We start from the raw sequence: 143,631 nt of genomic DNA, 5'->3' as shown, positions 1-143,631 counted from the left end.
AAAATACCCCAACCCTAGAGGGAGGAAAGAAGGACTCATCTCCTATCTAGTTTAAGCGAAACCCAGGAAAGGTCCATAGCCGACAAGTCGGCATATGTATCGATCGATCAACCAAACACTCTACAGAGGTTTTACATACCCATAAGATTAGCCATCCTCAGAGCCATGTATCTCCTAGGCAGAATTCCGGTCGCTTGCTAGCCTAGAATGATGCCACCCTACCTCTCAGCCCTGGAACATCCCAAGTCTAGTCTGGGATGGCTTATACTGTGAGTCGTAGACAGAGCCAGGGCCCTCCGAGTGTCAAGAGCTAGGTCCACAAGGCCTCCTGAAGTCTCGGAAGGGTGTGGGGGGAAAACCACGCGCCTCGTACCTCCTTGCACACATTCGCCTAGCAGTAGTGGCATTGTTCTACCAAGTAGTCCGACCGTCCCGCACCATATAGGGCGAGTGGGATGTAATGGATTCCCGGTGAGTCTGAGTACTAGTAAGTCCTTAGGGATTGACCAAGCCAGAATGTCTTCATCAGGGTTTCCCTTTTATGTGCCACCACAGCACCTCTACCTCGGGCTCCACCTCTCCAAGGTTCACACCCAAGGCCACCTCCAATTACCATTTACCCGCCATAGGTATTCCATCTCCAAGTGCCCAGGTAGCACCACATGGCAAGACTCGCCCCAGGCTTGTCGTTATTCTAGCTCGGTCGACACAACCCTCACTCTCCACGCACCCAAGACACACGTAGCACGCTCACACACCACCAAGTCTAGCACCCATAGCCAAACCCTTCCTAGGGGGTTCACCACCAGCATCACATCCCCGATATAATGCGAAGTGGAGTTAATAATAAGTATAGTGGTGTAATATGCAAGCAAGCAGGCAAGTAAGTATATATAAGCGAGCGAATGCGCAAAGTAGGGTGAAGTGGTAGAGTGGGTTGCATCAGGGTAATAATGGCTCAGGTAGTAGCATGCATCAAAGTACTATCAAAGGAATAATTATAAAGCGCTAGCAGTTCTAGATATTATGCAATGTCTAATAGGATTCTCTAAAAGAGGGTGCTGCCATGACACCTGTGATGTAGAGGTAGTAGTGGTACAATTCTCCATTTGTTGGTGTTCTATTAGCGGGGTCACCTCCTCCTGTGTCGACTCCATTCCGTAGTCCTTGTCGTCGTCCACGTTCTCTTGGTCCAATCGCCAGCTACTCCGCTAAGCGCCACGCAAGGCAAGAGAACACTCGACACCTAAAAAGACAACAAGGCGCAGGAAGATCCAATAACACCTATGGGACAATAAAAGATACATGGCGTGGCCCTCTCGGCGGTTGTCCGATTCCCTCGGGCCAAAGAAACACGAGTGGTGGTATGCTGAGCACAAGCTTAAGTCATGGCCAAGCCAGTATGGCTTTACGATAAATGGTTTAAGCCAGAGCTTATCCAGAGCAAACACCACGGCTCATGATCTTTCAATCCGGTGTCATTGAATTGACAGGGATCAGAAGTCAGGCCCCAAGAAAGAAGAATGACGGGGTTCGGCTCTTATAGCCTTATCCCGCAAGTCACCATTGGATACAAGAAGCAGACAAGAACGAATAGCACTATTGTGACTTGGCTCCAATGTACTTCGGCTCGTCCGCTATGGTAGAATGCGGTAGCGCAAAGAGATTGGACAGCAACGGGTCCTCTCGATCCACACGACACAATAACGTCGAGAGCCGAGAAGAGGGTCGCTCAACATGGCAAAAGATGCGGGGGTTAGCTAGGCACATCCATGTCATGTTCTCAGACACATCTTCAGGAAAGATGGTTTTTAGACGGTCGATCGGGTCAACACGCATGGGTTCAAGGTACGACATAGACCATAGCTTCGCTAACCCAAAAGGGAATAGTTTGGTCTTTGATCTAATCATCATGGGCAAGACAGAATCGAACAGAGCGGGCTAACGGTGCAACAAGAGCAAGAACAACAAGGGACAAGGTCTACTTCTTCCAACACTCGCGCCACGGCAAAAGACGGGGCATTGGAAGGAAGCGACAAACACCAAGTGCGCAAACCACTCGTAGGGTACCCGACTTAGGTGCACTGGCACTAAGACATCTCTCTAATTCATAGCGGTGCGGTTGTCACCGCAGGAATCAAAGAAATGCGATGGTCATACAAGGTACAAGCATACGGGGGTTTGAGCACGAAGAGGCAAGTAAAAGCAAAAGAGTGGCATAGCTCCATGGTCATGGCGAGGCGAACTCGTGGCCACAAGCTACACCAACGAGTTGGCATCCATCGTTCCATGATTATTATCTCCTAGGTCATCTCCCACAGGACTTGGTCATGGAGGGCTCAAATCGGGTGGGTGATATCCGCATCAATGTTAGTATCCACATCGAATCCATCACGACCATGTTCTAGGAGCTAACACTCATGGTATTATGAAGTCAACTAAAAAGCGAGGGGTCGAGTTACACTCAGCATCATGGTCATGGCGAGATGGATCCCGCGATCGTAGCGTCCGAACAAGGTATGATCCCTCAGCCGGCTCGAAGGCTCGGCACACCGACAACAACACCAACAACCAGCGATAAAAACCAAACATGACCGAAAGACGCAACAACTCGACACGACTACGGAGTAGCACATTCCATAGCTGGGTGATAGATGAATTCCTATAAGACTGTCATGGATAGATAGGTCGTAAGAATAGGGCCCAACAAGGTAGATATGAGTAAACGAAAAGATGCAAGATGGGGCTTTCCATGGTCTCGATAAGACAGACAACTAGGGTTCATGGTCCAGAGGGTACAGCTCACAATAGACGGGGTCATGATATCTCCTCAATGGCACGCACTTGCAAGGCAAGGCGGCCAGGATGTCGGAAGACTCCACTTGTCATCGGTACGATGCTAGGGATTACACGGTTTCTCAACGGTTCGCCCTCATTTAACAAGGCAGATGGAATGTCGGTAACGGACTCAATACCACGATAGCACGGTGCTAGGTCATGTGGTGCATACCAGGGCTTTGTTCGTGGGTTGTGCAATGTGACTACTCCAAAGGCCTTTAGTGCGGATCCCGGTAGATCTTGACGGCATGTTTTCGTGACTCGAGGTAGCCGAAACAGTGGTGAAACATGGGCACAGGGTTCCACGGAACCATCAGGGCAACCAAAAAGGGAATCCTGCAGTCCATGATGCGGCGATCAATACCACATGGTCCAATTATGGCTTCGGGGCTCACAATGAGGTCATGATAACTCTTCACCGTGGCATGGCTTGGCCACGACAGGTTTTACAGGCGACAAGTCCTTTCCGGTGTCTCCTACGCCGTGGATCCGTTTGGCTAAGTCCGGTCTCGTGCTAGTGAGTGCGGGCATGTCTAGGAGTGGTAGAGCTCCGTCGCAATGTCAGAGACTATGATCAAGGCTTGACTCATTCGGGCGTGGTTTACGGTGGACGAGGCATGGCTTTAAAGAATGCTTCAAGGATAGTCGGCAACCACACCGGCATTCTTGGAACTCTGGCGGTTCAATTTGGCTTAGGTTAGTCACGTGTGTGTGCTTGTGTCCAAAGGCTAGAGGTGGCCTCGGTCTACATGTCCCATGGTTGGAACGCCATGGCCGGTAAGCAAAGTCAGGGTTGGAAAGAGGGGCTCGGTGGTGGCTGTTGGACGGAGCTCGGCCATGGTTCGCGAAAGATGCCGCAAGGGGCCGGTTTCTTCCCTGCATATAGAGTTGCATGGCTCGAAGGCCGGGCACAAGGATGGACATGGCCAGGTGGTGCTATCGTCCTCTAGCATGGTGGCATTGTGGGGTCGCTTCCTCCCTATGATAGTAGGAACAGCGGCACGAAGGCCGGGCTCAGCACGAGTAATGGTAGGGAGGGGAAAAGATGGGGTCCTAGGCTTTGGGTGCTCATCGATGGGCTTGGCATGGCCGCGGCCGAGGACAAGGCGCGGAGCAGGGGCTCAAGGTGGACGTCGCGGGGTCCTCAAGCTCAGCCTCAAGTCCCGAGACGACGCTCATTGGGTGGCCGAGGAGCACGGCGTCGCGGGCAGCGCCGCAGCTTTGGCAATGGCTCCGGCGGTCATTCCGGCAGTGTGGTGGGCGATGTCATGGTGACAAGGGAGCAGGGGCACTACACGGCGTGGTGGTTGGGCATGGCACAACGTTGAGGCTAGGCACGACATCGTGGTGAGGTCGGCATGGTGGACGCCGCAGTTGGAGAAGGAGCTCGCGGACGCAGTGGAGGTTGAGCTCGATGTTGGCGACCACGGCTGAGAGGTGGTGGGCAGCACAACGGGTGCCGGTGGCATGGCCGCATAGCCATGGGCTTCGGTGACGACAAGGCCGAGCGCCGTGGTGGTGAGCAGCGGCTTCGACATGGCGAGGTGGCGTGGACGTGGCGGCCAGCGTGGAGGGCAAGGGTGCGGACGGCAGCGACAGTGGCACGGCTCGGCTAGGTGGGTCGCTGGTGGCGTGGCCCTCTGCAATGGATGAGCAGAGAAGAGGGAGAGAGAGAGGTGGCGGCGGCGGCTACAGGGAGTCCGGGAGAGGCACCGGCTACTGTGGCTTTTATAGCGTGAGGGTTAGGGCTTCTAGGGGGTGCCAATGATCCTTGGTGTCCGTGCATAGGCAGGGACACGCGGCGCGCATCAAGCGACATGGAAGCCGGGGCGCTGTCGGGACGCACGTGCGGGAGCGGGCGTTGTGAGCGGCGGTGGCTGGGTCTGGGAGTTGGGCGCTGCCCTAGGGTTTAGGAGGCTGGGGGCTTCAGCTACTGGCCAAGCTGGGCCATGCAGTGGCAGTGGCCTGGTTGGGCCAAGGTGCTAGTGGGGTAGGCTGAAGGGAGGAGAGAGGGGCAGGCCGGGCTGCTGTGCCAGTTGGGCCAAGCAAGCCACGTGCGCGCGAGCGGGCTAGAAGAGAGGAGTGGTGAGCTGGGCCGAGGGCGAGCGGGCTGGCGGGGTAGGTTGGGCCACGGCTTCGAGTGGGAGAGGCTGGCTGGGCCTGCTGGCGCCTTGGGCTATTTTGGCCATTTCTTTTTCCCCTACCATTTCCTTCCTCTTCTATTTCTATTTCCTATTTTCTAAATAAACCAAGGCTCGTGCATTGTATACAGGTGTCACCAACTTGTACACCTCCTAGTGGGGTCCACTAGAGGTCAACTAGGGGTAGTGGGGTCCATGTCAAGGGTTGGCAACTCATGGGCATTGAGTTGATAAAGATAGTTGGTTGATTATAGAATTTAGGTCAAGGGGTTCGTGAAAGATTCCAGAAGGAGTCAAAAGGATTCGCTACGGACTTGTGCTCTCCAACACAAAACCCTAAACCAAATAAGGAACTCTGGCAAGCTCCTACAAGCATCACTATATGTATGCAACAATTTATTTATAAATTGTTCTTTGTTTGACCTAGCATCTACATGCTTCACATATTGCAGGAAAAAATTTAAAAAGTTCATATTTTTGGCTTCTCCAAAAACCCGGGTTGTTACAGGGAGAAAAACAAAGATATTAGTAATATTAGTACTATGGGGAGAAAACCAAAGACATTAGTGTACTAAGATAGTGAAAAGACAACAAAGGGGGAGAATTTGACATAGCGGGAGAGATATGACAAAGAAAAGGGATCAATTAAAATTTGAGCACACAAATAGGGGAAGCAAGCTCATGAACTTGTATGGTGCATTTGAATGTGCATTTCATATGTTTGCTTGCATGGCACAAGTTTTAAATTTCAATAGCCATGTTTGTGTGGTGTATGCTAGTTGTAGGTTTGAATGCTAAAATGAAAATCTAGCATGCATAAGTTTATCTAGTGATTTCATTTCCAAGTGTTTCCAAGTGGTATCGAGCTAACCATGGTGCTAAGGATGGTATAATAGTGCACTCTGATTGGTATCACGCTTCAAAGGTCCATCTTTTATACCTTAGCATCATTTGGTAGACATTGTCTCCTATATTTCCTATCTAAGCATATGTGCAAGCTACAATCTAAACTCTTAGCACATATGTAGGGGGAGCAATTGCTACCATTTGGGGTTCATGGAACTTGTCCATATCCTTTTACACATGGTAAATATGCTTGGGCAAGCAACATGGATTCACTTGAATTTCAATTCATATCTTTGTGAAAGGGTTGTCATCAATTGCCAATAAGGGGGAGATTGAAAGCTCTAGTTTGGTTTTGGTGAATTGATGAAACCCTAAGTGCTAACCTAGTTTATCAAAGTGATTATGAGATAGGTGGCACTAATCCAAGTGATGAAGCAATTGTGAAGATCATGATGATGGTGATGCCATGGTGATGATCAAGTGCTTGGACTTGAAAAGAAGAAAGAGAAAAACAAAAGGCTCAAGGCAAAGGTATAAATGGTAGGAGTCATTTTTGTTTTGGTGATCGAGACACTTAGTAAGTGTGATCACATTTAGGATCGATAGCCATACTATTAAGAGGGGTGAAACTCGTATGAAAATGCAGTTATCAAAGTGACACTAGATGCTCTAACTCATTGCATATGCATTTAGGATCTAGTGGAGTGCTAACACCCTTGAAAATGTTTGTGAAAATATGCTAACACATGTGCACAAGGTGATACACTTGGTGGTTGGCATATTTGAGCAAGGGTTAGGAACTTCACCGACGGAGTGTCTGCTCGTAGAGTGCGGACAGTCCGATGGTGCCACCAGCGCCCTATACAAAAAAGATGGAGGTCACTTTAAGTGACCGGACACTGGTCTCGGAAGGACCAGCGCGTCCGGTCAGTAGAAGCAGCTAAGACATTGGCGTCGGTCTCTAACCGGACGCTGGGTCACTTAGTGACCGGACGCTGGAGGGTTACGTCCAGTCCTGCTGATGTGGCAGCGCACAGAGGAGACACCGAGTGACCGGACGTTGGGTGAGTCCAGTCAAGCATGAGAGGACGCGTCCGATCGTGATTTCTCATTTCTGGATGCTTACAGGAAATGACCGGACACTGAGGTCCAGCGTCTAGTCACTTCACATCAGCACGTCTGGTCATCACTTGACCCTTGGGATCGAGTGCTCAGTATTTGAAGAGAGGGGACACATGGCGTGCATTGCATGACCGAATGCTGGGGTCCAACATCTGGTCAATCTGACCAGAGTGTCCGATTGCCCCGTGTTCAGTGCAGTGAGGAGCCCAATGGCTCTATTCGTGGGGGCTATCTATTTACACCCCATGGCCAGCTCAAGCTCACTACCTAGGCCATTTGCATTGACATAACAACCTTGTGAGCTTAGCCAAAGCCCTCCCACTCATCTCCATCATTGATTCATCATCTTTGTGAGATTGGGAGAGAATCTAAGTGCATTGCTTGAGTGTTTGCATCTAGAGGCACTTGGTGTTCATGTTTTGCTGTGGGATTCGCTTGTTACTCTTGGTGGTTGCTGCCACCTAGATGGCTTGGAGCAGCGAGGATCGTCGAGCGGAGGTTGGTGATTGTCTCTGGCTCCGATCGTGGTGATTGTGAGGGGTTCTTAACCTTTCCCCGGCAGAGAGCCAAAAGGTACTCTAGTGAATTGCTCATGGCTTGTGTGATCCTCATCTTGTGTTGGTTGTGCGGCACCCTATTGAGGGTTTGGCGTGTGATGCCAATTAGCACGTGAACCTCCAAGTGAGTGAATCACCACAACGAGGACTAGCTTGCCGGTAAGCAAGTGAACCTCAGTAAAAAATCATTGTGTCATCATTTCATTTTGAGGTGATTGGTCTTCATTGGTATTCGTTCTTGTGATTGATTGGCTCCTTCCTCTACATGGCGGTATAACCATCTTGCTCACTCTCTTTACATTACCGCAAACTAGTTGTCAAGCTCTTTAGTGTAGCTAGTTGTGAGAGCTTGTTAGTTTGGTTAGTGTGGCTCTTTAGTTAGTCTTTGAGAGCACACTAACTTAGTGTAGTGACATAGCCCTTGTGTGGATAGAGACTATAAAAACTAGAATTGTGGTAGGTGGCTTGCATTTTTAGTAGGCTAGCGCAACACTTGCTTTGCCTTATAATTGTCTAATCGGTTTGTTATGTGTTGTTGTAGAATTTTTAATAAGCTATTCACCCCCTCTAGCTATTAGGACCTTTCAACTACGCCTCTTCTTGTGAGATGAGCCATAGTAATGGAAAGTGATTTTTTATTTGGCAATCAGAAGGAACAGCTGCTGACACCACTAGCCATAGTTTTGTTTATTCATAATGGGACCCACATGGCTCAGCTGAACACAGAAACCGACTCATCTAGAGCCTGATGTGGCTATCCTTTTTTCGAATGCATAGACTCACCACTGTGGATGCTCTTAGCCTTCATTCCAAGTCCTTTATCGCATTGCATTCAAAACTAGGGGTTACATTATTCCACTTATGCATTGTGACCTAACTTCCAAAATTTTCCTTCAAAATAGACATTAGTCGATTTAGTACGGCTGTCATTGATCGCATAAACTTACTAATGCTTACACAATGGTTGCCTTGAGATGATGTATGGGCCCAAGAGGGGTGTAGGGGTTACACCTATTAGGGTGACTCACCTATGTTGAGTCAACATTGACTTTCTGATCACGTGGCATCATCTCACTATACATGTAGGGTTAGGGACTACATGGCTTGGTTGATTGGTCATGGTTGATTTAGATCAAATAGGGTTTGATATGGCAGTTCACCTCACTTAGTCTCCAACTGGCAGTTTTCTCAACAAAACCACATATGAGGTAGAATTAGGGCTTGGCTTATAAGGGAAATGGGATCTTCTATCGTGATCAAGTCTTAAATGTAAGGCATCATCTAAAGGAAGGTGATTAAGGATAAAAAAACTTTAGGCTATGATAGGATGATTGTCAGGGTTATAGCCCCTAGGAGTCTCAAGGCACTGATTAATTAGTAGGTCAAGCAGACCACGACACATCAGCTAGCAAAGGCCCAAACAACCGAGGCTCAGCTGAGCCAAGCAGAACAGGCCTGACGCTAAGGACAGGGTCGGCCGCAACCTCTCCTTCCATCTCAGATGCATGACACGTAAGAGACTCATGACCTCAGCACCATCCTGATCCCTAGGAGGAACGAGGAGAGGTCAAGCCCAACCAAACGTGCCTACTCTAACAAGAGTAGGCATGTCACACTAACCCCGCAAGGACCGAGGGGATAGTGGTCACCTCAGTCTGGTCAAACACCACCCCTGCACCATGCAGCTCAGATAAGACAACACCGCCCAAAGCGGTGATGGCCGGTATGGTGCCCACTGGCTAGATATAGCCTGACAAGACACATGTTCAATTCTACCCACTATGGGATGGGATCCACGATGAAGGCCTTGACCAAGAGGCCATCTGGACCAGTGGGAGCCATGACCCCAATGCTCGGTATCATGGCCATTAGCTCCACAAGACAACCAGGTGATTGATGACCTAGGGGTGGCTACCTACTCCTATACGACACCTCTGGAAACCAGGAGGCGATGACAAAGACCATGGCAGAGACTACGTCACATAGGACGATTGGCGAACCACCACCATGCCTACAGTGCCACCACGGCCGACATAGTGGCACCATGCCACACCTTACTACGATATGGATGCAAGACCATGATGACAGCCATGCCCAGACATGCACCACAAGATGGTGTAGCTTGCAAGCCAAATTAGCTAGGACCCTACCTCAGGCTCATGACCCCTCAGTTGGGAGAACCTTCTTCTTTGTATCAGCCCTAGCCCCAAACTCTATATAAGGGCAGCCAGGGTGCCATGTTCAGATATCTTGACATTCTCTCATTCATTCGCACCATAGTAGGGCTCCTAAAGCTTCCCTTTGGGTGGACGATCTCCTAGCTCCAGCTCCTACCATTTCCACCATTCTTGTAACCCCCATTGTTAGAACTTCAGAGCATTCAAGCGAGGAACACGCACTCGATCATCTCTAAGACTGGACGTAGGGCTCTAGCTAAACTAGTATAAATCCTCATGTCTTTTAGATGCTACTATCGTCTTCCTAGAGCAGCGCAACAATCGTATAAATTTACTAGTCTGGTTAACAACACCAAAAGTTGGCACGCCAGGTAGGGGACAGTTGCACACTCTCGATTGTTGAGAAGAAAGTGATGGCTCCTCACACTGTCGGTGGACTCGCTCATGGAATGGCCCATGGTGGCCAAATCCACCACAAAAACTATGAGTTCACTAGCGTCGGAGGGCCAGCGCCCATGTCCGCCATCAGCCATGTCCCAAACGTTCACTTCGGAGATCTAGACCCTGTGGTCTATGGTAGACACACTCTCAGAACTACCCTCGGCGATAGCATCCTAGAGTTCACCTATATAGGGGGGCCAGCACCCTCCCTCGCCACCAACCACGGCCAATTCTTCAACCAAGGAAGCCAAATGCCCATGGCTAAAGGCAAGCTCGCCTAGGGAATGGCCTCAACCAGCCACATCCTTTTGGGGAACCACAAGGTCATTTGTGCTAATGGGTCAACACCCATCACCAGCTTCTACCCCATCAAGACCGACTGTGTGGGAAGCTCGAGTTCAATGGTAGAACCATGTCCCGGGCAGCGTCTCCGCAACCAGCAGAGCGCAGCGTGTCAGGACATGCACGAATGAAGAAATCACCCACCGCCATGCATCAGTGTTGTTAGTGATCAGGTGGCTACCCGATGCCATGCCTCGTAAGGCTGAGCCTAGAACCAGGACCCAATCCTACATGATGGACAAACCATAAGCCTTCACTCGAAGGCACGTGCATCCAAGGAAGCGGGCTCCCTGAGCGCACCACGCGCCACGCCGAGTGGACCAACTCACATTGCCCTCAGAACCCGTACCCACAGCGATAGCTCACGTCGGCTCTTTGTCAAGAGCGGCAACCACACCCATAATCAAAGGCACAATGACCGCGACGTCATTATGCCATGAAGGCTCAACCATCAGAATGCACGAGCCCTCCTGGCCAGAAGCCACAGTGGGCTAAACTCAAAGAAGTCACCCTTGAGGGCTCGTAAGCCCGCTGAGGATGGCGTGCCAGCAAAGGTCGACCCAAAGCCATCCGAGAGGTTGATCTATGCTGGTTGCAATCATTCAAAGCCCTAAAGAAGTGCCCTCATCAGTTCATGGCTTGAGACCACAACGACTTCATCACGAGCAGGCGCTTGGGGGCTCGCCTCACCCTGAGCGACGGTGACCAGTCTCACAACAGCTTTCATTACATCGGTCAGTCACATCCACTTTGACCTTAGCCTCACTACCCAAGCACGTTCACATACACGTGTAGGCTCACCCATAGTCTCAAAAAACTTAGAGCCAACCAAGGAACACGATGTCTATACATTTCACCCTAGCAACGTCCGAGCTCCCGAGCGATTTGGTCCAGCTTGCAGTAGCGACCGAACACGGTTCACTCACAGGGATAGTACACATAGTCACACACACATGATCCATGGCATAGCACTTCTTGTCATTGTCCTAGTGACCGATTCATCCTCGAGTTCTTTCCAACTGCGCCTCAAGCCGTGACGAACTGGTGACCCAAATCCTGATTTCTCGCTCGCACCAAAAGGGTCTACACATGGGTTTGAAAGGAAATGGGGAACTCATTCGCTCTAAGGAGAGAAGAACAAAAGGAAAAGAAAACTCTAGCCGCTCGTTCACTTTCTTCTTGCATCGCACCGGATCTACGACGTTTTCCAACGTCTTGCCGTGCGATCGGGTCGCACACCTTTTAGCCCCACGGGCCAGCCCCAAGCTCAAATGCACACCCACATGCACAGGACTAAGGAGGATGGCATACATTCCTAGCTCGAACTAGAAGAGAGCGAGGAAACGACAAGGTGACAAAGCAAATATGCCAACCACATACCATACATACACGAAACCAATAACATGTTCACCATAGCAGAAACACTCATACATTAGAAGACTGGCACTGGAGGTGAATGCTTGTAGTGGACATCTTACTCACGAAAACCTCCATGCCTCGAGCGGCAGCGCTGTCGATGGCGAGGACATCGTTCTCGGATTTTCTCGACGCATACCCTCGTCCAATGGCATCAAAATCGACATTGCCATAATGCGAGCCGATCGATGTCAAGGCGACATGAGCGCCATAGTGAACTCCCTCAAAAATAAGGGAATCCACTTGGAAATGGGCCTCGCCAAGATGAGGCACCAGCTGGGTACTCCCTCAGTTGGCGCCAAGCACGACATCGCAAAAAGCTTGTCTGGTGGCGGTCAGCGCCACTAACTGGTCATCCATCTCTAGCATCCTCTAGTTCACGACCGTCTTCTCCTCCTAATCCGGGAGCGCCCTCACACACAACCCTATAGAAAGATAAACCGGTTCATGACCGGGCATAGCAATAGAATGGAGATGCAATGCAGAGTCGACGAAGACTCGCCTCTATAGGCGGAACGCAGACTCTGGCATTCAGCTTCGAGGCGCTGGCACCCCTGCTCGGCCATGTCCCGAGCAGCGCAGGCTAAGAAGAGCTCTATTTCTTATACAACCATCATGTCCTTGAGACCAGTCATCTGGGATCGAGCTAGCGCTTCCTAGTGAGACAGATCCTTCCTTGACCTCAGGGAGACCTCCAACTCCTTGCACAAGTGCTACTCCTTGGCCTCCATCGCTTCTAGATGGTTGCGGTCGGTGGCACCTTCTACTTGTGCCTGATAAGCCAGACGCAAGAACCAGGACTTCCCCTCTGAAATCTTCATCAACCCCTGCAGAAAACAAGAACGATCAAACGATCACGACAAAAACAAAAAAAGTACGATGAAGTCAGAAGGCTAGAAAATCCACCTGCATCTGGACCCCCACTTCATCGGTCATCTAACACTGGGCCTCTACACCCAACTAGGCGACCACAGCGATCACATCACCCATCTTGGCCAAGGTCGTCTGGACCGCCTCGTGGCCCCGGGAGGTAGCCTCCCTCGTGGCTCACTCAGCCGCGTCGTCCACCACGAAGAACGCCTGGCCAGGGCACGTGGGATGGGGCCACGTGAACGAGTCCTTGCCTAGATCAAGCCCCTCTTCAAGGGGCAAACATAGGGCTACCATGGAGGGGAGCCCCACCATCGCCCTCAAAGTAGCGTTGTCGCCCAACGACTCTGGCCACGTTGGAGGGTGCACACCGCTCCCCAAGGGACTCAGAACTATGAGCCCCAGGAGGGGCCCTCTACATCATGAAGATGGACAAGATCAGACCACTGAAGTGTCTTCAATAAGCACAATAAGGAAGAAATCAAAGAACGGCGTACCTAGTGGAGCGTTCCACGAAGGGCAGGTCAATCTGCCTTTCACATGAAGTCTAGCAGAGGGGTCACGGTAGGAGGCACCACTGCCAGCGCTGCTGGGGCACCCCTAGCAACATCGGTAGTGCAGGTCTCTCCCTTGCCACGATTCCCAATAGCCCCTGCATCCCTAGGCTTCAATACCCCCAACGAAGTGCACTAGGGTCACAGGGTGCTCAACCACCGTGTTGGCACAAAGGTCCTAGAGGAGACCTTGATCCTCTCCCCCATACATCTCTAAGGAAGGGTAGCAAACCTTGTTGTTCACCCTGGTCATGGCGCTCATCTCTGTCATGCTCTCGGCATTTTCTCTAGGGATAGGAGCCTCAAGCTCCATCAAGGAGGGGGTGATAGAAGCCATGCGCGAAGAGTCCTAGCCACCCTCAATGGCGGTGCAAGGACACTTTGGGCTTGGACCCCTTGGTAGTGATGAAGCCACCCGCTTCCAAGCAAAATGCTCCTCAGCTGTGACACTCACCAGGCGATCGTCACCGCTCGGCCCGGCGCCACCGCCGGATCTATGCGAGACATCGAGGGTGCTCTGAAGGATTGCTGGGTCCTCATCTTCTCCCACAGAGCCCTCCTCATCGTCATCGTCATCATCGTTTGACAATGAAGCTCCGCACTTCTGATGCTCCATATGTTTCATTCTCCTCTCTAGCCTGAGGGGCTTCCTCTCCTTAGCGGTGGCCTATTCCTGGGCGGCGCGCTTAGTGCCTCTAGGACAAGGGAGATGGAAACAAGAGTTGAACAAGGGCATAGGCTATGGAAACAAAACCAATCAACCAACAACCTTCAATGAATAAAGGAAAACAAACCAAGGCAGCCTACTAGATTGGGCCAAAAGTTCACCGAGAATGCCCTCACCGCGCCTTTGACCACAACAACAGTCCTAGGAGAGACCAAACCCTCGACCTACTTCATGACCTCAGAGACCTTGAGCATCTCCATGGTCTCATGGGTTGGGTCCTTGACCCTAGAATAATCGAACAACAGGGTCACTCATCCGCTTCAGCGGCTGAACCCATCGTTCAACCATAGTTCACAAAACCATGACGCCATCTAGGCCGGCCGACACCCGACCTTCGAGGATCTCCAGGATCTCCTTCACCTTTGACAACCGTGTTTTGTCGCACCCCCAACTCCACAAGGCCAGTCCTCACTGGCATGATGCCAGAGAAAGGAGGAAGGGGAGCGGCGACATCATCCCGAATGTAGAACTAGTGTCCGTGCCTAGCCAGAGTTCGAAGACTTCAGCTGGCAAGCATGGGTAACTATGAGAGACCCCATGTCGCATCTAAAGGTTCATCCCGCCCATAGGGAGCAAGCATGCCACCATCAAAACCATGCACCTTGCGGGTTTTCACCTCGAAAAACCCTCTGGAGCAGGTCTTTGTTGGGAGTTATCCCCTAAGAAGGCCTCACACATGACAACGAAGCCCGCTAGCTACGACACCACATTAGGAGGAAGGTGTTGCAGCTGGACTCCATACTCACAAAGGAAACTATGGAGGAAGTCAGATGCCTGAGATCATGAACCAGCAGCTTGTGGAAGTCGATGAATGACACCACCTCCCCTAGGCTACGGGTAGGGGCACCACCCCACCTGACGAGAGCCCTCCATCCAGACAACCTCCTTCAGTAGAAGGAGACCCTTCGCCATGAGGCACTATAGCTTTGCCCTCCATCACTGATCAAGGTACCCACTCTCCCATCTTACGACGCAGGCGAAAGAAGGGGCAAAGGCAGTGAAGCAAATGTCGATGGCAGCGACAAGCACGATCTAGAGGTAAACCTCGTGAACTCGACCCTTTTCCTTCTGTCTCTCCTTTAGATTGTAGGAACGGCGATAGAAGGCAGAGAATGAGGTAAGGAACCGGCTCGAGTAGAGGGAAACTATTTATGTGGTGGTGATCAGGAAAGCTGAACCGCACCCACACAGAGTCTACCCTAATACGAGCCCCACTAAGCCCTTAAGAAACTGAGTTCGATGCACCATAACTGTGCAGGGACAGCCATTAAGACGTAGAGAATCTAGGGAGGTCGACCATCCCTAGGATTCACGCTGTAGAGCAGCCCTCGGTCATCATGACCTGTAGGGCACATACGTGTTCACACGCCAACTGAACGCTGATAAGTCACGACCATGGCCAGGGAGGCCCGAAAGCCCCCAAGCACATGTGCAAGGCAATTGGTCATGACCATGACCCGACGTCATGCTTAGGAACTCACTCCTGGGCCAGTCCTTAGAAGGGCTCGATGCCACAAAGGGATAGGGGCAGGGAGGAGATAGTCCCCTGTGGCTCTATTTGGTGGTGTGGAGCCACATGACCATCTCTCCCTATGTTCGAGTCGTCCACTTCGAAGTCACCTAGGTTGACCCCCTCTTGGGGCAAGCCATCTTGCCCTCTAACCACTGCGGAGGCAGTCGAGGACCAACGGGTTTGACAGCCGATGATTTATAGGATGCCTCTCGACGAGGCATAGCCGAACCCCATGTCAATTGGGGAGGATATTGGGTCCCACTCGAATTACCCATTGACCCCGATGAAGTGCACCGCTCTGACCACATGGTTACCATGAACATGCCTCTCCCCATGCGGGGCGAAACCAAAATTTGCCAATAGCAAGGCATCATGACCCCTCGGGTCAAGAGGGGCATCAGGAAAATAAGGAGGTGGGCACCAACGACCCCACTATTAGGTCATGGCCCAGCCTCAACCGCCTCCTCCCTGAGCCCTGAATTCTCAACCCTCGAACGGATAGCAATGCATCCAACGAGGGCCACAATCCTAACTGCGCCAGGTCAAGACACCGACCCCTGGTCAGGGGGGATGACTTAGAAACCTTGGTGCTGCCCAAAAGCATAACTCGAATCCCATGAAAAACAAGAAACAATCCCAGGCCAAGACTCGTGAGATATAACTCAAATACAAACAAACCTAGCCGAGCACCATGGCATTCTACAAACAAGTCTTTCCTCCATTCAACATGGTAGAAGCAACCCAAGACTCAGAAGCTATGATGCTAGAAGGAGGCTTGCGGGATGCCCCCCTTTGCCATTACGAGCAAATGCAACGGAGAGGAGCACCGTGCAAACCTCCTCCTAACACCACAACTCCTGAAGCACATGACGTGGGGGAGACAATGGCAACAGCCGTCATCTCACAAGGATAGGGATGGTATGGTGGAACCATCCACAACAAGGACCACCTCACACATCCGAGCCAAAAGGCCTTGGAAGGCAAGGAGGTGGCGAAGCTGTGGTTCCAATAGCCATACCGCCCCATCCTACCCTACTCACAAGTCCCCTTCTAGCACCAGCAGTTGGAAGGGGCAGTAATGGCTTCCGACCACCATAGACAACCCTTAGTAGGACACATCATGGGAATGGCACAATCTTCCTCACACTTCTCTCCCAAATTTCTCTCCTTTCCTCACTCTCTCAACATCTAACCGCTCAGAGAGGCAAAAGAACAGTTCATAGCCTCAAATGGTAGAAATACCTCCATTTATAGGCCAGGAACATACTGCTAAACAGCCAAAGACCCCCGTGCCACATGATGAACCATGGGAGGTCACAGCCAATGTCAGATGCCTGCGTGAGGCTGTGAAAATCAAGACTCTCACAAAGGCAGGGCCGGTACAATGTCGATGAGACCACTCGATCCCGCCTGGGTCACGACCCTCGATACATAGCACACTGACACGGCAGGGCTTAGCGGTCATGTACCACATCATCAGGGCGTTCTGATGGGGTGGAACACAATAGTCACCTACCGCATTGAATGCACCAGCCCGCAAGGGGTCGAGCGACGAAGGTCGAACAAGCCACGAACTATGAACCAGCACCTGGCATGCACGCATCACAGTGCTTTCACGATCACTTTGTGATCGCAAAAACGCTCGGGGGCTACTGTTAGTGTTATAATCCCCGGGTGTCTCAATGCACCGATTAATTAGTAGGTCGAGCGGCCCACGACACATCAACCTGGTCTGACAAGAGTAGGCTCGCCGCACTGACCCCGCAAGGACCGAGGGGACAACGGTCACCTCAGTCCAGTCAGATGCCACCCCTGCGCCACACAGCTCAGACAAGACAACACCACCCAAAGTGGTGATGGCCGGTACGGTGCCCACTGACCAGATAAAGCCCGACAAGACGCATATACGATTCTACCCACTATAGGATGGGATCCATGATGAAGGCCTTGACCAAGAGGCCATCCAGACCGGCGGGAGCCATGACCCCAACACTCGGGATCGTGGCCATCAGCTCCACAAGTCAACATGGTGATCGACGACCTAGAGGCGGCTATCAACTCCTGTACGACGCCTCAGGAAACCAGGAGGCGATGACGAAGACCACGGTGGAGACCACGTCGCACAAGATGGCTGGCGAACCACCACCGTGCCTACAGTGCCGCCACGACCGGCACAGTGGCACCATGCCACACCTTACCACGACGTGGGCGCAAGACCATGATGACAACCATTCCCGGACGTGCGCCACAAGATGGCGTAGCTTGAAAGCCAAGTTAGCTAGACCCCTTCCTCAGGCTCATGACCCCTCAGTCGATAGAACCTTCTTCTTTGTATCTGTTCTGGCCCCGAACTCTATATAAGGGCAGACAGGACGCCATCTCAGGATATCTTGACATTCTCTTATTCATTCACACCATGGTAGGGCTCCTGAAGCTTTCCTTCGGGCAGCCCATCTCCTAGCTCTAGCTCTCCTACCTCTTCCACCATTCTTGCACCTCCCATTGTAAGAACTTCAGAGCATTCAAGCGAGGAACACGCACTCGATCATCTCTGAGACTGGACGTAGGGCCCCGGCCTAAATCAGTATAAATCCTCGTATCTTTTGGATGCTACCATCGTCTTACTAGGACAGCATGACAATCGTATGAATTTATTAGTCCGGTTTACGAAACACCGACAATGATGCTAGGGACACCACACCAATGGCTCCAACATGGGAATATATAGGTGGCCACAGTGTCCCTAATGGTTTATATAGTGCTAGGTGTACTAGAGGCATCGATGGACAGTTAGTGGAGGTCAAATCAAGGGCAGTATTAGGTTACCAAGGTGCTCCCTAGAGACCGCTAAGTACAATGGTTATCTGCATTGTAAATTGTAGTATACCTTGATTCCTAGGGACATAATTGTTCATCATGTGCTTGCACGTAATATAAATGCATGGCTCTAGCCTCCTGAGTGGAGCATGAGTCCCCGATTCTTGCACTCACATATATCTCACTCGGCCATGACTTGTTGCCTATCCCTAAGATATGAGTCTTCAGCTACAGAGGCTCTCCCCATACTTGTTGGGACGCCATTATTTGTACCAACATCCACTAAGATCGGTGTTGTGTGTTTTTTCTCCTTTTTCCATTGAGTAACATGGTAATTTCAATGAACATTAGGCTAATATGATGTCTTTTTTTTACAGTCAATAGTATTTAAGATAATTTGTAACATTTCTCCTTTTTATGGAAGGCAAAAGTCAAAGTACCATGGAATAGGTGCACACTCATTCTTCTTGTGCAACATAATAGATGTATCTATGTAATTCTTTGGCGTGATTTGATTTGGTTGAAATCGACCACCTTTTGTTTCCTACCTTTGACTTGTAAAGATATACCTTAATTTATGGAGTTGATGGCGATGCCCATGCACCATCCTTGATTATTGTTAATATATTTTTGTGGGGTGGTGATGACCTAACTAGCAAGATATTGTGAGACTAAGATGTGATTGACTGATATATCAGGAACGCACTCGAATCACTGGATTGTAAAGATCACAATACGAACTGAATAGGGAGATGTATATGTCAACAAATAAACAAAGTTGAACCTAAGTGTAGCTCATTTGTAGATTACTTGTGGTGAACATGCTTATCTGGGTTCAGGTCTTAAGATTAGCACGAGTGCTCATATCTGTGTTCATAGGTGAGTTTGTGTACATGTACGTGTACGTGAGTATCTACATGGATACTGTATTTCAAAAAAGCAAATAAATTAAGTTGAAATAGCTCTGTGTTAAAGAAAACAAACAAACAAAGTTGAGAAATGTATATATGTATATGGGATGCATCTCAGCAAGCGAATCCATGCACTACATTTTCACAGCCATACACGTGTATATATATGTATATGCTGGCACGTGCGCTATGCCTGTTGCATGCATGTATGTTGACATTTGATGTATATGTTTGGATGCGTATGTATTCATCTCAATCCACAACTAAATTCCACTCTAATCCATTTCAACACATATGGATTGAATTTGATACATATGTATCCAAACAAGCCCTTACGGAACACAATATTTTATCTCAATATATATAGTATTGTACAATTGGGGGTACGTACGCGTGTTATACTCGATCTCAATCGTTGAACGTTGATCATGCATATATACGTAACTTATCTAGCCAAGAACCAACAATAATGCAAGTCAAACACACGCTGGAATACATCGATCATACGATGCAACCGATCGATGGAACGAAGACCGGTCAATGCTTAGCTTGTATGCATGCGTTGACCTTGAATACAATCAAGGATTCAAGGGCAGAACTAATTAAACAATCCAGGTCTTCAGGCTTGTGTTTAGCTTGTGCGCTGAACTGATTAATTTTATTCTGTCAGATTAATAAGAGCAACGAGCTGAACTACTAGCCAGCTAGCCTAGAGGCATGCAGCAGCAGCGGCAGGAGTCGGCAGCTTCCTTGACTGGAGGAAGGTCTTGTTCTTGCCGTCGGCGGACGCGAGGTAGGCGAGGAAGGTGGCGAAGTCGGTGTCCATGTACCGCCGCGGGTTGCCGGCCTGTTCGTCCACCAGCTCCGGCGCCGGCCCGATCACCCGCTCCGCCGGCAGGCTGTGGAACGACGCCACCGAGATGCGCGGCCGCGTCGAGTTCACGCGCACCCGGTGCAGCACGCTCTTGTACCGCCCGTTGCTGTAGATCTGCATGCATACAAGACATGGTGCAGGGTCAACACAACTTTTTGGCGTTTGACTAGCTCTTAATTACTGGATTTGACTATATATCGTCCTTTCTAGTATTTCTATATATCCATCGCGGTTCAAAAGTCAAACCTGAAACAGCTTAACCTTTATCATATCAGTTTCAAGGCCAAGGTGATTGGCTAGCCTAGCTTCAATGATCCATGCTGTCAGTGTCAACAGCAACTAGCGACCGATGCATGTTGATGCTGTTGCCGGTCTCATCGATCATGTCGTCATCGTGCACTACTGTCACACAGCTAGCAAAACCGTACTACATACGTACGTATATACTACTCCGAATACACTACTGCTGTCATCAGCAGGTTGCTGCTGGCCGGTGGCACGTCGTACGTACGTACGTACGTACATACATACCTCGAGGTGGTCGCCGACGTTGACGACGAAGGATCCCGGGACGGGGTCGACGGTGAGCCAGCGGCCGTCGTGCATGACCTGGAGCCCCTCCACGTGGTCCTGCAGGACGAAGGTGAAGAGGCCGTAGTCGGAGTGCGGCGGCATCCCCAGCGTGAGCTCCGGCTGCGGGCACGCCGGGTAGCAGTTCACCGTCATCATGTGCGACGACGCCGCCGCCAGCTCCCCGAGCACGCCTCGGCTGCCGCCGGCGGCGGTCTGCTGGGGGATGCCCAGGGCCTCCAGCGCCGCCGCCATGACCTCCATGAACAGCGCGTGGCTCGCCGTGGCGTACCTGGTGGCCACGTCCCTGAGGTCCGCCGGCTGCTGCGGCCAGCGCGGGACCACCTCCCGCAGCGGCTGGCAGACGAGCTTGAGGAAGTCGCGCCAGCAGAGGACGGCGTCCTTGGCCTGGTTGAAGCTGGTGCCGTAGCGCACCGGCGCCCGCACGTCCGCCGACATGTGCCGCGCCCGCTCCGCCAGCGGCAGCTCGAAGAAGCGCCGCGCCACGTCCAGCATCCCGCCGCTCACGTCGCTCCCGAACCCGTGGTTCACCACCTGCGGTTGTTGCACGAGCAGGACGATGCTTGTCAGCTGCTGCTGGTGGGTGGTCATCAATAGGGCTGTTTGGTACACTTATAAGCTGCTTATGATTAAATAAGCTGAAATCAACAGCCAAATATTATGCTTTTTAGCAGCTTATTCCGGCTATGCTTATTCTGATAGCTCTCATTTATACTTAAAAAGCAGAAGCTGAATCAGACTAACTTATTTTGGCCGTCGTTTTTACTCTATTATGCAGCTTATGTAGCGAGCGTTTTCCATGCTAGGCTGTACCAAATAGACCCAACAGCGACGATATCCAGCTGCTGACGTCACGCGTGCACATGCAGACGTATGTCGTAGCAGTGGCTAGCTAGCTACCTCGGCCGGCGGCAGCCTGGTGACAGGTGATGTTACTGTATGTAGGTACGTACCTGAAAGAAGCCGTACTCCCGGCACGCGGCGTCGAGCGTGGCCAGCACGGCAGGCGCGCTGGGAGGGGTCGCGGAGGCCGGCGATGTCGACGACAGGGAGCTTGACCCTGCCGACGCCGCCGACGCCCGCCGCGGTGGACGAGGCGGCAAGGACGCTGGGGCGGTCGGACGCGGGCAGGACGTACCTGTCGGGCAGCCTGGTAATGCCGCTGTCCGAGAGGTGCCTCACGCCTTTCATCAGGCAGGCGCCGCAGTCGTAGGACGACTCCTGCTCATGGCCGCCGTCGTCTTTCGTGGCCGCTGGTGCTGCTTGCTGCAGCTGGGCGTTGGCCAAGTCGACGATCGCCATTGGCGCCGCAACCAAGCTCATATAGCTAGGTGACGCGTAGTCGCTTTGCACTACACACACTTCACACACTTGGTGGTGAGTGTATATAGGAGTAGTAGCCTAGCAAGCTATAGCTAGCTAGTGTTGGAATCGTGAGCTGTGGAAGATCACAATTGGTGCGGTATGTAGTGCGGATGGCGAGAGATGGGCCGGAGCTGCGGCTATTTATAGGAGAAGGCGATGCCGATGCCCTCTGAAACCGGACATGGTTTGCCTTCGACTCTGGCCTGTGGAGACAGCGGTTTTGGCACCAGGTCTCCGGGTCCTTTGGTCGTTTCATTTATTTATATTATTACTTATATATATCATATATATGCCTTCACCAGTTGACTAGTCAAATGCTCATTGTTCGCTCACGAGCACTCCAAACCAACCACAGCCTGACAGCCAGTCCACTTCAATCCAACTGCATATGCCACACACCTAGCGAAACACAGGCTACAGCAGTAGCTACCTGCCACGTCAGACGGCTGTGCGCCTTTAGCTCACTCCGTTGCTTTGCTAATGATGTAATTGTGATGTCCTCACAAGTACAATATTGTAAACAGAGAGGACTTGCGTACGTATAGAAAATATATTCTGGAGGAGCAGACCTTGTGTATATGGGCGTACGCAGTCTATACATAGATAATGAAGAAATATCTGCCAAAATTTACTCAATTATGTGGGAAACTATTTTGTCACAAGTATAGAGCGCACAATAATGAGATTTTTATATTCTGTGTGCGTACCAAAATTCAAGATGCCAGTGATTGAACTAAAAGCCCTCTTCAGGGCTGTCAATCCACAGTTTTTAACTATCCAACTTTTTAAAAAAAAATTTGTTGATATCCAATTTTGAGGTATAATATGGTTTATAATTAATTGAGGGTCAGTTTGGGAGGGCTTCTCCTCAGAAAACGGCTCCGGCTAATAACAAGGAGTCATTTTTCTTTCTCTTTGAAAAATGAACTAGGAGCCAATAAAGCCACTATTTCTGACTTCACCGCCTCCAGCTCCGACTCCTCTGGAGGAGCCAGTGCCAAAAGAAGCCTACCATAGATGACCTAATTAGATCTAACATTTTCCTAATAATAAAAGAATCATGTGTTAACACCCTAGTTTTTGTTATACCTTCATTGCTAAAGTTATTTTTTCTTCAAGAAACTAAATGGTATTCATAAAGTAACTATAATTAATTCCTGTATAAACTAACTATGAATAAGGTATAAATAAAAATTCAAATATAGGATGCTACTTTTCAAAACTGTTGGCAGGGAAATCTGCCCACCTTGTATTGATAAAGGAGGAGTTTTCATAAATCATATCATCAATTTCCTAAAGCACAAATTAAGGCACAGTAACTCAGGTGTTGGTGCCCTCTAAAACACTCAATTGATTTAACTTTTCCCTTGGTTTGACACGCCTAGTGTCTATATACACCAAAAGATTTTGTTCTATATATTGTTCAATAATGGTATTGATGAACGAAAAATGCCAAGACCACAACTAAGGGTATATCTACATATAATTTTGGCACAATTTTCTAACGGCCGACTAATACTCCAATAGCGCTTCTTATCGTTGCTACTATCTACCCCCTCCTATTGTAAATGTAGGTCATTTTAGACTTGCTTTTACACGAGGATTAGAAAGTAAGTCAAATGACCTTGTTGCCCTTTATTTATCATATATTGAGAAATGTGGCTTATTTATTTATGGGAATGGTTGCATTTATTAAGCAAGGAAAACAAGGAAGAAAATATAAAAAAGCACCTAGATCAAGCTTATAGAATGATTTATATTTAGAGAGTAATCCATCCGTTCCAAATTATTGTAAGCTGTTCTGCTTATATTTGCTAGATAAATAATAAAAACTACTCCCTCAATTTCAAATTTTAAGTCGTTCTGGCTTTCTAGATACATATCTTTTGCTGCATTCGTACGTAGACATAATTTATATCTTGGTGCGTAGAAAAAGTTATGTATCTAGAAAATCCAGAACGACTTACAATCTGGATAGAGGGAGTATTTATCTAGACATAGTGTATATCTAGATGCATAATAAAAACTATGCACCTGATGAAAAAAGGCTAAACGACTTATAATTTTAGAATGGGAGAGAGTAATTAACAAGAGTGCTAGAAATTAATTGGCCTACATTTAAACCAGAGGGGAGGCGGCATATATATCTCGGAGTACATATATCTGACTATAGGGTTATGAGGATGCTACGCTAGCCGGAAAACAAAATTCGACCTCATAAACCAGGATCTACTGCTAGTTATAGATCACGGGATTACCACTAGACGCGCAGGTGCAGCGGAAGCGACTCGATGTAGTCGTACGCGTTGTAGCAGTGCCGTGTAGTTGCAAGGTCGTCCGTACGTCCGTCCCCTTTGTGCGGTTCGTCCTTGTGCTCCAGATGCAGCAACTCCGAGGTATCCACACGTACAGGGAGGAAGCGTCGTGCCTCTGGACTGCTAGGTCCGCAAGGAACAGCAGCCGCGGGCGTAGGATGGGCGGCGGCGGCTGCCAAAAGGGCGTGGATACCTAGCCCTGTTGCCCACCCCACTTATTTATAGGCGTCCCTAATGAGCTCCTGAGTTGGAGGCCCATTAGTAACCCTAAGCCTTGTCTAACTCGGATCCAATTCGAATTAGACTTCCAGCCTCTTAAGCGTGCGACCCTATGGGTTCACGCACACATAGACATGGCCCGAGTACTCCTACTCAGCCATTAGTTGATAGCGGCCTCTAGCAAGGCATGTCAACTCCTATGCGTACGCAAAGATCATATCAGACGAACCACCACAAAACCACATACTTGTTATTCCCTTGCCTCACGATATTTGGTCCAACTCATAGGTTAACACTTAATCCAAGCACGGCCATGCATTTCTTGATCTAATCATTAGAGTGATCCAGTGATATCTCTCTCATATAGAGAGGGGCAAATTCCATCTTGATTGTCTATGTCTCATAGCATGTTTCCCGACAAACCCGGAAAACCACCTTTATAACTACCCTGTTACGGAGTAGCGTTTGATAGTCCCTGAGTAGGTCGTTTCACATCTTGAATACATACAACAATCTCAGGTCTAAGGACATAACGTACATGATGTGAATAGAGATAATAACGACATCTCACGTTGGGTCAGTCCAGCCCCATATCATACATGTGCCCACATTATTAGTTTGACATCTCCATGTCTATGACTTGTGAAACATAGTCATCAACTAATAATGTGATGATCCATTATTCATGTGTGTCCTCACACGAACTCTGACCAGGAACAACATTAGAATAACCATACAAGTAAAGGAGTTTCACAAACAATTCACATAATTGCTAATCGATACAGGTTGTCTTTAATGGAAATTTAATGAACTCATAATATATCATAGATACAAGGCAATATAATCATCTCTATGATTATCTCTAGAGCATACTCCCAACACTGACTCCTAAAAGTAGGTATATGCAGAAGGTGGAGATGCCATATCATGTGACCGGAGGCTTCATAATTGGACATTTTCTTGTTCAGCTGCATATGTATAGTTAAAAAAGGATGTGGCGAATATTCAGAGGCGAAAACACCGGGGGACCATTATCTTTGTGCAAGCCCGTGCTCGTACCGTCATATCGCCACTGTTGGCACCATCTTCTTGACCAGCATGCATGAGAGCATGGTGGTGCACCCCCAAGATCGAGAGAGCTATGATATGATGAGCAAACTTATATAATAATAAGGCCATATCAACAGGCTGCAAGCTCATCCACGTCGTCTCCATCGTATACTACACGGGTCTAGAGCTAGGTGATCGATCGAGAGATATATATATAATACAAGAAGTGATCTGATCCTACATGTTATCATCAGGAGAAAAGAATGTCCATATGGATACGTCGTACGTTGTAGGCCAACAAACTAGTGGAGACAAGTTGCTACTGATGCGCATGTTGGGTTTTGTATTTGTATTATATAGCATATATGTTTTCGATGCTGTGGGCACGTACTGTATATATATGAGATCAACTAGACACGAGAGAGGATATATTGCTGTACAATGTACAATGTTCCGAGATCCGAGCAGCCACCTGCCATGCATGCGTGCATGTGGAACTACTAGCTGGTAGCTAGCCACCTAGACCTAGGGGGGTCAATTATTGAGCATGCAAACTAGTGGGCAAGCTTCCTTGCTGCCTTCGCGTGCATTGCTTTACTCTGCGCTTCGGCGAGAGAGAATCCGATACCTGCTCTGCAGCTCGATCAAAACATGTCACGTCTGCGAGAGAATACTCGTCCCTAAATAACCATCATCGGACAGCGGCGGATCTTGCAAATATTCCAGAAGGGCTGAACAACACTGCTGCTTGATCTTAAGTCTTAGTTATCCCTATACTATAGAACTTTACCTAAAAATTCATGAGTGCTTTATAGTGGGTTCCACTGCTCCGATATGGGTAGGGGGGCTCGAGCCCCCCGCCCCTGATCATGGGGTACATGCTATAAATTTAACTTAATTTATAGAAAATACGTGCAATATTTATATCTCTAAATAAATTTATTAAAAAACTAGATTCAAAGACCTTGATATTAATTATGTACTATAAATTTTAATATATTTTTTTACATATTTAGTCAAAGTTGTTTTCTAGGAAGCGAAAACAACAGATATATTTAGGGACCAAGGGAGTATATGGCTATGTTCGTTTGAGCTTATAAGCCAGAATCAGCCCTACTTTCTCAGCTATGAAACGGTGTTTTTCTCTCACAACAAATTAGTTCTATAAATCAACCACAACAATAATAAGTCCTGACGAACAGAGTCGTCCATCGAGCTGCGATCGCAACATATTTACTCGCCATCCCGTGTGTATATATTCCGATCCCGGTGGCGATTTGGTCGGGTCGTCCTGGGAATATTGCAGCATTCACGAGCGGCTACCCAACTAGTACTTGGTTTACCTGGCGCCAGCCAGTGGCGATGCCATGCCGGCCTCTGCTGGAAACGACCACGCTGTTTCCGACGAACCCAAGGATCTTGGGCATCGATCGATCTCACCTCATCCCTTGCCTGTTCATCATATCTAGCTTGCGTACGTAAGGGAACATTATTAACGCGTGACAACAGGCCGTGCGATTCTCCTGTATTTGGCGCCAGACAAAATAAAGAGGAATGAGCGAGGTGTCGATGCCTCTACTGGAAATATGCACATTGTTTCCGACGAACCCAGGATATATCTTCTTCGGCATCCATGTCAACACATTCCTTGCTCATCCTATCTCTAGCTTGGGGTAAGGGTCCCGGAGCGTTAACACGTGACGGGTCGTGCGATTGTGAATCGTGCCGCCCTTTCTCAGCTCTCTCTCTCTCTCTCTCTCTCTCTCTCTCTAGCGTGCGCGCGCTTCCACCATCGGTCACCCGATTCCTTCCCACCTCCCGCTATATGCTTATAGCTGCCTCAACCCTGTCCTCCCCTAATCATGGAGACTCCCGTACCATTCTGCGCCGCGACACCCTTGCCGCTAGCCCCGCCCACCGCCCCCTGCCACCCCTAGCTACGACGACAACCTTGCCACATTATCACACCGCCAAGCCGTGGCCCATCGCTCTGTTGTGATTGCTACCCCTAAACCCCCTTCTAGGCCCGCCAATGATTGGAAACCCTAATTCCCATCCCTAAGCCCACTCAGGCACAGGTTGCACATTAAGCGCGAAGCTCGATCGACCAGACGCTCATTAGAGTTTACGATTGCATAATGTGTAGTATTGGTATGTAGGGAACTCAAGTGATGACCACCCAAGAGAAAAATGGTAAATTGCATCACTAAATTTTAACTTAGGGTTTTACTCCATTCATTATATATAGTAAGTTGTTTTGGCTTTTTTTAGGTACATTAGATTTTGTCATATGTATATTCTATGTCTAGATACATATTAGAAACTATATATCTAGAAATGCCAAAACAACTTCAATTTTAAAAGAAGAGCGTATTTGATTTCTCACTAGATAAACTAAAGCAACTAACTAGCAAGATGTAGGCTTATGTTCATTTAGTATGCTCTACTTAACCAAACCCGTAAGGAGTTTCGTGACCTAGAGCTAACAAGTATCAACTAGTCTAATAAGCTATTTTTTTACGGCAAAAACTGTGGGGGAGTTCCCCACAGTGTGATTAAATTATATTAACAAAAAGGAAAAGAACTTACTTACAACAAAACATTAACTAAAAGCATCAAGCCAAAAGCAGAAGAATGACCTAAGGTCCTCCTTGAATCTAAGAGGCTGTAACAAACATTGATTTTTGAAATAAGACAACCACATTGCTTTTCCAGGGGCGGTTAAATGACCTGACTCTACAAATGCTCTATGTTTACAGTCGATTGCATTGTAGCGGTTTTTCTAACCGCCTCTGAAGATCGATTTTAACCGCCCCTAAAAAACTTTTCTATACTAGTGAAATATGATAAGTAATAAGTAACTCTAGGGATGAAAGTGGAATAGGATTGGAGTGGATAATGCCATTCTTCATATCTTAGTCCCATTACCTTTTGTCAGATTCATAGCGCAATGGATCAGAAATGGTATAGGCGTTGGGCGGAGCAATAGCTTGGGGAATTGAAAGAAAAATTAAAACACACACGTGATAATATATAATATGTGTTCATGGTTGCTGATTTTAAATTTTCCCTACACCCAAAAAGATTTGTAAGTGTAAAGATTATATTGCTTATAAACATAGTACAGAGATGGGGGTCGAAAATCACTCCATTCAAGGTTTTGGAGTACCTGCCGCACATCATTACCACTACTGCAGAAAACTTAACCTAGGCGAGCAAAAATGATTAACCGAGGCGGGCATCCCATCCGCCTCCGCGCAAAGGTCATAGTTAATCCGGCCTTAACGGAGGCGGTTGATGGCCCATCTCGGTTAATCAAATAAAAAATGAAAACCTGTGGACAAGCCCAGCGAGCCCACCCACAGGCCCGTCGAGCCCATCCACAGGCCGCCGCCGTCATCGCTCGCCAGATCCGCCACCAGGAGGAGCATCGTCGCCGGATCCGCCACCAGGAGGAGCGTTGCCGCTGGATCTGGCCATTGTAGGGTCGAGATGGCGGACTAGAGGGGGTGAATCGTCCTTTCTAAAACTTGATCGCGCCGGCTAACCGAAACAAATGCGGAATTAAAACTATCGGTCTAGCCAAAACTACACCCATCTATCTAAGTTCACAAACACCTTATAAAGATCCTAAAGAGGCAACAAAGGTGTCGGGCTAGCTAGTGCTCACCTATCCAATCCTAGCTTACAAGGTCACACAAACCTATGCAACTAGTACTTCAAGCAAACTGGGGAGCACCTACACAATCTAGTAAGCAAAAGCACAAAGCCACCTAAGCTCACTAGCAATGCTCAATAACAAGGCTACACAAGCCAAATTAGAGAGCTCAAATTACTTAGCTACACAAACTAAGCAATATGACTAACAAGGTTACTCAAACCAAATTACTCATGCAAGGGAGGTACTTCTATGCTACACAAGCAAGAAGGTAACTAGCAAGCTTCACAAGCTAACTAAGTACAAGAGCAACTACACAAGCACAATATGTATGAAAGTAAATACAAGCTTGTGTAAAGGGGATGCAAACCAATGGGAAGACAAGGATGACATGGTGATTTTTATCCTGAGGTTCACGTGCTTGCCAACACGCTAGTCCCCGTTGTGTCGACCGTTCACTTGGTGGTTAGGCGGCTAATTGGCACCACACCAAGCCCACACGTTGGGCGCCGCAAGAACCTCACAAACTAAGTGAGGGTAGCTCAATGACACGCTTTACTAGTGTTGCTTTTCGCAGCTCCCGTGGGATGAGCATGGTACCCCTCACAATCTCTTCTCTAGAGCACCGCACAAACTTCTTGCGTGCTTCGACGGAGACTACCACCAAGCCATCTAGGAGGTGGCAACCTCCAAGAGTAATAAGCACCACCGGCTTACAATTCGATCACCTAGTGCCACTCGATGCAATCTCATGATGCAATCGCACTAGAATCGCACTCACACTCAATCGGATGATCACTATCAAGCGTATGTGAGTTAGAGGGCTCCCAAGCACACCTACACAAGCCACAAAGGCTTAAGGGTGCTCAGCAACCAGCCTAAGGCTGAGCTCCACCTCTATTTATAGCCCCAAGCTAAATAGAGCCATTGGAGCAAAGCTGCTGGTTTCTGCGAGGGCACCGGACACGGTGGTGCCCTCCCCAACGGTCGAAATCCAATGGCTAGAAACCAGCCGTTGGTCACCGGACAAGGGTGGCGGTGGCATCGCCCTAAGGGTGGCGGTGACCACCTAGCCAGCCACTCAAAAACACCATGTCTCTAGAAAAAAGGGGCGGTGCACCGCCCTCCCTATGGCGGTGCCACCGCCCTCATCACGGCGGTGCACGTCGGACATGGTGGTGACCGAGTCACCCACGCTGCTGCTCTCTGCCTCGGTCTGGTAGGCACCATCCTAGGGGTGGCAGTGCCACCAGACAGGCAGTAGCAGTGCCCCACCAGGGCACCAGCCAACTCCTCCCTCTCGGCCTCTAGGTGGGCATCGCCCTAGTGGTGGCGGTGCCACCGGACAAGGCACAATGGTGCTAGCTCCAACCCCTGCTCTTGGCCTCGACTAGCCGGTCACCGGCACTAGGGTGGGGGTGCACCGGACAGCTAGGAGCGGTGCCCACAGGGCAGCATTTTGAGCCCGACTTTGCCTCCTTTCTTCACCTTTTGACTTCTCCTTTGCAAATGTGCTAACACCACCAAGTGATCACCACCTTGTGCACATGTGTCAGCTTTTCACAAACATTTTTCCAAAGGATTAGCACTCTTTTCTCAATGCCACTCGATCCTAACAAGTATGCATAGTTAGTCGCTCAAGTGGCACTAGATTACCGATATGAAAACAAGTTTGCCCCTCTTGATAGTACGGCCATCTATCCTAAATCCGGTCATGCACTTCTCTACACAACCTTTGACCGGTGAAATGAAATGCCCTAGGTTATACCTTTGCCTTGCGCATTCCATTCTATCTCCTTCGATATCGATGCAACACATGCACCAACCAATCACCAAATGATATGATCCACTTCATATCATCATGTGACCGTATTGGTTCATCGATCTTGACTTCACTTGCTCTTCACTATTGCCTCGGTCCATCGGCGCCAAGTCTTGTCTTGATCTTCTCCACCTTAGTCACATGACTCAATGTCATGTCTCACATGCAATGAGCTCCTTCATCAGATGTGTGAGCTTTGCAACATCTCCAAAGCCATTTTTACCTCCATGGCATATGTTGCTCACACACATATACTTGTGGACTAATCACCTATGTATCTCACATTAAACACAATTAGTCCACCTAAGGTTGTCACTCAATTACCAAAACCAAACAAGGACCTTTCAGCCGCTCCACCACCAGATCCGCCATTAGGAGGAGTGTTGTCGCCGGATCAGGCCGCTCCACCACCGGATCCGCCACCAGGAGGAGCGCCACCACCGGATCCGACTGCTCCACCACCGGGAGGAGTGCCACCGTCGGCCCGTTGCGCTGTTGTGTGGGAGAGGAGGGAGCCTCCAAGCCATGCGACGAGGGAGGATGTGAGGCGCGCGCGTCGTCCTGCTGCGCCATCGTGTGGGTGAGGAGAGGGGCGCCATGTCGTGCGATGAGGGAGGGAGAGAGGGAGCGAGGAGGGGAGGCGGGAGGGAGGGAGAGAGAGGGAGGGAGGATGGGAGGGGCGCGCGCTGGGGGACGGAGCGACGCCTGCGCCGCTGGGGGAGGGTGTGAGAGAGGGTGTGCGAGAGAGCTGAGTGCGGGGCTGGGCGTGAGGGAGGGTGTGAGAGAGAGCTGAGACCCTAAGTCCTCAATTTATATAAGCCCGCTAGCTAGTTGGATTGGGCTGCGGCTGGGCCTCGGGGGTATTTAGGGAGGTGGGCTTTATAAGAGGCCCGCCTCTGAAAATAGAGGTATTTATAAGGCCCGCCTCCGTTAATAGATTTTAGGAGACGGTTATTTTTTAACTACCGCCGTAAATCGATTTTGTGAGGCGGTTGATTGTGATCGCCTCGGTTAATAAAAAACGACCGCCTCGGTTGATCACAGGCATTAACCGAGGCGGTTAACCAGCCCACCCGCCTCGGAGGGCCCTAAACCAAACGCCTTGTGAAAGTTTTTCTGTAGTAGTGTACATTGGAGAGAATGAGCTAGTGCTTCACAGAGTAAAAACAAGACCATAGAGTTAGCTTGTCAAGCTTGTTTAGCAAGTTTATTAGCCACTTTATTCATCCCCGTTTTGATCTTGCTTTTCGTATCCACCTTGTTACTTCTATTTTCTTTTACCAGCAAAGTGTCATAATGTGTGATCTTAATCCAAAACACAGACAACATTGACTTTATACTTATATTAGTAGAGTATTTACAAAATAAAGAATAGAGAATATCATGGCCTTTTTAGATAAATATAAGTATTCTCCATCAGTTCCAAACTATAGATCACTTTGATTTTGTCTCAAGCAAAATTGTACTGATTTTTGAACATAAGTTTATATAAAAAAAATATATTATCCTCTACAAGTTCAAATAATGCATTATCAAGACATACTTTATAGAGAATTTAATGAAACTAGCTATTTTGATGTTGTAAATGTTTTTATAATCTCGATTAAAGGTAGAGAAGCTTGACTTAGAACAAATTTAAAGTGGCCTATAATTTAGAACACAAAAGAAGTGTGGTACCATTTTATATTTTGAAAACCACAACCGAGGAGAACCTGTGTTGTAAGTGCAGTGGTCTTTCTTTTCTTGTCGACAACGTGCAAAGCACATTTTTAAGAAGTGGTCTTTCAATCGTGGCCATTCTTTCCCATGAAGCATGCATATACTCTATGATAACAAGATCTTTGTTTTGATTGTGTTCTTGTTGTGATGATGGTCTATGTGTATATATGTGCCTGTACGTCTCTCTGTTACACACACTTGGAAGGAGGGGAAAAGGCCCATCATTGAGCTAGCAATATAATCTATCAGCATATTTGACTGATCTCCATCGACCTTGGCCAAACACGACAAGTGTCCCTAATACAGATGCCAAAGCTGTGCAGCTACGTAGCGCTAGTGACCTAGTGTACGGCGGAAAAGCCCTTTTGATGCTACCGTGTCCGACAAAATAAAGCTATATATACCTGTGTGTGGTGGCCGTGCGATGCCTTTGCGATCGAAGAATATGAAGCATCATGTTAGTGTATACACGTGTCCACATATACATATATATATATCTGCTCACAAGTACTACTGGCTAGATGTGAGCATGCTTTTCTATTTTAAGTTGTCGGCCTTCTAATCTAGTCTTGATGCATGCTTTCGGTGACGGCCGACTTTTGCATGTAGAAAAAAATCAATTAATTTTCATTGTTGGCCAACAGAGATACTAAGAGCATATGTAGGGATATAAATATTGATCATATATACCTCTATATATAAAACCTGTATATTTCATCAATATATGGTACTCCCTCTATTTCAAATTTTATAAGACGTTTCGGCTTTTCTAGATGTATTACTTTTGCTATGCGTCTAGATCGACATACTGTATATCTAAGTGCATAGCAAAAGCTATGTATCTATAAAAGCCAAAACATCTTATAATTTAGGAACATAGGAAGTACTCACTAGTATAAAATCTATATATACATCCTAGGTCTAAACCCCATTTACAGTCGGGCCTTGAAGTGTAAGCAATGGGGTTTAGAAGAGGAGTAGCCTTTAGATCTTTGAAAGGATATTATGAATATGACACAAGCTTACACCTTATCAAAACAACATAGACGAATCTCATATAAAACCCTAGATTACGATGTCGAAGAAACCACAAACAAGAGCTTATTAGGACTTTGGTGATGAATCCGACCCACATCAATAAACAAAGTGCTATAAGAGTACAAGTGATTATCGCTCTCTCACAACCATACTTAATCCTCTAGAACCCTTTGATTCTTGCCCTACATAACAATCTAGTCCAATAGACGTGTCTAGCCAAATTCTTTTGAACAATCCTAATTGACCCTTATAAGCCTTGGATGAGACCTTTGTGTTGGTTTGGTTGATTCCTATCACCTCCACCCTTTGTTTATATAGTCCTTGAAAGGATCAAGATTCCCCAGAGGAGGAGGCATGGTGAATTGGGCTAATCTAAAATTCTCGCGAAATTAAAACTTATCACTTAGCCCATTTCACCCCTTGTGCCTAGTTTGTGTTTCTAACCTGCTACGCACAAAACTTTTGCACCCTAGTTCTAGCCCTAAGCTAACATGGCAATTGTAGGAATATAAAGACAGGTAAGTAATTGCACAAAAGTAAATGCTCAAAGCAAAGAGATGGGTTAGGAACACGATGATGTTTTTTCAATGTATCGGAGAGTCGCTAGTCCTCGCTGGAGTACCCACGCAAGGGTGTAGCTCCCCCTTGATCCACGCAAGAACCAAGTACCTCTACAGGTTGATTCTTCCCCACTTCGACACAGTGAATATCCCCCACAACCATTTAAACCATCACTTGGGCCTCTCACAATCGCCTCTAAGAGATCACCAAGCTTCTCAACACCACCAAACCGTCTAGGCGATGCCGATCACCAAGACTAACAAGCACAAACTCTCACTTGACCTAAACAAGCCTAATGAGGAAGGTTGGTGCACACTTGCTACTCGTTATGCGCTAATGGAGTCCTTAATCTTGCAATTAGCAAACCCAAATCACTCCATTAAGTGTGAACTCCCCCTTGCTCTCCAATGGGTGTATGGTACTATTCTAAATGGCAAGAGAGTGTCCATGGCCAAGATGGAGGGGGTATAAATACCCCCCACTCCAACAACTAGTCGTTGCCCCTCCACTCATTGAAAATGACAGCACCAAATTGGTTTGGTGACTCTACAATGGCTAAGTCACAAACTAGTCGTTACTGTACCAGGGCAGTAGCCTATAGTCCTAGTGCTAGGCACTAGAACAATCCGTTGGCCAATTTCCCTCTTTGGAACCTCTCTAGACAACACCGGACTAGTTTTTCTCCCATCACCAAATCAATCTAGTGAGCCCTTCACTTCACTACATAGCAAACCCTAGCTGCCCCTATGTAGCATATAATCTGGTGGTCCACTAAAGGTAACACCGGACCAATATGGTGACACTAGTAAACCATAGCTAGACTCAGCACATAGCATATTGTCCGGTGCTGCCCTGACCAAGGCACCAAATCAATCTAATGCATGCAGAAACCCTGCATTCTCCTCCATTTCAAACACCTTTGAGAATGGCTTCGCTTCCAATTGATTTTTGGGCTTCCTCTGAGCTATCTAGTGTTAAGTTTGCACAAGTGTGCACCACATCTACTACTCACAAGACTCATCTAGGTCAAGCTACTAGTTCATAACCCCTTATAGTATGGCCAGAGGAAAAACAAAGTCATAAACTACTCTAAGTGTCTTTTAATGCTAAACTACACTTAGAACTAGTATGTCCTTAACCTTGTCGACTATCCTTTGAAAAGTGAAATAAAATCCATCAATAGGGGCATGAAAACCATCGATTGCCCATTAAGTAATCATTGTTGTGCATATAAGAAAGAAGTGAGGTTTTCAACCACTTGGTTTGCATGAACTGTGAGACAATAAGAGTAAACGGGTTAGGCATGTTCATGCGAACCAAGTCCACAACATGTACACAAGATATATGAAATAAGCACGTGTACAACAAAAGAAGCTTGTTTGACATATATAAGATATAGCAGAAGCATAACATACGAGCAAACAAGGGTGACATGACATAATATTAAGTAGAGAGCACACAACGTCACATAGTAGACAAACATGCAACACACATAGTATCTCACAAATGCATGAAAGTAAACATGAATGCACAAAAGTAGCACACAAAAGAACGAAATTCCCCTCATAGGCGCTCCCCTATCTCACATTCAATTGTCAGCACTCTCCTCCTTTGGCGTCAAGCACCAATACCTAAGGGTCTACAAGGTGGGGACTTCTTTGGCCTAACCCCTCGTTGATTATCCGTTGTGTGTGTGTGTTTCAAGTGGTCGAACTGTCCATTGAAAGCTGTCACTTCTAAGTTGAATTGTTCATATCCCTTTTGTGTTCAGGCTTCACTTGTATTATTCTTGAGCTTCTTGTTTGTCTTCTAGGGTCTTCAATACTCCTCATTGATCTTCCTTTGAGGTGTTGATTGCTTAATCTCCACCTTAGCCTAGCTCAAGTCATCTTTGCATCCTATGGACTAATGTACCTTGTATACTAGCAAATATTGTTAATCCAAATAGGTATGTTGTCAATAAGTCATCGAAATCATTAAACCCTTACTAAGGTCTATATTTCTTACAAGAATCATTTTATAAAGATCATATCTTTACAATTGATGGTGTAATAACAAGTTTTGAAAACCGGGACCTGGAAAACGTTTTTGACTAACCCTAAAAATCATTTCCATAGTGGTCGTAGACTTTGCTTGAGTGAGGTTCAATGGATTCTACTGCTGAACATATACACTATTGTATAAAAGCTCCGTGTATTTTTAGCGCTATAGATCGATGGAGAGACTAGCTCACAGGCATATATCTATGGAGTGGTAGGGAAATTTACTCATTAATTAGGCCCTGTTTGGATCCATGGGGCGAAAGTTTAGCCCACCTCTTTTAGTCACCTTTTAGTCCTCATGGATCCAAACAGGAGAGCTAAAAGTGGTCCTATGGTGCAAAAGACGCATATTACCCCCCACTCATCCCTATACATGGCTGTGAATGTGTATTAGTTAGGAGCAAATGGATCATGGTAGTGTACATGGCTAATCTTTAGCGCCCTGGATCCAAACAGCCTTATGTGCGATCCAGAGGGGGGCTCAATGCAAGATGGACGAAGACATCATTCAACCTTGGAGTGGATGGAAATTCATATGCAAACTGCCACCTTTTCCCTTTGAGAATGACTGACTGGATGGATGAAGACATCTTCGGCCTGAGGCCATGTTTAGTTCGGCCAATTCAGCGCCGCCAAATATACTGTAGCGCACTGTAGCACTATTCGTTTGTATTTGGATAATAATTGTCCAAGCATTGACTAATTAGGCTCAAAACGTTCGTCTCGCAAAGTATAACCAAACTATGCAATTAGTTTTTGATTTCGTCACCATTTAGTACTCTATGCATGTACCGCAAGTTTGATGTAGCGGAAAATCTTCTTTTTGTATAGTGCCAATGTTTGAATTTTGGTGGAACTAAACATGGCCTCAAATGCAAACTGCCACGTTTTTCCTTTGAGTGTGACTGACCGTCCGAACGAGAGAGATAGACACATGAAGGATTTGTTAGGGCTAGCAGTCGAAATATCTTCACCACTGCATGTACATACACTGATCATGTCGAGCACCTCTATACTGTCTTTGTTCCAAAATAAATCTTCATCTCACATTTCGAGAAATCAAACAATCAAAACTTTAACCAAATAGATGTTAAAAATTATTAATATTTATGATACTATATAAGCATAGTTAGATTCGTCACACCATATATTTTTATAATGAATATATTTGGAGATACAAATGTTGATATCAATTTCTATAAATCTAGTTAAAGTTAAGATTAATTGACTTTTCGAAATACGAGATGAAGATTTATTTTGGATGGAGCGCGCGGTGTTTCTTTGTGAGGATGACAGCTATCAGGATTGTAGTGTCCACACGCATCAAGTTGCAACTAGAAAAATAGGTGTTGCCATTTTCTTCGGTGTCCGGACTCGTGTCTTTTGCACCAGATGCAGTGCATGCTTAATTCGCATTAACCACACCTACATCTATAGGCTCTACCAGATTAGTCACATCACATCACTTGACGTGGACTTACACAGACAGTACCGTGTTACCACTGCCAACCAATGAGCATACTAGTTTGGGCAGGCTCTCTGTTCTCTTGTCATAATGTACTAAGGTCTCGTTTAGATTGTAAATTTTTACAATCTGAACACTGTAGCACGTTTTGTTTGTATTTGACAAACTTTGTTCGATCATAGATTAACTAGGCTCAAAAGATTCGTCTCGTGATTTACAACCAAACTGTGCAATTAGTTATTTTTTTTACCTACATTTAATGCTCCATACATACGTCCAAAAATTGATGTGATGGAGAGAGAGTGAAAAAACTTGGAATTTGGAGGTGATCTAAACAAGGCCTAAGGTAGTGTTTAGTTTTCAAAAAATTTCAAGATTTTCCGTCACATTGAATCTTTGGACGCATGCATGAAGCATTAAATATAAATAAAAAATAAAACTAATTACACAGTTTAGACGAAATTCATGAGACGAATCTTTTAAGCCTAATTAGACTATGATTGGACACTAATTGTCAAATAACAACAAAAGTGCTACAGTACCATTTCGCCAACTAAACAAGCCCTAAATAGCGGTGGCAGGGGCCGTGGGAGTGGTCTCCTACGGCTATGACGTAGCGGGCCGTTATAACATTCTGTGATACTTCGTAGCGGCCGCAATATCATGATATGGTATACAACAACAAAAATAATTCTAGTTCACTTAAGGTACACAAATGGTTTAAGTGACCATGAGAATATCGATATTGCTACTTTTTGACAGTGATAATGAATGATGGTCTTATAAACTATTTATGGCTCTCATAATTTGTTTCTTCATAAACTCTGATGATGACTTATATAAGTTGTGGAACACTATGTTTCTTTTCTTAATTTAAGTATGTGAGACATCGGCTCCTTGAGTTGTGTACAGTTAAATGTCTATTTATACTCATTATTCATGATATATATGCTTAAATTTATATGTAATTATCATATACCGCTATTGGAACTTAGTGCCTGCAATAGCGCCCGTTGTCCACGATCTGCTACCTCACATGAATCCGCTACCAATCCGATGTACGCTATTTAGTACCTTTGTCAGGACAAAATGCAAAGCCATCAACATACTCAAGATTTCACCTCAGATCTGCTTATTCACGGCAGCTTGCGCACGCAATCACATACACTAGCCACTGCTGCCTGCGCTTCGTTGCGGGTGATAGTGCTTGGTATAGGAAAATTTTGAGAAATATGGGTCATATGTCTAATATGTTTTCTCATCGTGTTGGTACGGAAGGTTGGTCTCAATATTGTAAACAAACATAAAGGTTGGTTGTCATTACATGGTGCCTATTCTAGGCCAGCAAATCAATGACATGTTAGTGGAAAGAAGTATTTGATGGAGTTGGGCTCAAGCAACTAACACACTTAGATTTAAAGCACAACATTGGACAGGATTACATTATAGGTGGAAATAGCAAAAACTACAACACAAGTACTTCTCCTAACGCGAGGGTTTACAAAAAAGTGAATTAGGATCCACTCCCCTTAGGTGAAACTACAACACGCATCCAACAACTACTGGACGACAACAACGGCAAGAGTACAATACAGGAGGACAGCGACGAAAAGCACTACTACTACGGGTACTAGCATCCTAAGGTAACTAATCTACCTTGGAACCACGCATCTTTATTCCAGTGCTCGGCGAAGTCTTCTACCGCCCTGGCTATGGATCTGCATCTTCTCAGTGGCAATGACTGAGTGAGAGGAACCAAGGGTTCTGCTTCTAACACTTCCGAAGGTGGAGGTGCTGGCGGTTCTGCATCACCGGTTCTCCTTCTTTCAGGCGGGTGGATAGGGATCCCCTCCAAGATCGGGGCATCCTGCCTTTCATCAACCAGCGTCCTCCGCTTGGCCCTAGTGAACAGATAGGCCTCACCCAGCTGATGAACATGCCGATCTTCGGCCTCCTTCAGAGCTTCTGACATGGCAGTCTCCCGGCTCTCAGCAGCTGCAGCACTGGCATGCGCTTCGGCGAGCTGCACCTGGAGCATCCGAGTGAAGATCTTGGCTTCTTCGGCGCGCCGAAGGCACGCCCTCAGCTCCAAGGATTGCCGATCATACTGCTCCTCCAGAGCAAGTAGGTACGTGGTCAAGTGCACCACGGTAGGACTATCTTCTTGCGCATCCCACCCTTGCAAAGCCTCCATACGAGTCCTCCATGCCCGCCGATTCCTATCTAAGGGTGGAAAGAACCTCATGGGGGTACGGGCAATGGGCTCTTCATAGAGCTGGCAAAGGTACTGCAAAGCTTTACGGGCCACAACCTGGTAGGTGTCGGTGAAGCTAAACCCGTTTGCGGTCACACTCCAGGCGTTGGTGATGTCGGGGAACTCTTCACTCTTCCCAATGTAGACGGTAACCTCACACCGATCGGTGCCATGCTTCTCATACTCACGGCCCTCATACTCAGGACGATCTTTGACTCTGAGCTTTTGCAGGGTGGCATGTAGGATTCTAGAAAAACCCTCAATGTTCAGGCAGTAACTACTAACCTAGGCTCCTGCCATTTCTGGCGGTGGCTACAAAGAAGGGCTGAGCAAAAAGCTTGCTCAAAGGGAAAACCTAAGCGAGCTAAAGCGCGCCGAGTGGTGGTACCAATGGCTAAGCCAGGCTCTGCTTATAAAGGCGGAACGGTCTGTGGTCCTAGCGCGGTTCACTAGGGTTCCTGCGCGGGATCACTACGAACGAATCGACCAAATTCCGCGCGTTCGAGGCGAGTGACGTGCGGTGCCATTACTAAGTAGTACGACTGCAGGGTAAGGGTCCGACAAGAGCGTAGAAAAGGGGTATGAGGAGACGTGGGTCACTACTTACGTGACTCACGGGCGAACGCGGAGCACAAAACCACAGCGCAGACCTAACTCTATAACAAGAACGAGTAGGCCATGCACACTACGACACGCGTGACACCTATGGATGGCGTATCTGCCAACAATACAACACAATAATGCACAAACAGGATATGCTTGAATGCACGTCCTATGCGTTCGAGTAAGCGATGTCCAAGGCCAAGGCCATTAATGACTATACTGGCTGCAAGCCAAGGTTCTGATAAGAGCCCAAAAAAGAGTGCGGTGAGACTTGGGTCATGGTAGGTGTAACCGCAGGCGACGCAAAGCACAAAGCCACAAGGAATGAGCGCCTCTGCAAGCATGGATGCAGATGCAATTATGGTAGCTGTAGTAATGGCGACCAACCCCAACCACCGACCATCTCAGGAGCAACTGTGCACACAACCCAAGCCATGTCTTAGATGCATGGATGCATGTGTAAGTACAAATGGCCCTGCATGGTCGGTGAATCATTTTTATCTGATGGTAAGGAGGAGAGGCATTAAATGTGTCCACCTGGCCGACTTGTTTTTATCTGATGGTAACATGAAGGGGAGGCATCAAATGTGTCCACCTGCTGTTGACCCACCTTGCATAGGTGAAGATGTCTAGTGCTTTCAAACTTACTTAGTGAATTTCTGGATACCTTAGGGAATGGCTTCGGACACTGCTCGTTTCGTGCGCGTAAAAATCCTGCCGCTTTCCTTTTATTGGTCTCCGCGCTAGACTTAAATAGTGGACTGCGCCAGGACCAATGACCGCTCCACCATTACAAAAGGCCTAGCCTAGCCACTTGGTACCACCACTCGGTGAGTCTCAGCTCACCGAGCCTTTTTCCCGAGCAAGCTTCTCGCTCGAGCCTTCCTTGTAACCATCATCCACCAAGGATGGCAGGAGCCTGGGTTAGCAGCTATTGCCTGAACACTAAGGGTTTTCCCAAAATCCTGTATGCCACCTTGCAAAAACTCAGAGTCAAGGATCGCCCTGAGTATGAGGGTCGTGAGTATGAGAAACATGGCACTAAGCGATGTGAGGTCACTGTCTACATTGGGAAGAGTGAGGAGTTCCTCGATATCACTTAAGCCTGGAATGTGACCGCAACCGGGTTCTGCTTCGTCGATACCTACCAAGCTATGGCCCACAAAGCCTTGTGGTATCTTTGCCAGATCTATGAAGAGCCAATTGCTCGTACCCCCATGAAGTTCTTTCCACCTTTGGAAAAGAATCGACGTGTATGGAGGGCTCGCATGGAGGCTTTGCAAGTGGGGGACGTGCAAGAAAACAGCCCAACTGTGGTATATCTGGCTAGGTATTTGATTGCTCTGGATGAGCAGTATGACCAGCAGGCCTCGGAGCTGAGGAAGTGCCTCTGCCGAGCTAAGGAAGCCGAGATCTTTTCCAGGATGCTCGAAGTGCAACTCGCTGAGGCGCACACCAATGTGGTAGCCGTAGAAAGTCGTGAGACTGCCATGGCGGAAGCCCTAAAGAAGGCTGAAGATCGGTGCACCCAGTAGTTGGAGGATGCTTATCTGGTCACAAGGGCCAAGCGTAGGACACTTGACATAGAAAGGCAAGAACCCTTGGTCTTGGAGGGAATGCCTGTCCACTCATCGGAAAGAAGTAGAACTGGTGTTGCAGTACCACCAGCACCTCCACCCTCAGAGGTATCAGAAGTAGAGTCCTTGCTTCCCCTCACTCAGTCACCACCACAAGATGAGGCAGATCCTTAGCCAGTGTAGAAGAAGAACCAACCGAGGTCAGGAATGAAGTCGTTTGGTCCGACAAAGTAGATGAGTTGTATTAGGGGACATGTACCCATAGTTAGTAGTGCTTTTTCATCACCATTCTCTAGTGTTGTAATCTTTCCATTGTATTTCATCCGTAGATGTTAAGCATCGTTGAGTCGTAGGAGACAAACAATGTGTCCAGAATGGGAGAGTGAGTGCTTGTATGTTGTATCCGTATAAGGGCGTTTGGGACGTGCATTTTGCTTTATCTGTTGTGTTTGCTATGTCGGTTTACCCTTAGACCTCGTTAGACTTACTTAGGGCTCTCGAGGCAAAAAAAAGGGTTACAAGAAAAGCAACCATTCAGATGCAAGCAGACCAGCTATGCTTGGTTGACATAAAACACTGTATCAGCTACTTGTGGGTGTCCCAGCAAAACACTTGAATTTCCTTAAAAATTAAATCCGTTGTAGGATTTGATTTCCTGGCCCCTTGTCGTGAAAGGAACCCTTGTTGTCTGAATCTTCCCTTACAATCCATTGTTAGTTTTGTGGCCAGTGACCCCACTGCTTGCATCTGAATGCTTGAGATAAGTGCTGAGATACTCCACACTTCACAAGCGCTAGTATAGAGGTGGTTAACCAAGCACCTTTGCCAAGTTACACCATCGTATAGCTCTCGCAACAAAATATTCTCCTTTGGAAAATATCCTTGTGTTCTAACGGGAAATCCACAACGGGTTGACGAAGTAGTGCTTTTTCGAAGTAACTGAGTTGGAGGAATTCTGGAGGAATTTGGATGGTTTGGAGGAAAACATTGTTTGGAGGAATACGTTTCAATCACCGTATTCCTCCAAACCATCCAAATTCCTCCAGAATTCCTCCAAGCGAATAGGCCCACTGGTTTCTGAAGAGAGAGAAGAGCAACAAGGAAAAATTAGTATTCGAGTAGTCTAGAGTGATTGAAATGCTTAAATTGACTGCCATGTCCTAATCCCAATGTCTGGTTTGACCGCGCTACGCACGCATCGACACCTGCGGACGCTGTCAATACCAGGGACCCACTTGCGTTCAGCTCTCGTTTGGCAACCGTTGGCAAGGCTCTACCAACCGCTGCTGAGAGGAAGGCTGGTTGTGACGCGCTTCATCTGAGCTGTGGAATTTCTATCTAACGCACCAACTAAATAGAACGTACGTGGACATTCTGGGAGGCCGCCAGTTTCGGCGCGCCATATATCTTTGTTGATGGGAAGCATCTCTCTGGGAATCTAGATTTCCCATCTGCTTCACTGTCCAAATGCAGAAGCCTTACAACCATTGACATACCAAACAATGCGTTCATAGGGAGGCTACCAACTTCAATTGCAAACCAATTTCCTTCGGTGAACTCTGCATGATGATATATCTAATCTATCCAGAGATTTATTCCATGGATGAATACCAGGTTCATTCGGCAATATACTTAATATTGAGGAGTTGGATCTATCCTCCAATGCACTTTTCGTTGCCATCCCAAAATCCTTAACCAATCTCACTTACCTTGCCAATCTGAACCTTTCCTTTAACAGGCTGGATGGACACATACAAGGAGGATTGTTCTCAAATATCATACTCAAATCACTGATGGGGAATTCTAAAAAAATCACTGATGGGGAACAATGCATTGTATGGCCTTCCCCGCCTTGGTATAGCACAATGCCAGAACACCAGTAATCAGTCAGACCAAAAAGTTCTGGCTAGCTACCTTAGCCACTATGGTTTTCTCTCTAGTTGCAAAGCAACACTTCTAGAACTGCACTTTTGATCTCATTGTTACAGGATATTTTCTAAGGGTGACATATTAGGATTCCTTTCATCGAAGAAAAGTACACGCAAGGCCAACATAAAATAAAATATCTTTGTTGTACCTAATAGATGGACAAAACCATACAAACTGATGGGAAGTGGACAAGGTTTCAAGAATGTATAAGCATGCATGAACCAGAACCATCACAGATGTCAGCTAAACTTTTCAAAAAAATATCACTGTAACTCAAGCCAGTATACCAGCAGAAGGGATCATGGGTATTCATCATATGTATAGAACCATTCCATTTAAAAAGGCATTGGATGAAACTTGAGGATCAGTCAAAGCTCTATGCTCAACTGCAGTTTACTACAGTCATTAGCACCGCTCACTTTGGGCTACAAATTACATGATTTCTAGAACTCTTGCATTCAAAAGTGCAAATCGGATTAGTGGAAGTACAACATACATGTTTTCTGGAATCATGACAACTTTATGGGGTAAGCTGAAATTCATTAAACAAATTGTAAAATATGAAAGGATGGTGTAGTCTAACCTGTGCATATACATGGTTTGACAGATGATACACATAAAGGACAAACTCATGTATCTGCTCACAACACTATCAGTTATGTTACCACTCACACCACTATGAGCCTGTTACCCATAGGCTCTTCAAAGCACATAAGTTTTATGGTTCATACGACCATGTTTTCACACATGTTTCAGTATTAAGCATCCAAAAATAATCTCTATGGAATTGAGCAGGCTAAAATAAGAGTGATAATGCTAATGTGACATGATGAAGCAAACTTTTCTCTCCATTCATCATGTAAACACCAATATGAGAATTACGTAGTTAATACAGTGCACTCCCTATCTAAGATAGCAATTCATTGTATGGAGCCCTTCATAAATGGCATCATATTCCATACAGTGCACTAAATAAAAGAAAATTACATTTTAACTGGTCAATGCTGATATGTGCACTAAGGTAAAATTACATTTATCGTCCTGGGTATAAGCCTCCATCAATTATTCATAATATTTTGTTTTAGCTTTCATTATACATGGGAGCAATGTTGTCTGATACACTGCTAAATTAAAAGGTATAGTAGACTGCATAAAAGTGAGAAGATGTAGCAAATAGCTTTACTTGAATAGAAACAAAGATACGAAGGACCATTCATTCTCATTTGCAACAGCTCTGCACCTTTATCTGTACTTATACATCTACAGTTCATAACAGAGCAAGATAAAATCATTACTCTTTATATTACCCAGTACCTCAGATAACAGAAGGAGCATCAGTAAATCTATCTAAACTGAACTAAACATTTTGGCTCCTAAGCAATATCCATCCTTGTGTGATATCTATCCCTGTGCGATATCCTGAAAAGAGCATTGCACATGAGTTGAGATTAAACTGTAAAACCCTATTTTTTGTCAATGAAGATGAGATTGAACCAACTAAGAATGCAAAGCTAGGCAGATGAGCTCACACAAATAAAAAAATCATTAGCATCTATCTCCAAGCACTTCTGGTTGAAAGAACCTCTTTAACGTAGATGCTAATTCTCTTTCAAATGACCGAGTGATGCTAGTCTTTGAAATGCCTGAGTGAAGGTGTGCAACCACACTGAAAGGTAGTAACCATGGAAACCAAGAACATATATTGAAAGAAACTGCAATGAATTTATCAAGTAGAACTGGCATTTCATCGAACACCTAAAGTGCAAGCAGTAGCAGCACAGAGCAACAAGCACAGGAAAATCACATCCAGCGTGGCAACCACCCGAGTGTCTGGGCCGACCAGTAGCAAGCACAGCTGGTAGCGGCCTGCTGGCATGGCTGGATGCCTCGGCGAGGGCGAGGTCGATGGAGGGACCCAGGATGAGAGAGAGAGGCCTGGTCCTACCTGTCGGCGCGGGGAGGATGCGGCGAGCTGAACCTTCGCTTCTCACCCCAGTGTGGTCGCCGTCCACAGAGAGGGAGCTCTGCCCACATCTTCAGTGAGGACTGATTAAGCGAGGTGGCACTCGTCGTGCCGGTGCCGCACCAAAAAACTAAAGGCTGCCCACCGTTTTGATTGTGAACCTCGGCCGACGGCCGCTCCTCACCCCGTCAATGGCATCTTCCGGCCGGCATCGTCTCCTGTACGTGAGGGTGAGGCGACCACGATCAACGAACCTCAGCCGCGATCAACTAGGGCGGCGATGGCCCTGCCGCGTGGGTGGCGCACGCCTGCCCAGGCGTGGCGCAGCTCCAGGGGCCACCCACGGCGGTGCGCCGCTCACGCAGGGGCTTGACATGGCCAGCTCGCCCGTCATCGCTCCGGAGCCGCCAGCGTCGGGGGAGGAGAAGAAGAGGACGCCCGCCGCCACTCCGGGGGCGGCCCGCGTCGGGGTAGGAGAGGAAGAGGGTGAGGTACCGCCAGATCCAGGCGCCGAGTTTCGTCGCCGCCGCCGCCGACGGCGAGAAAGAGGCAGCTAGGGTTTCGTCGACCACACGCGGACCGGCGGGACGAGGCAGTGCCGGGGGAGAGCAGGGGCTCGGACGCGGCCGCGGCCACCGGCGTTGGACGGCGCACCATGGCGCCATGCCGGGGGACGCCGCTGCGCCGTGCACAGGGTGCGGGGAGCCTCGGCGGTCGCGACGAGGAGCGAGGGAGAGAGCGAGAGCGCCGAGAGGAGAGAGAGGAGGGGAGGAGCGGAGCTGCTGCCGCCTGCCATTTAGCCATTTACACGAGAGAGAAAGAGGAAGGAGCACCATTTTACGTGAGAGGACCATGATGGAGCCCAGCTCTGCAAAGCAAGCCAGGGCCGCCAGCATGCATGCACCCGTATTCGGATGCGTGCCGACCACCATGCTAGTTAGGCACCGGCCATGCATGTCGAGAATCCACCGTCCTTTGCTACGCGCCACCGTCCATTTGCGTGCCGCGTACGATCAGCAGGAAGCCGTACTTTATTTAATGCGTGCAGTTGCTTCATCTATCTACTGCTGAATGCACGGAGAAAGACCGGTTGTGACGCGCCTCATCTGAACCGTGGAATTTCTATCTAACGTACCAAATAAAAAAACGTACGTAGACACCCTGGAAGGCCGCCGATTCGCCGTGCCTTCGTATCTTTAATTCACAGGTTAAACCTTTCCCGGATACATCCAAACGATGTTCATGCTCTCTCTAGGAGATGGAACTATGGAAGGAGTGGAGGATTCTCCTCCTGGACACAGCATTGCTCATGCTCTGCCCAAGACGGCAAAACTTCCACAGTGGCAACAAGTTGCTCTACCGACAGACCCCGAATCGAGTCAGTCCAGAAACATGCTGTACAGAGCTGCAAATCAAACGAAGCCCACCCGTCTCTCACTCAAAAGCCGGTACTGCCTCTGTCAGATGCTGCTGCCAGTGCCATCGAATCAATCCATCCCGTCAGCAACTTGTTCCAGGTAGCACGGCGAGGGTGATGTGGCCGGCGACAGCGTTATGCTTCGTCTACGTGAGATGAACGGACGCATGCAGATGCCGGGCTTTCTCTTCTTGACGATGAACAGGACAGAACAGGTCGCCTCGTCGTCGTCACCCGCCCCCAGATTGGCGATTACCATGGGCGGCAGGCAACGGTCCCGGAGCATCGTCTTTGTCTTAAACCGGTTTTGCCTGCCTTGCCGATACAACAGCACGCCACAGTTTCAGGATGGCACAAGCAACGGCTCATGCCTGCTTGATAGCCAACAACAGACTGTACCTGCCTGCCTTCTCCATAGACGCACAGGAAGGCTGGCACCTGGAATCATGATGTTGCATTGCGCACCTCCAACACTCCATCCAGGAAGGACAAACTTTTAGTCTTTCTTGTTATCTTACCCCATTCAGCAGGACACACTCACTGTCCAGCAGATTTTCAACAACTCGGCCGGTCTCACATGCATCTCAGATAAGCTCGCACAAAGATAGCACACTTAGATGGTAGCATCAACAACTTAAACTAGATCACAAACGACATTACAGCTTCCTTTCCGACCTTACATTTTTCCCTTTAGAACAGATACAGACACAAGGTAAGTGCACAACAACTTTTTCCTTTAAACGAACTTCTTTTGCCTCAACCCCCCACTAGTTTAGCAACCTACCTTTCCTCAGCTGCAACCATCATCACCAGAAACCCGGACCAAAACCATATGGCGGCCTCTGCACCAACCTATTGTCGATGCGCGGCACTTGCTGAGCACCATTGATACCGAATGGGTGAAGAAACCCATTCGCCATGGGATGGAGGATGGGTGGAGGGCCAAAGAAAGCCTGGCCTTGATTCTGCAGCTGAATACCAGGATTGAAATGAAGGAAATTACCCTGTGGTTGATCTACCAATCCTTGATTAGGATGAGGATGAGGATAGGCTGGATGCAGATGTGGTGGTGGCAACCCATAACCAAAAGCAGAAGGGCTGATCAGGTGCTGAGGTATATGCGCAAACTGATCAACAATTGGCTGGGTGGGCCGATGTGCTTGGGGGATAAAAACAGGGACGAGGCCTTGAACTAGAAACATGAGTATTAGCAGCACAGCGGGTGGATACAGTAGCCCTCACTTTCTTTTGTTGCACATGACTGCTTCCTGAGTCAGGTCCCACCTTGCTGCTCTTCTTATCTTTCTGTCCGGGAGGGATGATTAGCTTCTCCAGCCCAAGGGACTTCTCTTGATCAAGACGCTTCTTGTTATCCTTCTGGATGGGGGAAATGACTGTCTTATCCTGCACAAGGGGCTTCTTTATGTCATCTTTCTGGCCAGGAGAAATGACTAGCTTATCCTGGTCAAGGGGTTTGGTCTTAGCATCTTTCTGAAGGGGAGAACTAACTGACTTCTCCTGATCAAGGGGCTTCTTACCATCTTTCTGACCAGGAGATATGACTAGTTTATCCTGCTCAAGGGCCTTCTTCTTCTTAGCGTTTTTCTGAATAGTGTTAGTGCTTGTCTTATTTGGATTAGCACGCTTCCTCTTAACAGTTTTCTGACGGGGATTAGTGACTGGGTTAACCTGGTTCAAAGGCTTAAACAACAGGGCCTTTAGCTTGGGCGCAGCAATTTTACCCATAGAAAACTTGCTCAAATCAGAAACAGTAGCCCTTAGGCATTCACAGATTTTCTGCATCTCCTTCATCCCTACCGATCTGACGAAATTCTGAGATCGGTCCAAGAAGTGCCTCAACCTGCATGAATTGTTTCGCTACATAAACAAAGTTTTGCATGCGCCGTCCGAATACAATGTTAAACCAAAATTCATAGGAGAGACTTACATTCAAGTTGCCAACACCCTTCGCCCAGGTCTTCGATATCCATGACCCTTCAAAATTGCTTGCACAGAGCCCTTGCTCCCATAAACCCTCCACTGACACTAGCTGCACCAAACAAGGCCAAGAGTATACGTAAGTGAGCAGAATGAGCCACCATAATGTGTAAACTTTGTCAAAAAATACAGTTTCCACAACAGTGTATATGCAGCCACAATACCAAAAAGAAACAGAAGAACTAGAATTTAACTGTAACTAGCTACATGTTAGAAAAACATTTTTTTTTTAAAAAAAAGCGACCTAGGAGGAACTGAACTTGGCAGGCATTTTATTAATTAAGAAGAAACAGTTATCATATGGCGGCCAGGGGGGCTGGTACCCTCCTTATCTTAGAGCGTTGCATGTGATTGGCATCAATTGTCTTAATGGAAGTCAGGTTCATAGTGGCATGGTGAAAATTATTTACAGGAGTTAATATGTTGTATCGCCCTCTAGAACACAGTTGATGTATGACAGGTTTTTTCTGTAATCCAAGTTCTGATGTGTTCAGAACTTATATATGTTGTAGTATGCATAGTGTCCTGAAAGGTGTTTTTTATGGTTCCCATTTTATATTATCTGAAACTGAAAAAATATGCTAGAATAGCATGGACTCCGGGCTGGACAGGTTATATAATCAGCAACCATTGAACAGAAAAAAATGGAATCCGTAGCTTCTACGAAACTGAGAAATTATGCTATAATTGCATGGACTGAGTTTTTTTTCAGAATATAAGTTTAGTTACTATTTATTCTCAGCACAGATTAAGTATTTCAATTAAGTTGAGTTGATTAATGTTAAATTTCCATTATTTTTTAGTTGAGTTTATGCTCATATAAATTTGCTCACTGATTTTATGAGTTCCCCGGTGTGGCTACTGCACTAAGGAACAGAAAAGAAATAAGTAATTGAATATTAAATTTATAGCCGGGTATTTATACTCATGAGTTTAGCTGAATCTTAGTCATCCGTTGAGTTAAATAAATGAGATCATCTTAGCCACTAAGGTTTTCTAAGTGGTTATTTATTGGGTTTTTAAGGGGAGAGCGACCTGACATGGTACTTTTGAACTACTGTTGGTCCTACCCTTTAAAAGTCAAACCAAGTTTTAATTTTAGAATATAAGTTTGCCCAGCTACTTAATATAAGCACATTATTTTTTAAGTGCTTTTATTAAGTTTAAAGTTATAATGGCCTCATTATGTTTTGTTTTTTAGCTTTAGTGTCAGCAACTTAATTATTTCTTTAAGTATTATAAGTTTAATGGCCTCATAATGATGTATATTCCCACTTCATATATAGCTTAAGTATCCATTTGCTTTAGTAATCTTTAAGTTAATATAAGTGTGTTTTGGGAATATGTTGCTGAGAATATTTTAAGTTTAAGAATTGTTTTTAGTGCAATTTACTCAGTTAACTTTTATGCACCATTTAAATAAGTTTTAAGTTTGAGTTTCAATTTTTAGTTTCAGCATTAAAATTTATGCTTTCATGAACATTTTATATTTTTAGTGATGACCTAAGATTAAGTTTTGCATGAATTTGCATTCAATAATAAGTTTTTTATATACATTATCCACCACTGTATAGTAAGATGATGGTCTCTGGTTGAATGGAACCAACGAGAAATTTAACTGGAGATTACTCATAATTAATTTCTGACCAATGTTGACTTCAATTATGAGTTATTAAGATGGATTTTGGTTTGTTTTCTGCCCAGCGGTGATGCAAACTAAAATTCTTAAGCATGTTGTTAATACTGACCAACGTTGTTTTAACTTCATGCTTTAAGTACATCTTATATACTGCTTACTAATTGAGACATTATTTTGCTTTAAAATTTTCAGTAAATTATGCAGACTATTTAAGTACTATAGAACCCCTAAGTTGCACTAATTTTTCTACTTGGAATAATCAGGTGCATGCCATTCTCAAGGAGCTAGACATTGATTATGCGCTTCATGAGAAAAAACCACATGCTCCTTCTCCTATTTATGAGTATTATGCTAAGAGGATGAAGAAGTATATCCCAAAATTAGAAAAAAAATAGGAGAAATCCGACAGGATTGCCAAAATGATAATAAGATGCTCCCTCTCAGTTAACATGATGAGGAGGTTTCTTTCTAATGGAAAGAACACTGAGGGATTAAGTGCTAAGGAGCTTCACAACTCCATAAAAGCACACTTTAGAAAAGGTTTTCTGTTTTGATAACTTAATTAATTTCCGTTATGATGGGATAAGTGGTTTGGGTAACCACGTTAAAAGCTTCTTTGATATGGCTTATGAATTGAAGGCACTTGGATTAGATGTGTCCAATAAGTTTATGGTAAATTGCCTTATGAATTCTATGCCAGAAAATCATGATAAGTTTCCAATGGCCTGCAAATTTTGCAAGTTACCAAATTGATGATAAGTATAAGAATGGCTTCGAAAGACATGTAACTTAAGTTGTCTCATAAGTTTTACTTAAGACATTTCCCCAACATATGATGGATTAACTAAGGTGCAACGATGCACGTCTTAATTTCTCCTCAGGTCTTGCCAAACTATAAGTATAAGGGGAGTAAGGGGAGTAAAGTCTAAGGAGCCATTGATGGAATAAATATGAAGTCGAGCCTTGGAGCTTCGTATTAAATCAGATTTAAGTTTAGCTTTTGATGATGCATAAGTTATCTTAGTTTTTGATAAATCCATTGTATTCTGAACAAATGTTCTTGAGTTTGGAGTTTATGGATACACTATCAAATTTATTCCATTATGATTTATCTTATTAGTTGGCAAAGAGATTTATTTCGTGTAATTTGAGTTTTTTATGTCAGTTTTATCTTTAAGTTAATCATTAGTCAAGATGATGAGATCTCATTGAAATTGTGTCACTACTATTAAGCCACATTTCGAATGGGAGAATGGACTATCTCATCAGGAAAGAGATGCTCTATTATCAACCAAGCACAACTTGATTGACCTCGCCAAGAAGGCTTTTCCTGCAAGCGAATCAAAGAGCACAAGCAAGAAGGTAAAACACGCAATCTGAAATTGCAAATATGAATGACACGGATATCAATAGAGGATTCAAGAACTCGGTTCTAAAGGACTAATCGACACAGTGGAGGAGATCAAGAACAGGGGCCCTGGATCACTGTAAAAGGATTTGTCACCACAGTTACAATGAACGATTTAGTTCCTCGATGAAAAACTAAACTCTAAATAAAACCCAATTGTGTAGCAGCGGCAGCGGATGTGTTTATAGTCTAAGACTCGACCTAGGGTTGGGGACGGCCAGGGGTTGGGCGCCCACAACTTGGGCTTAAGGCCCGACACGATATATGGCCAAGTTGGCCCAAATAGGTGACGCAGCACCTTGCCGTGGTCACACAGAATGATCCATGGACCTTCTGGAGCTGGGACCAGATCCAAAACGACGGCGTCGTTGTCCCCTTTCCAACGCATCCAAGAATGACCCGTTTCGATGTCGTATGAGGAAGTTATGACCAAAACAGTGACGACGTGTCTGCTGAATCCGAGGGCGACGTGGCAGCTGAGTTGGGAACGAATTGGAACGTGGGGAAGACCATGGCGTCGGTGTGTCTAGCGTGACGATGTCCTCATCATTCTCCCCTTCTCGAATTGGAGTTGTCCTCGACTCCATCTTGGTGATGTCCTCATCATCCCCTCCTTATAGAATTGGAGTCGTCCTCGACTCCATCCCATCATCAGCGAACTCCTGCAAAAGGTTAGTGACAGCAGGCAATGCACCAGACATAAAAGGTTGACAAAACATAGTATAACATGGTGCATCAGGATTATCACATAACTCAGCAGTAGCAGGAGTTGTAGCAAGAAAAGCACCTCCTTTTAACTTAATCCCATTATTTTTAGCAATGTCTGTTGGAGGTTTATTTTTTATCTCATTAGCATGTTTAATAATATCCGTAGGAGACAAAGGCAGCAATGTAATTTTCTTGTCCTTATGTATGATAGTGTATGTATTAGTTCTACCATGGTGTAAAGCATCATTATCAAATTCCCATGGGCGACCTAACAAAATGGAACAAGCTTGCATAGGGACAACATCAAAATCAGCAGTATCATGATAAGAGCCTGTGAAAAAGCTAATACGTGCTGATTTAGTTACCTTAGTCTTACCACTATTATTGAACCATTGAAGTTTATATGGATACAAATGTTGTCGTGTGGTCAAGCCAAGCTTGTCAACCAAATCTGAACTCACCAAGTTGTTGCAACTCCCGCTATCAATGATAGTGAGAACACGACAACCCTGCACAATGAGATACATGTGGAATAAATTGTGGTGTTGGATCTTCATCTCTTCTTCATGACCCACACGTGTACTCAACACACGCTGCACAAGAAGGCTAGGGTAGTCCACGGCAACAGCCACAGAGTCAATGGTGATGGCCTTTTTGTCTTGATCGCCCTCGGTGGGATCTGCATCAATGTTAGCAGCAAGGGCTAAATCATCTTCAACATCACTAGCACTTACATATCCATCCTTGGTAGCAATGAAAGCGCGACGACTAGGGCATTCCTTCATGACATGTCCCATGCCTTTGTATCGGTGGCAAATGATTTTAGAGCTGGACGAGGAGGAGCTAGTAGAAGCACCTGGAGTGCCACCTTTCTTCAGCTGTGGAAACTGCACATTAGACAATTTACTTACCCCGGAAGAAAATGGAGGTGTAGATGGCTGTGGTGCAACAGAAAGCTTGGGCGTCTCTGGCTCAGAACGTTGCTGAAAATTCCTCCCATTGTTAGACCTGAAAGGCTGGTGTTGTTTGTGTCCCTGTACTTCTCGTTCGGCCTTAATAGCAAGATGATACAATTGGAAAAAATTGCGTCATTCTTTGTAATCAAGTATGTTCTGTATATCATGGTTTAAACCACCAAAAAATCTAGCACTAGCATCATGATCATCTTCATTTATACCACAACATGCTAAACCAATAAGCAATTTTTGATAGTATGCTTCTACTCCTTTATCACCTTGTTTTAAAGTTTATAGTTTTAAACGTAAATCACGTTGGTAATAAGGAGGAACAAAACGAGATGTCATACGTTGCTTTAAAACATTCCAAGTTTGAGGCACAGCAGCAGCATTATTGGCATTGCAAAGATCACTCCACCAAAATAAAGCAAAATTAGTAAACTCACTAGTAGCAAGTCTAACTCTATACTCAGCAGGAACATTATGAGAATCAAATTTTTGTTGAACAGCAAGCTCCCAATCTAAATATGCCTCTGGATCAATATTACCAGCAAAAGGAGGTAGACTAAATTTAATTTTAGCAAAAGGATCATTATTACCATGATTATTACCTACCATACCGCGACGATTGAAGTTGAGGCGGCGACAGGCACCACCGTCAGCATACGCATCTTCATCACCAAAAGCATCCACATCTTCATCATCAGCACGATAAGGTGGAGGACGTTGCTCAAGCTGTTCAATGCGGGTGACCAGATTGTTCACGTTGCGTGTCAGCTCGGTCATAAGATTACGTTGTTCAGTCATGAACGTTGCAAGCTCGCCCTTGGACACGCACTCATTGAAGTCCGTCGGAGTTCCTGCCATGGTTAGAAGATAGAAAAAAACAACACCAAAGTATCATCCCTATCAACTAAAAGGAAACAAGTGGTGGTGATGGTGCTGAAAGTGGAATGCAAAATCACAAGCGGCTTACCACCGTCTTGCCTGTATTCTTACCAACGCCAAACAGGAGCAAAACCAAAGTGGCGAAGCAATCTGTTGTTGAGCGTGGGTAACAGTTGCAAGATGAACCTGTGCTGACAGAAGAATATGTGGAGCTATGGGTAGGCACACAATATGACAGCAAGGATTAGCAATTAACGAGTGCAGAGTAACGATTGTTCAATCCGGATCCAAAGTACAAATCACAGGTGCTGGCTAAGACGTGTCGAGACGTAGCGCAACAAGGTGAAAACAAAGGACGATCGAAAGAACTCACAGAACAAGCAAATAGCCCGGATTTCTCCTTTTTCCTGAATTTTTCCCGGATTTTTCCAAAAGGCACCAGTAGGAAACAAACTTTTTTTTCACTACTTTTTTTATACTTTTCTCTGAACAAGGATCACAAAAGATGCAACCACAAAAATTGGCACCTACAACTGAGGTGGGATGTGGTCTACAGAAATTCAGCACGTTCTCTGAAAAGCGTGCAAAAACTTTGACAATTTTTTTTCTATATTTTCTCGAATTTTTTTGGCAATTCTGATGAAACCAAACAGGGCGAAGTTGAATTTGGGTCGGGTCCAAATGGTGTCAAGAAGCTGCTGAAAAAATTTCAGATTTTTCTGATAAACGAGCGAAAAGTTATGCCTATTTTACCGAAGGTATCTCAAGGTATGTTTTCCGGGAGGCACAACACGGCGGCGGTAGTTAGGGCAAAGTGTCCCTAAACTCTAACACCGATCACAGCAGTAGGTATTCGCCTGATGATGTAAGGAGGGCTGCGATGCAGGCAAAATAAGAGCGGCTGGCAACCTATCTAGGGTTTGCGCGGCGGCGAGAAGTTACACAAGGCGGCTAGCGGGGCAAGTCGAGTAATGTGGTGGCTTCGACTTGTTGTTTGGGAATGGTGGATGGGATAGCGGCGGAAAACAAAATCACAGCAACGGGCGATTGAACTACGACCACGAACACAATCCTAAACCAGCAACAAGACTCGACCACGGACACAAACTCAACAACACGAATCTGAAACGAAATTGCAAAGGCACAAAGGGCGATAGGACAGCAGAAATTGAAATATTTTTGGGCTTTTTGTGGACTCTAGGTAATGAACAAATATGAATCTAAGGCAAACGAGATTATACCTCGCGGTAAACCTGAAATATCTGATACCAATTGATGAGTACAGGCCCGATCTTTCGAGAGGTAGCCGGTAAGTTCGATTTGTGGAGATCTCGACGTTGGTGATCCGGCTTCAAATCAGACACGATTCGAACTCTGCAACCGTTACACCACTGCTCCGTTGGTTATCAACCAAGCACAACTTGATTGACCTCGCCAAGAAGGCTTTTCCTGCAAGCGAATCGAAAAGCACAAGCAAGAAGGTAAAACACGCAATCTGAAATTGCAAATATGAATGACACGGATATCAATAGAGGATTCAAGAACTCGGTTCCAAAGGACTAATCGACACAGTGGAGGAGATCAAGAACGGGGGCCCTGGATCACTGTAAAAGGATTTATCACCACAGTTACAATGAACGATTCAGTTCCTCGATGGAAAACTAAACTCTAAACAAAACCCAATTGTGTAGCGGCGGCGGCGGCTGTGTTTATAGTCTAAGACTCGACCTAGGATTGGGGACGGCCAGGGGTTGGGCGCCCACAACTTGGGCTTAAGGCCCGACACGATACATGGCCAAGTTGGCCCAAATAGGTGACGCAGCACCTTGCCGTGGTCACACAGAATGATCCACGGACCTTCTAGAGCTGGGACCAGATCCAAAACGACGGCGTCGTCGTCCCCTTTCCAACGCATCCAAGAACGGCCCGTTTCGATGTCGTATGAGGAAGTTATGACCGAAACAGTGACGACGTGTCTGCTGAATCCGAGGGCGACGTGGCAGCTAAGTTGGGAACGAATTGGAACTTGGGGAAGACCATGGCGTCGGTGTGTCCAGCGTGGCGATGTCCTCATCATCCTCCCCTTCTCGAATTGGAGTCGTCCTCGACTCCATCTTGGCGATGTCCTCATCAGGTTTCAGTGCAGAGTCTCTAACTTGATTCCTGGTAATAGGGTCATGTACTCCCAATAAGTAATAAGAGTTCTAACAAGGTATTGCAGTGAACTATGGGTAATGGGTTCCTAGTGGTGATTAATGCTGCTGGCGACGCATTGGTCTGGTCTTGCTATAGTACTGAGTGTGAACATAAGTGTAAGGCGAACATTAGTTGCATAAGTGCATTAGTCGTTAGATCAAGTGGGAGAATGTTGGAATGTGATCGGTTCGGCTAATCCCAAACTTTATTACGAGATTAATTAAGCATTAAGTTTTTTATCCACCTCTCATTTGTTTTCAACTAAATAAGATCTACCGTGATCGACAGCAACCCTTAGATATTCTAGGGTTCGGCCCCCTGGCCCACAGTGCATCTATAAATAAGAGAAGACACCCCTGGCAGCTCCATCCATGTGAAACAAATCACACAACCGGTCAATTAGGCGTTGGAGGGTCTAGGAAGGTCGTCTCCCACGTCCATCTCGTCCAGGTACATCTCGACGGTATCCAGAAGGCCACCGCTACCTGGCTCCTCACGTTCTTCACCAATAGAGGACATTCAAGTTCTCAGGCGGTGAACTCAAATCATCTGCTACATCTACGACCTCCATTGCATCTCCAGCGACATAGATGGCGTCCACAGGCTCTGGTTAGTATCTAAGATTAGTTTCCGCATTAAGATGAGTTAGTGATCACGTTTAGGCTAAGATAAGATCCTATTTATGCTAAGTTCTAATTCAACAGCTACTAAACATAACTGCCGACTTGTCTGTATTAATAATTTGGCCGGAACAGTCCTCATAGATCTTCAAATGCTCCTTCAAATTCTCAGCTTCTTCCTCACTCGACTTGCACAAGATAAGTGAGTCGTCGGCAAACAGCAAATGTGAGACTGCCGGCGCTCCCCTGCAGATGCTTATTCCATGGATTTTCCCCTCCAACTCAGCCTGTGATAAAAGAGCCGAAAAGCCTTCTGCACATAATAAAAATAATATATGGCCATATCGGATCACCATGTCTCAGCCCGCGCTCCTGAATAAACTCTCCAGTCAGCTCGCCGTTTACCCGGATACTATATTTCACTGATGTGACACAGGTCATGACAAGATCAACCCACCGCCGATCAAAGCCCAGCCTTTGCATCATCTCCCGCAGAAAGGGCCACTCAACTCTATCATATGCTTTACTCATGTCCAATTTAATAGCAGCATAGCCCTCCTTCCCCTTCGTTCGTCGCCTCAGAAAATGAGTTACCTCAGCGGTCCTGGGCGACTGGCGCGGCAGCAGCTAGCCTTGTTATCAGTGCTAGCTTGGTGTGGCAGCGGCAGCTGGTCGGAGGCGTCTCACTGTGGTCGTGGCCATGGCGGCTGGCAACGCTTTGCGTCGGCCATTTCGGTATGGTTGCGGTGACTCCTGAGCTTGGTGGCGCTGGGTGGATACGGTGGCAGTGGCAACGGATTACCACCAACCTTGGAGTATGTCGGAATGTTCGGCTGTTGCGACCATTGCGAGCAGATGGTAGTGTTGTGAGTTTTCCTTGTAGGTGATCTGCAGTGGGCTGGTTTCTGTTGGCTGACAGCGCTCTGTTTGGACCGGCGCGACGGTGACTAGCCACGCATGCCTATGGCCGGCTTACCGTCGCTGCGACAACCAGCAGAAGGCAACCCTTTGTGGATGGCGGCCTGCGGAGGGATGCTCTTACCATTGCCTTGAAGCTTGATGGGTTGCAACTTGCAAGGTACAGTGATGGTGGAGCTCCTTGCATTGGTGCAGGAACAGGGAGTGGTGCTTCCACAGTGGCTGGTGCTAGGCAGGAAGGAGGCGGCCTTTGTAGGTCGGCGTGGCGGCGACAGGTAACGCATGCCTGTCACCTTGTCGTCGCGGCAACGATCTCCTGCTTGTGGTGGCTTGCTGTGATCGTTGTCTCGATGGCTTGTCTCACTTAGCGTTTGGCAAGTTGGTGTTGCAACGATTGGTCCACTTTGCACTTGGGTGTTTGTTTAGTGGGTGGGAGACTTTCGGGTGAAATCCCTGCTTGGCTTCCCGCCGGCGTCAGCAATGGTGACGCCTTTGGTGCCACGGTCCTTGTTGGAGGCATTTTCGTGAGGTCTCTACCCCTGGGGTTTTAGGTTGAAAAACCTTGGTCCCTTGATTAGCGTTTGGTGGCATCTATGGATGTGGTTTCCTCCTTGGAGGCATTGTCGTAGGGAACATCCCCATACTCAAGCTCTTTGCCTGTTCGCTGTGGCGTGCGAGGTGGCTTTTGTTCATCGCTGTTTTGTTAGCTTTGTGGGCAGTTTTTTTATGGTGGTTGTTGCGTTGTTGCTTCCACTGTGTGGGTGGTTATTTAAGTGTATTTTGTTGTATGTTAATTCTTCTCTATTAATACATGCCCGGCAATTCTCTTGCACGAGGCTTTTTTTTTAAAAAAAGAATATTGTCCATTATCAATCACCCAGGGACAAAAGCACTCTGAAGAAATAATTTCCGGCAATATTTGCTTGAGTCTATTTGCCATCACCTTCGACACTAGCTTGTAAATGACGTTACACAAACTTATTGGTCGCGGGTCTTTTAATATATGCTCAGGCCTCTTCACCTTCGGGATCAACACAACAGTCGTGTCATTCCATTTGCTTGGCATGGCACCTCCTCTAAGAACATTGAGGACAGTTTCAGTCACCTCATCTCCCACCACATCCCAGAAACTCTTGTAAAACAGCGCTGGATTTCCGTCTGGCCCGGGCGCTTTTAAGTTGCCAATGGATTTCAAAGCTTCCCACACTTCCTCCTAAACTGTGGCTGCCTAACCAGTCTCATAAACCAAGCATTTGACAGAATATGTGTGGTGATGACACACCCGTGCGGTGTGGCATTTTAAGGAAGAGAACCAAACAGCTATCTTTTTTTTTTTCCCCCGTTCGGCTTACCTTATAATCTGCATTTGACAGAATATGTGTGGTGATGACACACCCGTGCGGTGTGGCGTTTTAAGGAAGAGAACCAAACAGCTATCTTTTTTTTTTTTTGCCCCGTTCGGCTTACCTTATAATCTGACTTATTCGGCTTCTTTTTTTAACCGAAATAGTATTTTTCTCTCACAACAATTCAGCCGGAACAGTATTTTCAGCCAAACGAACGGGCCATGTCCCCTAACTAATCCAACCAGGATCCAACAAGTGTCAGAAAAAACATGCAAGACCTGCATGCTCACCCGTGCATGCTAGCCTAGGATTGCACGCTAACCCCAATGCACCATGAGTCGTGCGTAAACACACTTCATTTCAAAATTGCTAGCCAAAAACTTCTGACCCCAGTGCTCGTATCGAACAGTAGGTCATCCTGTAGTTGATAATTGGCCCACGTCACAAAATCGTGCACCCGTTGTCCTTCCCCGTGCGGCCAACACTCACGCTCACCGGAGAGCGAACCCAACACCCACCCTCATGTCGCGTCGTGCGGTTTAGGCATTAGTGAGATAGAGGAGCCGGAGACACATACACGGGTAGATACAACATGGAAACATAGTCATTGAAACATCTGAAATCGCCTTATGAAACATTAAGAGAAAGCTTATTGCAACACAGTAGAATGATTGAAACAAACTAAAACACTTGTTGCGCCATTGCGCAAAAGAATGATTGTAACAAACTAAGTCACTTGTTGCACCATCACTACTGGAAACGCGTGCTTTGCCGAGGGCCTGAGGCTTTGCCGAGGGCCAAATCTCGGGCACTCGGCAAAGACACTCTTTGCCGAGGGCCAGCCACAGGAGCCCTCGGCAAAGAACGGCCCTCGGCAAAGAGGCCTTTGCCGAGGGTCCGGCCCTCGGCAAAGACAGGCCCACGGCAAATCAAATCTTTGCCGAGGGCCGCGGCCCTCGGCAAAGATGCCCTCGGCAAATTAGGCCCGTTGGGTCACGGCGGCCATTCCCGTCAAGCTTTGCCGAGGGCCACCCGTTAGGCCCTCGGCAAAGGTTTTTTTTTTCTGTGAAACCAGTTTTTCGGCAAAAAAAAATTTTAAAAAGTCTTTGCCGAGGGCCCTAGACCAGGCCCTCGGCAAAGATTTTTTTTGGAACCAGTTTTTCGGCCAAATTTTTTTTTATAAATCGTCTTTGCTAGGCCCTCGGCAAATATTTTTTTGTTTTTTGGTTTTTTTAGCCCAGTTTTTTTGTGGTGCTACAATACATTGTTTTGAACTCAATTTTAAAATTTGGGCCAATTTTGACTTTTTTTTGTATATTTCCTTAATTTATTTCGATTCTTTGATTTTTTTTCGAATATATCAAATTTGAACTGCAGGTGCATGTAATATTGCAATATAGTGTTTCAAAAAATATTATTCATGTTAATTGGTGCATGTTGAGTCCCTATCCACGAACTCGCATCAAATTTCGCGCATCTTCTTCGCGTAACATGACGACCGACTTGCCGGAAAAGTGTTTTAAAATTATATAAAATCCATACGAAATCCGAAAATCATGAAACTTGACGAGATGTCATGTTATCGCATGTGTAAGCTGTGGTAAAAATTTGAGAAGGTTTCGAGCAAGTTGTGACTTCGGATGCCTAAAACCCAGACATCTCCATATGTATAGGCTGCATGTCACATGTGGAGATGTCTGGGTTTTAGGCATCCGATATCACAACTTGCTCGAAACCTTCTCAATTTTTTACCACAACCTACACATGCGATAACATGACACCTCGACAAGTTTCGTGATTTTCGGACTTCGTATGGATTTTATATAATTTAAAAATACTTTTTCGACAAGTTCCTCGTCATGTTACGTGAAGAAGATGCCCGAAATTTGATGCGAGTTCGTGGATAGGGACTCAACATACACAAAATACCATGAATAACATTTTTTGAATCACTAAATTGCATTATTCCATCCAACTGCAGTTCAAATTTGAAATATTCGAAAAAAATCAACGAAAAGAAATAAATTAGGAAAATATATAAAAAAAAGTCAAAATTGGCCCAAATTTTAAAATTGAGTTTTCAATAATGTATTATAGCACCACAAAAAAACTGGGTTCAAAAAACAAAAAAAAAATAAAAATCTTTGCCGAGGGCTTAGCCTGGCCCTCGGCAAAGGGGATCTTTGCCGAGGGCCTGGCCAATAGCCCTCGGCAAAGAAAATTTAAAAAAAATAAAAAAATCTTTGCCGAGGGCCCTGAATTTGGGCCCTCGGCAAAGGGCCCAACCCTAAATCGGCCAGCGGCCTGGCCCAAAATCCCCGCCCACATTTCATACGCCGCTGCTCGCCCCGCCGCCGCCCCGCGCGCCCGGCCGCCCCGTGCCCGCGCGCCCCGCCGCCCCACCACCGCGCCGCCCAAGGTCACGCGCCAGCGGAAGCTGCGCCACGTCGATGTTGGCAGCGTCGACGTCGAGCCCGGGGACCTCGGCATCGACGACGACGTCTCCGACAGGTCCTCCTCCTCCTCCCCGCCGCAGCAGAGGGGCCGCTCCTCCGCCTCCGAGGCCATGGGGATCGCGGTCGGCACCCCCATCTCCAGGTCCGCCAGCTCCAGGGAGGGCGGCGCGCAGCCGCCCAGGTCCGCGTCCTCGCCCGTCCTGCACCCGCTGCCTGCTGCCCTCGCCCAGGCTGCCGGACCCGCTCGGGATAGCCGATGGGTGGGGCGACAGGACGACGCTCGCGGCCAGGTGCGGTGTTTTCTGCTTCCAAAATAAATCACCCCTTTTTCTTCTTTCGCCCAATTTAATCGGAATTCAATTCGATCGCATGGATGACTGTATGTGTAGCATGGCTCGATTTGATTGCCTGTAGATTCTACTCACGTGTGTAGGGGAAGTGCTACATTTGCAGTCAATTTGCAATTGGCATTGTAGTATGATTCCGTAGTTCCAACAATCGGTTGAGATGTTACTTTCAGCTAGTAGTTGAAAGGCGTTTATGATTATTCGGGGATCCTTAGCATTTATTGAGATGTGGAAATGTAGGAACAAAGGGGATTGGGACTGTCTCTGTACTAGAATGTTTGTTTCAACTGAATTTTCGAGCAGTTGACAATTGCTCATAACAGACATCTACTACTATTGCCCTACAGTTCACCTGTTCTGGACAGAAGTCAACGAAAAAGGGGCTCTGCTTTTTAGTTCATCATGTAATCTTTGGGGAGTCTTGCAGATCGAAGATCGTTTTTACATTTACCTGGAATACGTTCGCCCAGGTTCAATTAATAAGTATGTCAAACAACATTATGGAGCAATGACAGAATCAGTTATTCGCAACTTCACCCGCCATATTCTAAGGCGTCTAGCATTTTTGCATGGCCAAAAGATTATGCATAGGTATGCAAATCCCTGTCATTGTTCAAATGCATTTTTTTTTGTGCCAGGTCAACTGGTATGTTGACTTGTGGCTTGGTTCCTAGTTCTTCTGTCTTGCTTAGGAGCTTCTAGTAAACTTTCGCAATTTTAGATTTTCCCACACAAAACTTTTTAGGAGAAACTTTCCCACAAAATACTTATTTGTATAATTTTTCTCACATAGATCTCCATGCTATTTGCCTCTTTTAGTTCATGTCGCTATGTTCTTTCTTATGTTGGCTTACTAGACTTTGGTATGCAAATTGGTTATTGCATCCGAGATCCAAATGCATCACTGTTGGAGTGTTGGTTATATTGGTCATCCCTTATCATGATACCTTGTCGTTTCTGTGGTCATTTGAACATATATAGGATGGGAGATGAAGGAGCTATGGTCTCATTAAAAAAAAAAGAGTACTCATGAAAGTACATAAAAATAGGAACTTTGTTGACAACCATGAGCAGAAATAAAACTCAAGCCATCTTATTCAATGCCTTAGCTCACCTAGGCGAATATATGAAAAGGTGGAGGGCATAGCTTGTGTATCAAAGCTGAGCAACCTCAAACAAAAGTTTTCAAAAGAGTAACATGGAGTGCACCTCTCAGTAAGGTTTTGATTGCTATATACTAATGCATCTGCTTTCAGTTTGTGTCATTTATGTAAAAGGCAATGAAAATATACACTTACAGGGATATCAAAGGAGCAAATCTGCTAGTTGATGTTCAGGGTGTAGTCAAATTGGCTGACTTTGGAATGGCCAAGCATGTGAGTATAGACTCATGAGTTCAGTAACATTTTTCATGTGGCACCATTGACACCATTTTCTCCTTTTACCAGTTAAGTACTGCAGCCCCTAATCTTTCACTGAAGGGAACACCATACTGGATGGCCCCAGAGGTATCTTAAGATATTCCTTGTATTACTACCAACTTTTCATGCAACTAAGTATCAATTTAATTTTCTATGTACAACATGTGACCCCCCCCCCCCCCCCACACCACACACACACACACACTTTGGTCTGTATAAAATTGTAATGTTGCATAACACGATAATACTATGATTTTTATCTAACCTTACACTGTTTTCAGCATGGGTTGTCAATTACAGTGTGAACTCGAGTAATATGCTCAGGCAAGATCGTGAAAAAAAAACATTGGGAGCTCAGAAGTTCTGTACTTACTGAAACTGCAAAGTACAGTGAGACTCCAGAGCCTGTTGCATGGGCTGCTTAAAGTCAGTGTGTGCAACAAAGGAATAAGAACATATATTATGTTGATGGGCTATGAAGCTCTCTTAACTTTGTACGAAATGCATTTGTAATCAAAATAAATATTATTTGATATATGAACTCACAAACGGGCAGTTAGTTAGGCAACCAATTGTGAGACATACAAAATAAAACAACAGTAGCTCATTTCTCTAGTTCACAGCTTGGGTGGCAGTTTTTTTTAATGAATTAGTTAGCCTTTAGTAGAAAGCCAATTTGGCTTGTCAAATGAGCCTATTACTGTATTTTGCTGCTTCATGTGTTTATTTTTATATCAAAGTTAGTAACATGCTTGTGACTAGAAATTTATTTGTACTGTTATTGATAAATTTTTTCTTTCTTCAGATGGTTCAAGCTACACTAATGAAAGATGTAGGCTATGATCTCGCTGTTGATATATGGAGTCTCGGCTGCACCATCATAGAGATGTTCGATGGAAAGCCTCCTTGGAGTGATCTTGAAGGGGTAATAACTTGAAGTATGCTTATATTTTACAATAAATTCTAGCATGTATTTGCATGACTCAAATTTTCCTAGTGTGCTTAAGCTCACTTAAAATGAAGCACTTTCCCTGTGTCATCCTTCAGTTGTGCTATCTGTGCTCCCTTCGTTACAGGCTTACGATATTTGCCCCATAGTGATCTCGGGATCCTTGACCAACCAAAATTATTGGTGCTTCTGGAAGCACCGAAGCAGTACTTGAGTCTTACATACATACCTGTTATGCTAATAGTCCTATATATATTTACATAATAGGTGAGGCCATCTGATTGCTCAAAGCCACAAGAATTGTGAAACTATCATGTCAATAACACCCACTGTTCTATACAAGAGAGGTCGAGTGTGATAAAGTTCCAAAACTGTTTTCTCCGGATTACTCACACATGCAATCTCTGCTTCTTTGTGCAGCCTCCGTCCGCGGGTTCCAATCAATTTGGTAGTGCGTCACCGGGTGATCCCGCCTTTTCTTCACCACCGTCTCATAGGCTACCTTGATGAGGACTAGTGCTAGGTGATGTGGTTGGACTTTATTGTAATATTTGTGGTTTATGGTTCTGACTTGTGCTTGGATTTCATGAACTTGTCGTAATAAACATGTGAATGATGATGAACATGTGACTTGTCGTTGTAATATATTGTGATTTGTGGTTCACAATTATGGTTGTGATATATTGTGAGAAAATGGGTCCTGTGTGATATATATATGTGATGGTTGATATATATATGTATATATATGAAATGCTTGTGTCGATGGAATGCAAAAAACAAAAAAAAATTAAATTTCTGCCTCTTTGCCGAGGGCAATGACCAAGGCCCTCGGCAAAGAAGGGTCCTTTGCCGAGGGCCGTCCCATTGCCCTCGGCAAAGATTTTTTTAAAAAAAATAAAATTTCTGCAACATTTCTTTGCCGAGGGCCATGGTTGGAGGCCCTCGGCAAAGATTTTTTTTTTAAAAAATAAAATTTCTTTGCCGAGGGCCTGCGTGGAAGCCCTCGGCAAAGATTTTTCAAAAAAAAAAGAATAGTTCTTTGCCGAGGGCCGTCCCATTGCCCTCGGCAAAGATTTTTTGGAAAAATTCTGCACATTTCTTTGCCGAGGGCCATGGTTGGAGGCCCTCGGCAAAGATTTTTCAAAAAAAAAAGAATAATTCTTTGCCGAGGGCCCCCGGAGACGGCCCTCGGCAAAGACTCCGTCCCAGGCGCCGGCACCGTGACGGCTGCTTTTCTTTGCCGAGTGCCGCTCCAGCCCTCGGCAAAGGCTTTGCCGAGTGCCCGATAAAGGGCCCTCGGCAAAGACCCCTTCGCCGTCTAAAAATTCCCCGAGGGGTCTTTGCCGAGGGCAGCCCTCGGCAAAGCCTTTGCCGAGGGTTTCTGGACCTTTGCCGAGGGCAAGAGGCCCTCGGCAAAGCATGCGAGTCCAGTAGTGCATCGAGAAACATGCTACTTCAACTTCAAAAAAGGCATCTGGATCTCCATCTCCATCCCGAGCAAAACAAACTAGCAACATCCAGAGAAAAAGTCATTACAACAAAATCAATCTATATTTGGGATGTCTAGTTATAGTTGGTGCAACATCCAAAAATGCATCTTGATATTGTTGTGAAGGGACCATGATGCCTAAGAGGAGGTGAATTAGGTCATTAAAATTAAGGCCAAAAGTCACTTACAAAAACATATACAATATCTATCTAGATGTGCACTGGAGTTTTTTTTTCTGAAAGTGTTGTTGATGCTTAAATTTGGCTCAGTTCTCATTTACATGGACACAATTTGATGAGAAGAATGCCTTAATTCTTGGTATATTAGTTTGATTAATTCAGCTAATATTTAATCATTTTTTGGCCGATTACTTGAGTTTGGGATTAGTTTAGTCAAGCATAAGGTGAAAGCAAGGATAAGGATATATCATCAATATTTGTGACGGATTAGTAGTTTGTCTTGATGCTTAAGTTCTAGACATAGGCTGCAGATGTGTACAAGATTTTATAAAGACCGTATACCAGCCATACATGTTTACTCTTTCATAAGAATTTTGTTGGGTCCGCATAGCCTATATGCGACTTTGTCTGGGATCTGCAGCGGCTGGACCTTGGTTGCCCATGGATGTGCTGCACGTACTTCTTGTTTTATAGAGGAAGGAAAAGGAAAGTTAAAGTCCAATGCGTTGATCAATCGGAGTGTTTGCATGCATCCATACAATGCTAAGACAAAGGTACGAGCACGAGCACGAGCACGAGCACGGAGCGTGGGTCACAGAGAAGACGGACAGATGCGTGGGCATTCTGGGAATAAAAATAAAATCGAACTAAAGAATCACTTTGCTCTTTAATATTTATTATACTAACAAACGTGTTTGTGTGTTGTACGAAACCTAATACGTCTTGAAATCGGACTCTGTATCGATAGACGACATAAGTGTTCTAACACATGTGCACAAATAAAAAATTTGGGTCATATACGGGATATGGAGGGCACAGAGGCAGTTTAGGAAATAAAAAAACAAGAAAAAACAATTTTGCCCTTTAATATTAGATATAGATAGTCATATCTCTGATCATATACGGGATACGGAGAAAATGGGCACTGTGCCTCGTCCGGTGCACTTGTTGGGTGCACACAGGGCATGGTCCGGTGCATACAGAGCACCACCAAACTCATCCAATTCAAACAACTTTGAGTTTGGTTTAAATTCCAATCATCCCTGGACTTCATTTATGATACACAAGTGTGCATCAAATCCACTCACTAAACTAAAGTAGGTCAAGCTACTCATTCATAACCCCTTTCTAGTACGGCCAAAGGAAAAACAATGATGCTATCAGTGCTCTAAGTGCACCTCAACACTATTAACACTTAAAACTAGTCAATCCTTAATCTTTGCCCTCATTCTTTAAAAACCGAAATGAATACAATCAAATAGGGCATGAAATCATCAATACCATCAACTACACAATCAACTACAGTACGCAGATTCCATGTTTGTCGAATACAAGACTAGCATAGATCCGAAAGAAACAGAGAACCAGGGTGCAACTGCAACACGGTCTGCAAGGCTTGTCCGTATGTAATTCCTGGGCATATTACCAAATCAACAACCTTATATGCCTATGTCCAATGGAATCCAAGTAAGTTCATGGTGCACACTTGCAGGACGGACGATACTAACTTGGGACTGCTTCCAGGTTGGTCACCCACAGCCAACCCCTTGATTGTAAAAGTTACGATGAGTCTCTCACAGGTGCCTCCACTTTGGCATCCGTTTCTATGTTGCCATCTCATCATCACCCCATGATCCATACTGGTAGCAGTCTGGCCAGAAAGAAAAAAAATGATGTAGCAATAGTCAATCAATCAAGGAGCGACAGCACTGTATTTATGTGCTAACAAAGAATGAAAAACAGCCTGTGTCAAAGAAAAATAATGAAAAAAAAACAGCCTAATAGATAAGCTAACTACTCTTCATGGGTTGTATGGATTAGCTACCTACTCTACAGTGTTTTTCGTTGACTGTTAGATGCTACATACTATGGCCCCCACCCCTCTCTCTCTCTACCCCCCCCCCCCCCCCCCCCCCCCCCCACCCCCCCATACCGACATCTGCATTCACTCCATCATGGATCAACCAAAGGTTGCCTTGCAGCAGATTATCGGATCGCTCCACTCAGTCCATGGGATCCTGGAGAATATCTTCGACATGGTTTCTGATGGCAAAGCTGACAGAATTTGTGAGCGCTTTCATTTGGATCCCAATGATGGCCTGAAATTTCTGGCGTCAGAGGCCAAGAACATTCATCATCTAGCCACAGAGATCGAATCCAACCTCTCAGGGCGCATAGAGATGCAAAGGAAGGATATAAGTAGGATGGAGAGCAAAGTATCAAGTTTAATGAAGGAGAATCAGGAGATCCGCAATATGTTGAAGGTTGCTATAACTGAGAAAGAGGCGGCGGAGAACAGCATCCATACACTGAAGGGTGACAAGGAGCAGGGAAGAAGTTCCATCTTGCAGATTGCTGAGAAAGGATTGCACAAGGTAGGCTTTGGCTTCATCATGGAGGTGATAAGTGCTGAACCAGCAAGCCAGGAGCCGAGCACCTCAGGTTCCACTGTAACATCTAATAGAACAGAAAATGAACATGAGCACATCAGTCTGGTAAATAATTATTCTCCTCCCTAGCTTCAGTCTTCAACCTTCACTTATCTGTTGTACTTCTGTTCCAGATCTAATAAAGTATACTATAAACATTTGCCCTTATAAAAGTTTTATACTAGATTCAGTAGTTTTGATTCAAGAAATAATTATTCTGCAAATACAACCCTCCAATTAGTGACTGTTCCCACCACCTTAAGCCTTTATTCTTTATAAGAAAAATTACTAACCTGGCAAAAAAAAAAAAGATCTGACCATGTATGCCATGCCACTAGAATTGACATGAGCCTTTTATTCTCATTATAAGTTGTCAGCTAAAATCATTTCTCACTGGGAAACTCATCAGCTAATCAAAATATTCAAACTGTTCCATTTCAGGCTAGTATAGTTGAAAACACAATGAAAACCCTGCATTCCGAGATCAGTGATCTAAGGCAGGCCTTTGACGAGTCCAGGTAAACAAAAAAAAACAATGACTAAAGATGGACTCCTCAAACAAATAAAAATGTTTCCTGTGACTGTGATCTGTGCTAGCCAAATATAAAATTTCTTTGAATAGGTCAGACAGTTATCATTTCCAACTTCTTGCTACTGAATGGGCTCAGAAGATATGCAAATATGAATCACACATAAAAGAATTGGAAGAAAGGGAGAGCTTTCTGGTTCACAGGGTAAGGATAAATCTATTTTGTACCACTTGTTATTCGCTAGCCAGGTAAATCTATTTTGTACCGCTTGTTATTCGCTAGCCAGGTAAACCAGAAGGACCTGAACTCTCTTTTTCAATGCCTAAGGTGGAAGACCTCACTCTAGAGACAAAAGCAGTAGGACAGGAGGCCACAAGATGGAAGGAGGCATGTCAACTGGAGGTAGAAGCTGGAAAATCTGCCATCAAAGAACTCAACCAGGAGGTAATCCGTCAGAAATAAGTTTAAATCTCACCTTCATTAAGATGATGTCATGAGGCGTACTTCACATGCTGACAAATGACATGTTTTCATGAGCCGCCTTAGTAAAACACATGTCACCGTTTTTTTTTTCTCTCAAAGTACGCAGCAAAGTTGCGTGTCATTTCACTAAGATAAAAGAAAAAATACAACGAGCTGAGTTTAGAAAGAACCCGGACTGGAGGTCCCCAACGCACACACAAGGCAGACTATGCTTGTTTCAAAACAGTGTCACCGTTTACTGACATAGAAAATGCACAAGTTTGATTTCCTTTGAGTTCTCAGTCATCCTCATACCAACAGGGGCAAAACATCTCTAATGGATTGATGGTACCTTATTGATAGTCATGTTATAATGTGATACCATTTCAGATTACCTTGCTCAAAGAAGAACTGGGAAGGGTAAAAACAGACTTGGAGGCTGCAAACAGCAAGATACAGCTAAAAGAGAAATTAGCAGCCAGTGCAATGGCAGCACAAGCTGCTGCAGATGCATGCCTCAAGCTTGCTGACAGAAGATCTACTGGGCTGCAACAAAGGATAGAAGAGTTGACGAGACAAATAGAACAAGAAGATGCACATGGAAGACAGGAGATAGGAAGTACTCACAGAAGATTAAGATACACCTGCTGGCCATGGCAGCGACTTCGAGTTATATCATCATCCTCTCGAGCTAGGACATGGTTTGTTGATCAGAATGGTAGATTGCTACCAAGCACAGAGGCACTTTTGCAAACAAGAATCTAATTTCTCTTCCCACACATTCCCTAGAATAGATTCATGCCTCACTGGCTCCGTATGTTGCACTTTCTTCCCCACTCATTTTGCAAAAAACGATTTTTATGTTCACGCAATTGCACATATCTATGGTGTTATACTGTTATGTACTAACTTCTTCTGTACTAAGTTCAACTAGTGTTGACATCAGATCTAACTTTTCTAGCTACGGCATGAAGACAAATCATCCAACTTCCAGCTCTTTGGAGGGAAGACGGGGAAGGGGGCCTGGGGCTCTGATACCATGTAGAAGATTGGGATAACACCTCACTCCATTAGGGAGGGGTGGATCTCATATATATAGCCAAGATACAATATACATGAGCTAGACTTATACATATCTCTAATAACAATACCATTTCAGAGAACAATCAACTATAGAGAGAAACAAAATAGTGAAAATAAATGGGCATGATACTTACCTTATGAAATACACAAAGACAAGAAAATATTTGAGCATTGATGTAACGTTGATTACTATCTGGGTTTTTCCTGTGCAATGTAGCAGCGTGGATTTCTCATTCACCCATATGCTCACTAGTCACAACACAAGCATAACTGCATAAGAAACCTTACATTGGTAGAGATGACATTTTCTACATATACTCCTGTTGACTCTCTTCCGTTCTCTCAACAGCAGCTGTGACACTGCTGCATCAAGATGGTAGACCCACCATATATTTTTTTCTGTATAGGAATAGGATTCCCTGGAACTAAATAAAGAAAGAAACACAGAAGAGATATTTGCATTCCAGGAAAGAAGAATAAACTCATTTGCCACACTTCATCTAAAGGTGGAGACATTATGATATAACATGATGCACGAAAACTTTTAAAGCATTGTTCCTTTAAAACAATCATGACAGCAAAGGTTTAATTATATTGCACTTCTGCGCCTTTAAATTGCCATTCTTGAGAAACAATTACATGAAATTTTATTAAAGAACAATGCAACATAGGAACCAACATAGTAGACGAAACGCTAAAAGCGAGCGGGCATGACATTTGAATCGAAGGAAAAATAATCAAATGAATATCGCAGTGTATTTATCTTTGAACAGAGAGTATGTGAATTTCTGAATTGGCAATGAGCATTAAAGCACAGCTATCCCTTTAAATAGCATCAGTCTTGGAGTTAGTAAGAAATGCGAGCAGAACAAGCTGATCACTCAGATAGTCTATGCATACAGCTTGTCACTTTGCCTTCTTCCCTAAAGGTGTAGAAGTAACTGAAGGCAGTGGCCTCTTCTTGTTAAAGGCACCGGTCCTGCTTTCAGGCTCATCGTCGTCACTAGCCTCATTCACCTCCTTAGCGGTTCTATTTTCATCCTCCAAGGCCTTTCTCTTCTGCGCATTCACCTTCCCAAGCAACCTCCTCTCAACTGGGTCAGTGGGAGCCGCACGTTTCACACCAGGTGCCGCTTTAGCACCAAGACCGAGCCTAAAAAAATTTTACGGTCACTGCCAGTTATCCAGGTAAAAGGAAAAATCAATGAATCATATACCTTGCTGGCCGGCCCTCGAAATCCTTATCGTTGGGTTCATCCGGCTCCGACGCACTCATTTTGCCACCCATGTCTGCGCCTGAGAATGATTTATGGCATGGGTCAGATATCTGCTTCTGTAAATTGTCCACCTAATTCGATGCGGCATGACGCATCTAGGCGCGCACGGAGACCAGGGAATGCGAAAGAGACAGTGCCTAGCAACCGGAGAGGTTGAATTTCATTTTCCATAGTCATTGCGTCTAGCAAATTAGAGGCAACGTCTACAAAACCTAACGCTGGTAGTAGAAGAGAACAGGAGAAAGCATTGCATCACACACCACTGGAGGAAGAAACCACGCTCCAGAAGGAAGGAACAGGAGAAGGAACTGCGGAGCCGAGTAGACGGGGACGAGGAGCTCACCAGCTTGAGGGCCTTATTGAGCGTGACCACCTTGGGGAGAGGCACCTTCTTCTTCTCCGCCGCCGGCGGCGGCTCGGTTGCCATCGCTACCAGCTGGCTAGTTAACGCCGCCACACGACGAGCAGAGAATCACGAAAGGCAGCGGCGCGGTGGGCTGGGACTGCGAGGCGAGGAGGGGCGAGGGAGGGGAGCGGCGGCGCGGTGGATTCTGGCAATCTGGCCGGAGGGTGGAGGAGAAGTAGAGTGGGCCGGTGGACCAGGTCTAGTAATCCAATCGTGGGCCGGTCCAACTGTGAACAATGCGGCCCAAGAAAAACTGTTATCCCCTTAATATTTTTTTTATTCATCCATTGGGAGTATATTTGAACGTTTGAGAATTTGAAGAACATTTTCCTCAAACCGATTAAAGCACATCTCAACATGCGCAATGCCGATGTTACTACTTACTAGCTACAAGATTGTTCTGTTGTAAGCTTGTAGCACTAGTAAACCACCTTTATTGCACTTTTACTCCATGGGAATTTCAGAGTCTTAGCAGACGCTCAAGTGCCAGTGGAGGACCAGAGAACAATCCACAAGATCATCTCTGTGAACAAGGCAGTACGAACAACGGGATTGCTAGCGCCCGGATGGAATCCCACATCAGGACGCCGGTGCCAGCACCCGTTTCCTACGCCTGCACTCCGATGCGCCCACGCGGGGCCCACGCTATGCGGACCGCATGCACCACTCGGCCGACCGACAACACGCGGAGACCGCTCGTGCCTCGTACGGTTTCCACGCGCATGCATGCGGGGATAGTTTGGCCCACTCGGCGTCGCCCAACAGCTGCAGCAGGCGGTTGCGGGCCTACGGCAGGTGGTCCAATTGCAACGTGTGCAACACCAGATCTACTTTTACAACATCCAGATGAAACACTTGCAACATACGTCCGAAAACAGTTGAGACACTTGGAACATACGTCTGAACACTTGTAAAACACCTAAAAACACTTGCCATTACAAACGCATGCAACATCCAGATCTACTTTTGCAACATCCAGATAAAATACTTGCAACATACGTATGAAACACTTGAAACAAAACGCTTGCAACATGCGTATATAGTCATTGCAACATACGCAACATCCAGATGAAACACTTGAACACATACATCTGAAACACTTGAAATACATCGCCGGTGGACACGGCCTACCTTGTGGGAACTGGGGTAGCCAGCAAGCAACGCTCGAGTGCAGTAGAGAACGAGGATGGCGGCAGGCGGGCGGCTCGGCGCGGTGGAGAGAGGAAGGATGGCACTAGGTAGGCGCCGGGTGCGCCGCGGCGGTCTTCGTAGACCACGACGAAATCCGCGACGGCGTAGGCTCGATGGCGAGTGGTGGCGGCCCCGACGAGCGGCTCTCGTGGTGGAGGCAGTGGCGACGGTCAGGCGGGTACGGCCTCCCGCGACAAGGCGCCCCCCCCCCCCCCCCCCCCCCCCCCCCACTAAGGTCACGACAGGCTAGTGTCGTGCCCGCGGCGAGGTGCCCCCGCAATGGAGAACGTCACGGCGAACGGCGCGGTGGAATCTACCACGTCAGTCGACGGCGTGGTGCGGCGGTGAAGAATGCCGCGTCAGGCAAGCCACGAGGATCGGAGAATCGGCGTCCAACAATTGTGTTTTAATAAATATCGAAGTGCGGGCCTATTGGGCCGATTCGTTGCACAGGCCTGGGAAGCCGTTGTCCGGACGACCAGACGTACTACAGGAGCATTTCCTTACAAACAATGCGACAAACACAAGGGAGAGACTGAAAAAGATGTGATTGCTCACAAGCTTGAACAGACCGATTACACTTGATTATTCAGCAGTTTCTGCAGCATTGCTAAGCTCTTAGAAACCGGCATTTTATTGTTATACCTGCCACATGCAAACCGCACTACCATGAATCACTCTAACAGGGTAATTGTTCCTGGCAACAGCTTTTGATTGACAACACATCATGTGCACAACCTAACAGAATGTAACACATCCTACTCATCAGTGACGCATCCTCTCGACGCTGGAGCCACAAGCTTGATGTACTGCAATAGTATATGGAAAAGAGACATTCAGCACGGAGCCAAGGATTACTCTGATGCCAACAAGGCTGACAATGTTCAAGCTACAGTACCTTCCAAAGAGCTCCACGGGTGGACTTGTATGGCGGTGGGGTCCATTTCCTCCGTCTTTCTTCTAGCTGCTGTTCGGTAAGGTCAACATCGATTTCCCTCTTACTTACATCGATGGTGATTACATCACCACTCTGGACAAGGCCAATTGGGCCACCTTCCTGAAAAATAGCTCCTTTGTGAATAATACAAACTTTTTGCAGTTTATTTTTACTATCATGCACCGCGGTGAGAAAATTAATCTTGAACTGCTACTGAAAAGAAACTGGCACAAAACTCGCAGCTTAGATTAAATTGTCACCACTGCTTGAGTGCCACAAAGCAGTACCTGTGCTTCAGGGCATATGTGACCGACAACAAATCCATGTGACCCTCCAGAAAATCTACCATCTGTAAGCAGGGCGCACTCCTGTAATGGAGATTGGGCACTGGTTAAGAGGTTGCCAGGCACACATGCAACTAGGTACCAAAACTTAGGTAGCACCAGATAATGCAAATATAAAGAACATGGGCAAAAAAAAAATCTGATCCTTTGTATTGTATTTAAGAATGTGCGAAAAACTCTCATTGCTTTGAAATTTCAACAATTTCTGGAGAGCAGTAAAACATCAGAATTGAGCATCATCTGAGATGAGGAAGATGGTGCATATAAGTTAGTCAAATTACCAACTACTTCAACATCATTCATGAATGTCAGTGCTACAGAGGTGAGATGGCAAAAACCTTGTTTTAGTACGCTACATCTAAAATACCAAATAAAATGTTTAGTATAATTGCTGAAAAATGCTAAGCTATGAGCTAAGTGGTACCTTTCCAAGGCCAGCACCCATTATTGCACTTGTTGGAGTCAACATTTCGGGCATCCCTGGCCCGCCTTTTGGTCCTTCTCCTCGGATCACTACTACCTTTCCCTGTTGTAACCATCAGGGCAATAAAATGATTTGTCATAAGAATGCAAAACTTTCTCTGAAACGACATATTCCACTAGCAGAAAGAAGAAAAGGCAATCATGCTCTCCAAAAAAAGGGAAGAAATGGCAAGCAATAGTGACAGTAGCACATGCAGAAATTACTTGCATCGCACATATTACCTTGAAATTCGCTGGGTTTTCTGAGATAGCTGTAATCATGGATTCTTCACCCTCAAAAACTAATGCAGGGCCTGACATTTTACCACATAACAGTTAAATTCCACACATAGTGCGGAGGCTTCCAAGGATTGGAGATAGAAGCAACAAATCACCTGAGAAGAACAGTCCCTCTTTGCCAGTTATTTTTGCTACAGAACCTTCCGGTGCAAGATTGCCATAAAGTATTTGAATATGGCCAGTTGATTTGATAGGATTGCCAAGTGGTCGAATTATTTGCTGTGTCAGAAACAAATATAAATGTCACGATTCAAGGTGTTAGCCGACAAGGCTAAAGAACTCACAATTGAGCATTACCTGCCCTTCAGACAGAGGAGGGAAGATTTTGGCATTCTCGGCTAGAGTTTTCCCAGTGACTGAAAAGGGAAAAGAAAATACCATGTTATTAACTAAAATATAGAGATCTTAAATTATACAATAGCAATTATTGACTGTACCCACCAGTCATGCAATCACCATCAAGAAGACCTTGCTCCAGAAGACAATGAATGACTGCAGGTGTTCCACCAATCTGTAACATGTGGCTTATTCTCAAACACATTGCATTGATTAATTTAAGTTTATAGATATTCTCGCTTTATTGGCTTAATCCTTAACTTTCCATAGAAATTATGTGAAGAAAATCACAATGTGTAAGTACATTGAAAATATAACATAGCAGAGCGATAGTGGATTGAAAAGGTAAACTGGAAAGTTAAGCTGGATTGAGTATGGCACAAAACCAAGTGAATCTTAGTACCATTAAGCATTTACCTTATGCAGATCCTCCATGACATATTTGCCACTGGGCTTGAGGTCTGCAAGGAAAGGAACTTGGTCACTGACCTTCTGGAAATCATCAAGAGTCAAATGCAGACCTACAGACCTGAAAGAAGACAACCAATGAGCTTTTGTCAACCTAAGTAGAAAGCACATGAAAGAAGATGTTAACTCACCGAGCAATGGCAATCAAATGCAGAACAGCATTAGTCGAACCACCAAGTGCCATAACGATAACCATTGCATTTCGTAATGACTTCTCAGTGATAATGTCCTTAGGCTTCAAATCCATCTTTAGCAACTCTAAAAGATACTTCCCAGCGAGACGGCATTCTTCTAGCTTTAGCGGGTCTTCAGCAGGTGTCGAAGAACTTTGGTACATAAAAACAGCAAGATTGATAAAATGAAGTCAAAATACATCCTCCAAGCATATTTACAAAAATAAAAACCATATTTACTGTTTAGTGACAAATGAGAAAAAAATCCAGATACAATTCACACCTGTATGGAAGGCTCATGCCCAATGTTTCAATAGCAGATGCCATAGTGTTTGCTGTGTACATACCACCACAGGCACCTGCCCCTGGACATGAATTGCGGAGGACGTTCTTTCTTTGCTCATCAGTGATTGAACCACTAACATATTCTCCATAGCACTGCACAAAACATCAAAATGCAAGCAAGCCTTAGCTGTACAATGTACATTGCCAAATAAGTACTTCTATTCTATCAAAGAAGTAGAGTTTCTGAACAGAACAAAGGTGATAAACATACCTGGAAAGCAGATACTATATCATAGGAATTTCCCTGAAAGTGACCAGGCTGCATCAAAAAAATCCATCAGAAAATTGTCAATAAGAAGCAGTTCGAAAAGCCATGCATATTTAACAGATTCTATCACTAGTTAAGGACTCCAAAACACACACGCTGGCAATTGCCAACCATGTTAACCTGAATTTCTAGCATAAATTACTCCACTGTATCAATCAGTTATTCAGTTCTCATTGTACATCGCACTAATGCGATGTCCAGGAAAGCAGTTTGTTCCATCACAATTAACAAATGTCATATCCTTATTCAAGAGATCCAAATATTCTGTTGAAGAACAGCACATTACAGAATTAGTAATAACACAGCAAGAGACCATGGGGGCATTACCTTAATAGTTCCGCCATATATCATGATACTAGGTCGATTAAGCCGTCCCATTGCCATTATTGTACCTGGCATCTGCAAACAAAGGACCTGACCGCTAAATCCAGCTGCAACTAAAATCTAAATGTGCATGATTATTCTAGGACAGAGTAGAACAAAGCTAGAAATCTTAACTCCCTCCTACTAGTTCGTAAGCTAGGACTAAACAAACAGGTCCTATCACCTCAGCACTCATTCCAACAACAAGCTAGATACAAGTTTTTTTACCAGAGACATGGGAAAGCTTGTTGCTTTTCAGCAAATAATGCAATTTTAATTTCATCCAGAAAAAGACTGATGAGATGGCCATGGAGCATAGAAGAAAAGTTCCAGTCCTTGTTGCTAATTTTTATTCCCCTTTCTAGAACTGAGCTGAAATTGCCACCAACTCTGAACGAACACAATGTCCAGCAGGAAATAAACGCTAGTTCGAGACAAGGATGAACAATTTAGTGGCGTTTGAGTCTCATGTAACAATTCAGGGCTTTGATGTGCAGATTATGAGAGCAGCAACCTTTGACTCCACTCCCACAGTCCCACCGAACTAACTGGTGTACGAACACATTTCAGAACACCCAATCCATCATATCAGCGGAAAGGAACTCACGTTCTTGTCGCACCCAGGTATGGAGATGTTGGCGTCGTAGTGCTGCGCGCCCATGACGGTCTCGATGCTGTCGGCGATGAGGTCGCGGGACTGGAGGCTGTAGCACATGCCCCGGGTGCCCATGGAGATGGCGTCGCTGACGCCGACGGTGTTGAACCGGAAGCCGACCATGCCGGCCTCGCGGACGCCGTCACGGACGGCCACGGCGAGGCGGAGCAGGTGCATGTTGCAGGTGTTCCCCTCGTACCACACCGAGGAGACGCCGACCTGCGGCTTGCGGAGGTCGGCGTCGGTGAGGCCGACCCCGTACAGCACGGCCTGCGAGGCGCCCTGCGACTTGGGCTCCGTGATGCGCGCGCTGTACTTGTTGAGCTTGGGCTCGTCGGAGACCGCGGTGGCTCGGACGCGCTGGAGGCGCCGGCCGGTAACGGGGCCGGCCGCCGGGAGGGAGGGGGAGGTGAGAGCCATGGACTGCATCGCGGCGGCGTTGAGGTACGGAATGGGGTTTAGGGTTTTGGGTGGTGAATTGGTGGAGTGAGCCGAGTGAGCTAGGTGACGGGGAGTGACTGGTGAGTGGATGGATACGGACAAGTGGAGAGGCGGGCGGGCGGCGGCTGGCGGCGGCTGGAGGGGAGGAAGGCGACGAGACAGCACAGCCGAGTCGAGAACTGGACAGGGTGGCGCGCCCGTGTTGTTGCCTCGATCCCATATAATTACCCAACAACCTTTTAGAAAACCGAGGTCCTTTTTGTCTAAAATTGCGTAGAAAACATGAACTTTTTCTCTCTGTCTTTACTGGTTCAGCATGCCGTTTGATCATACGGAAAATTTTGAAATAAACAATATAATGGTTATCAAGAGTTGTGAAAACTGTTTGCGGAAGATTGATAAACCAAACATGAGATATTGCCAAGTTTCGATACTAAATCAGATGGCAATTGAACACTTGGCTTACACGCTTAGGGCTCGTAGCTCCGGCTCTATGCTATAGCAATCAAGGACCTATATAGTATGAGAAGTTACAATAGCTTCACCAGGCTCCTAGTGTATTTTGCAAAATAAAAAAAAGGCTCCTATGAGCAGCATAAGAAGTTGTACCAAACATGTCCTTATTTTGACTCTAAAATTTTAGCCATCAATTAATCATAAAATCGTAGAGTTTGCTTAGTTGATTTTTAAAACTTGACCAACAAAAATCATCGTAAATCAAAACTTAGACTTGTAAAAATAAAAATTTAACGAAGTTAAGGGAAAAAATGTTGCCAACTTTCTAGCAACAAACCAAATGATAGCCAAATTTTTTGGCATACTTTAATAGGCAAGATTTGGAACCCAATCAAGTAGACTCGTAGTTTTTTTATACACATGATTTAATTTTACTTGGGCAAGATTTAGAACCCAACCAAATAGATTCGTAGTTTTCACCTTCTGAGCTTGAATTGTTTCAACTAAGGTTCAACAGTTTTTTTTATCTTCTGCGTATTCTAGATAGATAATTTATATCTTCTTTTTTTGTTAGCGAGAAATTAGAAATAGGGAATAGCAGAGATCTATTTTTTTTAGGGAACCACATGATTCCATTAACCTTGTGAACCAGATAAATCACTGGCCACCAGCACATGAATACAATCTGATAGATTACCAGGTAGAAACACTATATCACCCTGACACGAACTATCAAATCTAGCCAACTCATGTGCTACTTTATTACAAATACGTGGAGCATAAGAAACTCGAGCTTCAGAGAACTCCGTAGCGAGTAGATCCTTAAGTTCATACACAAGACCTCCCATCGTCGATAACCTGAAATCAGTGGATTGCAAAGCTTGCGTAACCATCAAGGCGTCTGTGTTCAAGGACAACTCTGTCCATACCCAAGTGCATTGCTGCCTTGATCCCCTGGATGCACGCCATCAACTCAGTTTGCCAGGGCTGTAGCGCGTGCGCTATTTTCCCTGCCCCCGCTTGGATAACCTCTCCTTCATCATTCCTGATCACATAGCCCCAACTTCCTTACTGAATCCTCCATCCACATTTATCTTCAGCATACCAACTTGAGGGCGACTCCATTTTGCTCGGGCATGGCCCTGCTGCACCAATTGTTTGGGCTCCACCAGCTGTCTGAATTCCCAAAATTGACGCCAGGTGATCCCAGCAAGTTCCTGCTGCTCCCTTCCACTATCACCCTCCCTCACCTTATTACTTTCCCACCATAAACTATTCAACAAAATAGCTACCAACGCACTCTTCTCAGGTTTCAGACGGAGAACGGCTTCTATGCACTGTTTGGCGTCCGGCAAGGTGCACAGCTGCAGTCTGACGTCCTCCAAACCCAACTCCCGCCACAATTTCTTAGACCATTTGCATTTGAAAAAGAGATGGGCTCCATCCTCATCAAACCTCTGGAAAACAAAACAAAACAAATCGTATCAAGTTCAGGTTACATTTCAGAGCCAGAGAGTTAAAAAAGCTGCTGGAGGTATTTTTTTTTCAAAAAAATCTATTTATCTATTTATATAGTTTGAGTTCTCTAAGCGCACAGCGCACTCGAGCGGCCCATTTTCCTACCGGTACCGGCCCAGCAGTGCTCTAGTCGGCCCCACGCCACGACGTCCCCCGAGCCCGACCGCCTTTCCCTTCCGATCCCCATCCGCCATCCCCCGTTCTTCTCCCTCAGTCCGACCGTCCCTCGACAGTGCCGAGGCGGAACCTAGCAGCCGCCCGCCGCCCCATCCACCGGCACAAGCGCAACCCGCAAGGGCCAATCGACCGCCGGCCTTCTGGCCCGGCCGTCCAGCGCCTAAGCCAGGCAATCGACCGCCGGCCACTGACTCCGATCCCACCTCTAGTCAACCCCAGGCAGACCGATCCTCTTCGCCTGACCAAGACGGCCATCTCGCACGCACGCCTACTTCCACCCAACTACACAAGTCTTCTCTCCCAGGCCTAACCTTCCTCCCTGCGGCGCCGCCTCTACTGGTTTTGCACTGGCGCTGCCGTGACGCGGAAAGACCTGGAGATCCACCGAAAATTGGATTGATTTCTTCCTTCCTCGGTGAGGAACTCCAAACCACCCTGCTAGGTAGGATAGGTTCCCTTGTTCAGTAGTTTGCTTTGTTCTGGGGGATCTTCCCTTCTCCCTTTTTCCAAATTCTTTACCTTGCCGGCCGTGTTTACTTCGTGTTTGTTGTAGTATTTCTCTAATCCATCCACGGGTCCAACAGGTTCTTCATCCTCAGCCTGCGCAAGATCCGTTTGAGTTGGCCGCCCCCCATTGGACTACCCAAGGTGCGGTGGCATCCACCCAGGTTTGAACACTTCTGTTGTATCATGCTGTATAATTACCATAAAAAATGCACCGGAAGCTGTTTTTTGCCAAATAAATAGACTGACCCCCCATGCTGAATCTGCCTCTCAGAGAGTTAAATTTCCAGTAAATTTATCATCTTTGCTGCAAAACCTTCGATCTTTCTCGTCAAACTAGAGTGATTTGTTTAGGAGCTTGCACAATGATTAATTGGAAGGAACATAGCAAGAAATACAATGATTAAATGGAAGGAACATAGCAAGAAAAGAATCAGAAGGATTAATCATGCTTTATATGTAATATTCGCTAAATAGCTATCCTTGATGCTTCTTATTGTTTGCTGTTTTGGTATGGCAGGTTGAAGATACCTGGGTTGGGTAAGTCGGAGCATAGAATAAGCGTGGACTGCTATTGATTTTCCATACATAGGATGGAATCCTTGTGGAAATTGACCTACTTGCTCGAGCCGGCATCACTTGCTCTAATTGCCACAGCCATTTCTGTGGCCTATGCATCAGCATCGCGTGCTCTGGACTATGGCAAAGAGATGGAGAGGAACTTGGATTTTTCAGAGGCTTCCATTACATTGGATCGGTCGCAGGCTCTAATGATTCCCCTTGCAAGCTCATGCAGTCTGTTGCTGATGTTCTACTTGTTCTCGTCTGTCTCACATCTCGTGACTGCTTTTACTGCTGTGGCCTCAGCGATGGCACTGTTCTTTTGCCTGTCTCCACACATCACCTATCTCAAGACACAATTCAATCTAATGGACCCATTCGTGTCCAGGTGTTGTTCAAAGTCATTTACACGGTTGCAAGGTTTGCTGATGCTCTTCTGCATAGCCACAGTCTTAGCCTGGTTGGTTTCAGGGCATTGGTTGCTAAATAACGTACTGGGGATTTCCATATGTATAGCGTTTGTCAGCCATGTGAGGCTTCCCAACATAAAGATCTGTGCGCTGCTTCTTGCCTGCTTGTTTGTGTATGATATTTTCTGGGTGTTCTTCTCAGAAAGGTTCTTTGGAGCAAATGTCATGGTCTCTGTTGCCACTCAGAAGGCATCTAATCCTGTTCACACAGTAGCAGATAAGCTCAGCCTGCCTGGGTTGCAATTGATTACAAAGAAGCTGGAGCTTCCAGTCAAGCTTGTATTTCCCAGGAATTTGTTGGGTGGGATTGTTCCAGGAAGCAATCCTGGTGACTACATGATGCTTGGCCTTGGAGACATGGTAACCCAATAAATTGTATTCTTGTAAATATTTCATGCTTTTATTTTGCTTTTAGTCCTTTTCCTTTTATAACGTCTGTTGTTAGTCCTTAAACCCTTTATAGAATAAGTAGCCTTGAGTGCTTCTACTTTTAATGCCTCAACATTTGCTGAGCTTCATATTATTTGTCTTGTCTATGTGTATAAACTCTATTTTGTTTTAGAATAAGACCAAATGACATGTCAATTAACATTTTTAAGCTATATAAATGGAATTGACATGCAAAGATAGGCCATACCAAAGAAAGAAGTTACTCTATGTGAACTCAAGTTCCACTGTTCATTGTCTGCCCTTACTCCCTTTCTCTCTGTACAGTTTACTTTATTTAAATATATATACCAACAGTGGGGGCTTCCCCTGCTGTATTTATGGCTCAAAAAAAAAATGTTCATTTCTGTCACTTTTTGGCAAATCTTAGTTTATCAAGGTAGCAAGCTATGCACTGCGTACTCCTCTATCAGTTCGATAAAGATTAAGTTTTGGTTTACAGGAATGCACTTAACTACTGTACAAATCTATATCTAATTGGTCAGGATGCAAGTGGGTACCCACTTTGTAGCTGTGGGTCACTTCCAAGGGCCTGTTTGGTCAATGCCTATGCCACAACTAACCTTAGGCAAAACGTGGTAGCTGCAAGAAGCGGAGAACAATCAGTTCATTTGCATTCTATTTTTCTTGCTTTTAAATCGTATAAGTTCATTTTGATGAGTTTTGGGTCAATCCAATGACCCAGAGAAAAGAGAACTTGCATCCGTGCTAATTGGGAAAATCTGCTTCCTTCCTGCATGTTGCTTATCCAAAGTTCTCGGTTCAGAGATGAAACAGATCAAGTAACAGCTGTGGCGTTATAAATAGCAAAAGTATGCCTGATCTTGTAAGTTTTTGAGCTGAAAATTATCCAGTGACACTGATGAGAGCTACGTTTTGTGTATTCCTGTGGTTACAATATACAGTACACTTGCTGCTGGTTATTGATGATTTGTGTATTCACCACATAGGATTTTTTTTTTCAAAAGCAGCATGACTGCATCATAGTGATTTGAGTCTCTTTCTGCCTAGTCTGTAACTTATCAACTTCGCTCATGCTTTTGAGTAAAATCCATTCGTACCACTGATGATTTGAATTTAACCACCTAGATTCTTGTTTCTCCCTGCAGGCCATTCCAGGGATGCTTCTAGCTCTGGTACACTTTTTTGATAACCGGAAGTTCAAGGATGTGAATGTTCCATCAGACATGTCTCCTCCAAAACGGCGGAATTATGTGTGGTATGCTCTAACAGGGTATGGCATTGGGTTGGTAGCTGCACTAGCTGCTGGGATCTTGTCTCAGTCTCCCCAACCAGCCTTACTGTACTTGGTAAGTGTTGTCAGGTTTCGAACATCACTGCTGTTTTTCGTTCTGTTAAATTATGCTTCTCTGACTTGGTCACGTGTATGTATCTCATAGGATTGAGTCATGGTATAGTATAGTTTCAAGCTATGGTGTGATTCTTATAGCATGTTTGCTCTTCATTCTGACAGTTTGTGGCTTTCAGGTGCCATCGACACTGGGGCCTGTCATGTACTTGTCATGGTTACGGAATGAGCTGTGGGAGCTATGGGAAGGGTCTGGGACGATTCTAAATGAGAAAGCTCGTTTGCTGGAGGTCTGAGATCCAAGTGGACAATAAAAAGGATCTGAGCCCGCCGTGATTGAATCTAATTAAACATTACTTGAGCTCCTCATACTGAAGGAGAGTATTTATAAGCTAGAATGTTCTAGTCATGTAAGCTACTATGCAGTTGCCCTCGCAAGAGGAAACACAGACAAATGATGTAACTATTTGTAATAGAAAGTTTCAGTTCAATGCATTTCATCTTTTACCTATGGGTTCTCTTGTCAGCGACTGCTTGAAGTTGTGGCTGATGCCATCAGTGATGAAGTGTGAAGAGTGTACTTGTGCGATTTTGCAAGATGATAAATTGATGATGGTATGATGCTGTATAGAACGGTTACTTGCTAGCTAAGCTAGCCAGAATTGGTGTTTGGTTGAGCCAGTTAAAAAATTTATAATGGTGGGGTTTCCACGGCATCTTAACATCCGCAGAGGTCTTTGCTCCATTGAAGAATGTGGAGGATGACTGAGCAACTGCCGCTGAAGGCTCTTATTTCACTATTTGCCTTTGCTAAATTGCGATGCCATTTCTGGGTTGTAGCCTAAGCACAATATCTCAACTGGTGACGCATGGTACAGCCATGGCCAGTGTACTACCAGCAAACAAGTTGTGTTCATTCCCAAACAGAGTAGGATGCTGATGGTACTTTGGGCTACAATTCTCACACAATGGGAGGCTAGCCGAACAATTTCTCACACAATGGTCAAGGAAGCATTACAATTTCTCACACAATGATCAAGGAAGCATACAATTTCTCACACAATGATCAAGCAGGAGGCCAGCAGACCAAAACGGCAGCAAAAACGGATTCTCAAGAGTGATGTAGGAGTAAAACACAGGCCCCACTTATGGTTGCCTCTGGACATTTCCTAGTCAATTTAGGAGAGGCCTTGCACTTCTCATGCACTCGCACCAGACAGATCACAGAGACGCATGCTTTCACTTGGAGAAGTTGAGACATCCCATGGGTTTCTTCAACACGGCTGCCACTTTTCATTCCATAATATTGCATATATGTTTGCTAGATTTAATACATCGCTGCCCTTAGAGCACTAATAAGTAATGCTAGTGGATAGTGGAAACAACACAACTGATCGACTCCCTTGACACTATGGCTTGCTAACAAATGCTTGAGGCATGCAGATCAAGGAAGCAACATGATTAATTCTAGTAACTAATAATTGCGTCAACCATCACAATGATCAAACCATGGAGGACAGCCTAACAAAACCAGCAGCAAATTCATGGATCCCCAAGAGTGATCCTACCACAAATCCCACCATGAAAGATTGACCGCACGCTTCCTTCTTGATTTAGGAGAGACTATGCACTTCATGCATTCACACTTGGTCCCTCATCTGTAGATGCCGTTCCCAGTGCTGTAGAAACACACACAAAAAAAAATGAAAACAGCATCAGCAGATTGAAGCAGGAATTTGCCATTGATGAAACATTTGTTTATTCATAACCACAAGGGCCCACAAGGTCCTGCTAATGGTTAACCAAACAGCGCTTGCATTGTAAAGTCGATAAGATAAGCTAGGCTCAAAATCTAGAGAAACACCTCTCTCTGCTCAGCATATATCATCCACATTCTTCATTTGATGTTTAAAACTGCTAAATCACAACAAAAGGAACATATATATAAGGTTAAAGGATGGACATGACAGTAATATCTATCCGGAGGGTAACTCATGTAGGCAATAACTTTTTTGGTCTTTATCTGCTAGATAAGTTCCAACCTTGGCCAAAATAATACCAATCATCAGAGCCCCACATCCATCGATCAGCTACATGTATATCAGATGACCCAGTTTGACACGAGATTGTGATAAATAAACTCATTGTAACACACCATGGTTCATAAATCTACTGTCCTACTCATTCTGATAGTTCTGGTAAGTGAAGCATTAAGCAATTTGCCCCACGTACCTGGAGTGTAGAAGCTCACGTAGGGAACAATACCACTGCAGAAGTCAGGGCCGTCTACAAGCTTGTCGATCCGGCCAGACTTTTGATCAACGGAGAAGCAGCCATCAATCGTCCCCACCAAAATCATGCTAAGGCCATCCGCAAATCCAAGCAAATCGATGACGGGGAGCGGGCTCCTGAGGTCAATTAGTCTTGTGTCCATTCCATTGCCAGGTCAATTAGCCTCCACTGACCAAAGGCCGGACGGGAAAACGAATCCGGTATTACGGGATATCGGGAACGGAATATTTCGAACGGGAACGTGTCGATTACGATCGGGAAGCGGTAACACAAAACAGAAGCATCGATATATGTAACCACTTGAAACAGTGAGCTCGATGCAACAATAGCAACCATGCATAATCCATATGCAAACAATAGCAAACAGTGAGCTCGTCAGAATATTTATGCAAAGAAAACTACAGAACTACCAGAAAAAGAAAATGGAAAAGAAAAATGAACAAAGGGCCAAACCTTCATGCTCCTGTGCTCCATGCGTGAATTCCTGGGCCAAGCAACGATGGGCAGCATGCATGACTCGTCAACTCACTGTTCCCGACGGTATCACTGGGCCAAGCATGGAACGATGGAACGTTGGGCCGTTTGCAGGCCTTAAAAACGGGAATTTCCCGCGGGAATTTTCCTGAGCAAATACGGGATCCGCTAATTCGGTCGGGAAATCACTCTAACCGATTTCGATCCCGGATTCGCCGAATTTTCCCGGATTTCTTCCCGAACCCGTTTTATCCCGAGAAAATGATATCCGGTCGGGAATTTCGGTATTCGGTGTCGGTCAGTACGGGAATTTCCCGTTCCCGCTTTCATCCCTGCATGCATGGTGGCGCGGCATAGGTCTGACGTGGCGACGACCGGTTTCGGTGACCGTTGACGTGACAGCTCTTGCCGCGCCACCGACCTTGGCGCGGCAGTGTCGCGCCCTGATCCGTGGCGCGGCAGAGCCGAATAAATACCGCGCCCAGTCCCGCCTGCCCGAGCAACAAACCCGCCTGGCCGCCGCGCCCGCCGCCTGGCCGGCGGTACCTGAATGGTTTAATCCGAATGCGTCGCGCCGATAGTGGGAGTTATTATAAGTATTGCTTGATGTAAAATCAATAGTAGATTTGTTTCTATCTTTTGTTGAAATTTTTTTACAGCCGAATAGAGAATTTGATAAGACAATGATTTGTTTTCCGTCTTTCGTAATATGGTTAACCACCAATTTAACTAATCGATTATAAAAAATTGCCACCAGCGTCGAGAGACGCCGGGACTGCCGGTTTCCGAACTAGTTGGTACTTAATCTCGTCGGCAATTCTGCCGCGACGCAAAGAAACGAATATGAAACAGATAAATGAAGTCCGTGCGCAAGTTGACAAGCTGCCACATAACATTTTCATTGTTTTGACATAAGTTTGACATAACATAACCAAATAACCCCGCAAGTTTTGGACGCCAATATTCGTTTGACCTAACAAACTAAGACACAGAAGTGTAAGGATCCCTCGGACGTCTCTGTCTCTTTGGATTTGTTGGCAACACATTGGGAGTGTAGCCAACGTCGGTATGGTCGCGTCGACGGTGCGTATGGCTCGTACCCTGCATGTCGGGTTCATAAACCCGGAGTCCCTCGGGGACCGGATTCCACGCCAAGGCTCAACCCAAGAGTCTAAAAAACAACAGGGCAAAGGGACGGCCCAGCAGCCGACTGGAAGGTCTGGCCCAAGAAGAGCGACACCCGCTCGTCAACTTCTTCGGACCACCTATCTGACCGGAGCACTCGCTCCAGGCTCCAGTCGCCTCCGAACGGCCTTTCCAATCGGAAGGCCTGCCCCGAGCCCTACTTCCGACTCCGACCCCGTGTCTCTCCGACCGGGGTACGTAAGAACACTGCTTCCTACTCTGACCCCGCGTCTCCGACTAGGGACCCTGTAGGAAGCCTGTTTACTACTCTTCTCTGACTAGCGCAGCCAGGGCCGATTGGGGCCATCCGACCGGGGACGCCTGCTCGGAAGGAACCAGGGGCGAACGGAGAAAGCAGTACACAAAGTCAAACCACGATACTAGGACCATACCCTGCACGCCTGCGGGAGCAGTACTTCACAACCACCCTGACACAAACAATATTGTAGGCGCCTACATTTGTGTCTATAGTATTGTAGGCGCCATTGAGCTCCCATACGGCAAAAAGCCCCCATGCCTCTGGGCATCAATAGTGGGCGCCAGGGTTCACCATACCTAGTACTCGTGGTAAGGGCTCCTCACATAATAATAGTATTTTGCAGGTACCGACATCCACCCTTCCTGAAGAAGCCAACGTAACCTCCCATGTACACCTGACATTCTACAATAACATCAACAATATTGTGGGTGCCTACCATCATCGCTACCCTCGTCGGCATGGGCAACAAGGCATAGAAACATCCGTACTCAATCCCTCTCACTTGTAAAGCCATCCCCTTTATCTATAAAAGGGGATGCGCTCCCTCCAACAAGAGAGGTCGACTTCTTCAAGTTCAGACTCACTAGATCGATAGCTCACAACCCCTCAAGCGCATGCTTGGACTTCTAGCTTATAGTGGAGTTCCGGTCGCCCTCGGCCCTTCCGGTCGGACCCAACCGGACCTCTTGAACACCCCTCCTTTTTCGTTCTCGTTTGTAACCCCACTACAGACTTTGAGCACCTAGGCTCAGGAATAAAGTCACTGACCGACCCAAACTGGACGTAGGGCACATTGCCTGAACTAGTATAAATCCTGTGTCATTGAGTGCTATGCCACCTCCGATCACAACGTACAGCAAAACTACAAATATTTACTAGTTAGTCACTTTCTATACCGACAGTTGGCACCGTCCATGGGGAAGACGCTATATGTTCAACACTTTTTGGTCATCGAATGGCCCACCTTTCTGCTAACCTCGCCGTGGCGGGCTCGGGTGATACGATTTGCTTCGGCTCGTTGGAGTTCCCCGCACTCTCGCCCGCTGGGATGCGAGTTCCACCCATCTTCGAGCCATCCTAGGCCTTCCTCTTTGGAAGCCTGGACTTTGTCGCCGGCCGAGTCGGTGTACTCCACCTCCACGAGAAGGCTCGTGGCCCGGCACCCGTCGGAGGGACGTCCTCCATCGACTCTGGGACGCGCGACATCTGCGCTTCATTCTGAGCAAACTCTATGCTCAAACCCCACTATAAGTAATACGCGTACTTTTATTCACCCTTTATTTACTACCTCCCACCAATCACCCGGGGGGACTACACCACAAATACCATATGGTCGGTTCCCCTATGGCCTCGCATCCTCTACGGATGCTTGCGCTCGGGGCTCCGAAGGGCACCGGTACGATCCCCACTCACGTCTGAATTCGTAGGAATGGCAGGCTTCGCTCCTGTCGTTTCCCACAAACTCCCAGATAACAAGGGCAAGAGTGATGGTTCTAGCATCGGTGATGTGGCGCCCCACCACCATCCGTCCCAGGAATGCGCTATGGCGAATGGTCCAGGACAGCCGCCCGTGGTTGCAGAGTCTGTGCAAACTCACACCCCTTTGGACCCACGTACGGAGGCCCCTGCGTCTGCACAAGCGCACACCGAGGAATTACGACAACGGCAGCAGAGCCAGCCGCCACCTACACCGACACGATCGGTGCGGCACGTTGCGCCCCATGCGTATGGCCCGGCGGGTGGCGCCTGGGGTCGCGCTCGTCAGGTCCAGCACGACATCATGAACGCGGGGAACAATGTCCCACAATTCGCCCGGGCTGGTCAGAATATCACTGCTGCAGCAATGCTTCTACGCGGTGTTCCTGAGCTCATCGACCCCCAAGAGCGAGCAGTCTACTAGAACCTTCGGGTTCTAGTAGAGGCCGTCGCCGTCCAACAGGCGAAAAGCTTCGCATCGTGACTCCGACCCGTGCCCTCTCTCCCCACCGAGGGGACGGGGACGCGCTAGCCGGATCGCTTCGTTCGCTCGCCGCTGCAGCCGTCAGGCTTAGCTCGGGGTGCGGCAGCCACGCCATGATCCGACCAGGCACTTGCTCCACACCGACCGCCGGTACGCGAGCGACCTGATCCACACCAGGATGCTCATAGTGTCATCAGCAACCAGCATCAGGCTCGACATGACAACAATGTCCGCCATACGGCAGTAGGCGACACGGATCTTGGCCAAACCATCAAGGGAAGTGGTGAAACGCGCCCCAGGCGCGGTCACCGGCCGGACGACCAGAGCCCCAGACCTAAGGGCTTGGGGCCACGGGCCTTCAGCCGGCGCATCCGGAGAGCCCCATTCCCATAATATTTCCGGCCTCCCTCCAACATCACCAAGTACACTGGGGAGACAAACCCAGACATTTGGCTCGAGGACTTCCGGCTCGCCTATTGAGCCAGAGGAGTGGATGATGACTATTTCATCATCCAATATCTTCCTATTTGCATGGAGGAACATGTTCGGGCATGGCTTGAGTTCCTTCCACATGATAGCATCCGTGACTGGGTGGACCTTAAGAGGATCTTCGTTGGGAATTTCTAGGGGACGTATGTCTATCTGGGAAACTCCTAGGACCTCAAGAGCTATCAGCAGGAGCCCAGCGAGTCCCTGTGGGATTACATCCATAGGTTTTCTCAACGATGCAACTCCCTCCCTGATGTCATCGACGCAGACGTCATCAGCGCGTTCCTTTCTGAGACAAACTGCGAGTCCCTAATCCACAAGCTTGGCTGCTTAAAACCTTGTACCACCTGCGATCTGCTCGACGTTGCCACCAACCATGCCTCTAGCGAGGAGGCGGTCAGAGCGGTCTTTAGCGGAGGCCGGGACAAAGGCAAGCCCAAGCACGTGGATCTAGATGAAGGCCCCTCCACTCAGAGGGGCAAGAAGAACAAGAAGGATCGGCGCCGGTCGGACAACACCGTGTTGGTCGCTACGGCAGATCACACACCCAGGCAGCCCCAACAGGGACTGCCTGACCACTTCAGCAAACTCATGGATGGACCGTGCCCCAACCACGCCTATCCTGTCAAACACCTCTACAAGGAGTGCGAGCTCCTCAAATGTTTCCTCCGATAGGCCGACGGGTCGAAGGAGGGAGATGGCAAGGAGCCAGCAGCCAAGAGGGGAGGCACGACAGGCAAGGACAGAGATGGTTTCCCCAAACCTAAGGAGTGCATCATGATCTTTGGCGGGTCCAACGCCATCTGGACTAAACGCCAGCACAAGGTACACTATAGGGAGGCGTGCGCCGCTGAGACGATCGTCCCCTCCTTTCTCAGCTAGTCGGAATCCCCGATCACCTTTGATCAGAGGGACCATCCCTCCTACATCGCAAGACTAGGATGCTACCCGCTCGTCGTCGACCCCATCGTCCGCAAGAAACACCTCACCAAGGTGCTGATGGATGGGGGCAGTGGTCTCAACATCCTATACATCGACACCCTCGATGCCATGCGCATCCCCCGATCGGAGCTCCACCTGGCGGGCTCCCCTTTCCATGGGGTAATCCTGGGAGCATAAGCATACCCGCTCGGACAGATTGATCTACCCGTCATGTTCGGCAGCCGGGCCAACTTCTGCTCGGAGGTCCTCACCTTCGAAGTGGTGGACTTTCCGGGGTCCTACCACACCATCTTGGGGTGGCCATGCTACGTAAGATTCATGGCGATCCCCAACTACACCTACCTCAAGCTAAAGATGCCGAGACCAAACGATGTCATCACCGTGAGTAGCGCCTTCTCACACGCCTTCGAGTGCGACCATGAGCACTACGAGCTCACCACCATGGTCGTCAACTCATCTGAGCTCCTACAGCTCGGGGAGTCATCAACCCCAGTAGTCCCAAACTACAACAAACCAACCTCCTCGACGGCCTTTCGCCCGCTCGAGGAAACCAAGGCGGTGGGTGTTGACCCCACCGACCCAGCCAAGATGGTGCGAATTGAGACCCAGCTCCTGGCCCATTAGGAATGCGAGCTCATCAACTTCCTATGCGACAATCATGATGTCTTCGCAGGCAGCCTTCTGACATGCCGGGGATACCACGGGAAGTCGCCGAGCACTCACTATGCCTTATCCTAGGCTCAAGGCCCGCCAAGCAATGCCTGCATTGTTTCGACAACGAGAGGCGTAGGGCCATAGGCGAAGAGATTACCAAGCTCCTGGTAGCCAAATTCATCAGGGAGGTTTTCCACTCCGACTGGCTCGCCAATCCCGTCCTTGTCAGAAAAAAGATCAGGAAGTGGAGAATGTGCATCGATTACACCGAACTTAATAAAGTGTGTCTGAAGGATCACTTTCCTTTACCACGCATAGACCAGATAATTGACTCCACCTTGGATTGCGAGATCCTCTCCTTTCTAGATGCCTAATCAGGCTATCACCAGATCACGATGAAAGATTCCGATCAGCTCGTGACCTCGTTTATCACCTCGTATGGTTCGTACTGCTACGTGACCATGCCTTTTGGTATGAAGAACGCTAGCGCCACCTACCAAAGGTGCATGCAGCAATGCTTCGCCGACCAAATTGACCCACCTAATCAGCTTGATCAGGCTGAATGGCCGAAACCAACAATCGCCGTCTATGTTGATGATATAGTGGTCAAAACGACTCAAGCTTGTGACCTGATCGCAAACTTGGCCGCAACGTTCATGAACCTCTGAAGGTTCAATGTCAAGCTAAATCCCAAAAAATGTGTTTTTGGGGTTTCAAAGGGAAAGCTGCTTGGATACATCGTATCCAAGCGCGGCATCGAGGCCAACCTCGAAAAGATCACAGCCATCTCCAACATGGGCCCCATACACAATGTAAAAGGCGTACAAAGGCTCACCGACTACCTGGCAACCCTTAGTCGCTTCATCTCCTGGCTCGATGAACAGGGGATGCCACTTTATAAGCTCCTTAAAAAGACAGACGCCTTTGTCTGGACTGAGGAAGCCCAATAGGCTCTCAAAAGCCTCAAAACATCCCTGACATCAGCCCCGATCCTCGTCGCTCCCAAATGGGGAGAACCCCTCCTTCTTTACATCGTGGCAAGTAACCATGTGGTGAGTGTCGCCCTGGTCGTCAAAAGGGAGGAACCGGGACACCAGCTCAAGGTACAGCGACCCATATACTTCATCAAAGAAGTACTCATCGACCCCAAGGTCTGGTACCCCTAGGTGTAGAAACTCCTATACGCTATGCTAATGGCCACTAGGAAGCTCCTACACTACTTCACCGACCACGAAGTCACAGTCGTCACTTCATACCCACTCGAAGACATCATCCGCAACCGTGACATCATGGGACGAATCTCTAAGTGGGCCCTTGAACTCATGGCCCATGACATTAGGTATACCCCCCACACCGCAATTAAGTCTTAGGCTCTCATGGATTTTGTCGCTGAATGGACGAAGGTCCAGCTACCGGCCCTGGATGTCTCCCACGAGTACTGGACAATGTACTTCGATGGGTCCGTAATGGTGCCCAACTCAAGGGCTGGAGTGGTTTTGATCTCCCTAGACGGGAGTAGGCTCCGCTACACCATCCACCTCCACTTTTTGGCTTCAAACAACATCGCAGAATACGAGGCCCTTATCAACGGACTACGCATCGCCATCGAGCTCGGTGCTACGTGACTCTATGTCCACGGTGACTCAGAACTAGTCGTTGATCAGGTCATGAAGGAGTCCTCCTACAAAAGCCCCCTCATGACAGCATATTGCCAAGAGGTGCGTAAGCTCGAGGACAAATTCTAGGGAATCAAACTACATCACGTCCCTCGAAGGGACAACAATGCCGCCGATTTCCTCACAAAACTAGCCACCAAGCGGGATCCATCCCCAAGCGGAGTCTTCATCAATGACATCCACGAGCCGTCCGCCCGCATCCTAGAAGGACCAACCTAGACACACCCCGACGGCTAGCCGGCGCTCGGGGGCTTCGATCCTAGTACCTCTATAACGACATCACCCACGGACGTCATCGTATTGGCACTCGATTAAACCGACTGGCGAGTACCACTACTCGCCTACCTCCTCGAGGAGGTTCTCCCACCTGAAAGAACTGAAGCCCGATGAATTGCTCGACGCGCCAAGACCTTTGTCATGCTTAGTAACGAACTCTACAAATGGAGTCTGTCAGGAGTGCTCATGAAGTGCGTTCCCGCTAGCCGGGGAAAACAGATCCTCCTCGAGGTCCATGCCGGGATCTATGGGCATCATGCGGCCCCAAGGTCTCTGGTCTGAAAAACCTTTTGCCAAGGTTTTTACTGGCCCACCATGCTACGAGATGCAAAGGAGGTCATCCGCAGGTGCAAAGGATGCCAGTTCTACGCTCGACAAACCCATTTGCCGACGCAAGAGCTCCAAACCATCCCAATCACCTAGCCATTCGTGGTTTGGGGCCTCAACATGGTAGGACCCCTCAAGAAAGGCCTAGGCAGTTTTACTCACCTACTCGTAGTAGTCGACAAGTTTACCAAATGGATAGAGGCCAAGCCCATTGCCAATCTCCGCTCGAAAGAGGCGGTCAAATTCTTCCTTGACATCATCTATCAATTTGGCGTTCCTAACTGTATTATCACTGACCACAGGACTAACTTCACCGGGAAGAAGTTCCTAGACTTAAGCAATGGATATGGCATCAGAATCGATTGGGCTTTGGTTGGACATCCACGAACTAACGGTCAGGTCGAACGCGCCAACGACATGGTCCTCCAAGGACTCAAGTCGTGTATCTTTGATCGACTCAACAAACATGTTGGGCGATGGGTTGCAGAGGTCCCAGTGATCCTCTGGAGCCTAAGAATGACCCCAAACCGATCCATGGGATTCACACCTTTCTTCCTGACCTACGGAGCGGAAGCAATGTTGCCCTCCAACCTCGACCATGGCGCACCAAGAGTAAAAGCTTTCGACCATGATCGAGCCATGGAGTCTCAACAGGACGCAGTCAACCTGCTCGAAGAGGCCCATGAGACAACCATTATCTGCTCTGCTTGCTATCAACAAACCCTCCGCAGGTACCATGAAAGGAAGATCAGAGGAATGATTCTCGAAGTCGGTGATCTCATGCTCCAAAGGACCCAATCAACAAAGGAAAAAACACAAGCTCTCTCCACCCTAGTAGGACCCTATACGGTAACCGAAGTAATTAGACCAGGCACCTACTGACTAGAGGACAACAACGGCAATGTTCTCAACAACACTTGGAACATTGAACAACTACGTCGTTTTTTCCCTTAAATTTGGTCTAAACACTTTCGGTTAAAACACATGCTCCTATAAGAGTGCCCTCGCACGAACACTTTCAACCCAGGTCGCTCGGGGGCTCCATAAATGTACAAAATATTGAGTATTACCTCTCTTTCTCTTTACTATCACATGGTATACAACTTTCTCCCTGAATGAAAACACATTCCATTCCTTTAACTACCCTACATAACCCTGTTCTTACTCCCAAACCAAACGCACCCCACCTTTCCCTATGGATACGAGCAACCAAACCTCGTGGGCCACGCCTCGGGCTCCCAAGATCGCACCCTACGGGACAAACGGGCAGGTATGAGAAAGAAAGGATAAAAACAAAACAAGGAAACAGATATGGTGGTTTCATCACAGGGGCAGTACTATTGTATTTATTGATACAAAGAAACTATTTACACGGGGACTTGCCCACAAAACTTAACTATTACATTTTCTATTACTATTGCGGCCACTCGACAACTTTGCCTGAACGCCTGAAATCGCTCAGTTCCGCTCCTTCAAAACTTTGGCAAAATGCAACAGGTACCTCAAGGGCGTCGCACCTATAGATGCTCAGCAGAAGAACATGGAGCTCCTGGCCTTCTCATGCAGTTGAGGCAGCTCCTGAGTGGGGGCACCGCTACCGAGGTAAGGTCGCCATGGCTGGAAGAAATCTCATCAAACTTTATGAACTATCCAACTTGAGTAGCTGTAGGCACGAAACCCTCCACCGGCACAGTCATGAGTAACCTCCCCTTCAACGAGGCTCGCTCGGTAAAGATCCACCAGAGAGTCTATATGGCTCCATCCCAAAGGAGGCCTCACAGACCAGATCCTGCATCACCTCCAGTCCAACATCACGCTTCGGGTTCGCAAAAGGATCTATAAGTCCTCCCCCTCGCTCACTCTCTCTCTCACTTAGGAACCGCCGTGGCATATAGGCACTCTCGGTGAGAAAGAAGAAGAAAGAGAGAGCGAGAAATCTCCGCCAGAAGAGACCACCGGACCTCCCCGAGTCGATCGAATCACCCAGGAGGGACACCAGGCGATAGGTAAGGAGCAAAGGGATGCCTCATGCAGGCCATGCCGACTCTATCTCAAATGACGAGCATGGGTCCCGGTCGAACATTTTCGACTGAAGCTCTTCGAGCCCCGTCACTCTAGTCATCAAGGTAAACATTACCAAAACCCCCTCTATTTCTTTACAAATCATTCATACATCCATACGCGCATTCATCTCATATGCCTAAACCCCCTAGACGGTTAGGGCATGAACCACCTAGGGGCTTAGGAACTAAGCATCGCACATGCAGCGAAATGCACCACAACGCTCCGTGTTGCGTCATGAAGCGATGGTTTGCCTCATTCGACATGAGCAGCCAAATAGAGCTAGAGGAGAAAACCATAGATGAGCACCATGCGGCCCTAGCCCGGTCTAGCAGATCAGGTCATCTCAACCTTCTCATTCGATCCTAAACCTCTCGCCAGGCCCACAGAATCTCCATCGAAGGGGAGGACGATAGGCCACCTGGGTCGGTCTCTGGAATGACCTAGGCATCTGTCGGGTTGCAAGTAAAGGAGTAGTGGAATGTCATAAGAGGGCTATGTCGACCCCATCATGAACGATGGACCCGGATTCCACTCGATCACACCCGTTAGCAAGCTCACCAAGCTAGTCTTTGAGCCCGAGCGATCGGGACAGGCGACGAAACTCAGCCCCTCCGGTTGTAAGGAACCAGATGGGGTAACGCACAATACTCACATCGACCCCCATAAAGGCCCAATAGGGCTCAGGGGCTCAAGAAAAACACCAAGGATAGTGACCTTGAACTCGCTAGATCAATGACTATGACTCGCCCGGTCCCATGGCGCGCACCGACACCAGGATCCATGAGCACCGCCTTGTCTGATCTTTAACTTAACTAACAACGTCTTTGTAATGGCTTCAATTCTGACTGCACTCCAAAGAAATCTTGGGACCTCGACCCTGAACTCGCGTCGACAGGATCGGTGACATCCGGCTATGGCTCTTGGGACCGCGACCCCGAACTCGCGTCGATAGGATTGGCAATATCCGGCTATGGCTCTTGGGACCACGACTCCGAACTCACGTAATGGCTTCATTAACTAAAACTAACAAAAACTAACTCTCTCGATCCACGGCGCACACCAACACCTGGGTCACTCGTGACTCCACCTCGCCTGATCCCATGGCGCGCACCAATGCCTGGGTCTACTCGTGACTCTGCCTCACCTGATCCCACGGCGCGCATCGACGCCAAAGATTAGTGAGCTCTGCCACGTCCAAACTAAGCTGTCTCCATTCACGGCGTGCACCGATGCCAGGTTTTATCTCAAACTAAACTTCCTCACCCGATCCCTAGCGCGCATCGACGCCGGAATCAGTAGTTCTGTCTCAATCCAATCCCCGCGCCTAAAAATGCCTCGGCTGCACAACGACGTCGTGGTTATACAAAAATCCATCTCAGACTAAAAACACGCACACATGCTCCAAACACCCCCTAGACAGTTCTGCCCGAACCGCTCGGGGGCTCGGGGGCTACACCCGCCAAAAAAAACCTCCCCTGCTGGCAACGTAGAAAAACCCCCCGGCTGGTTTTGCCCGAGCTAACCAGTGGCTCGGGGGCTACACCCACGGGTGCGCTTGCGCGCACCCACCGGCAAGACAAAAAATCCCTCGAACGAATCTACCTGAATCGCCCAAGGGCTTGGGGGCTCCTGTCGAGTTCATAAACTCGGGGTCCCTCGGGGACCAGATTTCACGCCAAGGCTAAACCCAAGAGTCTACAAAACAACAGGGCAAAGGGACGGCCCAGTAGGCGACCGAAAGGTCTAGCCCAAGTAGAGCGACACCAGCTCATCAACTTCTTCGGCCCACCTATCCGACCAGAGCACTCGCTCTAGGCTCCAGCCACCTCTGAATGGCCTCTCCGATCGGAAGGCCTGCCTCGAGCCCTACTTCCGACTTCAACCCTGTGTCTCTCTGATCGGGGTACGTAAGAATACTGCTTCCTACTCTGGCCCCGTGTCTCCAACCGGGGACCCCGTAGGAAGCCTGTTTACCGCTCTTCTCCGACTTGCGTGGCCAGGGCCAACTAGGGCCATCCGACCGGGGATGCCCGCTCAGAAGGAACCAGGGGCGAACGGAGAAAGCAGTACACAAAGTCAAACCACGATACCGGGACCATACCCTACATGCCTGCGGGAGCAGTGCTTCACAACCACCCTGACACAAAGAGTATTATAGGCGTCGACATTTGTGTCTACAATATTGTTGGCGCCATTGAGCTCCCATACGGCAAAAAGCCCCCATGCCTCTGGCTTCAATAGTGGGCGCCAGGGTTCACCATACCTGGTACTCGTGGTAAGGGCTCCTCACATAACAGTAGTATTTTGCAGGTACCAACATCCACCCTTCCTAAAGAAGCCAACGTAACCTCCCATGTGCACCTAACATTCTATAGCAACATCAACAGTATTGTGGGTGCCTACCATCATCGCTACCCTCATCGGCGTGGGCAACAAGGCATAGAAACATCCGTACTCTCTCCCTCTCACCTATAAAGCCATCCCCTTTATCTATAAAAGGGGATGCGCTCCCTCCAACAAGAGAGGTCGACTTCTTCAAGTTCAAACTCACTAGATTGATAGCTCACAACCCCTCAAGCGCACGCTTGGACTTCTAGCTCATAGCGGAGTTCTAGTTGCCCTTGGCCCTTCTGGTCGGACCCGACCGGACCTCTTGAACACTCCTCCTTTCTCCTTCTCGTTTGTAACCCCACTACAGACTTCAAGCACCTGGGCTCAGGAATAAAGTCACCGACCGACCCAAACTGGACGTAGGGCACGTTGCCTGAACAAGTATAAATCCTGTGTCATTGAGTGCTAGGCCACCTTCGATCACAACGTACAATAAAACTACAAATATTTACTAGTTGGTCACTTTCTGTACCGACACTGCAAGTATATGATACACACGATTACTTATAATTCTTTATGATCGTTAGTTCATGGAGCCTACATATTTAAATAAACTATCTTTGATAGTACCTATGAGTCTCCTTGGGTACCAAGTGGGGCACCACCTAGCTGAGACATGCCGATCTCATGCTGCGGCCAATCGTCCCACTGGTCGTGCTATCTACGGAAGCCCAGGGAATCGTCGTCATCGTCGTCCTCGGTTGCAGGGTCCTTTCTAGCGCTATGATGTGGTGGTGTATGTACCGCGGAAGTGGCACCTGTCATCTGCTAAGAAGAGCCGGCTGGTGTCCTCAAAGAGGCTGAAGACATGGCACCCAACCACACCGGGAGTGGCAGTTCCTCATAAGGAGTGTCCATGCAGCTCAGCTTCTGATCTAGCTTCCTGCAACTTTTCTTCACCTTCTGCATAAATAGAGTTAAAGTTAGTGCATTACCCAAACACATATACACTAAAGAAACATTTTTGGAACGGACAAGTTTATGTTACCTCCACAAAAGCCGCAAGAATGTCTAGCCCCTGACCTCTAGACTCATGAAGCCGGAACGCTGCTTCGTTGGATAGCCTTGACAATTGTGTCGCCTGGGTACAGAAATGCGGTTGGATAGTTTTAGTACACATACTTAATACCAAAAGGATAACAAATTATACCATTCAAGTATATTACCACGTATCTATGAAGTAGGGCTCTCTCCAGCTGTGTGTCCTCCCTAGTGGTAACATCGTACACATCTTCGATGACATCTTCCTCTGAGTCCTCGTCAATCACCACATCAGTGTATGGGGGCTTGATATGTGTCCTCGTAGACCTATGAAGCCACCGCAGGTACTCGTCAAAGGTGTGCTAGTCATGTGGAGGACCCGCATGGACCGGATGTCGTACCCTATTCTGCCACAAATGGATGCACGAGCTGTGTGTCATGTGCCAATCCTTGGTCTTGTACCTCTTCCTGCGGTCATACCTGCAACAAAACATTGTTAGTTGTACCACACACCTCTAGATTGTAGCATTGTTATTAATCGATAACGCACCCATACAATTCTTGGTTGGTGGAGTAAAGCGGTGGTAGGCAGCCTATCATTCTCCCAAACTATTTGTAGACCCAGATGGGCAAGTGAATCTCGACCACATGGAAGAAAATAAGAGGGACATTGCAACGATACTCGTCTGACTCATCCCTAGTGATAGGATTGAGATAGTACTAGAGCTCTAGAGCATCCTAAGGACACCAATGCACCTAAATTTTATAATTGAGTTAGGTTGTGATATAATGTACATCGAACAAGACATAGGTATGATAGTAAAGAGAGCATAACCTGGTGCTGTGTCAGGACGTCGAGACCATCCGTGTACTCCCTATACTTGCACCTCGCATTCCCTCTAACTAACTCTGCTTCTGTCCAGATATACAGAGCTGTAGGGAGTGTATCCTACCTATTCCATTGCTACATTGAACATGATAATGAATTAGCCATTAATAATGAATTCATATGTAACTGCCTCCAAGAATATAGTGAACCAAAGTACTTACCGATAAACCATTATTAAGGGGCCTCCCAATGGGCCATCGTTCCCAACACCACACCTAGAGTAGGTACGAGCAACCCCCAAGGTTCGCATATCTTGAGGTGCTGAAAGGTCCTAATGGCTAGAGGGGGGGTGAATAGCCTAATAAAATTTCTACAACAACACTTAACAAAATAGTTAGTCAATTATGAGGCGAAGCAAGTGTTGCGCTAGTCTACTCAAAATGCAAGCCACCTACTGCAATTCTAGTTTAGATAGTGTCGATTCACAAAAGAGGTATGACACTACCCTATGTTAGTGTGCTCTCAATGGCTAACTAAAGAGCCACACCAACCAAGCAAGCAAGCTCTCACAACTAGTTACACTAAAGAGCTTGTTAACTAGTTTGCGATAATGTAAAGAGAGTAATCAAGATAGTTATACCGCCGTGTAGAGGAGTGAACTAATCAATCACAAGGATGAATAACAATGAAGACCAATCACCTCGGAATCAAAGGATGAACACAATGATTTTTACCGAGGTTCACTTGCTTGCCGGCAAGATACTCCTCGTTGTGGTGATTCACTCACTTGGAGGTTCATGCGCTAATTGGCTTCACAAGCCAAACCCTCAATAGGGTGCCGCACAACCAACACAAGATGATGATCACACAAGCCACGAGCAATTCACTAGAGTACCTTTTGGTGCTCCGCCGAGGAAAGATCAAGAACCCCTCATAATCACCACGATCGGAGCCGGAGACAATCACCACCCTCCGCTCAATGATCCTTGCTACTCCAAGCTGTCTAGGTGGCGGCAACCACCAAGAGTAACAAGCGAAATCTGCAGCGAAACACGAACACCAAGTGCCTCTAGATGCAATCACTCAAGCAATGCACTTGGATCACTCCCAATCTCACTATGATGATGAATCAATGATGGAGATGAGTGGGAGGACTTTGGCTAAGCTCACAAGATTGCTATGTCAATGAAAATGGCCAAAGATGTGTGCCATAGCCAGCCATGGGGCTTAAATAGAAGCCCCCACGAAATAGAGCCGTTGTACCCCTTCACTGGGCACACTGCGCTCTAACCAGACGCTCCGGTCCAACTGACCGAACGCCAGCCCTCAGCGTCTGGTCATCCGATGGACGCCACGCGTCACCAGCTTCAAACGCTGTTCGTCAGATTTCAATGGCTACGAAGCTGATCGGATGATCCAGCAAAACTGACCGGACGCTGAAGCCCCAGCATTCGGTCGAGTACAGTAAGGGTCAAAATCCATTTCTCCTCGACCGGACACATCCAGTCCACCTCGACCAGACATAGCCCAGCATCTGGTGGTAAACCCTAGCCACTGTACCGCCGAGTCAGCATGACTGGACGTAGGCAGCCAGCGTCCGGTGCATTCAGATCTAGCGTCCGGTCACTTGACCGACGCTGGCATCTCCTCCGTCTTCTTCACCCTTGCTCAAAAGTGCTAACCACTAAGTGTATCACCTTGTGCACATGTGTTAGCATATTTTCATAAATATTTTCAAGGGTGTTGGCACTCCACTAGATCCTAAATGCATATGTAATGAGTTAGAGCATCTAGTGGCACTTTGATAACCACATTCTGATACGAGTTTCACCCCTCTTAATAGTACAGCTATCAAACCTAAATGTGATCACACTCTCTAAGTGTCTTGATCACCAAAACAAAATAGCTCCTATAAGTTATACCTTTGCCTTGAGCTTTTGTTTTTCTCTTTCTTCTTTTCAAGTTTAAGCCATGATCATCGTCATGCCATCACCATTGTCATGCTATGATCTTCATTAGCTTCTCCACTTGAAGTGTGCTACCTATCTCATGATCACTTGATAAATCAGGTTAGCACTTAGGGTTTCATCAATTTACCAAAACCAAACTAGAGCTTTCAGGTGCGACGGCAGGCAACACATAGCTGTCAATATGTCCATGCCAGGACTACGCTGCCCTAGCTGTACACCGCTATGTTCTCCCACGACTGTCATAGTATGTCAAGGAACATCCAGCTGATCGTGTTGCCCAAGGCGTCTGGTAAGAGGAAAGCACCAAGAAAGTGCTAGAGCCACACACGAGCGAACCTGTCGATCAGAGCCTCCTCAGCATGTGGGTCCAAGTAATCAAAGCGCTCCGTGATCCTAGACGACGAAACCCCGGAACTTTTCCTAAAATTGACAAAAGAAAATGAGACCCCATGGCTATAGGAAAGTAATGCAAGTATTAAATAGGCTTGAATTACTCACTTATTTTTCTTGGAAGCATCATCGTCCGGTGGAAGAAAGCCAGTAAAATGAGCCACCAGCTCCCTCTAGTGATCGTTGTCAACTATCCCTATCACTGGAAGTCCCCCCAACCGAAGGCCTAAAATAGCCTTCATGTCCTACAACGTCAAGGTCATCTCGCCACAAGGTAGGTGGAACGTGTGGGTCTCAGGCCTCCACCTGTTATAAGAATAGAACGACCATTAGTTGACTCAAATTTGTTAGAAGAAAGTTTATGTACAAAGAATACACTCGCACCTGTCTACAGCTGCAGTAAGTAGTGCTGGGTCAAGGGGTGGAAGACCATGGTTAACAACACAGACAAGCTCGAGGAAGCCGGCACGCCGTATGTAAGGCGCATAACGTTCGTCCCACTGGTGCGCCCTGGTGTGCGTGCGGGGCCTTAAAGGAGGCAACGACACCTCTACGTCATTGTCACTCAAGATGTGTGCTCGGTGCTGGTCATCGTACTCCACCTCAAGAATGGGGTACAACGGGTGCTGCATGGGAGGAGCCATCCTGTTTTGAATTGATAAACAAAGCGTTAGAGTATTCAAATTAACAAAATTTAAATTAGCATTAGTAAGTTCACAAACAATTCACTAACCTAACTATCCTAAATCCCTAAACCTAAAATCCTAACTATACTAGATAATAAATACATAATCAATCCCTAAAATACCTAAACCCTTTTGAGTTTAGAGTAAACTAGTATCTATACCCAAAATCTCTAACTAAATAACTAACTATAAACTAAATAATAAATGCATAAACAATCCCTAAACCCAAAATCCTAACTATACTAGAACACACAACCTCAAACTTACGTAAATCATAAACAAATTCACTAACCTAACTATTCTAAATCACTAACTATCATAAATCAATACCAATCATAAAACCATAACTATCCTAAATTACTAACTATCCTAAATCACTAATTATCCTAAATCAATAATAATAAAAAAAATATGAAATCAACCCTAACTATCCTAAATTACTAACTATCCTAAATCACTAATTATCCTAAATCAATAATAATAAAAAAATATGAAATCAACCCTAACTATCCTAAATCACTAATTATCCTAAATCAATAATAAGCAAAAAAATGAAATCGAGAGGAGGTACCTTAGGAGCGGGCGGCCTTGACGCGTCGGCGTTCATGGCATGACCGGCGCGGGCGCTGCGCGGCGGCTGGCGGCGGTGCGGGCGCTGGCGGCAGGCGGGCGGGGTAGGGTGCGTGCGAGCGGCCGGCCGGCCGCGTAGTATTTATTCAGCTCTAACGCGCCATGGATCAGGGCGCGGCAGTTCGGTGGTACGGCAAGAGCTGCCATGTCAATAGTCACCGAAACCGGTCGTCGCCACGTCAGACCTCTGCCGCGCCACCATGCATGGCGCGACACAGGCATTTGGCCGTGCTAGGGTAATAGACGCGGCCAAAAGTGTTAGTTTTAAAAAAACTTGCAGTGTTAGATTTAAAATTAGTTATCAAAAAGTGTTAAAATTAAAAAAATTTCTCGTGAGCACGGTGCACAACATCCCTCAACTATGGGACGCCAAAGGCAGTTGAATCACAGACATGTCGCCTGTGGACAGGTCGTACTTGAGGGAGAAAATTGCAATTATAGGACACGAAACAATGCGCTTCGCTATTGTAGGACTTCAAATATCGACTTCGCTAAAACGACCCTTAAAACGTTAGCACTTTGTTATACATGACATTTGGTCTTTTTAATCATTTTTCTCAACTAAAATACATATATTTTGTCATGATGTGACCGTATTGCCCTCAGGCTTCAATTGACGTGGGATGTGGCTGCTAGTCGTCCCCGGTCTAGATGCTGGTCTGGGTGACCGTGACCTAGGACGAGGCCTGCACGTGGATCCCGTCCATGTTGGGGCTGCTTCTCGGCGTGACAATCTATATGTCCTGCACCGTGATGCCCTCGCAGCCGTCGATCACGACGTGGTATAGCTCGCTGTCGACCGAGGTCAGGCCGCTGATCATCACGTCCCTCGAGTTCAGCACCTTCGGCGACTGGCGATGCACCAAGTCGATCAAGAGGAACACTTTATATTTGTGGTGTCATGCATGTTTGCACTTCAGCATGCACTTGCAAGAATAAGATGCACTAGAAACTACGCGCGACGTTGCCGCGCGCTTGTCTGTGTTGGGCTAGCCCGCATGCGTGAGTGAGTTTATACCGAGACCATCAGTGTGGGATCAGCCCATTTGCTTGCACTACATCTTGATAGAAATGATTGTATACACATTGATGTAAATAATGTGTATAAGATGGTTCTATTTGTAGAAAAAATATAATCATGACAACTCTAAGTACGTGGCACTAAAGTTGAGAATGCAATTGCTTAACTTGTTGCATAGATAGTGAAGCATATGTTACCAAGGCCAATCATGGAGAATGGACGTGCAAGATCTGCAGTTTGGTGCATAACCAAATGAAATGGTTAATCAAGACTAAGTTCGTTAAAAAGATCAAGCCTCACTTATCATAATTGGAGTGAAGAGCACCAAGAAAATGTGGTCCAAAAAAAACAAGCTGAAAATGCAAGAATGCATTCACATATGAATGCCAATGAATGAACAAAGAATGTTTCAATGGTAGCAAGTTGAAACAATTTGCAGAAATCAATTAAGGAAGAACTGATAAGATGCTTGTAACCATTATTTTTAGAAATAGTGCAGCCAAGATGCAAGGGCTCAATTACTTTACAGTTATTATTCTTAGAGACCAGTCTGAGGTTGCATATTTATCAGCTAATCTCTTTAATAGGAATCTTGCACCAAAAGGGAATGATCACAATCCAAAAAATTTTAAATTCCAATTAAAACATGCATGCAAGGTCATAGAACTTAGAAGCTTGTTAGAAATGAAAAATGTATCACATAGAACCTATTTGTACATTTGTATTACAACAGGATGACTGGAACCTTTAGATTTTATATATATGTTGATAATTGACTACAAGTGTATAATTCTAATCAATGAGGCTGTGAGCTTGATTTGTCCCAAAATATTAGTAAAATTAGTTACATGCTAGCTAATATATGAAATAATTTTGATACTTGGCCTCCGATTGGATCTCTTGAGGAACCTGCATTATAAATTCAAAAACTTTTTCTTAGATTCATTTATAGAACAATAATTGACATACTTCCAAAATCAAAACAAAATTTGGCGCCCTCCTTATTTGCACAGAGGGAGTAAATCAGAACATAGAGCCCTTGCTGATGATAATCTGACGAAAACTTTGAAACTAATAACAATGGATGCTTTGGGGAAAAAAGTTGCTGCACTTATTCCTTTCCCCTGTAGTTCTGAGCCAATATTGACTACTGCATTTGCACCTCTAATCTGAAGAATGTAAGTAACTAGCAGGAAGCCCGCGCAATTGCGCGGGTTTGGAAGCATAAAAATGTAGCGTGAGAAGTTACAAACATTTAAAGCACACAACGAAGAATAAGCACATTCAGAAAGCTTCAATTTTACAATTTTATTGAGTATGACATGACGTATCACTGCGTTACAAATAGTGTTGGTACACAAGCACATACCAAAATTTTAGATTTGCCAACATCCATCTTTGCTAGGGTGCATCACCGCTGACAACCTGAGGTTGTAAAATAATTTTCTCATATTTATGGTGGACCTTAAGGTGGTAACAGAATCTTATATCACCTATAAGCAGAAACAAAGGAAATAATCAGATGAAAATGCATAAAGATCACACCTTTTTATTATTTTATAGGAACAATGCTGCTTGTTCATCACATCCACTACTGAAATCTGATTTGGGGATTAAAAATATAAGGAAATAGAAAGAATACAAAACTTGGGGCGTAGCGTTGCCGCGCCATTTTGAGCCGGCCAGTGGTGATTCTATGTGGGATTTAAGGAAACTTAGCAATGTAGTTTGAAAAATTGTTCTATCAACATCATAGTAGCCATATGCAGTTCTATAAAAAAATAGATTTAATAACATTTACTTAGATAAGTAGTTTTCTTATGGCAGAAAATCATGGAGGCATTTTTCTTAGGATACAGTCATGGAAGCACATGAATAAAGGAGCAGATCATTCCAAAAGTCTAAATCATTCTAAGAAAAAATAATGAAATACAGAGACCAAGAACTGAATAACTGTACATCAAAGACAAAGCCAGACTCTATAAATCTTATTTTTATTGACAACTTCTACCTTGCACTTGGTACATACAGCAGAGAAAGAACTATTGTACGTAAGAAGCAATGAAGGGGCTGCTCCTGAATTTCTTTGAAAGGCTGTAACTGCAAGCACCAAAATACTAACATAGAACTTAAATGCCATTTGTCGACAACACAACATTAGCAACCACTTTCTCAAAGGACTGCTAGAGTAGAATTCTGACAGCTTCTGGAATCAGAGGATAGAGAAGCAGTTTTAACACTTTAGTAGTGTTGAACTGTGGAAACAATATTTAAGAATCCGCTATCAAGGCCATGATAATATGAAATAATAATTAATGGTATATTGACTATACGATGTTGATATATATTGAAAGAGGTAATAATACAGTGAGGTACTAACCTTGGAATGTTTTAACAAAAGCTCTAATAAGGAATCTCACAGTAAGTTTTTTTGCCTCTGCCTCATTAGAGGCGCCACTTTGGTTCAGACATTTTATCGAGCAAGTCGCAGGTGGCAAGCAGACTTACACGACGAGCAGGGGAAATTGTTGCGTGCGAAGAGGTCGACGCAGCACTACACCACGGCATCGATGGTCAGCGTGAGAGCATGACTGGCAGCCTCAGACCAGATGAAGACTACTACCGTGCGAGGGGTGGTGCAGCGGCAAAGGACATCAACCTGCATATGGAAGCTGCAGCGACCCCTCGTCACTCGCTGTCGCACTGCTGCCTCCTAGAGCTATATGACATAATCCAAGACTGCGTTGGCGCCGCCGCCACCATGGTCTGCTCACGCTGCTGCTGCCGCTGTCGACTGCGCTGCATCTCATGTTGTCGCCCGCCGTCATGCCTCGTGCTGTCGCTTTGCGCTCGCGCCACCGCGTCGCGAGACCCTACGTGAGCGTTGTCGCCACTGTGGCCTGCGTGCACTATTCACGATGCTGCTCGCATTGCTCCTCACGCCGCCGCCTCGCGCCGCCGCCTGGCGCTGCTCCTCACGCCGCCGCTAGGGTTAGGTTTTGGGGCATGGGTGTCGGCCAAATGGTGAGGAGGAAGGGTGGGCTGCGCACTCGCGCCAGCTGCTGTCTCTGCTTCTGGCGTCGCCCATGCCTATGAGGGCGGTGGGGTAGGCACGAGGGAGAGAGGCAGGGAGAAGCTTGTTGCGTCTGCTATGGCGACAGAGGAAGGGCAGAGCAGCGTCGTGGCACGCGTCTGAGCAGCCATTTTTTACCGTGGCAGCGTGGGGGCTAGGGTAGATGAGGCCGAGACGATGGAGCTATGGCGCCAGGTTGGGGGGCACCGGCCAGGGGCCGTAGCCGCCATGCCGTGCCTACCGGGACCCGCTGGTGAGGGAGAGGTGGGGGTCCGTGGGTCCCTCCGTCACGCCACGTCGCCTGAGGGCGGGTGCACACGCGCTCGAGCCTGATGTAGGGGGCGACGGCGAAGGGAACGGGCAAAGGTCGGCCCGTGAAGGTTCGGGACAGGTCGGGTCGACGATAAAGTGGGTGAGGGATTCGACCGATCCTCCATCGCATGGACCAGATCGCTTGCTCGCCTGATCTGATGGCTCACGGCTTAGCGGGCGACGTGGCACGATGGTTTGCCCGCTTTTGGAAGCAGGATTCATATGGTAAGATGTGATGTGATATGGCAACTCACTGTTGCTCCACTAAAGCACCCGCCATGTCCCGGCAGCCTTGCACGCCCACAGCGCCTCACCACGACCATTGATAGTGCCGCCCGACACGGTGAGGTCGTCGATGTGGTCGAACATGATCCAGCCGTTGTCCCCACCGCTGGTGTAGCCTGATGGCGCAACAAGCGTACCATCGACCTGAAGCATCACCCTGCTAGAGCATGGGCCAGTGAAGGCCGCACGGCTAAGCAGGAAGTGCCCGTTCAGCACGTGCACGGTCGTCGGCTCTAGGCACTGGCAAACACGTCGGACGAGTCCGTCCGACCGTCGGGCTTCGCTCCGAAACCGGCGACATTGTACGCCACTTCAGCTGCACCTGACAAAGCAACAGCGCTAGGGAATAAGCATTGATGTGAGCCATGATGTATCAAACACGTTGATGTTCTTGTTGCAGTCCTACCCGGGGCCAGCAACCCCATCCCACGTCAATTGAAGCCCCGAGGACAATACGGTCACATCATGACAATATATATATATATATATATATATATATATATATATATATTAGTTGAGAAAAGTGATTAAAAAGATCAAATGTCTTGTATAATAAAGTACCAATGTTTCAAGGGCCGTTTTAGCAAAGTCGATGCTTGGAATCCTATAATAACGAAGCGCATTGTTTCGCCTCCCGAAGTTTAGAGAATAGCATCAAAAGATCTGGCTTTAAAAAAAATAGCATAAAAGATCGTTCTGTTATCTACTTCTACCATATCTATTAAACGATAGCTTGAGGAGTATAGTTGGCCATGCAGCCCGAGCCTGTTGGCCCGGTTCAAGACCTATTTTTTTGGCCCGGCCCAAGCACGGCCCAGTCCGGTGGCTAGCGGGCTCAGGCTAGCCCAGCATGGTGGAGCAGGCCGTGCCTAGACCTTACTCCAGGCACGTGGGCCGGCATGGCACGGCCTGCTACAGAACAGGTAGCCCGCTAGCGCCCTGGTCTGCCATCTCCATTATATAAATGGCTTGCTACAGAAAACCCTAAACACTCTGTCACTCCCCTCTCCCTCTCTCTCTCTACGGCGCGCCCTCTACGACGCGCTCGGCACCGCGCCGCCCCCTTCTCCGCTCCGCTCGGCCACGCACCGCACCCCTCCTCCCTCCTCCATCTCTCCAGACAGTGGTGGCGGTGGCGCCGCCCTCCCCCACCCTCTTCCTTCCCGTCTCCCTCAGATTCGGTGAGCAGCCAGCGACGGTGGCACCCTCTTCGTCAGATCCGGCGAGCCAGCGACGGTGGCGCCCTCCCCCACCCTCTTCCTCCCCTCTCCCTCAGATCCGATGAGCCAGCGATGGTGGCACCCTCTTCCTCAGATCCGGTGAGCCAGCGACGATGGCGCCCTCCCCCACCCTCTCCCTCAGATCCCGCGAGCCCAAGGCGGCCCAGGCGGTGGCATCTGCTACGGGCGCGCTCACCGATGGTGGATCTAGGGTTCAAGCGTGCGTAGCCATCTTCCTCCTGCGCGTAGCGTCTCCGCGCGGCCCCACCTCTAGGGCGAGCGCACTGACGGCCGTCTGGGGCAAGCGCGCCGGCGGCAGCGGCCGCCTCCTGTGGCGCCCTGCCTCCTGCACTCCCCTTCCCTCTCTCGTGGGCCTCGAGCTGGCACGGTCTGTGAAAATGGTCGTGCCTCGCGGGCCGGCCCGGCACGGAAATCGGCCCATAGTGCCGTGCCTGGGCCGGAGGCAAGGCCCGAGAGGCACGGCGTGCCGTGCCGGCCCGTTGGCCATCTATATCGAGGAGATAGAAACAAAGAGATAAATAAAGGGACAGTAATACAATAGCTCGAGGAGATGGAAACTAGGGTTCATACTAAGAAGCGATAGCACGAAGAGATAGAAACAAGACAAAGAGAAGGCGTGGAGGAGGCGTGCACCATGGATGGGAGGCCCGAGAAGCTACAGTCCCGGCCGGGGAGACGCGTCGCTGGCCGCCGCGCACCAGTGAGGAGGTGAGGTGGGCTGGGTGCGTGAGTTGGCTGGATGCTTGGGTCTGTGCGTGGGTATTCACAACTTCATTTTTTTCTTATCTAAACTTTACCGAGAGTTGGACCGATGGTTTCTGCGGTTAATAAACTGATCGACGCGGAGAGAAAAACACTATATTATATTTGATAAGTCAAATTTATAAGTTCAAGCGAATAGGGCAATGGTATAACTAAGTAACAGATTTTTATGCTATTTTTAAAACTACATCTTTGGATGCTATTTTTCTAAACTTCAAATTCATATTTTTTTTGCAGGTAATCTCTTAAAAGGAGTATGTCTACTGCATAACTATGTGTTTTATACAATTTCAACACATAAATTTTTTGCACCATAAGATTAAGATCCAACAACCTCCATCCTTCTTCTACATCTAGCCTTCTTCTACCTCCAGACAATTACAAGATCACAAATCCACATATCACAAATCATATATCACAGAAAATAATTTTTTTTCTATGGAAGGACAAAATACAGAGGGGTTGGTTCCATAGCACTGCGGTGTCGCGTCATGGCCGGCGCTGCGCTACTGGCCTGACGGACGCACGCGGCTGGTGTCGCGTCATGGGTCGCGTCGCGTCATGGCCGGTGATGCGCTGCGCTGCTGGTGCGCTGCTAGCCTGACGGACACAGATCCGACGGATGCAGATAAACCGAGACAATGATCCGGTGGACTAAAATTCATGTGTTTTTTTTTTCCTAACACACACGTGTTGTATAACATTTCTGCTTAAAAGACGAATTTTGCACCATGATCCGTGGCACCTCATTTTGCCACGTGGCCTCTTCTCGGCCACCAGATTGTGATCACAACCACGAGCAGACGAACCGGCGTTTCTAGATTCTTCGTCCCAAGCGCACACCGCGTCCCCATCGTCCCACGGTCCCACCGGCCACCGGCCATCCTCCGCCTATCTCGTGAGTCCGTGCTCGCAGCCACGGAGCCCGCCGCCCAACATCTGCGAGAAGTCACGGCCACGGAGGCGAGCACAGTCACTGCGATGATGGGTATAGCCGTATAGGCAACGTGGTGGCGATCAAAGTGGAAGCGGAGACGGAGACGATTGTCCTAGTGTCTCGCGCGGCGGTGGTGCGACGCGACGAGGCCACCTCCTGCAATAATGACGGAGAACCCGGCGAGCCAGGGCGAGCGGCAGAGCAGAAGGCGCAAGGACAAGGCGTGTGCGCACAAAGGTCCGCTTCTTTCCGCTGCCATTGACGAATCCTTCTGCCCTGACACTCGCCGAGAACATGCGCGATCTCACCATCCGCACAGCAGATAGGCTCCTTCCACTCTATCTCAGCCACCTCTTCCGTTCCGTGTTCCTATCCTCTGACTTCCCCTACAAACTCCGAAGTCTGCAGTCATGGCGACCAGATTCCGCTTCATGGTTTCGGGCAAGAGAACACATGAGCTCTAGCCCCCAATTCCGTTTTATTTCTTATAGAGTGTAGTAGCAAGATGAAATTCAATCGCTCCATTGCTTCTGAAACGAAACTGTAATGTTGTCTGCATGCCAAGTGCTTGACAGAATGACTATATGGACTATATGGACAAGGCTCAACAGATTCACCCATCGGTTAGTCCATGTCCTGTCCAAGTCGTTACATTGGTTTGATTGTCTTCAAACCAAGCATCATTGTTTTGATTGCCTTCAAATCAAGCATCACCGGACAAACAATATATATCCAAATCATTTAATGTTGATCAGAAAGAATTTCTGGAAAAGTTTCTTTTCCTAATTCAAGAAGCATTGTAGTAATACCCGCAATCTCATTGTAGTAACTATTGGTGAGATTGATATTTTGCCCAAATGCCACTACTGCATAACTGTTGGTGAGATGGATATCTGGACGAATTTCATTTTGAAGTGTCCCTTTGCGGGTCCATCGATACTCTCCAATTCATTCCTATTGAATCTAGAGCTGAAGATTGCAGATGAAGTTGTATTCAGAATTTACTGGAGATAAACACGACAACTAGAGACATGCTTAATTAACAACAGAAGTACTTCATTCCTTACACACACTAATCAAATTTATGTATAGTCAGTTTGTTTTGAGTTCACAGATAAATTTCATCATTGCTTCTGAATTACTACAACTCTATATTTGGCTCCACGTCCTTGGGCTATTCAATGGAATGGCACTTCTGTTGGCAATGGAGCTGTGAGCTCAATATGTTGATATATATATATATATCCAGTTCAAGGTTGGATATGCTCCTACTCCTTTTTCTCTTCTCCGTATCTTGCAGTCTGTTACCAAGCATACTCCTTTTTTTTTTCTTCTCCATATCTTGCAGTCTGTTACCAAGGAGCGCCCGGTAGTTTTTAAGCCTTCTGAACAAGAAGGTAACTTTGAGGGCATTAAAATCGTTCAAAAATAAACCAGACTGCCAAAAAGAAGCCGGATGTCAGTAGCACATTTGGCAAACAACTTAAGTTAACTAGCTGGTTTCCTCCAACAAAGTAGGGCGTGGCAACGCCGCGCTTGGCTTTTCTAGTTTTCTCATGAACCTCCCCCCTAGAAATTAAAGAACGATGCGTGCGGGTCACAGCTTTATAAAAGATATTAATAATATTTATATTTTTAAATAAATTTATTAGAATATATTCAGCGATCATCTCATTTTACTAATTATGCATTATAAAGAATAATATTTTTATAGATGATTGGTCAATGTTAAAAATGTTTAACTTCTCGGGGAGTAAAAATGACATTCTTTGTTGGACGGAAGGAGTGTATTCTTATATAAATTTTAGTTAAACATTTTTTTGAATGGTTTTGTTAGTTTCGTTTCTTTTTGTACATTACGGATATAATTTTAGTCATGCTTGGAATATATGATTTTTTTCCTATTTCCAGTGTTTTTTTGTTTCATTCTTGTGAATTTTCTACATAATTCTTGTAAATCTTATGTTCCAAATAGGCTCTTAGGGGATGTTTGCTTTCTGGCCACATGTTGTCACGTCATATTGTGGCGGCGTCAAAGGTGAGGCATGGAAATCGAACGAGATTCACTACTCCAGCAAGTTGAAAAAGTTGTGATGAACCTAAACTTAATGCTCAACCAAGCAACTGCTTTGATAATTGTGGTAGCCTTAATTCTGTTGTGGCGTGGGAGCGGGCACGCCCTCTTAGTGTTTTAAAATGCTTGCAAACTCCAATAATGAAAAAATGTTTTGTAGTGTTGGCTCAGACTTTGTTAACAATCTAGGAACCAATGCTAATACATTTTAAGTTCTTTAGGTTTGAATTTTTAATCTAGATATTCCATGTTAATATTCTTATTCATGAACTTTGTGTTTTAATTGTTATAACACCATCTAATTAACATCACACTTTATGCTACTTTGTAAATTGTATATGGAAATTATGGACTCATCACTACATTATAACATAATTAAATAATTATCAATAATACACTCAGCACTACATTATATCATGTCTAACGATTATCAGTATTTATAATGAACTAGAAGCAAATTGTGATATAGTTGAATTTTGTCACCAGCTTGACCATGAATATTTTTATGTAAGAATTGACTCCCTTCATTCTCTTTTATAAGACATAACTTGACATCTAACATTTTAACTATCTATTTTTTATTTTATAGTATTTATGCTTATTGATAGTATATTTAATTATAAATCTAACTATATCAATATCACTGGCGGAGCTAAGGCCGGGCCAACCGGGGCCTTGGCCCCACCTTGCCAGAGCCTAAGTATTAAGTTTAGGCTACTAATTCATATTTTATTGCTTCTTTTTTAATTTCCATACTAATCTGCAGAGCTATTCTCTATATATAGCCTATACAGTGTACTAAACGTTACTATTTAAATGTTGATTTGTACTTAATAGAGTCTACTTGATACCATTTGTTGGATATTTGAGGTCTTAATTTGCATGAAGTTTATGGTTAGTGACTAATTGATCTGGTATTTGTGTACACTTTGAGCATCATAAGACAAATTGGCCCCTCCTACGAGTTGATGCTAGCTCCGTCACTGATCAATATTGTGTTATAATAGTTAAAAATTGTTAGTCAAATTATTGCTCAAAAATTTGAATTTTAAATCTTGATATGCATTTATGTCTTATATTTGTCCTCGTGAAGAAAAGTTGTTTTAAAGACTTGTCAATTATTGCTCGTGTAGGCACTACAGTACACATGTGGCAAGTGGCATCATCAAATGCCTGATAGTCAAAGTACTGTTACTAGTAAAAAAGTACAAAAAATATATATTATGTACAGTCTGAGTCCTGGTTCAGTATTTTTCTATCTGTGGCATCGTCAAATGCCTGCCGGTTAAAGTACTGCTACTCGTAAAAATTATGTACTAGTAGAAAAACAATTGACTTCTATTATTGGTCCTCATAAAGAAAAGTTGTTTTAAACACGTGTCTACTAATTGCTCGTGAAGGACAACAAATGGGTGGCATTATCAAATGCTTGACAATCAAAGTATTGTTATTAAAAAATCAAAATCAAAGTACTGCTATTACTGAAAATAAAATACGCATCATCAAATGTTAGACAGTAAAAGTACTGTTACTTAAAAATATAAATCAAAGTAAAGCTATTACTGAACTAGTGAAAAAACTAGTACTAACGTGATAACCAACTACACCACCCAGACAATTGTGATTTTACAACAAAAGGATAATTTATTTAAAAACATTTAAAAAGCACTCACTCAGTGATCAAAGCAACTGGAACTATGCGGGCCTCACTGAGTGATCAAAGCAATCCGAATCTCGTGCTTAAAAAGGGCCCAAGCACGCCGCCGCCGCCTCCAGCGACCAAAGGCATTGCAGCGATGCCGCCGGTGGTCCCGAGATCCGACAGGATAGTTCGCCGGACGGCGATGGTCGGCGCAGCCACCGCCGCCTACTTGCTCCTCACCGCCGACTACGGCCCCAGCTACCCCAACCCTGTACGCACCGTACTCCTCCTTTCCTACAACTGCTGTTTACTAGTTAGTTTGATATTGTGAGTGAAAAGTTAAATCATGGCTAGGACTAGGAGCATGCTTATGCCTGTTGTTCCAATGCGGTTAGTAGCTAAGCCTAGATTACCTTTTGCCGACTCTTGAACTTGCTTGGGATACAGCAACCAGTGATTTCCAGTTCCAGCCGGGGATTGTACTGTTTTCTTGTTTTTGGAACGCAGTAATTTCACAGGAGAAACGCAAGAACATGAAAAAAAAAAAAATCCTGTGTTCCAACAGTCAACATATAGCTTCGGTTCTTGAGAGTGCTAATTTTATCAAGAATAAGATGTTTGTACACTAGCTTTTAGTGTACATCCTGCTTCGATTAGTCACTTTACCTGTTATGATACTACAGCTGACAGATGCCTCAATTTACTCAAATGCAGATAAGGAATGCCATGGAATCGTTGTCTCTGTTCTCCAAATCAGACAGAGACAGGGATAGTGTTCAACGGGCTGCTGAACAAGATACAAGTAACATGAAGCCAGATGGTACATTAATCAAAAGTAGCAGTGCATCGCCTACTAGGAATTAAGCTTTGCACCTTTATATACTGTGAGTGTTTCCATGTTCAGTCGGTCAGTCAGATCGGCTTCCCCTTGTGTCCTCATTACCCAGCAGTTGTAGTTGTCATGTATCCGGATGGACAGGCATGCTAGCGTGACCGTTTCAGTGATAATCGTTTCACTTTATTACTGCAAATTCATGTTAAAAAACAGGCACCTGATAGATGATCAATATATATTACTATATATCTCGTCGAAATCGAACATATTGGAAGAAAGCAACATGCGTGAGGATGACACGCGAGTGAGTCACGTCACAATTATTGTCCTAGGCTCTCTCATCAACACGTACAAAGTCTCACGCTCATGGTGTGGTGTCCAAGTACATGGTCGTGCAGCACGTGTGGCGCTGCTAGCTCAGGAGTACTCACTTTGTAGCTGTGGGTCACTTCCAAGGGCCTGTTTGGTCAATGCCTATGCCACAACTAACCTTAGGAAAAATGTGGTAGCTGCAAGAAGCGGAGAACAATCAGTTCATTTGCATTCTATTTTTCTTGCTTTGAAACCATATAAGTTCATTTTGATGAGTTTTGGGTCAATCCAATGACCCAGAGAAAAGAGAACTTGCATCCCTACTAATTGGGAAAATCTGCTTCCTTCCTGCATGTTGCTTCCCCAAAGTTCTCAGTTCATAGATGAAACAGACCAAGTAACAGCTGTGTCGTTATAAATAGCAAAAGTATGCCTGATCTTGCAAGTTTTTAAGCCTAAAAACTATCCAATGACACTGATGAGAGCTACGATTTGTGTGCCCCTGTGGTTACAATATACAGTGCACCTGCTGATGGCTATTGATGATTTGTGTATTCACCTCATAGGATTTTTTTTCAAAAGCAGCATGACTGCATCATAGTGAATGAGTCTTTTTCTGCCAAGTTATCAACTTCGCTCATGCTTTTGAGTAAAATCCATTCGTACCACTGATGATTTGAACTTAGTCACCTAGATTCTTGTTTCTTCCTGCAGCCCATTCCAGGGATGCTTCTAGCTCTGGTACTCTTTTTTGGTATGGCAGGTTGAAGATACCTGGGTTGGGTAAGTCGGAGCATAGAATAAGCGCGGACTGCTATTGATTTTCCATAGTTCCATACATAGGATGGAATCCTTGTGGAAATTGACCTACTTGCTCGAGCCGGCATCACTTGCTCTAATTGCCACAGCCATTTCTGTGGCCTATGCATCAGCAGCGCGTGCTCTGGACTATGGCAAAGAGATGGAGAGGAACTTGGATTTTTCAGAGGCTTCCATTACATTGGATCGGTCGCAGGCTCTAATGATTCCCCTTGCAAGCTCATGCAGTCTGTTGCTGATGTTCTACTTGTTCTCGTCTGTCTCACATCTCGTGACTGCTTTTACTGCTGTGGCCTCAGCGATGGCACTGTTCTTTTGCCTGTCTCCACACATCACCTATCTCAAGACACAATTCAATCTAATGGACCCATTCGTGTCCAGGTGTTGTTCAAAGTCATTTACACGGTTGCAAGGTTTGCTGATGCTCTTCTGCATAGCCACAGTCTTAGCCTGGTTGGTTTCAGGGCATTGGTTGCTAAATAACGTACTGGGGATTTCCATATGTATAGCGTTTGTCAGCCATGTGAGGCTTCCCAACATAAAGATCTGTGCGCTGCTTCTTGCCTGCTTGTTTGTGTATGATATTTTCTGGGTGTTCTTCTCAGAAAGGTTCTTTGGAGCAAATGCCATGGTCTCTGTTGCCACTCAGAAGGCATCTAATCCTGTCCACACAGTAGCAAATAAGCTCAGCCTGCCTGGGTTGCAATTGATTACAAAGAAGCTGGAGCTTCCAGTCAAGCTTGTATTTCCCAGGAATTTGTTGGGTGGGATTGTTCCAGGAACCAGGCGTGAATGATTCCATTGTTTGGAGATGGACAGCAGATGGCAACTACTCCACCCGCTCAGCATACAGGATTCAATTCAAAGGCTGCTATGGAGGGTTCCGGAGCGACCTCATATGGAAGGCTCACACGGAAAACAAATGCAAAGTTTTTGCCTTGATCCTAATACAAGAAAAAATCCTAACAGCGGACAACCTGCAAAAAAGAGGATGGCCTCATCAAGAGCACTGCGTCCTGTGTAATGGGTCTTTGGAAACAGGACTTCATCTATCACTGCTATGCCCATTCACCAAAATAGTTTGGAGCCAAATTCTATCTTGGGAACATTTTGATGTACCGCTCATGCAACCCCCTCACGACCCTCCACATCTAAAGGCCTGGTGGGAGGAGGCTGCAGCCAAGATCTCCAAACAAGAGAGAAGACGCTTCAACGGTATGGTGATCTACACGCTATGGAACCTTTGGAAAGAAAGGAATAGAAGAATCTTCCAAAACGTCCAAGAATCAGCATGGCAGGTTGCCTTTAGAATCAAAGAGGATATTGCACAAAAAAAGAGGGCTTTGATGTGGAGAGGGTAGTTCTTGTGACCAGCATGTAATTTGGGTGGAAAACCGCTTTGTTTTTTCCTCTGTACATAAAACCTCTTTTCTCTATCTTAATTGAAAGGCAGAGCTCCTTCCAGTTTGTTCAAAAAAAAAAAACAATCCTGGTGACTACATGATGCTTGGCCTTGGAGACATGGTAAGCCCAATAAATCTTATTCTTGCTAATATTTCATGCTTTTATTTTGCTTTTAGTCCTTTTCTTTTTATAATGTCTGCTGTTAGTCCTTAAACCCTCTATAGAATAAGTAGCCTTAAGTGCTTCTACTTTTAATACCTCAGCGTTTGCTGAGCTTCATATTATTTGTCTTGTCTTTGTGTATAAACTCCTGTTTCAGAATAAGACCAAATGACATGTTGATTAACATTTTTTAGCTATATAGATGGAATTGACATGCAAAGATAAGCCATACCAAAGAAAGAAGTTATGTGAACTCAACTTCCATTGTTCAGTGTCTGCCACTTTTTGGCAAATCTTAGTTTATCAAGGCAGCAAGCTATGCACTGCGCACTCCTCTATCAGCTCGATAACGAATAAGTTTTGGTTTACAGGAATGCACTTAACTACTGTACAAATCTATATCTAATTGGTCAGGATGCAACTGGGTGCCCACTTTGTAGCTCTGGATCACTGCCAAGGGCCTGTTTGGTCAATGCGTATGCCACAACTAACCTTAGGCAAAACGTGGTAGCTGCAAGAAGTGGAGAACAATTAGTTCATTTGCATTCTGTTTTTCTTGCTTTGAAATCATATATAAGTTCATTTTGATGAGTTTTGGGTCAATCCAATGATCTAGAGAAAAGGGAACTTGCATCCCTACTAACTGGGAAAATCTGCTTCCTTCCTGCATGTTGTTTCTCCATAGTTCTCAGTTCAGAGATGAAACAGACCAAGTAACACCTGTGACGTTATAAATAGCAAAAGTATGCCTGATCTTGCAAGTTTTTAAGCCTAAAAACTATCCAATGACACTGATGAGAGCTATGTTTTGTGTACTGTGGTTACAGTATACAGTGCACCTGCTGCTGGTTATTCATGATTTATGTATTCAGCTCATAGGATTTTGCAAAAGCAGCATGACTGCATCATAGTGATTTGAGTCTTTTTCTGCCTAGTCTGTAACTTATCAACTTTGCTCGTGCTTTTGAATAAAATCCATTCGTACCACTGATGATTTGAATTTAATCACCTAGATTCTTGTTTCTTCCTGCAGGCCATTCCAGGGATGCTTCTAGCTCTGGTACTCTTTTTTGATAACCTGAAGTTCAAGGATGTGAATGTTCCATCAGATGTGTCTCCCCCAAAATGGCGGAATTATGTGTGGTATGCTCTAACTGGGTATGGTATTGGCTTGGTAGCTGCATTAGCTGCTGGGATCTTGTCTCAGTCTCCCCAACCAGCCTTACTGTACCTGGTAAGTGTTGTCAGGTTATACAGTCAGGTTTTGGACATCACTGCTGTTTTTCGTTCTGTTAAATTATGCTTCTGTGACTTGGTCACGTGTATGTATCTCATAGGATCGAGTCATGGTATAGTATAGTTGTTGCTCTTCGTTCTGACAGTTTGTGGCTTTCAGGTGCCATCGACGCTGGGGCCTGTCATGTACTTGTCATGGTTACGGAATGAGCTGTGGGAGCTATGGGAAGGGTCTGGGACGATTCTAAACGAGAAAGCTCGTTTGCTGGAGGTCTGAGATCCAAGTGGACAATAAGAAGGATATGAGCCCACCGTGATCTAATTAAACACTACTTGAGCTCCTCCTCATACTGAAGGAGTATTTATAAGCTAGAATGTTCTAGTCACGTAAGCTGCTACGCAGTTGCCCTCGAAAAGAGAAAATACAGATAAATCATGTAACTGTTTGCAATAGAAAGGTTCAGTTCAATGCATTTCAGCTTTTACCCATACCGCCATACGTTCTCTTGTCTGCGACTGCAGACTGCTTGAGTGGCAAAGAAGGTTCAGTTTAATGCATTTCAGCTTTTACCCATAGGTTCTCATGTCGCTGACTGTTTCTTCTTCTTTTGGAAATTGTCTCCGACTGCTTGAATGTCAAGGCAGTGCCGTGGCTGATGCCAATTGACGGTATGATGCTGTATAGAACGGACTAATACGACCTTTCGTTGTTGTTACTTGCTAGCTAAGCTAGCCAGAATTGGAGTTTGGTTGAGCCAGTTAAAAAAATGATAATGGTGAGGTTTCCACGGCATTTGTTTAAGAGTTTTAGTGGTAACATCCGCAGAGGTCTTTGCTCCACTGAAGAAATGCGCAGAGGTCTTTGCTCCTCTGAAGAAATGTGGAGGATGACTGAGCAACTGCCGCTGAAAGCTCTTATTTCACTATTTGCCTTTGCTAAATTGCGATGCCATTTCTGGGTTGTCGGCTAAGCACAATATCTCAACTGGTGACGCATGGTACAGCCATGGCCAGTGGACTACCAGCAAGCAAGCAAGACGGTAAACCTGACAGGTATAATCTGGGAAGGGAGCAGATTGATTTTTTCCTCTGAATTTTCTGAAGCTGATGGAATTCATTTCCCCGAGCACCACTGTTTTCAGACAAAAGGAATTGTGTTCATTCCCAAACAGTGAGTAGGATGCTGCTGGTACTTTGGGCTACAATCCTAACTTACGAGCTATGACTATGAGAGACTAGTCTAACAATTTCTCACACAATGATCAAGGAAGCATAGAATTTCTCACACAATGATCAAGGAAGCATGGAGGCCAGCAGACCAAAAAAGCAACAAAATCACGGATTCTCACAGAGTGATGTAGGAGTAAACTACAGATCCCACTTATGGTTGCCTCTGGACATTTCCTTGTCAATTTAGGAGAGGCCTTGCACTTGTCATGCACTCGCACTTGATCCCTCACTTGTAGAGGCCGTCCCAGCGCACGCCCACGCCCACGCCCACGCACACCAGACAGAGACGCGAGCTTTCACTTGGAGAAGTTGAGACATCCCATGGGTTTCTGCAACACGGCTGCCACTTGCCATTCCATAATATTGCATATATGTTTGCTGGATTTAATACAGTGGTACACTTAGAGGACTAATAAGTAATGCTAGTGGAAACAACACAACTGATCGACTCCCTTGACACTATGGCATCATTATACATCACTTGCTAACAAAAGTTCGAGACATTCCCGTTCGGCTTACCACATATCCGGCTTGTTCGGCTTCTTTTTTCAGCCGGAACAGTGTTTTTCTCTCACAACAATTCAGCCAGAACAGTGTTTTCAGCCAGTTTCAGCCAAAATTCAGCAAGCCGAACAGGGATCAAGGAAGCAACATGATTAATTATACTCCATCCTTTTCAAATTATAAGTCGCTTTGACTTTTTTGGTACATCCATTCTACTATTTATCTAGATATAACATATGTCTAGATACATAACAAAATGAACGTAGCAAAAAAGTCAAAGTGGCTTATAATTTGGAACAGAGGGTAACTAATAATTCATCAACCATCACAATGATCAAACCATGGACGACAGCCTAACAAAACCAGCAGCAAATTCATGGATCCCCAAGAGTAATCCTACCACAAATCCCACAATGATCGCACACTTCCTTCTTGATTTAGGAGAGACTATGCACTTCATGCATTCGCACTTGGTCCCTCATTTGTAGATGCCGTTCCCAGTGCTGCAGAAACACACACACAAAAAAACAAAGATATTAAAACAGCATCAGCAGATTGAAAAATGGATTTGCCATCAATCAAACATTTGTTTATTTATCATAACCACAAGGGCCCACAAGTTCTTGCTAATGGTTAACCAAACAGCATTTGCATAGTAAAGTCAGTAAGATAAGGTAGACTCAAAATCTGGAGAAACACCTCTCTTTGTTCAGCATATATCATCCACAATCTTTATTTGATGTTTAAAACGGCTAAATCACAACAAAGGAAAGTATATATAAGGTTAAAGGATGGACATGAGAGTAATATCTATCCGAAGGGTAAAATCCCATGTAAGCAATGACTTTTTTGTTCTTTATCTTCTAGATATAAGTTCCAACCTTGGCCAAAATAATACCAATCATCAGAGTGCCATATCCATCAATCAGCTACATGTATATCAGATGACCCAGTTTGACACGAGATTGTGATAAACTCATTGTTCTTGCCACACACACCATGGTTCTACTGTCACTAACTGAAATCCAACTCATTCTGATAGTTCTGGCAATTTGCCCCACGTACCAGGGAGTGTAGAAGCTCACGTAGGGAACAATATCACTGAAGAAGCCAGTGCCATCTACAACAAGCTTGTCGATCCGGCCAGTCGTTTCATCAACACAGAAGAAGCCATTGATCGTCTGCACCAAAATCATGCCAACCCCATCCGCAAATCCAAGCAAATCGATGAGGGGAGCAGGCTCTGGAGGTCAATTTCCCTGCCTTGTGTCCATTCCATTGTCAGGGCACCACCGTTGGGCCTAAGCTCCGTTGACCAGAGGCAAAGTTTGGAGCCCTCCACTCTTGCAAATCCCAGGCCTCTGTCCTCCGTGGTCGTGAGCATGGTATGCGACGTCCGTCCACTATGGGACGCCGGAGGCAGTCGAATCACAGACATGTCGCCCGTGGCCAGGTCGTACTTGAGGATGCTGGTCCTCCCCTGGAACAAGAAGTAGAACGCGTTCCTGACGAGGGCACCGCGCACCGGGTCGACATCGCCACCACCAGCACCACCAGGGTCCGGGTGTTGCGCTGTGTAGATCGGCTCGCTCCACGCCGCGGGCCCTAACGAGGAGTATACGCAAGCGAAGGTCCCCTCGTGGTCCGTGCCCACCAGTATGACGCGGAAGGACCCGCCGGCGTGGTCCTGGAGGCCGTTCTGGTCACAGCAGAGCAGCGCGGCGTTCCAGCTGAGCGGGCGCCGCGGCAGGACGGGGACGGGCAGCTCCAGGTAGCCGCCGCCGCCGCCGGCAGAGAGAGAGGGTCCCAGACGGCGATGCGAATCCCCACAGAAACCGCATCGTCGCGGTCGAAGAGGACGCGGCCGGCGTGCTCGTCGGCGCGGTGGTGGAGGAGGACGCGGCCTCCGCGCGCGTCGAGCGCGAGCCAGCCGCGCTGGGTGTCGAGGGGCGGGCAGGACGCGGAGGTGCGGACGAAGCGGGCGGAGAAGGCTTCATTCACGACGCGCTCGTTGTGGAGGAACCCCAGCATCGGGGCACCCGGCGCTGGAGGTGAAAGTCGCGGAAGCTGCGGCGGAAGGCGCGGGCCGAGACGAGGCGGGACAAGCGCTTGCAGACGAGCGCGGCGCGGACGAGGTGCGCGGGGTCGTCCGGCGGGGACCGGAGGAGGACCTCTTCCACGAGCTCATCCGGCAGCGCCGGCGGAGCGCGCAGCGTTGGCGGCGGCGGCAGATCTCCTCCTCCATTGCGGCGTCAGTTGGCCTGGTTTAGTTGGCGATTTTTTTTAAAAAAAATGGTAGCGTAGCGTTGTTATTTAGTAACGAGGGTCCCAGTCTAATTAGACTTAAAAAATTCGTCTCGTAAATTTTGTCTAAACTGTGTAATTAGTTTTATTTTTTATTTATATTTAATGTTTCATGCATACGTCCAAAGATTTGATGTGACAAAAAATCTTGAAAAATTTTGTAAAATTTTAGGAACTAAATAGGCACTAATTGAAAGAGGAAGGCGAGGGAGGGGGATTGAATTTAATGACAACTGGCACTGCCGCCTGCAGGAATTTGGGAGATTTAACTTTTTATCGTTATAAGAATCGCCACCTGCTCAGATCTCACTTCAACGGATGACAATACGATTTTAGCATACAACGGAAAAAAGAGATACAGAAATGACACATTTGCACTCGTGGCACGACAGCGCGTGAGTCCACGTCAGATCCGAGGTAGCAAGGGGGTGGCAAATGACCACGGTTGCCTCTGCCCTCTGCTGCTAACCCAGGCAGGCCGCACTCAGTCGCCTTGCCCACCCATTTCCCCGCTCGTTCTTCGTCTTCCCGGTCTCGCCATAGCCCTCTGCCGTCGCCGCCGCCACTGCCGCCATCCGGGAATCAATAAAATGTTTTGTAGTGTTGGCTCAGACTTTATTAACAATCTAGGAACCAATGCTAATACATTTTAAGTTCTTTAGGTTTGAATTTTAAATCTAAATATTCTATGTTAATATTCTTATTCATGAACTCTAGCGTTTTAATTGTTAACACCATCTAATTAAATTTACACTTTATGCTACTTTGTAAATTGTATATCAAAATTATGGATTCGTCACTACATTATAACATACTTAAATAATTATCAATAATACACTCAGCACTACATTATAACATGTCCAACGATTATCAGTATTTATAGTGAACTAAAAGCAAATTGTGATATGGTTGAATTTTGTCACCAACATGACCATGAATATTTTTATGTAACAATTGAGTTATACTCGCTTCATTCTCTTTTATAAGACACGGCTTAACATGACACGAACTCCTAAGTTAAATTTTAACCATCTATTTTATTTTATTTTATATTATTTATACTTATAAACTTATGATTTAAATATAAATCTAACTATATCAATATTGTGTTATATTAGTTAAAAATTGTTAGTCAAATTATTGCTCAAAGATTTGAAGTTTAAAACTTGACATGCATTTATGTCCTATATTTGTCCTCGTGAAGAAAAGTTCATCTAAAGACGTGTCTACTATTGCTCGTGAAGGCACTACAGTACATATGTGGCAAGTGGCACCATCAAATGCTTGACAGTCAAAGTATTGCTATAGCGCTAAACTACTAGTAAAAAAAAGTACAAACAAATATATATATTATGTCTGACAATCTAAGCCCTGGTTTAGTAGTAAATCCGAACTTATCAGTCCAGCCTATCAGCCATGGTATAATATTTTTCTCTCACAATAAAACATCATCAGTCGACTTATCAGCCGTAAAAACCATCAATCAAATAGCTCGATGTGTGCCATCATCAAATACATGTTGGTTAAAGTACTGCTACTAAGGGCCTCTTTGAATTGCGGGATTCTTTTCCGTTTCCTACGTTTTTATATGAAAATGAACTGATTCCTACGTAATTCTCGTAAAATTCCTGCATTCTAAAGGGGTCTAAAAAATAAAAATCAAAGTACTCCTACTGCTACTAGTTAAAAAAAAATAAGTCCTGCACCAGTAAAAAACTATTGACTTCTATTATTGATCCTCGTAAAAAGCTCGTGAAGGCGGTACAACAAATGGGTGCATTATCAAATGCTTGACAATCAAAGTACTGTTATTAAAAAATTAAAATCAATAGTAAACAAACTACTGCTACTAGTAAAGAAAAATATACGCATTATCAAACACTTGACAGTAAAAGTACTGCTACTTAAAAAAATAAATCAAAGTACTGCTATTAGTGTACTAGTGAAAAAACTACGAATCAAAGTGATGCTATTAGTGAACTAAAATAAATCAAAGTAATGCTATTAGTGAACTAGTGAAAAAATATAAAACAAAGTAATGCTATTAGTGAACTAGTGAAAAAATAAAAATATATTATGTCTGAGCCCAAATTAGAACTGAACTAAGATAAATCAAAGTAGTGCTATTAGTGAACTAGTGAAAAAAGTAATGCTATTAGTGAACTAGTGAAAAAATATAAATCAAAGTAATGCTATTAGTGAACTAGTGAAGTGAAAAAATAAAAATATATTATGTCTGAGCCCAAATTCGAAAAAAATATAAAAATATTATGTATGAGCCTAGGTTCGAACTGATAACTTTTAGAGTGTGAGACTAACGTGTTAACCAACTAAACCACCCAGACAATTTTGGTTTAACAACAGAAGAATACCATATTTAACAACTTTTAGAAAAAGCACTCACTCAGTGAAAATTTACTGGAACTATGTGTGCCTCACTGGGTGATCAAAACAATCCGAATCTCGTTGTTTTAAAAGGGCCCAAGCCGCTCACAACGAATCAGCCAGAACAATATTTTGAGTTGTTTTTTCAGCGAAGCGAACGGACCAATAATTTGCAGTTCCAGCTGGGGATTCTACTGTTGTGCGGCGCGACAGCTCTTGAATCGGTTATGCACGGTCTTCTGTCTGTACAAAAATATAAGGAACCGAACAAAGACTGAATTCTAACCTGAATTTGAGTGCGCCTGAATGATTGCTAACCGTGTAGTGATCCAGAATGAGGACTTCTGTAATACGTAAGTCTTGTTTCTTGGTTGTTCTACTCTGCTCAACGGTCAACGTATAGCTTCAGTTTTTGAGAGAATTTGAAGATAAAAACTAGTATACTTCTGCGAGTGCTAGAGGCCATCTTCCCAATTTTACCAAGAATAAGATGTTTGTACACTAGCTTTCGATGAGTCACTTTACCTATTGGTATGATGCTACAGCTGATAGATGCCTCAATTTCCTCAAATGCAGATACGGAATGCCATGGAATCGTTGGCTCTGTTCTCCAAATCAAACACAGACCGGGATAATGTTCATCAGGCTGCTGAACAAGAAACAAGTAACATGAAGCCAGATGGTACGGTAGTCGAAAATAGCAGTGCATCGCGTACTAGGAATTAATTAAGCTAGCTAGGTAAGGCCATGATTTGCACCTTTGTACCTGCTCCTGCTGTGAGTGTTCCCATGCTTCCAGTTTCAGATTTGGACTGCTAACAGTCGGTCAGTCAGATCGCTTTCCCCTTGTGTTCTCATTACCCAGCAGTTGTAGTAGCTGTCATGTATCCGGATGCAGAGGCATGCTATTGCTAGCGTGACCGTTTCACTTTATCACTAGTCATTCATGTTAAAAAAAAATAAACAAGGCCACGAGGGCACCTGATAGACGATCTTTCGAAATCGAACAAATTGAAGAAAGCAACATGCTTGAGGATGACACGCGAGCGAGTCACGTCACAATTATACTACCAGCTAGGCACGTGTTTGGCAAGAGCCGAAGAGGTGCTAGATTACAATTGGATACGGTAAAGGACGACGAGCTAATGGGAAATCCAATGATCGTTAACGCAGAGTGCAAGGGGAACATCGCTTCATCTCGTCGTAGGCTTTCTAGCCGTAATAAAAGATCGATTTCTAGAGACGCTCTCTAGCCCTATCTAACATCGACTTCAAGGGACGGTTCCTAATTACGATACGCAAATCTTTTGCGTATTCAAGAAAAAAAGAGACGGTTCGTAATTTGATTGGTTGAAATACCTTTGCTTTTCAATTTTACAAATAGTCTCTGATGGACAAAAACAACCTAGACCAAAGATGCAAATTGGGCAAAATTTTGTTTTCTAGAGACGCACAATAAAGATGGGCTAAGCAGACACTTCTAAAAATCGTTTGTAGATGCCTCTAAAAAGCCGATAGATCTCGACGAGATCTAAAACTCTATAGTTGAAACCTTTTCATTTGAATTCGTTTAGGGTAAAATCTTCATTTCAAAATCTAGCAGAGTAAATACTAGGGGATTGTTTATGTTGCTAAGTCACAAGTCACTTTGGGGTGTAGTGGTGAGGGGTGTATCACGTGAAGCCTGGGGTTATGAGTTTGATTCCCGCATATTGCGACTTACGTGAATTTATCGTGAAAATGAAAAAATGCTAGAAATCAGAAAAATTGCTATTTTTTAGCCCAATTTGTAATTTCTGAAAAATCATTTACAGTGGTGGTTTTCTCTGATTTACAGTGGCGGTTTTCCTAATAAAACTGACAATGTAAATATTTATAGTGGCGGTTCTCCGATTTACAGTGGTGGTTCTTAGCTGACGCCAGTAAAGTTAGCTGATTTTTACTAGCCGTTTACCACTAGGGATTGTTAAATAAAAGTGCCAGTGAAAATAGGCTAACGATTGTTAAATAAAAGCGCCAGTGAAAATAGGTTTAAAACCGCCATTCTGTGTACTAGTGATGGTGAAAATAGGATTATTCAGTCACCGTATTCGTTTATATCCTATTGGGAACATGGGACCTTTTTCTATTTATGTATTTTCAGTAAAATTTAAACTGATTTATGTAAAATTTATGTGCAAATCCTTCATGCCCTAAATGTTGCTCCTTTGTATTTGCATCAGAGCAATCTCCGTCGACCTCTACGAATTTTGGAAGCGCGTGAACAGTGTCACATCACAATAATATATGATACCCTTTCGGTCCATAAAAAAAATGCAATTATCAATTTTTTAGAAGTCAAACAATTTGAACATTGGCTAAGAGTATTAACATACATAATACAAAATAAGTATCATTAGATTAATTATGAAACATAATTTGTATAAAATTTATTGGAGACATAGATATTAGTACTATTTATACAAACTTAGTTAAATTTAAACTAGTTTGACTAAGATAAGTCCTATAGTTGCATTCTTCTTTGGACGCATGTAGTATATAATACTACCACATGCATATCCTTGCTATTCATCGCACACCGGTGGTCGGTGGACAGTTGTGGCAAGTGGAACATGAGGACAAACGAAAAATGCGATGTGTTGTGTAAAGCTTTGGACCTTACCGAAAGGAGCGACAATGTAGCTAGCGCTTAGGTATTCTCTGACACCCATCAAGAAAAAGTTGCGCCAAAAATTGTAGCACGAACACTGCACATATCTGAGTGTTCTGCTTATTCAAGAAATTTAAAAGCGTTCTTACATGATCACATGACATGCATGACAATGGTACATAGCACCAGTGTTTTCCTAAACACCAAACTATAAACAGTCAGTTAAACATGCTAAACGGTCAATTAAACAGACTAAACGGACGATTAAATGAAAACGGCACACGAGCATACACACATCCGAGTGCTTATTATTCAATTCAAGAAGTGGAAACGTGAACACCGGCCAGCCATACGCACCTGCCACTCCATTGCCAACGCAACCTGCCCGGCCCATCCATGGCTTCATCAAGCCAAGTCATATTCAACTGGGTCGAGCACCGCCGGCGAGAGCCCAGGGCTGTTCTCGAGCACGGCCTTGAGATCCTCGTCGTGGTCCTCCAGCTTGGCCCTGAGGAACGCCACCATGGCGCCCCCGATGGCCCTCCTGGCGAGGTCCTTGCTGGTGTCCTTGGTGTTCCTCATGCACATGCAGTTGTTGATGACGTAGGGCACGCCGTCGTCGTCCAGCATGTCCAGGTGCCCGTAGTCGCTCACCACGACGTGGTACCGCGGCGGCGCGCACTCGTCATAGAACTCGGCGTGGTTGACGCCCGCGGGGGCGCACGGCGACAAGCCGACGTGCTTGGGGCCGAGCCCCGTGCCGATGACCAGCGCCAGCATCCCCGGGTCGAGGGACCGGGGCGTGAAGGTCGGCACCTTCGGCTCCAGCTGCAACTGCTTGGATGGCCCCGCCACGGGGTCCACGCCGATCAGGGCGGAGAACTTGAGCGGCGACGCTGGCGCGGTGGCTGTGGCTGTGACGGTGTCTGAGGAGGATCCGAGCCCGAGGGCCACGGCGAAGGCGGTGTCGCCGCCGCGGCTGTGGCCCGCCAGCGCCAGCCTGGAGAGGTCCGGTCTGACGCCGTGGAGGTGGAGGATGTTGGTGAGGACGTGCGCCAGGCCTTGCTGCTTGTCGGCGAGCCAGGAGGTGACCTGCCTGGTGGCGTCGATGTCCTTCGAGTCTTTCATGTTGAGCGCCGGCAGGATGCCGCCGAGCTGTGATGAGCCACGGCGACGACATGCATGCAGATGTATTTTCAGAGCTCAGGAAAAGAACGGAAACATGATGCAGCGCCGGCACGGCGACGACGAGGATAAGGACGACGACAGAGGCGGACCTGGAGTGCCACGGCGATGATGTTGGAACAGGTGGTGACCACCAACCGAGTTCACGATCTTGTCCTGCCGCCGAGCTGTGATGAGCCGCGGCGACGACATGCATGCAGATGTATTTTCAGAGCTCAGGAAAAGAACGGAAACATGATGCAGCGCCGGCACGGCGACGACGAGGATGAGGACGATGACAGAGGCGGACCTGGAGTGCCACGGCGATGAGTTCACGATCTTGTCCTGCCGCCGAGCTGCGATGAGCCGCGGCGACGACATGCATGCAGATGTATTTTCAGAGCTCAGGAAAAGAACGGAAACATGATGCAGCGCCGGCACGGCGACGACGAGGACGAGGACGACGACAGAGACGGACCTGGAGTGCCACGGCGATGATGTTGGAACAGGTGGTGACCACCAACCGAGTTCACGATCTTGAAGCTGGTTTATAGCCGGTCCGGCTCGTTACCACGAGCCTGTGGAAGATCTTGGAGCCGGCTCGACGGTTCACCGGAGCTACAACATATAAGGCCTTAGGCCTTCCCAACCCAAAAGACTAGTCTGATAGGTGATGTGGGACTAAACCCCCCTTAGTCACACATCGCCATATGTGTGATGCTCGAGATTTTACTATCGCTACATGATGTGGGACTAAACTCCAAGTTCACGATCTTGGAGCTGGCTTACAGCCGGCCCGGCTCGTTACCACGAGCCTGCGCTCCCACAGGTCCCAGGTCCACCGGAGCTACAACATATAAGGTCTTGGGCCTTTCCAACCCAAAAGACTAGCCTTATAGATGGAGACTTCTTCCGCCTTATATGTTGTGCTCTCCCATCATTGCTATATGATGTGGGACTAAACCCCAATAGATAAACCCGTGGGACGCGACGTGCGACAGGAGGCTCTCGTACCAGCTGTTGAACATGCTACAACCGTGCAGGAAGATGGCGACGGGGTAGTCGCCGGCGTCGGTGGGGATGACCACCATGAGTGGCTTGGGCACGCTGGGGACCTGGTTGTGGTCGACGTGCCTCGCGTCCACGCGGTGCGGCCCCAGCTAGAACACCGCCATGCCGATGGCCACCGGCGATGCCATATCTCCGGCCCTCTCCTCTCCTCTGACGTCACAACTTACATGGTGTTGTCACTACGTACGGTGAGTAGCGTCGTGCGTTGATGCCTTGATGGGCGATGGAACATGAGGTGCCGCGCGCTGCATCGAATGTTTGTTTCTCCACCGAAACTTTACACCTATCATATTGAACGTTTTACACATATATATAAAGTATTAAATATAGATTAAAAATAACTAATTATACAGATAGTGACTACTTTGCGAGACGAATCTTTTAAGCCTAATTAATTTATAATCTGACAATAAGTGCTACAGTACACATATGTTAATGACAGATTAATTAGATTTAATAAATTTGTCTCACGGTTTATCGACGAATTCTATAATTTATTTTTTTATTAATATTCACCGTACGATATTCTCACGTCTGTGCGTGTTCCTCGTTTGCATTTGTAGTATGTTTGAATGACGCATTGGATGCTTGTGTAGTACTGCCAGTGACCACATTCGGCCCTTGTTTAGTTAGGGCGCGTTTAGTTCCGGAAATTTTTTTTTTTGACTTTTGGTTATTGTAGCACTTTCGTTTGTATTTGGTAAAAATTGTTCAATTATGGACTATTTAGGCTTAAAAGATTCGTCTCGCTAATTACAGACAAACTGTGTAATTAGTTATTCTTTTTACCTACATTTAATGCTCCATGCATGTGCTGCAAGATTTGATGTGACGGGGAATCTTGAAAATTTTTGGTTTTTGGGTGGGATCTAAACAGGGCCTTACCCAAAATCCAAACTTTGGCACTATGCAAAAAGAAGATTCCCCGTCACATTAAACTTACGGTACATGTATGAAGTACTAAACGTTGACGAAATCAAAAACTAATTGCACAATTTGGTTGTACTTTACGAGACGAACGTTTCGAGCCTAATTAGTCAACGATTGGACAATTATTACCGAATACAAATGAAATGCTGCAGTGCACTACGGTGATCTACAGTGATTCAGGTGGCGCCAACTTCGACGAACTAAATGCGACCTCGTAAATCCTGTTTGTCACCTGGCTGCTCGCACAGTGCTCACGGCCTCGCAATGTGGTACCGAGCACGTACGTGGTGGCCCCCAGGTGCTCGTGGCATGTGTGTCGAATGGCTGAAATCTAGTACATGTTCTAGATTATAGTTCAATTTCTTTATCCTAAGTTATTTTTTTCTCAACTCTAAGTAAACATTTAGAAAAACACATAAAAATATACTGCTCCCGTAAATGTGTTTAGGGCACCCGTAGTATAGGGATGCTGGAGCGTTTCTTGGATAGGTCTCAGAGTGACAAGATATCGTCTAATATTTTGTCCCTAATATTTAGAAATGAGCCTAGATCCATAACTGGGCCCGCCGTTCATTACCATCTACCAATTCCCTCAGTCACTCGATCACTCTCGATCCGCTGCCTCCTTTTTTCTCTAGCGCCATTCCCTCTCTTCCTCCCGCACCGTTGCCTCCGCCCTTGTTAGTCCACTCTGCCACCATCTGCATGTGTCCCTCCTCTCCCCTCCCTTTGTGCATCATCCCCTCCACCTGTTCTATTCGAGAAGAGGCACGCACTAGCACCTACATTTGTTGGATTTAATTTTGGGAGTTCATCGCATAAATGTGACCAAACACCCACTAGCAACCTAGATCAACGTCGGGAAAAGGGAGTCCAACCAAGGTGGATCCAGTAATATAGCGAGCTATAGAAGCCGTGCCATACCTAGCCGCCAATGAGCACCCTCCTTAGGCTATGGCATATGCCTAATAGTAAACACGAATTCACTACAAGTGTAGCATTCACAAATACAATAACATGAAGCTTATGTAGTCACCCATCCTGCAATCCTATCCCCACTCTTGACTTTTATTGGGTGACAACACGACTACACGAGTGAAATTTCTAGTTTAGTTTTGGATAATTGATGAAACCTAGGACTAACATTTGATCTAAGTGTGTGTGAATTAGAAAAGGTAGTTCAATCCAAGTGATTGAGCAAGATGAGGTCCATGGTGATGGAGGTGGACATGAAATGAAGATGATCAAGCTCAACTTAGAAAAGAAGAAAGAGAAAAATAAAAAACCAAGATAGTCAAGGCAAAGGTATAAGATAGGTTTTTATTTTGGCACTTAAGACACCATAGAAGATGTAAGTGCACTTAGGATCGATAGCCATACTATAAAGAGGGGAAATCTTGGGCTAAACGGTTCATCGAGTGCCACTAGGTGACATGATTCTTATATATGCATTTAGGAACCTAGTGTACTAACCTTGACCCTTGTAAAATGCTTTGAAATAATGCTAACACATGTACACACAAGTTCTACACTTTGTGGTTAGCAACATAGAAGCAAGGGTGAAGTGGTTGCAGACTTAGAAAAAGAGAAGGGAGAGAAAGTCCACAATCGGATGCTGGCCACGGGGTGACCGGACTCACCCCGACGCATCTGGTCAATTATAGCTATGGTGCGCTGTCTAGCCGAGACTGAGGAGAAGCGATCGGATGCTGGGGCCAGGTGCACCGATGCGTCCGGTCAATCTTTGGAAGGCGGTGCGGTGGCACGATTGGACACGTAGGGCGCGCGTCAGGTTAAGGGTGACGTACGGTGATGTCATCTTTGTTTGCACGCGTGGGAAGAAGTCGTGCGCTGATCGGACGCATGAGCGCGTCAGGTCCTCTATGACTAGACGCGTCCAGTCAATAGAAATCGCCTCGAGGAGCTTACTGGAAACGACCGGACCCTGAGTGGCACTGAGTCCAGTCGTTGCTCAGGTGCGTCCAATCATAACTTAACTGATCGCATGATCGGCTAGTGACCGTTGATGGCCATAGGATTCAAACGGGGACGCGTAGATGGCCGTAGGCGACCGAACACTGGCCGACCGAATGCAGGGGCACGTCCAGTTAGCCCAAAAGTGCCCAACAACTCTTTGAGTCTTGGGGCTCTATAAATAGGAAGGTACCGACTTGGGGCTCCCTCTCTTGGCATTTTAACATACTTGACATCCTTATGAGCCTAAGCAAACACCTCCTACTCATCTCCATGATTGATTCTTCATCATAGTGAGATTGAGAGTGATTCCAAGTGCATTTGCTTTAGTGATTGCATCTAGTGGCACTTGAGGATCGTTGTGGTTGTGGATTTCTTGTTTTTCTTGGTGGTTGTCGCCACCTAGATGGCTTGGAGCAGCGGAGGAGCTTCGGCATGAGTTGGTGATTGTTCGTGGCTGGCTCCAGTGATTGTGAGGGGTCTTGTACCTTCCTCGGTGGAGAGCCAAAAGGTAACTCTAGTGGATTGCTGATGTGATTGAGTTACCTCACTTGTGTGTAGGTTCTTACGGTGTCTAATTGTGTGGATGAGGTTCATGCAACACCTCTTAGCCACCGAACTACCAAGTGTTGGTCGACACAACGAGGACTAGCGTGCCTATAAGGAAAATGGTCCCTAGGCCCATTTACTTTGGATTTTGGTGTTTGATGACCAATATAACCAAATTGGACTAATGAATTTGTAAGTAATTGTTTTGTAGTTCAATAGGGTGCAAGACATGACTTGGACGAAGGCGACATGATGATCCCATGATCAACACCATATGCAAGACCCTAGAAGCATAAGAGAAGACCCAAAATATCAAGCAAACTCTAAGCACGAAGATAGGAACCATGTCTAACGCAAGATCACGAAGAAACAAGCTTCACAAAGGTGACCGGACGTGGCCCTTATAGCAACCGGACGTGTTCGATCAAGATGCTCGACAACACCAGCAGTGACCGGACACTGAGGATTTAAGTGACCGGACATGATAATGACACTGTTCACTATCGCAACAATAGCTCAGCACTAAACAGACGCTGGCAGATAATCGATCGGACATAGGAACTGTAGCGTCTGATCGAGTCCAGAGAGGTTCTAGAGCGGCGACAGCGCAACCGAATGCATCCGATCGATAGTGATCGGGCTTGGAAGTGCGTCCAATCAACGCGTGCACTCCAACGGTCGAGATGACTAGATATGTCTGGTCAGGACGACAGCAATGTCCGGTTAGTAGCAGAAAACTGGGTTTTGCCCCTAATGGCCACTTTCTTAGCGGAACTTATAAATAGACCCCCAACTGGCCATTTAAGGTCTAGAGAGTTGAGAAAACATACCAAGGGTGTTGATACACCATTTTAGTGGTCTCCACTTGCATAGTACTTAGTGATTTATTAGGTGATTAGCGTAGGTGCTTTGCGAAGTACTTAGGTTGATTAGACCACTGCTTATGCGCTTGCTCTAGGTTTAGGCCTAGTGTTTACTGAGATTTGCACACCTCTTACCACTTGGTGCTTGCGCGCACCATTGTTGTATATTGGAGGGGCCTATAGTCTTACGAGATCACATCAACCGTGTTTGTGGTGTGGCCGCCACCGTGTACCGAAGGGAACAAGGCCCGCGGCGGTTTGGCTAGAAGCTTGATAGTGAAGACGGCGAGGAGCGGTCTAGGAGAGGCTTGCTAGAAGGCACATCGAAGACCCACTTGCGTGTAGGGAAGGCCCAGGGTTATCCACAGAGTTACCCGACTAGGAGCTTAGCTCTTGCGAGGGATTCCTTGTGAGGGGCTCCAACGAGGACTAAGAGGAGGCTTACGCGCTTCTCGATACCTCAGTAAGAATACCAGAGTCATTGATAGGAGTTTGCATATCTCTACCTTACTCTTTAGCTTCCGCATTTATATTGTTTGCATAACTTCTTTTGTGGTAGAGATAGCAACACACTAGCAAAACCGTAGTTGCACATTTAGATAGTTTATCTTTTACATAGGTTTTGCTAAGAATAGAAAAGGAGGCCATAGTTTAGAGTTAGACTTTTAAGTTGCCTAATTCACCCCTCTCCTCTTAGGCGTCATGGTCCCTTAAAGTGCTGGCAAGCACATGAACCTTGGGAGAAAAATTGATTGTCTCTTGCCTTTTGGTATTCTCCCGGTGATTGAATTGGTTTACATCTTGTGATTGGTTCACTCCTCTACATGGTGGTATATTCACCCTACTCTCTCATTTACATTCCTGCAAACTAGTTGTAGCAAGCTCTTTAGTGTAGCTAGATTTGAGAGTTTACTTTGTAGCTTAAGTTCATCTAGTGTAGCTCTTTAGTGTAGCAAGTTTGAGAGCTCTTAGTAAGTAGTGACTTAGCCATTTATGTGCCTAGTGATCATAGTAACTAGAATTATTAGATAGGTGGCTTGCAACCCTTGTAGAGCTAGAGCAAGTTTGCATTTCGCTATTTGTCATACTAATTAAATTGCTCTAGTTGGTTTGTAGATTTTTAAATAGGCTATTCACCCCTCTCTCTATCCATATTAGGACCTTTCAAGTGGTATCAGAGCCATGATCACTGTTTGATTGAAGGCTTAACAACCTTGGTGTCAAATTATGGCTCAAGTTGTGTTCAGCCATATGGGGGCAAACCACCATTCTTTGATGACACATGCTATGATTATTAGAAGAAAAAGATAAAGATGTATCTTGGTTCAATCAATGATCAAGTGTGGGATGTGACCGAGAGTGACTATGCTATCATTGATCCTGACAATCTCACCAATCAAGACAAGGCCAACAAGCAATGCAATACAATGGCTCTCAACACCATCTACAATGCCATTGATTTCAAGGTGTTTGAGCAAATCAAAGATTGTGATAGAGCTAATGAGGTGTGGAAGAGATTGGAGGAAACATATGAGGGCACACCGGCGGTGAAGAGTGCTAAGTTGTATATTCTAAAGGACAAGTTGATAAGCTTCAAGATGAAGGAAGATGAGAGCATTCCGGACATGTTCCATCGATTACAAGTGATTGTCAACGATTTAAAGGCATTGGGAGAGAAGATCAATGATGATGATGTCTCTCATTGGTTCTTGATGTGCCTACCTCTAAGATTTGAGATGCTGATATTGCTTAACATAAGAGGAGGATTGAAGGAAATTACCTCTAACCAAGTACTAGGTGATGTCATGACACAAGAGACATACCATGTGGAAAGGGAGGGGGTTGATAAGGATGACAAGAAGGAAGATGAAGACAAAAAGAAGAGTGTAGCATTCAAGACTAGCTCATCATCTAAGAATAAGGGCAAGTCCAAGAAAGAATCAAGTGATGATGATGATCTTAGTGACATTGATGATGAGGCCATGGCTCTATTTGTGCGTAAGATGGGCAAATTCATGAAGAAGAAGGGTTATCGTGCAAGAAAGAGAAGAAATCACACCAAAAGCAAAGAATATGTGAGAAGATGCTATAATTGCAAGAGCCCTGATCATGTTGTAGCGGATTGTCCCTACAATAGTGACAATGATGAGAATGAGAAGAAGAAGCACAAGAAGGACAAGAAGGAGAAGGAGAAGAAGATGACCTTCCAAAAGAAGAAGGGTGGAGGCTATGTGGTCACTTGGGATAGTGATGACTCTTTAGATAGTGATGGCTCTCGTGATGATGATAAGAAATCTATCAAGAAAGCACTAGCAAGCATTGCCATCAACAACAAGCCTTCCATCTTCGACACTCCATCGACATGCCTCATGGCAAAGCCTACCAAGGTAAAATATGATATGAGTGATGATGATTGTGAAAGTGATGATTGTAGGAGTGATGATGATGATGAGTACACCAAGGAGGAGCTCTTAGACATGTGTGAGCAAGTACACACTTGCTTCGAGATGAAGAAAAAGGAGTGCAAAGAATTATGCAAGAAAGTTAAATTTCTTGAGCAATCCTTTGATGAGCTCAATGCCACTCATGAGAGGCTAATGGTAGCCCATGAGAAGCTTGGCAAAGCTCACTCTAAGCTTGAAAATGCTCACTAGTCTCTCATCAAGCAAGTCAGGGAGGAAGCCAAGAAGTAGCAAGTGATTGTGTCTTGTGACGTGGGACTAACATGTGATATTATTGATGAATCTTTTTATAAGCCCATTGTTGTTGCTCCCACTAACCCTTCTTATAGCACTACTACTTCCACTTCATGTTTGAGTGATGGTTTCACTTGTGATGCCTCACTAATGGTGGAAAATGAGACCCTCAAGAAGGAGGTGAATAAGCTCAATCGTGCCCTAGGCAATGCCTATGGTGGAGATGTCCGCTTGCTAAAGTGCTTGGGTAGCCAAAGGTTTTCTCTAAACAAAGAGAGATTAGGCTATGCCCCTAAGAAAGGTAAGGCAACCTTTGTCACTTCCAAAGCTAGCTTTGTGAAGGGCATTGGTCGGTTTTGCAATAGATGCAAGCAAGTTGGGCATATAGAGCAATATTGCAAGACTAATAAGAACAAGCAATCTAATGTATCCTCAATTAGATTTGATTCTTGTTACATGCTTGTTAAGGGTGCCAATGGTGTGAAGGCTAAGTTCATTGGTACTCTAATTATGGGCCCAAAGAAGAAGGCTATTTGGGTATCAAAAACCTTAGTAACTAACCTTCAAGGACCCAAGCAAGTTTGGATATCTAAAAATAATTGATCTTCTTTTGTAGGTCAATTATAAAGCTAGAGGAAGACGTTGGGTGCTTTACAACATATGACCGGTGATTCAAGGATGTTCAATTCAATCAATGAAAATAAGAGCAATGGGATTAATAGTATCACATTTGATGACAATGGCAAAGGCAAGGTCAAGGGTCTTGGTAAGATTGCAATATTAAATGACTTGAGCATTTTTAACGTGCTACTAGTAGAAAGCTTGAACTTCAATCTATTGTCGGTAGCTTAATTGTGTGATCTTGATTTCAAGTGCATATTTGGTGTGGATGATGTAGAGATCATAAGTATAGATGGCTCTAACTTGATATTCAAAGGATTTAGATATGAGAATCTATACTTGGTTGATTTCAATGCTAGAGAAGCTCAATTGTCAATATGTTTGCTCACTAAGTCTAGTATGTGTTGGTTATGGCATAGAAGGCTTGGTCATGTTAGAATAAAACAATTGAACAAGTTGATCAAGTATGACCTTGTTAGAGGCTTGAAAGATGTCACATTTGAGAATGATAAGCTATGTAGTGCATGTCAAGCTGAAAAGCAAGTTGGTAACATACATCCTAAGAAGAGCATGATGAGTACATCCAAGGCATTTGAGTTGTTGCACATGGACTTATTTGGACCAACCACATACACTAGCATTGATAGAAATAAATATGGATTTGTGATTATGGATGATTTTACTAGATACACTTGGGTGTTCTTTCTTGTTGATAAGAGTGATGTGTTTGCAACCTTTAAGACATTTATCAAGAGAATTCACAATGAGTTTGAAACAACCATCAAGAAAGTGAGAAGTGACAATGAAAGTGAGTTCAAGAATATAAGAATTGATGAGCTTTGTGATGAGTTTGGAATTAGGCATCAATTCTCGATCAAGTACACTCCTCAATCAAATAGCCTAGTTTAGAGGAAGAATAGAACTTTGATTGACATGGGAAGATAAATGTTGAGTGAGTACAATGTGAGTCATTCATTTTGGGCTGAAGCAATCAACATGGCTTGCTACTATAGCAACCGACTCTATTGTCATCCATTGAAGGAGAAGACCCCATATGAGCTCTTGAATGATAGAAAGCCCAATATTGCATACTTTTGAGTTTTTGGTTGCAAATGCTATATATTAAAGAAAAGCACAAGATTGAGCAAGTTTCAGAAGAAATGTGATGAATGTTTCTTGCTTGGTTACTCAACTACTAGCAAGGCTTATAGAGTTTGGAATTTGGCTAATGGTACTCTTGAGGAGGTTCAAGTGTGAAATTTGATGAAACCAATGGTTCCCAAGAGGAAGATGAGAATCTAGATGATGTGAGAGGTACACAATTGGTCAATATAATGAAAAACATGGACATTGATGATATAAGACCTAGAGAGGTGATCAATGTTGAAGATGACAAGAATTAAGTGCTCTCCAACTCAAATGTGTAAGCTAGTGGTTCTCATGATCAAGTTCAAGCAAGTGCTAGTGATGAAAAAGTGCAAGATCAACAACAAGTGGCTAGTTCATCATTTCAACCAAGTGATCAATCAAATACAAGCAATGAAGTGTAAGTGCTCCAACCAACCAATATTGCAAGAGATCATCCATTGGATTCTATTATTGGTGATATCTCAAGAGGTGTGCAAATAAGATCAAGATTGGCATCATTTTGTGAATTTTTCTCATTTGTGTCATCCATTGAATCTAAGAAGATAGATGAAGCTTTAAAGGATATTGATTGGGTAAATGTTATGCATGAAGAGCTAAACAACTTCACAAGAAATCAAATATGTGAGTTAGTTGAGAGGCCTAAGGATCATAATGTGATTAGAACCAAATGGGTCTTTTGGAACAAGCAAGATCAAGATGGGATAGTTGTAAGGAACAAAGCAAGATTAGTAGCTCAAGGATACACTCAAGTTGAAGGTCTTGACTTTGGAGAAACATATGCCTCGGTTACAAGATTAGAGGCAATTAGGATCTTGTTATCCTACGCTTGTACCCATAATATCAAGTTGTACCAAATGGATGTGAAGAGTGTATTTCTCCATGGGTACATCAATGAGCTTGTGTATGTTAAGCAACCTCCCGGTTTTGAAGATGAGAAGAAATCTAACCATGTCTATAAGTTGAAGAAGGCTTTGTATGGATTGGAACAAGCACCAAGAGCACGATATGAGAGATTGAGGGATTTCCTACTCTCTAAGGGATTCTAGATGGGAAAAGTTAACACCACTCTCTTCATCAAGAAGCTAGGTAATGATTTGTTTGTATTGCAAATCTATATTGATGATATCATATTTGGATCAACCAATTAAAATTTTTGTGAGGAGTTTGGAAAGATAATGGCAAGTGAGTTTGAGATGTCCATGATTAGGGAGCTTAGTTACTTCCTTGGTCTTCAAATCAAGCAATTAAAGAATGGTACATTTGTGAGTCAAGGCAAGTACATCAAAGACATGCTCAAGAAATTTGGAATGGATGATGTTAAAGCTATTAGTACACCAATGGGGACAAATGAAAGCTTGGATGGTGATGCTAGTGGCAACATGATGGATCAAAAGATGTATCAGTGTATAATTGGAAGCTTACTCTATGTGACCACATCAAGGTCGGAAGTGATGTTTAGTGTATGCATGTGTGCTAGATTTTAAGCTCACCAAGAGAGTCATTTGAAGCCAACAAAGAGAATATTGAGGTACTTAAAGTATACACAAAATGTTGGATTGTGGTATCCCAAAGGAGCTAGATTTGAGTTAATTGGATATTCGAACTCTGATTATGCGGGATGCAAAGTTAAAAGAAAGAGCACATCGGACATATGTCAACTATTGGGAAGATCACTTGTGTCTTGGTCATCAAAGAAGCAAAATAGTGTAGCACTTTCAATCGCCGAAGCAGAGTATATTCTGGTCGATAGTTGTTGTGCTCAATTACTTTAGATGAAGGCAACTTTG

The 143,631-nt window shown here is 45.9% G+C and overlaps 9 protein-coding genes and 3 pseudogenes across 14 annotated transcripts; 6 read left to right on the top strand and 6 right to left on the bottom strand.

Annotated features, from left to right (window-relative positions):
• Positions 1 to 19,604: 19,604 nt before the first annotated feature.
• On the bottom strand, positions 19,605 to 22,217 carry LOC136473065 (probable 2-oxoglutarate-dependent dioxygenase SLC1). Its single transcript, XM_066470762.1, is given in 4 exon segments — positions 19,605 to 20,260; positions 20,678 to 21,271; positions 21,691 to 21,741; positions 21,743 to 22,217. Coding segments are annotated over 4 exon segments (1,242 nt in total). The 5' UTR covers positions 22,061 to 22,217; the 3' UTR covers positions 19,605 to 19,981.
• Positions 22,218 to 48,213: 25,996 nt separating this feature from the next.
• Positions 48,214 to 59,349, bottom strand: LOC136469625 (uncharacterized; annotated as a pseudogene).
• A 3,405-nt stretch (positions 59,350 to 62,754) lies between these two features.
• On the top strand, positions 62,755 to 65,949 carry LOC136473064 (uncharacterized). The gene is made up of 5 exons (XM_066470761.1): positions 62,755 to 63,157; positions 64,515 to 64,590; positions 64,663 to 64,722; positions 65,441 to 65,560; positions 65,852 to 65,949. Exons 1-5 carry the CDS (start codon positions 62,862 to 62,864, stop codon positions 65,888 to 65,890), a joined length of 591 nt encoding a protein of 196 aa, XP_066326858.1. The 5' UTR covers positions 62,755 to 62,861; the 3' UTR covers positions 65,891 to 65,949.
• A 3,241-nt stretch (positions 65,950 to 69,190) lies between these two features.
• Positions 69,191 to 71,797, top strand: LOC136473062 (uncharacterized protein At3g49055-like). The gene is made up of 5 exons (XM_066470759.1): positions 69,191 to 69,747; positions 70,123 to 70,199; positions 70,304 to 70,415; positions 70,539 to 70,655; positions 71,064 to 71,797. Exons 1-5 carry the CDS (start codon positions 69,208 to 69,210, stop codon positions 71,436 to 71,438), a joined length of 1,221 nt encoding a protein of 406 aa, XP_066326856.1. The 5' UTR covers positions 69,191 to 69,207; the 3' UTR covers positions 71,439 to 71,797.
• A 752-nt stretch (positions 71,798 to 72,549) lies between these two features.
• LOC136473063 (uncharacterized) lies at positions 72,550 to 73,582 on the bottom strand (annotated as a pseudogene).
• A 1,581-nt stretch (positions 73,583 to 75,163) lies between these two features.
• On the bottom strand, positions 75,164 to 79,901 carry LOC136473061 (dihydroxy-acid dehydratase, chloroplastic-like). Its single transcript, XM_066470758.1, has 14 exons — positions 79,234 to 79,901; positions 78,591 to 78,662; positions 78,207 to 78,254; positions 77,934 to 78,088; positions 77,609 to 77,803; positions 77,427 to 77,538; positions 77,115 to 77,184; positions 76,971 to 77,029; positions 76,769 to 76,892; positions 76,617 to 76,687; positions 76,336 to 76,437; positions 75,855 to 75,935; positions 75,529 to 75,687; positions 75,164 to 75,439 (listed from the first exon to the last, which is right to left on the bottom strand). The coding sequence occupies exons 1-14, from the start codon at positions 79,708 to 79,710 to the stop codon at positions 75,389 to 75,391; spliced, it is 1,776 nt and encodes a 591-aa protein (XP_066326855.1). The 5' UTR covers positions 79,711 to 79,901; the 3' UTR covers positions 75,164 to 75,388.
• A 1,966-nt stretch (positions 79,902 to 81,867) lies between these two features.
• Positions 81,868 to 85,675, top strand: LOC136477064 (signal peptide peptidase-like 1). Of its 5 annotated transcripts, none has more exons than XM_066475080.1 (5): positions 81,868 to 82,288; positions 82,458 to 82,521; positions 82,898 to 83,768; positions 84,965 to 85,165; positions 85,344 to 85,675. In XM_066475080.1, exons 3-5 carry the CDS (start codon positions 82,971 to 82,973, stop codon positions 85,458 to 85,460), a joined length of 1,116 nt encoding a protein of 371 aa, XP_066331177.1. In that variant the 5' UTR covers positions 81,868 to 82,288; positions 82,458 to 82,521; positions 82,898 to 82,970; the 3' UTR covers positions 85,461 to 85,675. The 5 variants fall into 5 exon arrangements, with proteins under 5 accessions (XP_066331177.1, XP_066331176.1, XP_066331174.1 ...); XM_066475079.1 differs by having other exon boundaries at positions 81,868 to 82,315; XM_066475077.1 differs by having other exon boundaries at positions 81,869 to 82,288; positions 82,458 to 82,541.
• Positions 85,676 to 92,975: 7,300 nt separating this feature from the next.
• LOC136469623 (uncharacterized) lies at positions 92,976 to 93,389 on the top strand. The gene has a single exon (XM_066467741.1). It carries the CDS (start codon positions 92,976 to 92,978, stop codon positions 93,387 to 93,389), a length of 414 nt encoding a protein of 137 aa, XP_066323838.1.
• A 19,786-nt stretch (positions 93,390 to 113,175) lies between these two features.
• On the top strand, positions 113,176 to 118,074 carry LOC136473058 (uncharacterized). Of its 2 annotated transcripts, none has more exons than XR_010762478.1 (2): positions 113,176 to 113,507; positions 117,701 to 117,835. XR_010762478.1 is itself a non-coding variant. In XM_066470757.1 (2 exons), exons 1-2 carry the CDS (start codon positions 117,042 to 117,044, stop codon positions 117,848 to 117,850), a joined length of 366 nt encoding a protein of 121 aa, XP_066326854.1. In that variant the 5' UTR covers positions 113,176 to 117,041; the 3' UTR covers positions 117,851 to 118,074. The 2 variants fall into 2 exon arrangements, 1 of the variants encoding a protein (XP_066326854.1); XM_066470757.1 differs by having other exon boundaries at positions 113,176 to 117,257; positions 117,701 to 118,074.
• Positions 118,075 to 118,861: 787 nt separating this feature from the next.
• Positions 118,862 to 122,158, top strand: LOC136477065 (signal peptide peptidase-like 1). The gene is made up of 4 exons (XM_066475081.1): positions 118,862 to 119,740; positions 120,418 to 120,476; positions 121,552 to 121,752; positions 121,915 to 122,158. The coding sequence occupies exons 1-4, from the start codon at positions 118,978 to 118,980 to the stop codon at positions 122,029 to 122,031; spliced, it is 1,140 nt and encodes a 379-aa protein (XP_066331178.1). The 5' UTR covers positions 118,862 to 118,977; the 3' UTR covers positions 122,032 to 122,158.
• Positions 122,159 to 123,310: 1,152 nt separating this feature from the next.
• On the bottom strand, positions 123,311 to 125,757 carry LOC136473057 (uncharacterized). The gene is made up of 2 exons (XM_066470756.1): positions 124,554 to 125,757; positions 123,311 to 123,991 (listed from the first exon to the last, which is right to left on the bottom strand). Exon 1 carries the CDS (start codon positions 125,517 to 125,519, stop codon positions 125,094 to 125,096), a length of 426 nt encoding a protein of 141 aa, XP_066326853.1. The 5' UTR covers positions 125,520 to 125,757; the 3' UTR covers positions 123,311 to 123,991; positions 124,554 to 125,093.
• A 5,435-nt stretch (positions 125,758 to 131,192) lies between these two features.
• LOC136469622 (chlorophyllase-1-like) lies at positions 131,193 to 133,190 on the bottom strand (annotated as a pseudogene).
• Between the last annotated feature and the right edge of the window lie 10,441 nt (positions 133,191 to 143,631).

Source organism: Miscanthus floridulus, chromosome 8, assembly GCF_019320115.1.
Source record: "Miscanthus floridulus cultivar M001 chromosome 8, ASM1932011v1, whole genome shotgun sequence".
Classification (NCBI taxonomy): domain Eukaryota; kingdom Viridiplantae; phylum Streptophyta; class Magnoliopsida; order Poales; family Poaceae; genus Miscanthus; species Miscanthus floridulus.
This window is presented reverse-complemented; position numbering and strand designations above follow the sequence as displayed.

Bases quoted from the DNA above. Each gene is read 5' to 3' on its own strand.
- LOC136469623 (XM_066467741.1), top strand. From the start codon at position 92,976: ATGTTCGGCAGCCGGGCCAACTTCTGCTCGGAGGTCCTCACCTTCGAA.
- LOC136473058 (XM_066470757.1), top strand. From the start codon at position 117,042: ATGCGGGCCTCACTGAGTGATCAAAGCAATCCGAATCTCGTGCTTAAA. The intron at 117,258-117,700 runs GTACGCACCGTA...ACTCAAATGCAG, and splicing joins GCCCCAGCTACCCCAACCCT to ATAAGGAATGCCATGGAATC.
- LOC136473064 (XM_066470761.1), top strand. From the start codon at position 62,862: ATGTTGGCAGCGTCGACGTCGAGCCCGGGGACCTCGGCATCGACGACG. The intron at 64,723-65,440 runs GTATCTTAAGAT...TTCTTTCTTCAG, and splicing joins CATACTGGATGGCCCCAGAG to ATGGTTCAAGCTACACTAAT. The intron at 65,561-65,851 runs GTAATAACTTGA...TTTACATAATAG, and splicing joins CTTGGAGTGATCTTGAAGGG to GTGAGGCCATCTGATTGCTC.
- LOC136477065 (XM_066475081.1), top strand. From the start codon at position 118,978: ATGGAATCCTTGTGGAAATTGACCTACTTGCTCGAGCCGGCATCACTT. The intron at 120,477-121,551 runs GTAAGCCCAATA...TTCTTCCTGCAG, and splicing joins TGCTTGGCCTTGGAGACATG to GCCATTCCAGGGATGCTTCT. The intron at 121,753-121,914 runs GTAAGTGTTGTC...TGTGGCTTTCAG, and splicing joins AACCAGCCTTACTGTACCTG to GTGCCATCGACGCTGGGGCC.
- LOC136473061 (XM_066470758.1), bottom strand. From the start codon at position 79,710: ATGCAGTCCATGGCTCTCACCTCCCCCTCCCTCCCGGCGGCCGGCCCC. The intron at 78,089-78,206 runs GTATGTTTATCA...TGTTTTGTGCAG, and splicing joins ATATAGTATCTGCTTTCCAG to TGCTATGGAGAATATGTTAG. The intron at 77,185-77,426 runs GTAAATGCTTAA...CACATGTTACAG, and splicing joins TCATGGAGGATCTGCATAAG to ATTGGTGGAACACCTGCAGT.
- LOC136477064 (XM_066475080.1), top strand. From the start codon at position 82,971: ATGGAATCCTTGTGGAAATTGACCTACTTGCTCGAGCCGGCATCACTT. The intron at 83,769-84,964 runs GTAACCCAATAA...TTCTCCCTGCAG, and splicing joins TGCTTGGCCTTGGAGACATG to GCCATTCCAGGGATGCTTCT. The intron at 85,166-85,343 runs GTAAGTGTTGTC...TGTGGCTTTCAG, and splicing joins AACCAGCCTTACTGTACTTG to GTGCCATCGACACTGGGGCC.
- LOC136473062 (XM_066470759.1), top strand. From the start codon at position 69,208: ATGGATCAACCAAAGGTTGCCTTGCAGCAGATTATCGGATCGCTCCAC. The intron at 70,200-70,303 runs GTAAACAAAAAA...TTCTTTGAATAG, and splicing joins CAGGCCTTTGACGAGTCCAG to GTCAGACAGTTATCATTTCC. The intron at 70,656-71,063 runs GTAATCCGTCAG...ATACCATTTCAG, and splicing joins TCAAAGAACTCAACCAGGAG to ATTACCTTGCTCAAAGAAGA.
- LOC136473057 (XM_066470756.1), bottom strand. From the start codon at position 125,519: ATGCTGGGGTTCCTCCACAACGAGCGCGTCGTGAATGAAGCCTTCTCC.